This window comes from Clarias gariepinus, chromosome 11 (assembly GCF_024256425.1).
Source record: "Clarias gariepinus isolate MV-2021 ecotype Netherlands chromosome 11, CGAR_prim_01v2, whole genome shotgun sequence".
Taxonomy (NCBI): Eukaryota; Metazoa; Chordata; class Actinopteri; order Siluriformes; family Clariidae; genus Clarias; species Clarias gariepinus.
Genome location: NC_071110.1, coordinates 2944700 through 3088878, shown reverse-complemented (window position 1 = coordinate 3088878; position 144179 = coordinate 2944700). Strand labels below are relative to the sequence as shown.

General features: G+C 37.9%; 4 protein-coding genes and 1 pseudogene across 10 annotated transcripts; 2 read left to right on the top strand and 3 right to left on the bottom strand.

Annotated features, from left to right (window-relative positions):
• The first annotated feature begins 6550 nt into the window (after positions 1–6550).
• LOC128533616 (paired mesoderm homeobox protein 1-like) lies at positions 6551–20578 on the top strand. Its single transcript, XM_053507900.1, has 4 exons — positions 6551–7281; positions 15545–15720; positions 17412–17593; positions 18754–20578. Exons 1-4 carry the CDS (start codon positions 7056–7058, stop codon positions 18884–18886), a joined length of 717 nt encoding a protein of 238 aa, XP_053363875.1. The 5' UTR covers positions 6551–7055; the 3' UTR covers positions 18887–20578.
• A 39175-nt stretch (positions 20579–59753) lies between these two features.
• On the bottom strand, positions 59754–72253 carry LOC128533569 (major facilitator superfamily domain-containing protein 12-like). Of its 4 annotated transcripts, XR_008361361.1 has the most exons (12): positions 71855–72253; positions 68557–68767; positions 67370–67496; positions 66457–66663; positions 65853–65945; positions 65618–65710; positions 65299–65469; positions 64531–64625; positions 63489–63619; positions 62096–62143; positions 61208–61335; positions 59754–60637 (listed from the first exon to the last, which is right to left on the bottom strand). XR_008361361.1 is itself a non-coding variant. In XM_053507856.1 (11 exons), the coding sequence occupies exons 1-11, from the start codon at positions 72111–72113 to the stop codon at positions 61259–61261; spliced, it is 1512 nt and encodes a 503-aa protein (XP_053363831.1). In that variant the 5' UTR covers positions 72114–72253; the 3' UTR covers positions 59754–61258. The 4 variants fall into 4 exon arrangements, 3 of the variants coding, with proteins under 3 accessions (XP_053363831.1, XP_053363834.1, XP_053363833.1); XM_053507856.1 differs by having other exon boundaries at positions 59754–61335; XM_053507859.1 differs by having other exon boundaries at positions 59754–61335; positions 62127–62143.
• A 4637-nt stretch (positions 72254–76890) lies between these two features.
• LOC128532898 (casein kinase I) lies at positions 76891–104099 on the bottom strand. 4 transcript variants are annotated; one of them, XM_053507026.1, is made up of 11 exons: positions 103962–104099; positions 98006–98687; positions 95889–95958; positions 94275–94423; positions 93133–93453; positions 91738–91822; positions 90592–90740; positions 90165–90248; positions 86862–86963; positions 82242–82348; positions 76891–80952 (listed from the first exon to the last, which is right to left on the bottom strand). In XM_053507026.1, exons 2-11 carry the CDS (start codon positions 98270–98272, stop codon positions 80898–80900), a joined length of 1389 nt encoding a protein of 462 aa, XP_053363001.1. In that variant the 5' UTR covers positions 98273–98687; positions 103962–104099; the 3' UTR covers positions 76891–80897. The 4 variants fall into 4 exon arrangements, with proteins under 4 accessions (XP_053363001.1, XP_053362998.1, XP_053363000.1 ...); XM_053507023.1 differs by lacking the exon at positions 86862–86963; XM_053507025.1 differs by lacking the exon at positions 86862–86963 and having other exon boundaries at positions 90592–90737.
• Positions 104100–112978: 8879 nt separating this feature from the next.
• LOC128533239 (MAP kinase-interacting serine/threonine-protein kinase 2-like) lies at positions 112979–122821 on the bottom strand. Its single transcript, XM_053507497.1, has 11 exons — positions 122749–122821; positions 121969–122066; positions 121345–121424; positions 120825–120898; positions 120640–120744; positions 119747–119802; positions 118779–118874; positions 116287–116481; positions 115994–116158; positions 114836–114870; positions 112979–114112 (listed from the first exon to the last, which is right to left on the bottom strand). Exons 1-11 carry the CDS (start codon positions 122819–122821, stop codon positions 113848–113850), a joined length of 1242 nt encoding a protein of 413 aa, XP_053363472.1. The 3' UTR covers positions 112979–113847.
• A 2567-nt stretch (positions 122822–125388) lies between these two features.
• LOC128533420 (tripartite motif-containing protein 16-like) lies at positions 125389–135485 on the top strand (annotated as a pseudogene).
• The last annotated feature ends 8694 nt before the right edge of the window (positions 135486–144179 follow it).

The following is a 144179-nucleotide window of genomic DNA, read 5'->3' as shown; positions in this document are numbered from 1 at the left end:
AAATAAATTGATATCTTGAATATGAAAAATCTAAAGTAATATAAAGTGCAAAAGCAGGATTAGTAGCATGAGTTCCTGATAATCTCTGTGTTGTATTCTGTGTATGAATATTATGTTGATAGTGCAATATAAATATATCACAGATTCTTTAGTACTGATGTTATTTATATCATCAACACGTGAACATTTCCTATTGCATAATACTGATAGTTATGAGTATGATGTATTTACATACACAATTATAACAAGGTGTATAAACCATACTTTATGACATGATATAAATATGCTTAGAATTCATTATACCTGTAACAAATGATATGAATTCTCATAATAAAAAAATTAATATTGGAAATGTTATAAATTTAGATTCAGAATATATAATATCTTTTAATGATATCATGCTGGTAATGTTTCTTCAAAGTTACACATGAATATACTATTTTTATTACTGTATAAAATAAGACAGGTTATAAATACAATTTATTCAAAAGCTTGAAAATAATGACTGACATTACTAACATCATTGTTTCTACCTGTAGTGTAAATTGATGACATTTTAAAAAATAATACACAGACGTTCCTCAGATGAATCATTTCCCTCAGGTGGCTTGAGACCCTTGTCCAGTTGTGTATGTTGTACTTCTGTTTGGTTTTCGTGTAACTGAAACATGCTGCGGGGCTTAACTATGGAGTTTGTTTTCTCTGGCTCAGGTTTTCCTTTAAAGCTGGTTTTAATTTGCGATGCTCGTAAGGCCTTAAAGTCGCTCTTGACAGCTTCAGGGAAAAAGAAAACCCGAAACTGGAGAAGTGAAATGTTGATGAGATGAACTTTGAGGAGGAAAACCGCCGCAGGCTGCACTTAAGTAACAGGTTACAGCCTCTGACATGCATGTAAAAATAATAATAATAATAATAATAATAATAATAATATGTTTATTATACTTCGTAAATAGTAGAGCAATGCCTTATTCTGATGGCTTCTGGGGAAGTTCCATAAATTTTTAAAACAAGTGCATAATTTTTTTTAACTCGTTCTTATTACACAACACCGACCAACAGGGCAGGCTGAGCCCCAACACAGCACACGTTCTCTGAGACATGGGAGGCCAAGCATCACGTCTTTTCTGCTCCAACTGGACACAAGGAGAGGAAGTTTGAACTTTTCTCATTTTAAATTAGTATCACTCTACTTTTTTTAAAAGATAGACGCCCATGCATTATTTGCCAGCGTCTTTGTTTCTTTGTTTGTTTGGTTAGTTTTGTTTATTTTCCTTTTCTAGGTTGAGCGAAAGGTTGATTAAGTTCCCCAAGCCACCAGGGGCCAAATAGGATTTGGGGGACTAAAAAATACAGTATACAGTATACAGTCTTGTGCTAGACTACACTTGTTCAGGCAACATCCAAAGGCATATACATCTGTGGTCCCATAAAATTAAAATAGAGTTCAGAAATTCTGATTGGAGAAAAAAAAAAAGGGAATGCAACAGCTTCCCACATGCAACACGTGTATTTCATGTCTCAAACTAATTACACTATCAGGTGTAAAATGGCTCAGTGCAGAATCTAACCTTTAATGCGTATGTCCTAATAGTCATACTAATAAACACTTAATCATTCTATTAATCTGAGCTTTCCCTATGCACACATTAAAACTTACTGTGTAACTGTGGATGCTTTGATTTGGAAGGACGCAGCCTTCGATCACACCTATTGCATGTCACTTGAGTGTATCTTTGTTTAAGACAATGGTGTTCACACAATGTACAAGTCCCAAAACAACTTATTTTATATGTACAAAATAATTATTTATAATGACAACAGAGTGCTGTGATGAAGTGGACTAACAACTGATTTTTATTATAACAGCAAGTGATAATAAAGTGTTTTATTCCACTTACACCACAGCGGCTTGCATTTTGTTCTCACTTATTTTATAGAACCTATAAAATTTTTTCTCTTTCTTTTTCTTCCTTGATGTTTCCCAGAAATGTCTAAAAGTTTAAAACCTACAGCTTAACCTCCAAATTCCTGAAACTGGAGAATCATTCCATAAAATTTCACTCTATCAATGATCATGATAAATGCTTATTATTTATTTATTTATTTATTTATTTATTATTATTATTATTATTATTATTATTATTATTATTATTATTATTATTTGTAAGACACAATTATAAATAACAAATAATACTTTAGATTTGTCTACTTTAGAAGTCACTGTGTATGAGCGAACACTATAAAAATGATACATTTATAGAAATCTGAATTACAAAGCTGATGTTATGGAAAATTCTTTAACAAATCAATCAAATAAAAACCAAAATCCAGAGTATTACACCATTAAGTTATGAAACATAAATATGAACCAGGTTTTACTATAGTGAACATTAGCCACAGTTTTTGCACTTGAGTTTTATTTATTTATTTATTTGATATATTTTGGCTAATAAGTGAAAGCGTTGCATGTATGATGTGGGCGTGGCCAGTTCACACAACACTTTGTGGAAATGTACAATAAAATGTCTTCTTTGAAACACGATCCCTGTTTTTTTTTGTATCTATTCCGAGCTCATATAAAGTAATTAATTAATTTCTGCCATCTACAGGAACGTTATTTAGCCTGTGACTCCATGCTTCTGATCTAGTGTTTAATTTCTCTTCAGCTTCATGTGAGAGGTTGCAGAGTTTACCGGTGGGAAACGCGCAGGAATTCGCATAGCTGCATGTTTTCTGACCTAAATGTGTTTTCTATTAAATTGTAATGTTGCTCCGTGAATCAGAAACACGCTGTTACATGCGATTAACGATTGTGTGGAAGTTTGGCGCTCTAAGCATGAACACTGGGGGTTTCATCTCTAATGAAAAAAACTCTAACGCTGTTTTAATTTAAATTGGTATTTTTGTACCATTAGCGGGTATTTGATCTGAAAATATGAATATTTTACAATGTAGAGAAATAAGTTAAATTCTATTATGATGAATGGTACTCAGATTTATTATTATTATTATTATTATTATTATTATTATTATTATTTCTGAGAGAGTCCTAAATGCATTTTGCCTATTATTATTATTTTTATTAGTAGTAGTAGTAGTAGCAGTAGTGGTGTTAGTAGTAGTATACTTTTAATCTAAAAAACATTTAAACACTTTAAAACAAGGCAATAAAAATGCCGCGAAATTAGGATTTGTATTATTATTATTCGGAGTAATAGTGATGGTGGTAGGACTATAAGTACTGATGTAAGTAGATTCAAAGTAAAGTAAAAATCCCCTCCGATTTTATACTATGCAGTTACACTTTAAAACAAGGCATTAAAAATGTCGAAAATGTAAACTTTTTATTCCTATTAGGCTATTATTATTATTAGTAGTAGTAGTAGTAATTGTTCTTGTTGTTTATTGATAATCATACATTTTTGTTTAAAAATTTTTTTTATATATTTTTACTTATTATAGTTCTATAACTTAAATATAACTCACCATATTTAAATAATAACTCATGTACACCTTGCCTCATATATTTATTTATCCTAGACTGGAAAGTAAAACACCCTAATAAATAATCAATAAATTGGATGTGCTGTTTTCTAAAAAAAATAAAAAATAAAAATAATATATATTTTTTAAATGTCCCAGTTCTCTAGTATTATTTCCTACTATTTTATTTAATGTAATTAGATTAGTGTTTGGAAAATGTGTGAAGGACCTCTGGACCTTTTTTAGCTTCTCTGCTCTAGATTAAAATAAGAATAATAACGATGATGAGGGTAAAAAAAAAAGAAAGAGAAAACGTTTTATATTTAAACAGAATGTTTTAATAGACGCGGATGATTTATGATTTATTTATTAGGAAAATACAGGAATGTAGTGCGGCACGGGTCTGAGACTGAGAGGAAACTAATGATGACGGAAAGTCTCCTCAAATCCAGCCTGGGTAATTAAAAGCAAAGAAAGAGAGAGAGAGAGAGAGAGAGAGAGAGAGAGAGAGAGAGACATCTGGACTGAATCAGTGTGTCTTTGATGCAGTTGAAAGTGATTTTTTCCCCCTGGGTGCACACCGCGCCGGAGTCTGACATGCAGGCCGGTTTTCAACATCCGCTGTAAAAGCCAATCTCTCAACAAGAGAAAAAACATTTTACTGTCAAATCAGAGGTGTGTGCTGACACACACGACCTGCTTTATTAGCCTTATAATGTCCTGATCACTCAGCTCACGAGCTCCATTAACACCAGCGAGCAGCTTTTAGATAGATAGATAGATAGATAGATAGATAGATAGATAGATAGATAGATAGATAGATAGATAGATAGATAGAGAAGGAATTTCAGCTTGTAGATGTGATTGCACACTTTATGTCTTACAGTCAGTATACACAGACTGTGAGAACTGACCTGAAGTTACAAGTGCTCGATATATAAAAAGCATATAAATCACAAGTAAAAATAATAATAATAATAATAATAATAATAATAATAATAATAATAATAATAAGCAAAATGAAGTTCATTGCAGTGCAACCTTGATGTGGAATCTTATGTGTGGCAACGTGACAACAGTGCAAATAGTAGTAATTGTGCAAATAACTTTATAATTGTGCAAGGAACAGCATGAAATTGAGTTGTACATATTGTCGAAATAGCTCCTTTACACTGACGCATTCATTCATTAGGCAACATTTGTGTTAGATTAATGACAATTGTGGTTACATTCCTTTACAGAACATCTGTTTAACATCCTCTCTGTGCTAAATTAACACTTACTGTACATCACTGACCTAAAGCCCACATTAAACACATTGTCGCATTAATTTTGTAATCAGCATCAAACATTTACTGCTATTAAATAACGAGTTAATTACTCGCCCTATGCTATTTATTTATTTTATTTTTTTATCCCACCAAAATACACTCACATACACACACAATTAGGAATCGTTTTCTAACAACAAAAACAACAACGACGACATAAACCAATAAGGGATGAGTAATCTGTGATCACTTAACACTTACACTATACTCAGTTAAGACCTATCTCACAAAACACGGATGTAATTAAATAACAGGTAAATTACTCACACTAGGGTTTCGACAATGTTACACACACATACATACTCTAAATAGTTCACTTAACAACGGCGTAATTCATTTGGCTAAATATGATATGTTTGTATTAAACTATTGACAATTGAATTTATTTCTTCAGTGGACATCTGTTAAACATTTCCAGCTGTGCTGAAATGACGCTTACACCTTACTGAATTAACACCAACATTAAACACATCGTCGCTTAAATAATTTCATAATTTTGTGTTGAATTAACACCCTGGACATTTTCAAACACACCTACATTTCGTCGAAACAGACCGCTTAACACTGACGCATTCATTTATTAGGCAACATTTGTGTTAAATTAAAGACAATTATGATTGCATTGCTTTACAAGCATCTGTTTGACATCCTCTCTGTGGTGAATTAACACCTCCTGTACATCACTAACTTAAAGCTCACATTAAACACATTGTCGCATTAATTCTATAATCAGCATCAAACATTTGTTATTAAATAACGCGTTAATTACTCACACTAGGGCTATTTATTAATTTTGTTATTTGTTTATATATTAACACCTGGTAGAAATTTAACTACACGGTTCAATGAGCTAACTGAACACCGACGCGTCAATTGGGTATTTAATTAATTTTCCAATTTAACTTATTATTCTCTTTATTATTGTAATTATCACCTGCATTACTCAATTATCTCCTACATTATTAAATCACATCTGTGTGAACAGTCTCCCTCCCCCCCCCCCCTCTCTCTCACACTCACACACACACACATCGTGTGGAAGTGTACTTCACATTACACCATAAAATTGCACGTGAAAATCACGCATACATGAACTACTCGTGTAAAAAAGTCTAAAATTTTATGCTATCCTTTTCATTCACTCTCAAGCAACACTATTTATTTCATTCTTTCCTTCCTTCGATTCTGCCTTTCCTTAATTCTTCCTTTTTCTACTGTTTATCCACTATTCCTTTTCTCTCCTTCTTTGTTTTTTGCCTTCTTTTTATCCAGTCTTGCCCTCCTTTTCTCTTTTGTCATTTCTCTGGTTACTTTTTATTAGCAAGAGTTTTGCTTTCCCTTTTTTCTATTCTGCCTTTACCTCTGCTCTTTCTTTTTTTCTTTCTTTCTTTAAGCATATGGAAACGTTACTGTCAGGACAGAAGGCTGCTGTATAACAGGCTGTATGATTAATCGTATATTAATCGTGATCAAGGTTTATTTTTTAAACAAATGAAACAGAACTAATCTCTCTCTCTCTCTCTCTCTCTCTCTCTCTTTCTCTGGGGGGGGGGGTAATTGAAACAAAAAAAATAAAAGCGGAAGTTCTCGTCGGTGTGTGTGTGTGTGTCTGTCTCTGTGTGTGTGTGTGTGCGTGCGCGCGCATTACGGGGTGGGGAAACGTCTGCGCTCTCTGCAAAACGTCAGAAACTACGAACTCACGACTTTGCCACGTAATTAAAGCTCCTCATCCGTCCGTCCGTCAAACCGAGACTCATTCACTCTCCAGCCGCCGAGCGGAGTGCACTGAGACAGAGACAGAGAGAGACAGAGAGAGTGTGTGTGTGTGAGAGAGAGTGTGTGTGTGTGGTGTTTGTGGTGTGTGTTGTATGAGTTGTGTGTATGTGTGGCAATCATCATCATCATCATCGTCATCAGGGCTCATCAGTGCTGACTCTCGGAGACGCGCGAAACTTTCTGACAGATGTTGAAGAACCCGGAGCGGGAGCGCGCGCCCTGCTGACCCGGAGAACTGAACATCTGGAGTTGTCCGGAGAAGACAGAACCGGATTGATGAGCAGGTTTCGGATCTGAGAGAAGACAGGAGGCACGACACAGAGCGTCCTGAGTCTCTCCCCAGCTCCCTGAGGGACACACAGAGAGAGACACAGAGACACAGAGAGAGAGAGAGAGACAGAGAGGTCCATGCGCTCCCGGAGGCTGCGCGCGCTTCATTTCAGCCCTCCAGCCTGTTGTTGAGTCATGAGTTCTGGTTATGCAGCGCATGTGATGGACAGAGCGATCACCGCGGCCAATCTGGAGCATTTTTCTGGAGCCAAGAAGAATTTTTCCGTGAGCCACTTGCTGGACCTGGAGGACGCGCGGGAGATGGCCGGAGCGCAGGCCGAGGAGAGCAGCGCGGAGGCGGGCACAGGAAGCCTGGAGTCCCCGGGGCTGACCAGCGGCAGCGACACTGCGCAGCAAGACAGTAAGAGTTCAGTTCTGTTCGGTTCTGTTCAGCAGGGCTTTACTGGACTTAATGTTTAAAAAATCACATTGTTGCCAAAGCAATTATAAATAACGCTATAAATATATTAAATGTAAAGGAAAAAGAAAGTGGATAAACAATAATAACAACAATAACAAAAAAAATATATTTCAGTAACTGAACAGTAGTAATGTTGAATTCTGACCAGTTTGGGTTCTGACTAGTTCAGTAGGGCTTTATTGGCATGAATGGTAAAAAAACAAAAAAACAACAACAACAACAAAAACATTGTTTCCAAAGCAATAAAAATGGTTGATTATATGAAAGAAAAAGAACATAGTCGGCAAACAATAATAAGAACAATAACAATAACACTAACTACAGACAACAACGCCAATAAAAACAAGCATCAGTATTAACAACAACTATACATACAAAATATACTGTTTATTAATACAACACATCATTAATTGAACAGTAGCAATGTTTAATTCTGACTAGTTAGGGTTGGGATATACTGTACAGTATTATCAGCAGTGGGGCGTCTCCTAAAACTATTCTCAGTTTTTCATCTGTCAATTTGGATAGATAGTGGATAGATCAAAGAGTCTCTCTGTCTCTCTCTCTCTCACACACCCAAACACACACACACATACACATACTCTCTCTCTCTTCAGTTCAGTTCAGCAGTGCTTTATTGGCATAAATGTTATAAAAAAAAGACATTGCTGCCAAAACAATCACAGATGGTAGATTACATTTTAAATAACACTATAAACATATTAAATATGAAATGGAAAAACATGGTGGGTAACACATCAGCAATCAGTAACTAACAAGTAGTAGTGTTTAATTCTGACTAGTTGGTGTTAACGATATTCAGGGTGTGTGTGCATGCTGTGTCAGCCGTGGGGCCTTCTCCTAAAATTATTTAGAGTTTTTCATTATTTGTCAATTTGGCTAAATAGATAGTAGATAGATCAAATAGTCTCTCTCTCTCTCTCTCTCTCTCTCTCTCTCTCTCCCTCTCTCTAGATTTAATATTTAATATTCAAAAGTGCTTTATTTACATGACAGATATTACCATTCGTATTGCTTAAGCTAAAAAATATGACAGGAAAAGAACAGGAGTAGATAGATCAAAAAAAGTATAAATATAGAAATAGTAAATAAAAAATATATAAATAAAATGGCACAATAAAATGTATCTCTGCAGTCAAAGATAAAGTGGCGCTTGTGAAAATTGTGTCGTACTATCTGACACACAGACACACACACACACACTTATTTCCTATCAAAGACCTGCACAAATCTAAATATATATAAATGTGTTGTTATCAAAACCTAAGGAAGGCGTTCAAAACCTCCTGTGCTCAGACAAGTTCTTACACCAACACAGAACACAGCCTTTACCACACACTTCATGGAAATCAGAACCGCGGAGTGTTTTTTTTTTCCCCAAAAGTGTGTGTTTTATATTTATACATGCGAGAGTTGTACTTAGCAACGCAGAAAGAAACAAATCATAGAAAGGAAGAAAACTAAGAAAGAAAGAAAGTGGTTATAAATACAGAATATTCGTGTTAAATATATATCTAATAAACAAAATGTAGCGCAGATTATACATGGCAATTGTACCAGTTCTTTCTCTTTCTTTCTTAGGATGAATAAACAAAATATAATACAGTAAGTGCTAAATTAAAGACCTCTCTCTCTCTCTCTCTCTCTCTCTCTCAATACGCTTTTGTAAGGAAGATAAATATTTAAAAAATATATAAGCAAAAGCAACAATTGTAACTGCATTCATAATTTCATAATTCATAATTCATTCATAATTCATAATTTGCATCAAAAAATTGGTTCTCATTTTATAAAGGAGCATTACGATTTTTTTTATGGCATTCATATAAAAAATTTAAGTATTTGTGTCACAAAGCCAATGTGTCGCAAATGAAGGAAAAAAATTAAAGAAATACAAATAATGCACATGCTGATGATAAGTATGATAACTTTAAATTGGGAAATAAATAAATTAAAAAAATTTTTGGGTAAAAAGCCTTTGGGTAATTTAGTTAGCGTACTCTTAAAACTGAAAGGACTTTATTTAAAAAAATATTAACATTTTGTTTTAGATTGTGATTAATTAATGCTATTTTCTGTAGATGTATTCAATAATGAGCAGTGTATGTTTCTGTCTATTTACTCTATTTTTTTTTTTAAAAAGCATAAAACCTGTAGCTTGTTATTTACACCATTATTGTACCTCAGTCACTTCAATTCAGTCACATTAGAACATGTTTTGTTTTGCACAATCTTTGTTAAGTCATTCAAAAAAAAAAAAAATTAGGATAGAAATAAGAATACATAGTCAAAACCACCAACGCAAGTAAATCAAATGCTGGTGTGACCACAGAAACAAATCACAGCATGTAAACGAATTGTACAGATAACAGAACTGTTTGCAGAAAGCTGTGAGAGGCGATACTTTGGGGTTCGAAGCGAAGACACATACATGGCCAGGACGTATGAAATAAACAGCGCTTAAGCAGTAAAGAAATTGCAAAGAGACTCTTAAAATTAATTTTCTCCAGATTAAAAAAAAAAGAGGCTTGAATGTGAATGTAGGTCTTTTTTTCTCCTTTAGTGCACAGTGCAGGTGTGAGGAGATGATGATGATGATGATGATGATGATGATGAAGTCTGAGTGTGACCTGAATGAGGCAGGATAGGGCTGAGCGATATCATCAATACTGCGATACATTGTATCACAATGAAGACTTTTCTGAGATATTGCAACAGTAATTTAAATGAAAGTGTTTTATAACTATATCAATGAAATAAGGAAAGTTTTTACACATATTTATTTATTTATTATTGTAAAAGTTTTCGTAGATTAATTACACAATTACATAAGGTATGATCATTATTTATATATATTTTTAAAATGTGTAATAGTTTTGCTAACACTTTGGTAGCACACTATTTTAGCAATGTACCATGTATTCAAATATCTTTTGAGAATCGCGATATGATCTTTTCTGTCAAATCATAAACACTTATGTACTGTGCAGACTGTGCGGAGGCCAACTCATGGATCAGGAGCTGATTATACATTTGGCATTTGTGAATGTGCTTCATATACGGATACTTGATACGACTCTAAAACAAAGCACGACTAGAATAAATGAAACAGAGCAGCAGGGGTGTGTTTACATTTGGATCTATGTTTTGATAAAATCCTTAGAAAACTTAGAGGCCTCACGATCTGCAACATCTCTAATGCTTTAAATGCACAGATAATCTTTAACGAAAGCCTAAAGTGTTGAAGCTTAATAAAAGTGCTCTAATAACTATATGTAAGTGAAGTGCTTGTGCTTATAACTCATGCGAGACTCATAACATGCATGACCTCAAAAACTGTAAAGTTTACAGGGAGCCGACTCTCTATAGCTGTTATGTACAGTATGTAATAAAGTAATAAATATTTTGAAAAAAAAGTGAAATAAATTGACAATATAAATATTGCACTATGATGGATGGACGTTGTGTTCTACAGTTATGAGTTAAACAAGCATATACAACAACAACAAAAAAAAAAAAACTTTACAGCATTCAGTTGTAAAAACATAATTATAGTTATATGCAACATGTTCAAAAGTTGGAAAATTATCTTTGCAACTCTGAAATTTAGACACATGCAAACAAAAACAAGAATCCAGTAAACACTGGCAGGTACAGTGAGCTTTAATATCACATCTGCATCCACACCTTTGACATCAGCGGTGATTGTTTTTCCTTCGGGTCATCAAAGCAGGACGAGGTAGGTTCAGCATTCTAACAAAATGTTGAGTTTCATAATGCTAGTTTTCATACACATCCTGGTTTTCGTAATGTAGAACAGTTGTATACTTTATCATCTTGTCCTGTATACACAGATGATTATTATCCACCATATTTGCTCATTTATCCTGTAAGATTTTCACGACAAGTGAGAATCGAAACTTTCGTCTGTACCTCTAACCCCTGAGTCCCAAAGTCTCCGCTTGACGTCCCTCAGCGTATAAACTTCACTTTAAATTTCCAAAATCATGACAACCAGAATCTTGTCCAGTCCCTCTCCTTGTTATAATCGCAGATCATTTTCACTATGCTTTCTGCTTCCTGGTATTTTATTGTAAACCATCTCACTGCTCTAACCGTGCAACTGTTTTGTAAAAAAAAAAGAAAGAAAGAAAGAAAGAAAAACAGCAATTTAGTGTAAAATAAAAGAAGTCAAGACTCTACATGTTCTTTAGGCTTATCTCACCCCTGATTTCGTTTTTTTCTGTCCATCTTCTTTCACTTGTTCCTTAAAAACAGCGAGCACCGAGTGATTCCATAAAACAACAGAAGAAAACGGTTTGTCAAAATACAAAGAACCAGAATTTTTTTTTTATATTGGTTACAGAATGATTTACAGACTTATATTGCAGCGAATCAGCGCCTTACATGTTGTTTGGGTTTAGTGTTTCTTTCTTCATTATAGTTGATTATTCATTTGTTTCTTTTTCTTACTTAAAAAAATCTATTAGATTTAAACAAAATGAAACAAAATACATTTTAATTTAATAACCTCAGTTACAAAGAATGCAATTTGTTTCCCCTTAATTTCTTTCTCATTTCTTTGTTTCCTTTCTATTCTCTTTTTTCTCATTCCATCTTCCCTTCTGCTTGGCCGGTTAGAGAAATGGGAGGGGTTGCATCAGGAAGGGCATCCAGTATAAAACCTGTGCCAAGTTGTGTGCGAATCAGATGGTGCGCTATGGTGACTCCTTGATGGGCCGAAAGAAAATAAAAAATCTTTCCTTCTGCTCATTTTGTTCATTTTCCTAGTTTTTATCCCTAATTTCCTTCTTATTATTATTTTATCCCATTCTCTCTTTTCCCTTTTCCCTCTTTCTTTCCCTCTTTCTTGCACTCAGCTTCAGATCTGCTGATTCATTGAAACAACAGAAGTCAAGAAAAATGAGCACAAACGCGCTGTACTTGTACTGAACTAGGATTTACAGCCTTACATCTGGAGAAAGGAACAAAACGTCCTTCAGGGTGTTTGATGAAGTCTTTGTTCTTTATGAGCGTACTCATCGTCTGCTTTTGTAGTGTTTAAAATGACACACTGATTCAGTCCTCATTTAAATTTCACATCAAAATTAAATCGTGTGACTTGTATGACCTGCCGTTTGTATCCTTCCTCCATGTTGCTTAGAAAATGACCCCAAATGAACCCTGAACCTGAACATTTAGCACTGATACTGAAAGTAAAAGCATCAGGACACTAAATCAGCACTTTATTTACGGTGTAGTAAATGTAAAGCTTAAACACTAATTTTGTATATATTTAAATCTTTTACACTATAGTAAGATTTCTGATTTCTTAATTAAAAAATATTTCGAATCTGAAAACCATCAGAGTTTTGGTGACGGTTATGGTGATGTTTAGTTTTAATGTAAATAAGTTTGTATTTTAATTTCATAAGCTTTTATGTACATCGATCAGCCACATCACAACCACCAGGTGAACTGATCAACACTAAATTATACACCAGAAAAACAGGTGACCGGATCACAGGCACCCGAGGGTCACCTGGGACCAAAGGCAAGCCTGTCTAGTCTGATCCCTCAGAAAAGCCAACGTAGCACAAATTATTGTAAAAAGTCAATGTTTGCCTGATTGAAAGGCACCAGAATACCCAGTGCACCACAGCCGACAGCGCACGGGACCCAGCAGGCAAACAGCCCAAGACTGCCAACCCAGCCTCCAAACAGCTGGAGATCCCAATCCGATCGAGCCCCCATGGGATGCGCCAGACAATCCAGTCCGTTCCACAACCCACAGCACCCAAAGAATTCGTCGCTAATGTCCTGGTGTCAGACACCACAGCACCCCCCCCCCCCACCCCCCAGAGGCCGCGGAACCACACCCTTAGCGCTCAGAGCCGCCCTGGTGGTCAAAGTGAAACACAAAAACAAAAGTGTAACAAATGGTATTAATGTTATGGCTGATCAGTGTGTACTTACACTTGTGTTAAGAAAAAAACATTAAAACACAATCATTAGGGCTGGGTGGTACGATTATACTAAACTATTATGAACTTTAACCATGTTTTATTCATTAAGTAACTCATTTAATTATATTTAATCATGTTTCTAGGCGCTTATATGTGAATATTTGTTCTTTTAACACCTTGCAAGAAACTCTCTCTCTCTCTCTCTCTCTCTCTCTCTCTATCTGTCGCTCTCTCATACAGTACATTTAATAATTCTGTTTGTACTCGATGTATAATTTTTCCTTAAAACTTGAACAAAACTTTATTTACACGTACCAGTTAAAGTTAATCCATTTAAGATTAAAAAGTGTTTTTTTCAGCAGAATTGATTTATAATGCAGTTATTAGAAATGTAGAACAAAAAGCAAACTAATGTGTAGCTAATATGAGACACATCTCACTTGATTTCAGTCAAAAATTTAAAGTAAAATGAAAGTTTTAATTGTAATCCCTTAAAACCTTTTTTTAATGAACATCATGGTTTTAACTATTAGGATATGTTGTAATAATTGCTGAAAGTCACATGCATATTTCTATTTCTACAGTAGATTATTAATATATCACATTTTCCGCTTAGGTGTAACTCAGGTCTCAGTACAGTACGTGTTATGGATCTCAACATTACAGCTGGGAAAACTGCTCTGTTTTAATCCCAGTGTTTAGTCACATCATACTGTTTTTTACGTGTGTTATTAGGAGTAACGGGATACTGTTTTAATAATGATCTACTGTAATAACTACACAGTGATACAGCAGCTCACTCCTGACTGTTACACTAGTTTACTAGCGCTCAGAGAGGTGTGTGTGTGTGTGTGTGTGTGTCACTTAAAACCAGTGCGGTGTAAAGAATGATGCTGATAAATAAGTGTAAGAGCGAACAGTCTTAAAGTTTACAATCAAATACAAATGTGCAAACAGATTAGACCTGAAGTTATAATGACTTATAAAGTCGACAAGATTATAGGCCCGTTTTCCTTCCTTTTTATCTTTCTATATTTCATTTCTGGCATATTTTCTTCCTTCTCTCATTTCATTCCATCTTTCTTTTTTCTTACTTTTCTGATTTATTCTTCCTGTCCTTCATTTTTTTCTTCCCTCCCTTTCCTTACTTACTTTCTTACTTCATTCCTCTTATTTTCCTTCACACTCCTTCCTTTTTCCTTTTTTTCATTCCTGCCCATTTATTTCTTCCTCCATTTCTTCCTTCCTAATTACAAACATTAGAGAATGCCAGGGGAGATAAGGTAATAATGAACTAATAACTAATAAAGTATCTATCTATCTATCTATCTACATTATATATGAATGGTCCAATGGCAGTTCAGTTACTATAGTCATCTTATAATCACTATCAGCTTCTCATATATTCAGAAGTCCCTGTCTGGTTTGGGACGGCTACAGTAGTTAACAAAATTACACACCCGGAATTAGAGTACCAATCGTATTCCCATTACATGCTAAAGCATTTTTAAGTTAATGGTTTTGAATTAATAGCACTCTTAAAACAATTTCAGTTCATTCATACAGAAGTTATTGTATGGTTGTTCCATAACATTAAATATAATTAGAAATGGTTAAAAAAAAGAGGACCTTTTAATGCAAAATTTATTTCTTAATCATGTTTAAACAGATGGATCTCCAGTGTGCAATCACAAACAAACTCGAGGGGGAAAAAATTTAGATTTACCCCCTACTGTGACCTCATATAAGAAGAGCCCCGCCCCCGGATTGTTGCTTAGCTCTTTAGTTCTCTGGAGGGGCGTGGCACAGCAGTAGCTCATTTAAATAAACACTCAAATTAAATTGAGAAGGAGTTTCAGGTATTTGAAGAAACAACAACAACAACAACACGTTATCTGAAGGGTATTTCAGCTTGAGCATTGATACTCACCCTTTAAGGGAGCTCTGAGACCTGTGTAAACTAAAGAAAGAAATAGTCAAATATGGGACCTAAATAAATGCAATAATTGACAGATTGCTGCACTATAAGATGAATAAAAGACTTCAGGACATGCTGTTATAGACACCATGCTGTCACTGATTATTTTCCTGTAGCAGTACAACATGAAGCGTTGTCTAAGCAATCAAGGGTGAAACTGTAATGCAAGTATTTTTAAAGTTAGAATATAATTTTATTATTATTTAATTCTTATTTGAATGTGTATGTGTGTTTTCAGATGAGCAGCTGAACTCAGAGGAAAAGAAGAAGCGTAAGCAGAGGAGAAACAGGACCACGTTCAACAGCAGTCAGCTGCAGGCGCTGGAGCGGGTGTTCGAGAGGACGCATTACCCCGATGCCTTCGTCAGGGAGGATCTGGCGCGCAGGGTTAATCTGACCGAGGCTCGCGTGCAGGTTAGTGACCCAACGTAATGACCAAAGTAAAGTGTTCACCAAGTACAGCACGGGGGATTAGATATACACTTTCTTATAATCTAGTAATCCATGTTCCTTCACCTTCTATATACAGTATCAGTATCAGAAATGAGCCCATGTCATGTTGTTGCAGTAAAATTCTCCTCCCATACCAACTTGAGGTTGATTTTCCTGTAACAGCATGTCCTGATGAGTTTTATTCCTCTTACACTTCAGCCACTATTCAAGATTTTACTTATTAAATAACATATACAGTACATTTTTGTTTGTCTATGGTTTAAAGTGAATTCGATTCAGTTCCTGTTCTTACCTGTTATAGCTTCTGTAGAGAATCGTTCCCACACCAGCTCCTCTTGAACTTAAGAGGCGAAAACTAAATAAATATGCAAAACCCTTTCATCCTGAACCGTTCTCTGTGTCAGGAAACTTTAAGCATTACAGCTTTCTAACTATTTCAAACACCAGAGACTCATTTCATAATAATGATAACAACAACAACAACAACAATAATAATAATAATAATAATAATAATAATAATAAGTATTATTATAATAATAATAATTATAATAATAACAATAATAATAATAATAATAATAATAATAATAATTATTATTATTATTATTATTATTAATAAATATGAAGGTCAAAGTCATGCATATAATAGTTACCATAAAATAAATATGAATAAATTAATATAAACATGTAATTTGTAACTACACTAATGTCAGATCTGCTGTTACAGAAAATTAATCAACACCTTCCGACCAATCAGAATCTAGAATGTAACCGTACTGTAATATAAACTAAATATGTCACAAACATAATATCCTTTATAGCATCATTGGATTTATTAAGGTGTTCAGTGTTTCTAATGTGCTTATGTGGTTCCTGACTCTAAAGGCTCCTGTAATGAGATGGAAGGAGTCTCCAGTGTCAGGGCTTTTTAAAAGTCAGATGCAAAGCTGTTACTTAGGAGAGAGAATAAGTGTTCTCTGTGAACGTGGTGATGCTCAGACAGGAGATGTGGCCTAAATTCGGAAAACATAATTCAGATGTTTATACAGTCACATTTGATTTGTATATTCTTTTATTTTAAAAATAATGGACGTATACAGATGTATATCTAAAAAAAAAAAAAAACTGGTAGCAGTGCTAAAAAAGCAAGCATTAAACACTGATAATTATATGTAATTTTTTATATTTTTGTATTTTTTTTTTCCAGAATTGTAAAAAACATCTTCATGGTCATGCGCATGGTAAATAAATATGTAAATAGGTTTAAACATTCTTAGCCCTGATCATTAACCAAGCCTGATGTTCTGTGGAGGACGCCATATTGAAAGAAAAGATTCAAACAATCGAAAACTTTACAGGCTTTACAATTACAGACAACATACAGTATAAGGTGGATGTCATATAAAACATGTCGTATACTGTAAATACACTTCTGTTTGTTGTGAAGCCACATTAAGGCTGTATGTAATTCAGATTCACTGATAAATACAAAGTCCCTCAAATATGTGCACTACAGACATACTGTATAAATAAATAAATAAATATCTCAAATCCTGTTATTGTATATTGACATGGAATTGTTTGTTATTCTGTCCTGCGTATGTGGAGTGTTTGCTATCTTTTTTCCATGACTGTAATCCCGGTTGTTTTCTCAGGTGTGGTTTCAGAACAGAAGGGCTAAGTTCCGGCGTAACGAGCGCGCGCTGCTCGCGAGTAAAAACGCCTCCCTGCTCAAGTCCTACTCCGGAGACGTGACGTCGGTGGAGCAGCCGATCGTACCGCGGCCAGCTCCGAGGCCGAGCGATTACCTGTCCTGGGGAAGCTCACCTCCGTACAGGTAACGTCCTCCATCATGCACAGCTTAGACCGGATATTAAGCAGCTTCCTAATATCATCTAATGTCTTATAGTCTAATATCTACATTAAATGTAACTATAATGGGATGAAAATGCGAAAAATCGATTTATTATTAAACATGTTGTGATCCAAATTCAGTTAGATTTCCAATTATTATTATTATTATTATTATTATTATTATGCTTAAATCAACCTACCTTTTAAAACTTTGACATTTATTAATTATTTAATTTTGATTAAATATATCTCTAGTCCAAAAGCATCTCCATAACCCTTAAAGCAAGACTTTAAAGCTAGTATAGGACATAAGTGACGTAAAATAGCATCTTAGCAAAACCGAAGAACAGAACAAATATTCCCATCACAGATGACACATTATTTATTACATTAATAAATAATAAAAAAAATATAAAAATCTATGTAATCATTTCCTAGAAATGGGAATCACCAGGGGCCACACAATACTATAATTTTTCCAATTTTCTAATTATACCAATTTGATATTAAAATTTCCCAGGTTTTGTTAAAATTTTCATAAATAAATGACTTCTATCACACAGGATGTTGCCTGGCAATGTGTGAATAGTTTACAGCACGCCACCTGTAGTATTATAGAGGAACTGCAACATTTTACCCCCAAATGAAAACATATATAAATTAAAAAAAACTAATTAAAGAATGGATTTTAAATTGGCAGACACAAGAATAGCAATCACTAATTGAATTGATTTTTTTTTCCCGTCTTTACACTTACTCAAAGGCATACTGTATGCTAGCACAACGGCAGGTTATCCTGCTAGCTATTGTTCCATGAAGCTAACATAAGGCTAGTATTTGAACAACTTTGTGGTTATTAGCTCAGGAAAATAATCACAAAACAGTGATTTAGAAATATTATTTTAGCATGTTGTTTGTGATCATTAATATATTCTTCCTATAATAAATACTTCATGAGTTTGAACACTTGGACATCATCACCTATACAGAACCAGCACATTGTTGTGTGTAAATGTTATAGTTTCGTTTTTTCATGTATTTTTCAGATACACGGTTAAACATCAACCCCTTTAAAATCTTTAATGGTGTTTGAGTCACTCTTAATTCATTTCTGACTTTGAAATCTTGACCTTTCCTCTTCAGCGCCATGGCCTCCTACTCGCCGTCCTGCGCCAACAACAACACGGCGCAGGGAGTGAACATGGCCAACAGCATCGCCAACCTGAGACTGAAGGCCAAGGAGTACAGCATGAACCAGGTGCCGACCGTCAACTGAGAGAGGAAACCAACTACAAACGCGGGCGACGTGTGGCACCGAGCTGCCACGATCCCCGACAAAGACCTTTCACACGAACGTTTCCAATGTGTGGACTCGAAGGCTCGGAAGAAAAACATGTTTAAAGAAAACTTCTAAAGCAGTGATTGACGTCAACGGCGGTCATGTTTTTGGCAGAGTGGGAAAAAACTCGACTCGATGTAATTCTGGAAAAACGTGAAATGGAAAGTGTGTGCGTTTACATTTGCCACGGTCGCTCCTCGAGGAGGCGGCGTTACTCTCGAGCTCTGGAGAACGAAGCAGCTCCATGGACAAACTTTTTGGAATGTAGCAATGCAAATCCCACAAACATTCAAGGAGCCTTCAGGACTTTTCCCTGATTTCTCCTGGGATGTAATCAAGACCACGGCCTGGTCTGTTTCTTTCTTTTTTTTTTTTTTTTTTAGTAGGGGGAAAATTACCTTTGTAATGAATATACTAATATTCTGCCTTTGGGTTTATGTGACTGGCATGCATTTTAAACGATGTCAAAACATGCATAGTTCTCTACACACACATACACACACATATTGTACATGCATATGCATACACACATACACAGCAAACTTGTATACATTTCTATCAAGAGTAAAAAATACTAGATATGAAAATGTTAAAAAATTGATCGTCTTAGACTTGAACATACAGCTGCACTGCACTGATGGAAAACCACATGCACATCTGTTCCAAGATATTGGGGAACGTTTCTGGGCGTGGCCTCCATGCCTCCAACAGAGGTGGGTGTGGCCTGCATGTCTCTCAGTCCCAGTCCTAGAGAACTAGGCGTGGCCACTGGGCTTGTGAATCTGACAGGGGGCGTGGCATCCGTGTACGCAGTTCCAGCTCTGGTCTGTTCTCATCATTAAAAGTAAATGCACCACTTATTTCCTAAGACTTGCCTTAGAGCTGCGGAGTTTTCAATCAGTTAAAAACACAATCAAGACCTCAGTTGAACTGGGAGGCGATGCTTGTGTGCAAGTCAGGACAGGAGGCGTGTTCTCATCCCAAATGAAAGCGGGTGTGGACTGTGTGTATCAGGGGAGGCGTAGCATCTACAGTATATCTGGGGTTTCATTTCTTTTCATTATAATTAATCAGACATTGCTAGAAACTCACAGCAAGCAACGTTGTTTAACAATATTTTTTATCATACAGTTTTTTTTTTCTTTGATGTTGTATAATTGCCGTTTGTGCACTTCATTTTGCCTCGTGAGGTAAAAGCGGAGAGGAAGGCGGGGTTGTATGGGAGGAGCTTTAAAATATTTATATGTAAATACTGCATTAATAATGAACGGTCAGTGAAGTCTATAAGCCCCAGAAAAGAAGGCGTGGCCTGCTTGTCTGTCAATTACATCGCCAGTTAAGGAGGCGTGGTCCCTCAATTTAAGTTAAACAAACAAATCATTTAGATACATCTTGCTTACATCATCTCTTTGATCACATATCTCCAAACGTCAAAGATCTACATCCCTAATATAACATAATAACTATGCAGTTCCTCCTGAATGAATGTGGCACAACATGTGTGTGTGTGTGTGTGTGTGTGAGGCTTTTACCTTTGCCTTTCTTTTTTGTATATAACCTGAATATATCTAAATCTGTAATATTCTTATGCAATAAAACATTTGCAAGCAGCAATGTAATGAAGAAGGATTAGTGTGTTGTGGAACATGGATATTTTTTTTCCTCCATTCCTCGTCTTTGAGTGATCTGAGCTGTTTCAGGCGACAGTAATGAATATCACCACACTACAGTACATGCTTAGTTTCTTCACCAAATCTTACATAAAATGCACACACTCTCGCCCTTGGACTACTCTTTGGTCTGTTCGGGGTCCATGCACTTGTTTGCTTTCATAAGCGCTTTTTTCTAACCATGTCTTTTTTTTTTAAATCATGTATCTTTTAAGCAATATGGTTTGTCAGCTTTTTTTTAAATCGAGCTTGCTTACATTCTTTCTTTATCTGGATGAAGAACGAACTAAAGTGAGCGTCTCTCATCTTTAAACACAATAAAACCTCGACACCGTGACTCCACAGGACTTTATGTAAAACTCTAAATATTCCTTCAGCCTCAAATTACCATCACCACCACCACCACCACCGTCTCCTCCTCCACGTCCTCCTTCTTTTCTTCCTCTAGAGCAGGAAAATGAGAGATATCGCTTTTCCCTAGTTGCCGTGAGATCTAACCAACATCTCATAACTCGACTTATGTATTTGTTTTGGATAAAGATCGCAGAGGGAAAAAAAAAAATCCTTTAAGGCTGAGGAGAAAAATAAGCTGTCTGGGCGCTTCCAGAAATCTGCTGCGGTGTTTTATAGCCTGATGATGGACTCCTCGGCGTTAAGTGCAGAACTCAGATTCGTTCAGAGCATCGGCAAAGTTAATTTTTTTTTCCCTTCTTTCTGTCGAGCAGGAATGTTTACTTTCAAAACACTGTGTTTATGGCACAGGAAGCACTCGTTGGAGTTTAAGTGGCCGCAGGGTGTTTTCTGAGCGCCTGACACAGGCTTGTTTATGTGCCTGGCGACCCCCTCGGTCTGCTGATTGCATGTGACCTCAGATGACCTTAGAGACAGCGGGGAACCAATAAAAGGGCTTTTATTGGGAGGGGGGGGGGCGGCGACTAGGCAGTACGATCTGTTTAATCAAAGAAATTTTATGTAATGGGAGTCATCATGAAGGGCAGGAAGGGAAAATGCCAACAGTCAGAGTGAAAAGCAGAATTTCACCATTAGATGGCTATAATTCTAGTAATAAAACAGTGCGAAGTCATTTTGTTTACAGAGAACAAATGATACCACAGCTACGCCCTCTTTCTTTTAATTTTTACTGGCCGGACCAACTGAAGCAACACCATAACACTGCCGCCTCCAGAGGCTTGTACAGGGGCCATTATGCATGATTGCTTCATGCGCTTCCCTTCTTATCTGACACGCCCATCACGACTCATCAGACCACATGACTTTTTCCATTGCTCCAAAGTCCAATCCTCATGCTCCCTAGCAAAAAGCTTTTTTTTTTCCTGATGGGTTTCACCAACAAGTGATTTTCTTATGGACACATAACTGCTTAGTCCCAATCCTGTGAGTTCTCATCACATTGTGTGCTTATGGAAATGTTTAAAGCGTTAAAGTCTTCTCTGATCATTTGTCATACTTTATTTTTTGTGAAGTTGATGGTTCAACACTTTCCTTCCAGGTTTTCATAATGTCTTGGGCAGTTCTTAACCAAATTCCAGTCATTTTAGGTCAATCTCCTTGGTTGTCTTCGTTGTAGCCCTTCCAAAACACAGTAACATCTTTTCTATGCCATGGGGATACTTCTTTTAAAAACGGTTCTTTAGAAATGAGATCAATCACAGGACACACACACATTACAGACAACTTGGGAACGTCAGTTAACCTGGTTTGCATGTGTTTAGACTGTGGGAGGAAACTGGACTACCTGGAGGAAACCCACCAAGCACTGGGAGAACATGCAAACTCCAAGCACACAGACCTGAGACCAGAATTGAACCCAGAGCCTGGAGGTGACAGTGTTAGCAACTCTGCCAACCTTTCAGCTTTTCCCCTTATTATATAATAGATAAATATTAACAAGGTATGATTTAAACATAAAGAACTAGTACAGTACATTACACTACCCACCCCAAAAAGAGGGGAGGTCCACAGAGCAGAAGATATTTAGAGCAGGTCCAACAAACCTATTAGTGTTGGCAATATGACTCTGAAAAGAAAAGAAAAAATCAGTGTTCAATGTTTTGGTTAGGAGAATAGGGTTGTTAAAAGCATCACTTTTGGCCATGTTCAGGAGAATAAAGAAGAAACACTTATTCATCAAAATATTAAATTTATAAGTAAGTGCCATTCATAGTGCCCAAGGACAACATACTGTACAGTTACAAAAACCTCACACACATTAAATCTAGATTAATAAACTTGTTGTGAGGCATGACCATTCATGTAGTAACAAATTATTCACAGGGAAAAGTGGAAATGTTTTTGGCTGGTAAACGTTTTTTTTTTTTTTTTTAGATAAATATACTTTAAAACAGTTTAAATTATTTTTTAAATCAAATTATGTGTAAGGAGTCTCCAGTGTCAGAAGAAAAGCTATGAACAGGTTTTCTTCTGGACTTTTTTTTAAGGACAGAGATAATCTAGCATGTTATAGTAAATGAATGAAATATTAGATTAAAAGTCTTGTAACAGCTAGAAATAATGTTTGTATGATAAATCTGTAATACGTATCATATTTATAATGGAAGTCACAAAGCAGCTTTACGGAATAAAAAAAAGGAAATAATGGAGTTTAAAAGATGTGAATAAATATTTATAAATTATAATGTTTAGATTATAATCATAGGCAATAGTGCCAAGGACCCCCCCCCCCCTCCCCCTTACATGACAATAGGAAGAAACCTTGAGGGTAAACAGACTCAACAGGGAACCCATCCTCATTTGGGGGATTATGGATAGATATGGTGCTGATTGATTTGTGGTCATACTGTGTGCTATGAAAGAAGCTGAAAGTTCAGCATAATGGAATAAGTCTTTAAGTTAATATAATCACATAGCCCTAGCTGTTATTGAATACCAAAAACCATAGAATGGATAAATGAAGCGCTATTCTGTCATTTCTGGTGAAACTAAAGGCAATATATAAGAAAATAAAACAACCAATCATTAGAAAAGATCAATTTATTTTCATGATTTGCATGTTTCACAATTTCCTATCAATAGTTCTTTAATAGACTATTTCCACAACGTTCATGTCCAGACTTCCATCACACCAGGTTCACCCACGAAGCAAACTCACATTAAAGCCTGAATTTAGGAGAACGACTCCATTAAGAGACTCAGTATTTCCAAATGAATCCCGTCTGATCCTTAGACTTAAATCATCTGTCCATATTAAAATTCCTGTCATTATTCCAATAACGCCATCTTTTCATGTGGCTTCGACCCTCCAGTCTGACCTGTTCCACCTGATTTCAGCTGGAATTTTTATGATCCAAAACGTCTACGAGCTAAAACTTTTCCCAAACGCTAGTCATCCTCGGAGGAGCCGCAAAAAAGCTGGACATTAACTTTGGAGTGGGAGCTGTTTCCTATTTCAACACGACCTCATACAGCCATTTGTGTTCAGCTCAATGGGCCTTAAAGTCTTTTCACTCAGCGGTGAGTGGGATCGCTTGTAATGCCACATGGAAAAAGCTGAGCTGATGAGTTTCATTGGCACACAATAAAAAAAGTTTTTTTACTCCGAATGGGATTAATAAAAGGTGATATTTTTTTAAAGCCTTGCAGCTAAGTGATTTGATCATAGAACACTTTAGAGTTTAACTGAAATACAAATTTCCACGATAGAAGACATTTTCAGAACAGTGGTTGAGGTTGTATGTACAGAAGGTTTGAAGTTCCCAAACATCCAGGGCTGTCTGATTAAAGGGGATCTGCTATTCAAAACAATTATATATATATTTTATATATATATATATATATTATATATATATAAATTGTTATATATATATATACTGTATAAACTATTGAAAAAACGAAATATCTCTGTTTTTTGTGTTATTTATTTTGGTTTTGGCCAAAGCTTAAAAAAGCCAACAAGAATTTTTCCCTTAATGCGATCTTATATAAGAAGACTCAGGGTTCGGGGTTTAGGGTATCCTTGCCAGCTTTACACAGTACATTTTTCAGGCCACAGATTGGTTGTGAGATAAGGTCAATCGTCTTAGAACATGAGATAGCATGGCCTGAGGACAGGGACGAAGTTGAGGGAAGAGTGAAAAAATCCTGATTAAAATCTCAGCGTGATTGCACTTTTTAAAATAATCACATAAAATCCAAGACTAGTAATACACCAAACTCAAAATATTGAAAAACACAGTAGCAGTGATGGTGAAACATTAACAGAGCATGCTAATGGACTCATGCTCATTGTGATAATGTTTGTTTATGCGAGCCAGTTTCCTGCACAAGCTAATTTCAGATTCTGCTGATTTCCTTCAATCACAGGTCTTTTGTTAGCGGTCAATGGTTAGCGGATATTCAGCATATAATTACACATGGGGAACAAGTTAGCACACAATGTGTTATTGAATTCGGGCAAAACCTTTCCGGATATCATTCAGTGCAACAAAGTAATAATTTTGAAAGTTCTTTCAGCTGATTGGTTCAACTAGTTAAACTATCCTCAGAAAAAAGCTAATCAACTAGCAAGTGAACAATCAAGTGCTACATTCATTGCTAAAAGTTGAGATGCTTTCAAATAATTTGGGATAATCCTTTTGATAATTCTTTACGCTAAACAAGAAGAGGTTATAAGTGTGGGGTTTACATCCTACGAAATTTGTTAAGATTTTGAGTCTTGTATCCTCAAAACTGTACGAAGATCTCAAACACCTATGGGAGTACCAGCTGAGGTCTGCCTGGGCTAGCAAAAAGCAGTTGAGCTAAATAATAGCTGATGTTCTAGCTAACTACTGCTAACTTACAATCCTTAGCACTAATGCTAACATTCAAAGCTAACAAATTAAGTTATCGAACAAACACAATGCATAGAGGAAGAACACTGTCAGGACTTGGTGAGTAAGGTTATTATTATCTATTATAAAGTGCATAAATTATTATTCGATTGTTTTGTATTTTTGATTGTTCAGTAATTTATAATAAATTGTGCATGCAAAAAATAAAACCAGTCTGTTGTGGTTTATACAAAAATCTGTGGGCGCACACACAAATTTTGTCTCTTATTATACACAGCCACAACTTTATGATCTTGTTCCCATTAAGTCCCGCATTAGCCATGCATTTGGACAGTGTTCCTATTCAATATAAAGTCGTTTAGGCAGGGTTGTGCTCCATCCAAGTGTGAGGTTTTCAGTTCAGGAAATTTCCCACCATCAAGATTCTGAAGCTCGTGGCCAGAAACGTGTACGTTCAACCCGAACAAATGAGGATCTTGGCAGAGTAAAGAAACGGCTGCAGGATTACAAAAACGGTTCAGTCTCGGTCCTGAAGTCCATGTTGAAGAAGTGTGCGTGATGTTTCTCTGACTGTAAAGGCCCCATGTGGTTTCCTCTGCCCCTCCAGCCCTCCCCTCTTGAAACCCCCCACGGCTCTGCGTCCATCTCACCTTTCAGCTCTCTGACCCCAAGTGTTTCCAGATGTCCTCCAACTGTTACCCCCAACCTCAAAGCCCGAGCTCAAACTCAGCAACACACAGGACAGACAGATCCACGGATGACAAGCGAGCGCCTCGCCCCCATCGGGACGCACATCTGGAACACATTAGGGAAGAGAGAGTGGGACAGAGAAAGAGAGAGACAGAGCCTGGCAAACGGCTACAATTTCTTTATCTGGTCTGAAGCCAAAAGTTCACTAACAGCTTTTAAACCATTTTTCATTATTGCTGTTTTACTTCATTTGCTTGTTTTTCATTTTCTTGACTTGTTTGCTTGTTCCACATATGCGTTACAAACTCAAAACAAAGAATCATTATGCAGTAATTCACATTAACTAACCACCACAATGTTCTTAAACATGGATTGTTTTAGATTTTTTTGAGAATTCGAATGAATTCAAAAGATTTCTTACACATGCATTTGCAGTACCATGCACACTGGTGGTTTTGTTTGCATTTTATCATGTGACTCCAATAATTTATTTGAAATTGTCAACTTATTAATTTTTTTCTAAAACATCACTAGATCTTTACCAGTATACAAATCTAGAATGCACCATTACCAATAGCACTGATTATACAGTAGACTATACACCAGTAAACCGGTGACAGGTGATGGCCACCTAAACCAAACTTATGCACACAGGGACCAAAGGCCAGCCAATCCGGTCCATCCCCACAGAAGAGCCAATGCAGCACAAATAAAAACAGACCACACTAAAAACACCCAGTGCACCACAACCTGCCGCACAAAGAGCCCAAGGCTGCAAACCCAGCCCCCAAACTCCTCTTATCCCAATCCAATCAAGCATCCATGGGATTCTCTAATCAAACAAATCCAATCCACGGACACCCCACCCTGCAACCCACAGCACCCAAAGAATCCCCTGCCAACATCCTGGTGCCAGGCAGCACAGGACACCCCCAGAGGTCTTGTGGAGTCACGCCCCAAGGAGCCAGAGCTGCCCTGGTGGCACAAGAGGAACCTTTACAATATTGGGTTTTGTTTTGTAATGTTATGGTTGATTGGTGTATATTGTATCGTATTCCGCAGGCTATAGGAGCGCTCAATCAAAACACACATAGGACTTAACACTCCCACGCTTGCACATTTTGCACACCTCAGGACTGCAAACTTTTTACTAGGACACACACATACGTTCACACATGGAACATTTGCACATTTTTGCACACCAGTATACTGTAAACTTGAACTGCAACATTGCACACTATTCTGCACATTACGCACATTATGCTGCCAATAACTTGACAGGGTTCTACACTGCACTACATTACATTTCAACTATATTTCATTTTACTATATATATATTTTTTTTTTATTATATATTCTTTAATTTTTTTATATTTCTATTTTATTCTACTATTTAATTTTCATTATCTTATTGCTTGTATATTATGTAAATTCAAAAGTTATTTTAATTCTCTTACTTCACTTACATTTTCTTTTGAAATATTGAGGTCAACAGCGGTCATATAAGCATTTCACTTCATATCATACCATGTATGACTGTATATGTGATGAATAGCATTACAATTTGAATTTGATGTATATTGATGTTTGATCATTGGGTGGATATTGAACCCAGGCCTTCTACATGAAAAGATAGAAGCCTACCACTGAGCCATTTATGCCCTGATAGATAACACTTAGGTAAATAGGATAATTACAAATGACCAATAGAGTAATCCAAATAATTTAAAACAATAGAAAAGATGCTAACGATTGCCTACCATCACAGAAAACATGCTACCTTGAAACAAGCATTAAAACATGAAACTACGGTGGCCCTGAAGTGCAAAACAAATTAACAAAACGGAAAACAAAATAACTAATATCTCTGACTGGCCGTGAATGCAATAAAAATTAACAAAACGGAAAACAAATTAACAAATTCAAAACCAAATAACAAAACCCAAACCTTTTTTTTTTTTGGGGGGGGGGGGGGGGGGGGGGGGAGGAGGGGTGCTGGAGTTTTGTTGTTTTGTTTTGGGTTTTGTTATTTTGTTTTCAGTTTTGTTAATTTGTTTTGCACTTCAGGGCCACCAGATTACGTATTAGTTATTTTGTTTTCCGTTTTGTTAATTTGGTTTTGAATTTGTTATTTTGTTTTGGGTTTTGTTAATTTGTTTTGCACTTCAGGGCCACCAGATTACGTATTAGTTATTTTGTTTTCCGTTTTGTTAATTTGGTTTTGAATTTGTTATTTTGTTTTCCGTTTTGTTAATTTGTTTTGCACTTCACAGCCACCGTATGAAACAGTCTAGCCAAAACTGAACTCTTAAACAGGCTGTGAACTGGCAAAGCAACACAAAATAAAGCAAGCTAGCTGCAGACTAGCTTCACAGTAAACATGCTAGCCTTGACGGAGTATCATATTTATCATGATGAAATAATATAGCGTTACCAAGATCTCACAAACTGTGAATTACTCTCATCATCATCTATACCGCTTTATCCTGTATTCAGGGTCACGGGGACCTGGAGCCTATCCCAGGAGGCTTAGGGCACAAGGCAGGGTCCATTCTGGACAGGGTGCCAATCCATTGCAGGGCACACACACACACACACCCATTTACACACTACAGGTAATTTGGGAACGCCAATCAGCCTAACCTACATGTCTTTGGACTGTGGGAGGAAACCGGAGTAGCCGGATCGAGGAAACCCACCAAGACAGTGCTAACCACCACACCACGTCCCGCCCGTCTATGAACTAATGTTACACTAAATAATGCAAACAATAAAACTCGCATTACAATAAGGAAGCTAAACTACAAATAATTAGAAATGACAATAAGCGAGAACTGCTTTCAATTGGTACTTTTTGACTGAATGACCTTGAAAGCCAAAACCCTGGCTCATATGGTCAATCTCTCCAAACATGTGGAGATAAGATATTAGATTCGATTAAATCCAAGCTAGCAAGCTAGAAGGTGAGGATTTATAATCCTCAGTCAGCCTCATCGAACTCCAGATTTCATCATTGCCCTAATTTTCAAATTCGCATCCATCACAGCCAACTTTCTGAAACACATCTCCATGCATGAGCTCCTTGAATGAATCAAGTCGAAGAAGCGCCTCCAGTCTGAACAGAGAGACGTCGCCAGGCGCCAAAACTTTACAGTTCCCAAAGAAAGCTCACCGCAGTGCGTGATATTACAGAGCTAATCACGGTTCAGTGTAGGTAAATGTGCTGCAGAACATGGAGAGATCAGTGAGTGATGGTGAAGCCGGAACGTTCCACGACACGTCTGGGAAAACTCTCTAACACGGAACAAGCTCTGCGTTAAATTCCACATCATTTACATAACGGTATCGCTTAACGCACAATTTCAGGTGTGAAAGAGCTGTTCGGAATGAGTTTAATAATAATAACTCATAGGAAAATCTTTTTCCTTTAACTTTCCTGATGACTTGAATACACATGAATGTGCGTACTAAATAATACCGAAAGTGTTTTAGACTTTTGACGCTTTTACAATTTTTTACACAATCTACAGACGACTGCTACCCGCAGTGAAGTAAACACCAAGTAATTTTTTTTTTTGTTCAGTATACATGACAGATATTTCAAAGTAAGCATGTCTAATTAGTTTTAGGCTGGATTATTCCTTTAACTAGGATAAATGATCAGACTACAGTATATACCAGTCACGTCAGCAAAAAGTAACACACAAACACACACCACACAGGATGGAGTCAGACGTCCAGACGACTGTTTTTGTGCTGTCAGAGTTCGTTCCCATGACGCGTCAGGAAGAACTCTTTTCACCAACAGGTTCACATTTATAAATCACACATATTCACACAGACAGCCTGCACGCTAACCCTACCAACACTCTTCCCTCATAGGCACCCGCTCGCTTGAACTGTAAAGGAAACAACTCCACACTAAAGCTCCGGGAGAAGGAAAACACGGCCGAGCAGAGAACAGGGCCATGAGAGAGTTTTCCTAACAAAGCGGCCACATCATAAATCCGCAGAACGGTTCCGGGGAAAGGAGCGGTGATATTAATGCCTCGGTCCCCGAGGTGTTACACGCCCTCCGCTCGGCCCTGACCGAGACCGAGAGAGAGAGAGAGTTCATTCATCCAGAACGGGGAAAAGGGGCCGGACGTCATGATTTTATCATAACATTGCTATTATTAATATGAAATCAGATCTTATAGTGAAAGGGCTAGCCACAGGAGTGTGAGTGAACACAACGCAGCTGGAACAGAGTCAGGGCTGTGAAGGCTATGATAAGCACACCGCATGGTATCAAGGGGATTTGGGTATTTTACAGTATAAAATATAAGTAGTGTGTGTGTGTACCAGGTTTTTACTGTGACTTAATGTAAACACTGTGTGTGTTGTGCTGTCATGGTAAAATCACCAGTCAAGCCCTACAGAACGCACAGAAGTTTGATGAAGTCTTTTTCAGTAACAGCGCCTCCCCATGTGTTTTATTTCTCTTACACCATAGACGTTCTCCAATGATAACAGCTTTCAAATAATCAAAGAACAACACTTCATCTATTTATAGCATCCCTTTTTCTTCTTTTTAAAGGTCGTAGTTTATATTCGTTTTTAAACAATCCTGCATAAATCTTTGAGATCCCCAAAATGTGTTTCTTAATGCCCCAGCTGGAATTCATCTCAGGTCCTAGAGCGTTCTAGATGCATGAATCTCTTTTCATTACTTTCCCTTTCTTTTTTTTTTTTTTTTTTTTACTGAAACTGTATTTAGTTTTAAATGAACCCCAAACACCCATTCGAGACAGTGAATATTTCTAGCCAATCAGAATGCAGGGATCAGCAACTTCAGCCATTTCCCATCTGCATTTTTGACAAAAAAAAAAACAGAAAAAAAAACCATTATATTTATTAATATACAATTTACAAATTAATTTAAAGCTAAAGAAGGCTAGGTTATTCATTAACATTTAGCTGCTAACATGTAACTTAGCCATTTTTAAAAATCTAAAGACCGCTAGGTTAGCTTTAGCGGGTCGTCTCTAACCGCTAACCTCTACTGGGTAATCTAGCCATTTTTATGTAGATAACGCTTTTAGTTGAGCTGAGCATTGCGCTGGAGGAGGATCTATTTGGTATATGAGGTCACAATAGGGCAAATTTTTAATTCGCTTGTTTAAGCCCCATTAAAAATTGGAAAACAAGGTCAATGCTTTGGTTCCTCATTTGAGACCCATCTGAATATCTAAAAACGACTGAAAGTAAATGATAAGTGACCTTTAAGTAATTTAATTTAAACAAACAAAAAATCTGAGAAACCAAAAGCGTAAACTTGTACATCACCTTATAATAAACATTACCATATTAATGACCACATGCCATGAGTATAACAGCTACTAAAGAAACAATGACCTATTAGAACGTGTGCATTCAGAATGTAGAATCCAGAATGCAACAATTTTAAAAAATTTTGACATCTCATGACATCATTACTGCAGATTACAAATACATAGATGCATTGCACACTGAACACACTAAGAGACATTAAATCATTTCTTCAACAGTATGTACTCCCTATGTTGTGCGTAGAGGGGGCTAGTGAGCACTGTTCTGGACCCCAATTAAAAAAAAAAAACACAGCACATAGGGTCTCTGTGAATTTTGTACTGTAGGTTGTGCACAGATGCAGAAGATCACACGTCCAGGACAGAGCGCTACGCATTAGAACTGAACTGTCAAACACACGTCAGGACACGAAAGAAGGTTTTAATAGTCGACTTAATCGGTTCCACAGATACGAGAGCCATTAGCGTGTCCGTCTCGCACCACATCTGCCTTCAATTTCCCCCTGCAACAGCCCACCCTACATGTGGAAACGCAGTTTACTTTATCAATTAGCCATTAAGAAGCAGAGGAGATCGCCGCTGATAGCCAGCGCTAACACACTTCACACTTGAACTCAGACAGGGTGATTTATCATCTGCAGACTTTGGCACGGTTTCTGAGACGAGGGGATCGGAAACGACAAACGTGATTAGCCGTCATTATCATAATTATTATTAATGTTCTCGCTAATCAGGTACTCTGGACCCGGATCAGATCCTGTACTTTTCAGAAGCTATTTTTGTTATTACGGTTAATCATACAGATCAAGACTTTGGGGAAAGAAAAAACTTAACAAATCGAGGCTTTCGCATTCCTTAGGGCTTTAGTAGGGTAACTTTCTCTTAAAGGAAGTGACTGTTTTTCAAAAATAAAAAAGAAAGAAAGAAAGAAAGAGAAAAAAAGACTCGTCACTCGCCAAGCTGTTATAGGAAAATAATCAGCGTGATACAGTAGAGTTACAGTACAGTTCCAACCCTGGCGTGTTTTATTCCTCTTACACCACAGCAATTTGCACTTTTCCAATTTTGAATTTATTAAAGAACTGCATTATAACTTCACTCTTACTGTTAGTTAATTAAATTTAAAATTGTGCGACATATAAACAGCTATTAACATTTCGTCCTCTCTCCAGCCTCTCCTTCTTCTTTTCTTTAAAGTCATAAAAACAACGATTATCACATTCCTGGAAATCAGCTTTACAACTTTTCTTTATTTCAGTTTATTATATTAAACTGTAATTTCTAAATTCTAAACTGTAGTCTCATAAGTCTGCCAGGTCCAGCTTGCGACTTGGAACATGGAGGAGAATAATATCCTATATCAAAATTAAGATAAAACGTTTAATTAATCATGATATTGATTGAAAATCATATCAGCCAGAACTAGGGAAAGGTTTGATTTTTGGTGTTATCATGAAACCGAGTGTCGCCATTGGAGGAGGAGGAGGAGAAGAATGCAAGTCCAGATGGTGATTTATTAAAGTGGAGTCATAAATATAAATGCTAACAGCAAACAGGAACTAAAACTTTGGCTAGGAACTATAGCTTAGGCTAAGGTTCATGACAACTATTGCAAAACAACAAACTGAACAGAGCAGATGCAGGACCAAGAACCAACCGAGACAAGCAGTATATATACACAGACTAATTAAAGGAGACAAGGTGACTGTGGTGAAGTGCAGGATTGGAACTGAAGTTTCAACATAATCATCCTCCTGAAACACAAAGGTCAAAAACTGAGACAGATCCAGGGTCATGACACCTAAGGGGTTAAAGATCCAAACCCAATGACTAGACGCTTGAGTGTTCAATTCCTACAACACAACAAACCTCATCTCTGTGTGTGCTTGGACTGGAATCATGATTCACATGCTTCAACTTTACAAATCCATTAAATAATAGAACATAAATTATTTTAGGTACTCTGAGTGTGTTTACACAGAACCTACTGTAATATTCTAGCAATAATCAGCATCATAGCCCAATTAGAATAAAACTGCATCATACAGTATGAACACCTCAGTTGGACCAGTCTGACCCGATCAGGATGAATTTTGATCATCTGTTCAACAGGTAAATATTAGCCGTGTGAACACTTGATCTGATTGTTTTCTCTCTGGTCAGAATAAAAATGTTCTTTCTGCACACGTATGTCCCATGTGGGGTTATACTGGGTGACGTCCAGGAATTAATCTTAGCTTCCATTCCTGATCTCCATAAGAACAAACATCTCTCTCCCACCTCTTTTTCTTCAGACTTTCTTTGGCTGAAGCTCTGATTGACTCACATTTCACACGTAGTAAAGCATCTAACCAATCATAACGCAGAAGGTGAGATTTATTTAACAACAACAACAAAAAAAAGATGTGAAGCCTGATCTAACCTCAAGCTATGGAAAAATGCTTGTTTTTTTCTCCTTCTTGTCTTATTGTCCCAGCAGATTACACTCGCCACATGTCAAAAACGTCACACTCTGAGCGTGTAAAAACACATCATCTCGGACCCAGCGCTCCACGTACACGGCCTTTAAAGACTCCGTGCGATAAATATTATCCATGTGAAAACGCAGCTCTTGATAAGTAACATGTTCAGGGATGCATTCAGAAAAAGAAAAAAAAAAAAAAGCGTTCTATTAGCATGCACATAATTCTTATTTCTACATCTGAAACAGGAATATTACAAGCAGAGGTAGAACGTCGGAATAAACGCTGTAATTGTGTTGATCCGGGCTCAGGAGTAAAGTCCCAGGCAAAAGAGAAACATATTTTAAACATCTGCTTCAAATCTGCTTCAGATCTGCTGGCCGGTGTATTGGATACTATTGTAATGACTCACTCTGTCTCTCTCTCTCTCTCTCCCTCTCTCGAATCTCTCTCTCTTTCTCGAATCTGGTTTTGATTAGGCCTGATTAAAGGACCTGCCAGCTCACTTCTCAAACGCGCTGCCAAGTCCTCCGACTGGATTCCACCGTGCATGTGTGCTTTATTTACGTGCTCGGTTTACAAGATTCCCTAATTCATACTGCAGTCCGCCCTAATTAGGGCTAAACCTTTACGCTCTCAGAGCACCGGGAAATCAGCGTCATACTCGTCGTTTTCGGAAAAGGTTTATGAGAAAGATTCGAAGTGACAGACTGGCTCTGCAATGGAGGAGCGCACACACACACACACACACTCACACACACACTCACACACATGGGATGACTATTAAATCTTTTTCAGTGGATTAAGTTCACAAACCTATTAAGAAATAAGTTATGAAGTCCTACACTGTAATGACAACTGTGTGTCTTTGCTGTTATGGAAAAATCATCCAGTGCGGCATGATGAAGCAGAGTCAGGGGGCTTTCCCACATTCCCAGGTTGTTGTTTTTTTGTTTGAGCGAATGTCAAAATGTCTTGAAGTCAAATTCTTGACAGTTGGTGTGTGAAGTCGGGACCTGCTGTTTCTTCCTAACTGACATGCGGAGGCGTTTTTTTGCTTTCCATCAGTCTTCAGTGGAGCGTGTGTAGAGTTGTGTAGAGCACTGAATGATACACAAAACTCTATGATGTTCAGTACGTACCAACTAACAAGAACATAACTAAATAATTTTTAATCAGCTTTAGCGTTTAGGATACAGAATGTTCCCCTCTCTCTCTCTCTCTCTCTCTCTCTCTCTCGCTCTCGATCTTTCTGTCTTCCTGCCTTTTTCTCCCTCTCAGTCATTCATCAGCTGAAAATGCTGATGAAGTCAAGCAGACTCGCCTCACCGTGGAAAGAATTTCCCTCCTTCGATCTGGAAACTCTGACGACCGCGTCAGGCCAAAATAGCTGAAAGACCACTTATAGGGTGGGGAGCTTTTTCTCTTCTTTCTCTCGGCTTTTTATTATGTTTTGCGTTCACAGCATGAGTAAAGAAAAGTCCCAGCTCTGAGTCTTTACCGCAGAACAGCAGGAAACATGAGAGAGAAAGGGATTTCTTCCCACGCTAGAATTCTCGGCACAAAAATGCTAGATTTTTCTTGTTAGATCGACTTCTAAAACATACGGTACATAATGTACGGGATAGTTTTCCATTTAACGTCTGGTTACAGTATCGTGTATACTGTGTACTGTATATAGAACTAGCACAAGCCCATGTACTGTACATGTCTGTCTGTCTGTACAGCAGAACTCCCTGCCTAACTTATTCATAGAAAGAAAGAAATTTTTGTAAGGTTGAGTATCTTAAGCCTTGTTTACGCTACATATTTAATCGGAGAGTGAATCACAGATGAGAAATGGAAAAAGTAGATAAAAGGATAAAGATGAAGTTTTGTCCTAAAACCACTCCAGCGTGTTAAAATTCACTTATACCACTTCAGCGCTGTTATTTCAGCTAAAGTGAAAATATGAACTAATCCCAGTCAAAATATTCACTTTATCTTTTCTAATTAATATCTATTGGTGCAGGTGTTTGTTTACATTGAGACAGTAGCGCATTAGTAGATTATTTTAAAGTACGTTTTGATTTCATTATATGGTGCAGGTTAAACTTCAGCCAGAGATCCAAGTACAGCCAAAGTTTCAGTAACTTCTGTCCCAAGAGTTTTGTGGGATGCTGCGACAAAATCTGGCTGGACAGACAGAGACTGGTTTTGGGTCCTCCACATATAAAACGTAAAAATATCATTAAAAGAGCCGGTTCTGACCAGTTCTGACACAACCTTTACATATATACTGGCACTGGTGACTGGTTTTACCTGCCATGCGTAAAGGACAGGTTCGATTCCCAGCCAGTGTCCAAACTCCAGCCACTGGATGCAGTGCTGGTCCCAAGCCTGGATGAAATGGGAAGGGTGTGTCAGGAAGGGCATCTGGCCTAAAACCTGTCCTAAGCTTGTATGTCTGGACTACTTGTTGGGAGCAGCCGAAAGACCAAAAATGATATATACACTACCGTTCAAAAGTTTTAGAACACTTGCAAATTTCTTTGTTTTTGTGTAGTGATTTATTTTCTACATTCTACAACAATACAAGGGATTTCAAGACTATAAAATAACACATATGGGATTAGGTAATTACGTAGCAACAAGAAAAGCAACAGTTAGTTGTTATTTTAAGACACAGAGGTCGGCCTTTCTGTAATAGTTCTTGCAAGAACAGTATTGTCAAGTGCATTTGCAAAATCCGTCAAGCACCATAATGAAACTGTCTCTCATGAAGGCCGTCCCAGGAGGGCGAGACCAAAACCTACCTCTGCTACAGACGAGAAGTTCATTTAGAGTTATCAGCCTGAAAAATGACCAATTAACAGCACCTCAGATTAGAGGCGTTATGAAGTCTTTACAGAGCAGAATTAGCAGAAACATCTCACCATTAACTGTTCAAAGGAGATTAATGCATTTCTTGGACGCCTTTAGCATTCCTTTACAATGTAGAAAGAAATAATAATCAGGAACCATCATGGAGTATATATATATATATATATATAGAGAGAGAGAGAGAAATATAAAGACCTTGAAGACTCTTGTTTTCTTCAGTCATAATTTAGCATAAAGGAGAAAACTTGGGAACCCAGTGGAAACTCATGCATCTGAGGCACAAAAGGGTTTTTTTCTTAACAAGCTTTGTTAATCTGTCAGAACAAATATTCACCTTGTCGCCTCACACCACCCCAGCATTGATCATTGTCCTCTAACAGCCTCTCCCAATGGGTTTGTTCTTGTTTTTCCTTTTATTCAAAAGAAAAACACTTTGCATCTTAAAAAAACTATTTCTTTCAACTTATCTTTGAGCTTTAAATATCTAAATTCAGGCCATGAGACTTAGGATTTCTCCGACCCTGCCCTGCCACCACATTTTCCTGGATGCCCGACTGCTTAAAGATATAACGCAAAACTAGAATGCGATCATTCATTCAACATGTTCGGTGCTCAAGGAACAAATGTGTGCTACTGATTCCCAAGAAAACCTATCATGTATAAAATGTCAGCTGCATATTATTAATCTTGGTTTCTTTTAGGTTTTGTTCTCCCTTGGCGCTTCTTTCCTGGACACGATCCCTCCGGGTCTACTCTCAGTAAGTAACCCTGCTCTTTATTCTATCCTATAAAAGTGTTCATAAAACCCAGAAGTGGCACTTTTTTTATTGCACCTGGGCACCGTGCACATCATTCTCCCCAGGATACAACCGTCCCTGAGACAGACGAGGATTTTTGAGCTCTCTTTTGTTTGTGAGCGGCGCCTGCTGCCACGCCGTGCTGAGGAGATCAGCGCTATCACCTTTCACACCAGCCTCAATGGGGACTCGGGAGGAATTCGGTGCATTTCCCCTTTAGCTCAGCCAAAACTCAAGCCTTCTGCCAGATGAATTGCTCCTCAGTAGCCTCTGTAAATCCGAACCAAGTCGCCTTGGTAACAAAAAAGGCTAAAATATTACTAACATAAAAAAAGCTACAGTACACTTTAACAAAGTGAAGTTAAAGGAATACTTTTTCACTAGAACATCCAAGTGATGGTAAATTTTGAGATACAAAATAAAACTGGAAAATAGCGATGTTTGAGGGTACATTTTGAGCTTTTGAGTTTTTTGAGCCCTGTGCACTGCGACAGGAGTAAATCTGATCACACGAAGTCCCATCCAGATAATAATTTTGGGTTAGCAGAGGTTTTTTTTTTCTCTGAATGCTTCAAGTTCCTATGACTCACTTTCCTGGACATCTGTTAGTGAAGAATGATGCACGATCCTGCCTGCGAAATCTAATTTGACAAAATGATGGACTCTGACTTTTATTCTCTATATTTAGAAAGTTCTGGAAGAAATTTTCCCTTCACGTACAGGCCTCTGGATTTACAAAGCTCTGTCTCATTCCAGTTCTGCTGTTATACAGATGTTTCAAGTTGTTTGAACTGAACTGAACCTTTAAGCCTTGCAATATATCAGCGGTTTATGTCTTCATAAATCACAAACTTTAATGTAACACTAAAATTAACTGAACACACAATAAACACTCCTATTTACTTCTTGTGTCATACTGTCCCACACCCCCACACCGCGCTGCTCTAGTTCTGCCCTCAATTATTACAATACGTGTTTCTTGTTAGATCCCATATCAATGATGATTTGTTAGAAGAAACCAATTGAAACACCCATAATAATACACTTTAGAACACCCCAGAGATTTCAAAATTCTCTAGTGAGCAATAACCTGCTGTATTGTCCTAAACTAGATAACACAGATAAACGCAGATGGATGAGTAAAAAGACAGATGGCTATTCAGTTGGGTGAGTAAATAAATAGGTTGATGGATGGATCATTGGATAGGTTTATATATAGCAAGAAGCAGACATTGATGGATGGCTGAATGAGTAACTAGTTGATGGATGGATGGATTCTAAACAGTAACTAAATGGATGCATGGATGGTTAAATAGATGTCTGGATGGGGAATTTAAAAGAGGGTTGGATAACTAGATCGACAGACACATAACTAAACGTCCTTGGATGGATAAGTATTCAGATGGATGGGTGGACAAACAAATGAGTATGTAAACAGACGTAAATGGAAGCAAAAATGGAGAAATAGATAGCAGAATAGATGTAAGTAGATGTATGGATGATTGGAAGGATGGATAGATTAATAAATCGATGGCTGGATAGAAAATAGATAATTGGATGGATAGATAGCTAGATAAATGGATGGATAGACAGCTTTATAGAGGAGGTACTGGGTGAATGGATGGTTAGATAGATGGGTAATTAGTTGGAAGGATAAATTGAGGGACAGATAGCTGGATAGATGTAGCTAGATGGATGCATGGATAGATGGATGGACAAATTGGTAAGTAAATGGATAGATAAGCAGATGAGTGGATGAATGGAAAAAATTAATGGATGACTAGACAGCTTTATAGACAGGGGTAACTAAATGGGTGAGTTGTTGGATGGATGGTAGCTAGAGGGATAGTTAATGAGACCTACATGTAACTTGATGAATGTATAAAATAATGATTAAATGATAAATGATAAACATAACTAGGTGGACAGATGGGTTGTATGGATGCATAAATAGATAGATGACTAGATAGGTAACTTGATGTAAGGATGAATTGAGGGATGGGTAATAGATAGACCGACATGTACAGTGTCTACCGTATGGCTGGATGGATAAATGGATGGATGGACAGCTTCACAGTCAGTGGTAATGAGATGGATGTATTGTTGGATGGTTGGATTTGATAGACAAGTGGGTGTTGGAATGGATGGATGGATCATATATGATTATACAGACAGACGGGTAACAAGATGGATGGATTTACAGACAAACCATGAATGTTTTTGGGAAGTTTAAAGAAAAAAGAGAACCCAGTGGAAACCCATTGAGACACAGGAATCCAGTAATCCAAGATAAGGATCTAAATGGGAACACTGGAGATGCGAAGCAACACTACTACCCTGTGCGCATGACAAAAATATTGTTCTAAGTTTGTCCTAAACAAGTTCATGCTTCTACATGTTCTCCATTTTTTATTTCTGTCATTATCCTAGGTGATGGTTCTGCATGTCCCGCTCTGGTGTTCACATTTTGATGTTGGTGCTGATGAGTGTCAGAGGTTGTAGATGTATTGTGGATTTTAAAATCTGTATTATTACAGTTATTTTTTTCATATAGCAACAGACTTACAATATAATAGCTGTGCAGTCACTTGAAGTAAATAATGAACATTTTTATTTAATCGATTGCAGTCACACAATACTAAATATTTAAAAAAGAGAGTTTTGTTTAAGCCCGTTGTGAATACATTTACGAGAACATCTTTATAAAAGTGATTTAAAGCTCTGCAGAGTCCACGGTTTAGCGTGTGTAAGCTGGTGATTTGAGCAGCAGCTGTCTAAACACAGCAGTAAGTGACACTGACTTTACGTTACAGTGTTGTTACTGTGCTACATCAGCAAGTGCAGCTAATCTGCTCTCGGACATGAGAGACACATGATGCCGACACTTAAATTTACTTTCTCTGCTTTGTTATTGAGTCTGTTTCATGACAATGCAACCAGATCTGACTTTAATAGCAGAAATAAGTGAATATTCAATCATTCTCCATAATGATAAACACTTTGAAGAGTGCAGTTGCTCAGGCAATATCAGGTGTTAAAACCTTAAAAGGTGAGTGGAGAGATAAATGAATTAAAAAATGGTGGATGAATGGATGAGAATGTGAGATCTGCAGGCGATATATAATATATTAATAGACAGAAGGACAGGATGATGGACAAAAGTGGAGAAGAATGGATGGATGGATGGATGGATGGATGGATGGATGATAGTGGAAAAGGCTTGATGGATGGATAGATCTATGGATGGATAATAAGAAACAGACAAAAGAACTAAAAGAGGAATAAAACATGGATGGAAGTGTAGGTGGATAATACAGGTGGAGAATGATAGAAATATATTCAATTAAATTGTATTTAATTTGTATAGTGATTTTAACAATGGACATTGTCGCAAAGAATACAGAATCAAAAGAAAATTATGGAAATGAGTATTAATGTGTAAGAAAATGTATATGAATCAAAATGATCAGGTTGTCCCTCATGAGCAAGACGAGGGCGACGGTGGTAAGGAAAAACTCCCTGAGATAGCAATAGGTAGAAACCTTGAGAGGAACCAGACTCAACAGGGAACCCATCCTCATTTGGGTGATAATGGATATTAGGGATTGATCTGCAGTCATACTATGTGTTTGGCACAGTATGAACTTGGAAGTTCAATATAACAGTTGAGGTTTTTAAGGTTAATATGGAGTTCACTTCATTATTGGAGGCTAAGGTTCAAATTTCAGACGATTTTCAAACGAGAAGAGAAGAGAAGAGAAGAGAGATAACAGTTAGGTGTGGTCACAGTCACATAAAGTATAAGGTGTACGTATATTCAGATATGAGGTGTGGATGGATGGATGGATGAATGAACTAAAAAGAGGAATGTTAATGAATAGATGGGTAGTTGATAAAAAATCTTAAAATGAGATGGGCAGAAGCACAGCTTGAGGATATAGGTGGAGAAGAACAAAAAAGGAATGACATAATGGATTGAAGTGATTAATACAGATGGAAAATAATAGACAGAAGGATGGGAAGGATGTACTGTATGTTTTAAGGTGAAGATGAATTGAAGTTCAGAATGATGGAAGGCTAGGCAATAGTCAAAAATGATTATGAGGCAGGATAAAAGAAACAATGGAGTGAAGGAAGGAGAAGAATGGGAGATGGGAGTAAGGGATGGAAGGTTGGATAGATAGATAGATAGATAGATAGATAGATAGATAGATAGATAGATAGATAGATAGATAGATAGATAGTCAACTTAAAGGACAGATCTTAAGTAGACAAGAGAGTGGTATATGGAGATTAGTAGAAAGATGGATGTATGAGTAATTTTTTTTCAGTATTGCATGTTTATCATCAGTCAGAAAGCGCAGCAGGAAAAACGAGTGTGGCATTTACAAGTCCATTTTCCTGCTTCCCCATGTGTCCTCCACGCTCGAGGTGTGGTCACTGCTCGTTCCTTCCCACTGATCGCCATCAAAGCCTCATCACTGCATCTCTCTGAAATTCCCAATTTGTTCCGAACTAAATCTTTGAAGACCGTTGGAGCAGCGAACGCAGAAGCCGCTCTTCCTCTCCTGCCATATGGCACCAACATGGGCTCAACACTTTCTTTGTGCTCCATGTTGGAAGTATGACCAGCGATTCCCAAGGCCTTGGTAATACTAACACATATCCCATGGAGATTTACACTCCTACGTTTGTCTTCTTTTTTTTTTTTTAGATCTGGTGCTTTAGAAGTCCCACCTCCTGAGATTTCTGCGACCCGGAAGCTGCCACTTTTCATCACGGCACGTCAAGCGCAGAAAATGTGCAGAATGTAAAAAGAAGAAAAAAAAAAGAAAACGGGCATCTTAAAGAAACAATGTGTGACAGTGAGTGAAGTGTAGAAGGGGAAGATGAATACGGACACCATGCTTCAATATAATATGACTGTTGATTGTGTATCTCTAATTTGTTTTGTCTGATTTTGTATCTTTATTTCTGGTAGCATTTTAGTGAGGACGTCATGGAACTGCAGTGATTCTACAGCATTATAAACACATGCATGATTAGTATTATTAAATTAAATTCAACTTACATCTACCAATTTTTTTACACAGTACCAGAATATTCTTGTCTTGCAAAAACATTGTTTCTTCTTCTTTTGAATTTATAAGCAGCCGATACATTACCACCACCTACTGGACGGGAGTGCGGAGCAGAAAATTGTCGGGAAAAAAAACATTATTACTTAGTACATGACATGACAATTCAACAATCGACACCACAAGTTTAGGGATTTGAGAATTTTATTTAAAACAATTTAGATGATCCCAGTTGTTCCAAATATTTTTATTTATTTTAAATTTTTCATTTTTTTACATTTACATTTAATGTTATTGAACATCCAAGAAATAACTTCCTGTCTTTCCCTCATCAGCCTCTTGGAATAAAATACTGATACTGGAGACTCCTTCCGTAAATGACTTTAAATGACTTTTAAAAAACTTTAATGCAAACTGCTTCTCAACATAGCTAATAAATATTTGACATAACTTTTTATTAAAATAAAAAATGTCCAAAAAAAATTCACCTGAATCTTTTTTTCTCTGGATTGACTTGCCAGAATAGTAAAATAGATTACACTACAAATTTAAACCACTTGTTGTATTCGGCTACCTAACGTTTGAACATCAGCGTCTGCTGTATACATAAAAAAAAAAATCTTTTTTCAATCTGTCAGTAGAGAATGACACATCGTGCTTTCCTCATTTATAACTGAGATACTCTATACTCCTGCAGAGATCAGGGAATCTCAAGACACCCCCCCCCCCCCCCCCCAATCAGGTTACAGCATCCACATTGCTGTAGAACTCGCTTAGAGATGAGCTTTGAGACCTGCGCTGGCTTTTTCTTCTCCTTCTGTTTGTAATCCCGTGTAATGAGTTTCTGCTGTGGACTTTAAAAGGCTGCGAGATGCTCGGCTGCGGCCAGTGTGGCTCCGCTTCTGCCCTTTGGTATCGTCACACAAAAACCGCAGCGTCATTATCATCTCACTGAGCTTTCGCCCACCTCCTCCCCGAGGATTTCTCCTCTTCCCCTTTCCCACTCATGCACTGCAACCCGATCTCACGCACAATCCATGAGAATTTGTAGAAATTTTGGATGATTTCAGGGAAACACAGTTTGATTAAAGACACAGTTAAAAAAATAAATAAAATAAAGTAGATGATCACAAGTCTACATGACTAATGCATCTAACAAGTATTTCTATCGGATGTTATCCTGGTATACTGAAGTATAATTACCAGTATTTCATAAGTGTCGAAGGCTTTTATTGACAATTACATTAAGTTTATGAAAAGAGTCAATATTTGCTGTGTTGACCCTCCTTTTAAACGAATTCAGCAATTCACCCTGGCATGCTGTCAATCAACTTCTGGGCCACATCCTGGCTAATGTTTATTCCCATTCTTGCATAATCAACGCATGGAGTTTGTCAAAATTTGTGGGTTTTTGTTTTTCCGCTCGCCTCTTGAGGATCGACCACAAGTTCTTAAGGGGATCAATGCCTGGGGAGATTCCTGGCCATGGAACATTTAATGTTTTGTTCCTCGAGCCACTTAGTTATCACTTCTCCCCTCAAGGCAATGTGTTTCTGAATGCTGGAAATGTTTGGATGTTGAAGTTGATGAAGTTGCTCTTGGATATATATCACTGATGTATCCTCATATCAGTGTGCCTGGGCAAAATTGTGCCTCCTTGGTCTGAGGATGCTTTACTGATGGCATGATACAGGACTGATGGTAGCGCTCAACTTTTACATTTTCAATACACGGTCAATATGAGGACAATTTGTACATTAACCTTGATAATCAACATGTGACTAACAGCTTCCATGATTTACTTTAGTTTTTTATTTGTTAAAATTTCTGTCATTAACATGTCAGTCCATTTTTTTTACTCAACACTAAGCGTTGCTTATGTTGCCATGTTGCCCGCAATGCCATTCAATTAACTTCCAGATAAACAGCACAGCAGGATTTAGCCCTTGCTAACCCTCTCTTACCTAAAGCACCGCAGCTGCTCTTTACTGGAGTCCTCTAGTCTGTCCAGCTCCCTCAAGTCCACTCAGCTTCCAAGGTGTAAACTTTCATGGAAACACCACTGTAAAAGCCATCAGCTTGTCATCACATGGGTCGATAACTACCTGTGTCATGTAGCTGTCTTGAATTACCGAAATTTTGAGACCTGTTTCCATCAACATCTGCTCAAGTTCTTTACTGGATTTTGAACAGACGCTAAAATTCATCGCTTGTGTTTGAGATTAGTTTTTTTTTTTTTTGTCCAACACATTTTTAAAACCTGGGGATTCCACTTGACCATGAAGATAGTCCTGGACTCGGCTGATGCAGGCAGTGATTTATTCAACACTTGGTGACACTGCATTGTAAACAATCAAATGGACAACAGAAACCGGAGCTATGTTTCATAGTGAAAATACAAGCATTTCCATACACACACAATGTGATTAGACCTCACTGGACTGGGACTAAACAGCTATGTGTCCATAAGAAAATCGCTTGTTAGAGAACGTCGTCAGAAAAAAAGGCTTCAGTTTGCTAGGGAGCATAAAGACTGGACTTCAAAGTGATGGGCGTGTCAGGGTGAGAAGGGAAGGACATGAAGCGATGCTCCCATCATGCATAGTGTCCACTGTACAAGCCTCTGGAGACAGAGTTATGATCTGGGGTTGATCAGTTGCTCAGGTTTAGACCAAAATCTAAGAGTGTGTGCCAGTTTTGGCTAGGCAGTGTTAAATGTCTTTTACAGTCGAGTTTTCCTTAAAATGTGGAAGGTTTTAAGAATGTGTCAAAAAAAAAAAAGGTTTAATTAATAACTGCTTGAAAATAAAACTTCTAAGGTATAAAATTAAACCTAATAATTTAAAATACATTTAAAAAAAAAACACACATTTCCCTAATTTCCTCTCAGGAATAAAAAAAAAAAAGAACAAGAGAAAAAAGCAAAAGAAAGTATTGAGATCTTAATGAGTTAATGCATTATTTTTTTATATTTGCAAAAAGAAACTAAAGACATTTGCACTCTTTGTATTGTGTGTGTGTGTGTGTGTGTGTGTGTGTGTGTTTAAAAGCCCTCTTATTAAACCATTAACCATTAAACAATTTTTTTATTCTGACATTTGAGTGATGGTTAATGTACTTCAACTAAACTGCTCTTAGCAATAGATAGCAATGACAGAACACACACACACACACACACCATAATGATGACAATGACAAAAATCATGACAAAAGTGTTACTGCCTCCTTCTGGCCTCTCAGAGAATTTTTGCAGAAAAGCAAAAACAAAAAACAAAGTAGTCAGATTCCAGTCCTGATAACAGTGCCAATACTTTTGGATAACTGCAAAAAAAAAAAAAAAAACTAGTGCAAAACAGTTACAGCATGAGCCACTCATACACAATGAGTGTTTTTTATATCTGTATGTAATAAGGGTAATACGGTGGTAAATGTAGCGTTATATATAAAGTACACTGACAAAACTGTAAGTTAGTGACTGCTGAAAAAAATCTCGTCATATATAATAAAAACTAACTAACTAACAAATATCCATAAAAGTTATTTAAAGCTAAGGAATGAAAAAAATCAGGGAACATTTTTAGATAGCTAGCGATTTTGGCTTAAGGACTAAAATGGTTTATTTTTAAAGAAAGCTGGGAGCGATAAGTATTTGCTTACTAGCCAAAATTATCAGCTAGCGAGCAAGCTAAATTCTACAAGAAACAATGTTTTAGATGTTAAAAACAAAAACTGAGGAAACTAAACATGTAAATGTACAACTATCTAGCTAGTGAGTGATGTTGCTAGGGTATTTATAAGTCAGCTAACTGGCAAATTATATATATATATATTTTTTTTTTTTGATGGGAAAAACCTTTTCTTTTTCTGCTTTACAAAATGGTTATCTCAAATAATATCTCATATTATTATAGATATCTCAAATATTTTAGTATATTAAACTTTAAAAAAAGCTTAGAAACCTATTTCACAGCTAGTAAAAGGAGAGAATTCTGGGAAGGGAAAATTGTTTGGCTAGTTAGTAATTGGTTAAAGACTAAAAAGGTCAATTTTTAGATAAAAAAAATAAGAAAAACTGGTAAAGAAAACCACAGATTCCAACCCAAACGTTTATGAGAAATGTTTATTTTAGCATGTGCCAGCGCTAAGATATCAGGGTAATACCATTAAAAAACAGACCAAGGAAAGAAAAACACCAGGAACACAAGAAAAACTATAAAAACAACAAAAAAAAGCAGCATAGTTTGTTAAAAAAGAAAACAACACTATTTTTAAACCTGAATTCTAACTGCTGTTAAATGTCAGACTAACAGAGGCGGCTGCAAAACAACATTAAACTATTATTTAATGAATAAAGAAAATCTAAGTCTAATGGCTTCATTAGAGGTTTAGTGGAGCCAGTATTATTTCAGCGAGCACATTATAAACCCATCTCCTGACCTCCAGCTCTGTAAAGATTGGACTTAAGTCTGCAAATAAAACAAAGCGGAATCTCAGCACTCGCTGACTACACGCCGTCCTCATTAGGAACAGATCGGCTGTAACGAGGAGCAGACGCGGGTCCGACCTGCTGCGAATTAAAACGTGGCTCTGTTACTGTTCCTCTAGCGTGAAAATCCCGCCTTTAAAATCAACCAGGTTTTCTGATCTATACATGCAGTTACATTTCATGGGGTGTTTTGAGGAGTGTGTAAACTCAACCCAGCTCACACACACTCAGGAAGTCCTGATCACTGTTGTTAGGATGTGAAGTTACTGTAGTACTCCAGTTAATCCAATATTCAGTATATATTTTGGAATTATTTTACTAGTTGGTCAGTATGTAATCAAGTTTATTTACCAAGTTTATTCATCTTTTTTTTGTCTTTCTTGTTCATTGTTTGAATTTTTACAGAGAAACCTAAATTTATCTATTCTTATTACTTATTAATTCATAGTGAAAAAGTCTAAACCAGCATGTTTGCTCTTTGTTTAAACATGTCTGGCTTAAATTTCACTCTCCTTAACAATCGAAAACAATAGCATGCAAAATTGCCGCCATGGTTACAGCAATAATTCAAATTCAAATCAAACGACGCAATAAAATGAGTAAAGAGTTCATGACCCCTACTTTGCAAACCTTCGGGCTATAGCTATCCTGCATAAAGCTATGGAAGCATAGAACCTAATTTTTAGAGATGAGAAGGTTGTTTGCTCAAATCCCAGGATTTCCAGAAAGATCCTGACGAGTCCACAATTTTGAAGTCGTCCCAACATGATATCCAATTTTCAAAGACCAAACAAAGGCCATGCATGGACTATACTGTACTATATATATATAAAAAATGTTATGAAGCTCCAAAAGTGCTTTCCTCCAGGTCCTTTCCAGACTGTCCAACTGTTTTTATTTTTGTGAAAACATGTGGTACCTCTTTTAGGTGAACTCGCCTGCCTTGACTCGGGCCTAGATCCGTCCCTGCTGCTGCTGCTGAATGATCTTTGTACACTGTTACACTAAACCAGAAAAGACTCTAGTAAAGAATCTTATAATTGTGATCACATGACAGTCATCAAGCAACGCTTTCCAAATTTTGCCCTAAAACCCACTGCAACATAAAAACACTTATTTCAAAAACTTTTCATTTAAGACATATAATAGTTGATATGGTGGAGTTTTCTTTAAGGAGAAGTTTATATAATATATAAAGGAAGGAGTCTCCAGTGTCAGCGCTTGTGGGTCAGAAGTAAAAGCTGTAACTTTCAGACATCTTTAGGACGGAGAGGTTTACACTTTGGGGTTTCTTGGTAACATCATGAGCTGTGTTCGCTTTGCACTTACAGTAACGCCACCTGCTGGCCATTCAGAAGACTTTAGAAGCACGGTGGTACAATCCACCTTATTCTGACAGCATAGTGATCGAGCTGCAATTTTTATAATCAATATCACTCCGTCATCAGGCGACATTCAGTAGACCATCTCCTCATCTGCTTCCTGGAGTTCACGGAGCGTCAGAGAAGCGATTTGCGATGAGCTGGCTCAGCAGTTGAACCGTGGGAAATGATGAGTGTAGTTCTCATAAACTGTTGTGTCTCTGTTGTCTGAGCTTCACACTGCATTACAGTCGTCCTTCAACCGGCCCATTGTGCTGAATCAGATCCGAAAGAGCTGACAGTGGGTTTTCAGAAACGCTGTTCCAATTAGCCGTAATTGCTCAGTAATAGGACGCAGGCCCACGTGTGTTTTCCATTTGGATTCTTTAAGCTTTAAAACAAAGGTGTTATTAATAAGTGTTTGGGTTGGGTTTTTTCCCCCTCCCTTGCTAACAATGTTCTACACGACACGCAGACGGATGAGAAGGAGAAATATGTTTCGGATAAAATGCTGAATCTTTTCCAGCTCGGTGTAAATACCAGGAGGCCATTAGATCATGTCGAACAAATCTCAGTATTCAGTATTTTATATGCGCAAAGAGGACAATGTTAAAAGAATGAGATCTGGTGCCTCTCTAATACTTCCTCAATCCTCTATATATTATATTATAAATACATTTCGTTTTTATTTTACTGCAAAAATCATATCTTAGCAAGTGCAACTATTTTGCATCTAGACGAATTCATCTACAATTTCTAAATTTCAAAAATGACAATAAACAAAATATAATATTTAACCTATTTATAGACATATTTCAATATTTTTTCAGTAAGTGTTAATTTTCTTTGTGTTCTATTGGCAGATAATATTGACAACTTTAAACATTCATTCTCAGAAAGAAGCAAAATTATCTGACAATAAAACAACAAAAAAACAACATTTATAATAGTAAATATGTCTAGAAATAGGTTTAATAATCTTATATTGTACTGTTATTTTCTATTAGGAAATTTATACTGTTTAATATTTCGTAAATATATATAATAATAATAATAATAATTATTATTATTATTATTATTATTATTATATTTATTATTACTACTACTACTACTAAGGTATTTATATTTATCACAATTATTTCACTGTGTTTAAGGCATCCTGATCCTTATTAAAGTGATATTTCTGCTTTCTCTGTAACGTTAATTATGACCGAGCCAAACAAGTGCAGTATTTGTATAATAGGACAGTAACTGTGTTGTGCTGTGTTGTCTTAAATGTGTGTGTGTGTGTGTGTGTGTGTGTGTGTGTGTGTGTGTTGGTAAATGCTTTGTTTTGTGTATAAAATGATTCTAACTTTAATATTGCATAATAGAGTTAAGCATACAGTGCATCCAGAAAAATGAGAATATTATAAAAAAAAAAAATTATGTTTGTCATAATTGAATTTAGGGGGGAAAATGTATATATTCTAGACTTAATAATGTAATGTGAAAAATGTAAAATATTAATTTTGATGAATACGGCTTATGAAAACCAAAAATATCTCAAAATATAACAAAACTTAATTGGAAATTACAAATGATACAGTAGAAATACTGTGCATCTCTCACTCCAGTTCAGTACATGCATGGCGAAGACTATTGACTGGACAGTCCCCCGGAAGATGATGATTGTCACCCTCCAAAGGGAGGACAAGTCACGGAATAAGATTGTCAAGCAATGTGGATTCAGGAGCTTGGGAGAACTACACGAGGAACGGAGTGAGGCTGGGGTCATTGCATTAAGAGCCATCACACACAGATGTCTTCAAGAAATAAGCTAAAACGGTTGGATTCTTAGTGCCGAAACCACCACTAACTGGTTTGCTGTCAATTACATTATGATGCTTGCTCATCCTGATTGTAAGGTCGGGGGTTTAAGCCCCAGTACCACCAGAGGCTCTTTATTCTGGCTGACCCTACGTTCTGACCCCCAAAAAATCATTTTACTCTGCTGTAAGGTACAAATAATTTTATATTAATATTAATATTATTGTGCTTAATTGGCAAGCTAATTTGCCTGACATGAACCCTACAGATAATCTTTGGAATCTTAAGGAAGGTCTTAATATAGATCTCAATTATAGATCACAAATCTATAGAAAGATGAGAAACATCATACCGGCCAATACAGATGAGCTGAAGGCTGCCATCAAAGCAACCTGGCCTTCAATAATGCTCAGCCGTGCCACAGGCTGCTACCAAAGCAGAAATACAGAAATTCTGAAATCTTTTTTGATTAATCATATGGAATACTATATGTTCCCACGACTTCATTTGCATGGAATTTAGTGTGTTGTTAAAAAAGTACAGCACCATCTGTTGAATTTTGAAATAGACTAAAATTTCTGGTTTATTGAGAAATGCGCGAAATGAAGCTGTAAGATTGCGTTTATTATGTAGATTTAAATTTCACACTCATAAGCGCATATTAAAACATGTACAGCGCCATCTGTTGATTTTTTTATAAGAGCATTTTCCATTTAAATTTCAAAGTATTTTTTCTCTCCCTGTGGGCTACGTCAAGCTCAGCTAAATACCCCATTAAAATTCGTTCTGTAGTTTTTACGTGATGCGTGCACAAACAGACAGACAAGACAAAAATTCCAAAAACCATCTTGATGTGTTCTATTACTAACATCCCACCAACTTTACAGTTTTATTATATATATATTGTACTATTATGAGATACTGAATATTTGATTGAGCTATATTGACATGAGCTGTATGTCTTAATCAATGAAATAGGAATAAACAAACAAACAAAAATTTTACTTGACATGTAATAAAGGTTAGGATACGTGAGAGTTTCACGTTATGAGATAGTACTATAGATAGATGTATCATTTAATTGTAAGAATGTACAGTTTCAAATCCCACTTTAACACAGTTTAATAATAATCATTATTATTATTAAAAAGCTAGACATATTGTCTATATTATTTTAATCACTGTTTGTGTGGATGGATGTAAGGAAGGAAGACCGGGACAGAAAAGGAAAGTTTAACATGAATTAAACTAAAACGGCAGGACTGTACTACAAGAAACTTCACACGCTGCTCCATCCTTCGACTTTTTGCTGTCACCTTGTGGATGAAATGAGTACAGATCAAAATGTTAGTAGAAAAAGAATAATAAAAGTATGATGTAATGCAGTGATTGCACATTGCCTTGCACATTTTTATTCTTTCTCAGCTCCCAGGACACCCGGTGATTTAACTAATCAACTAATTAACAAACTAATCTTAATTAAGGTGGGTGTGGTAGAGCAGGAAAAAACTATAAATTACGCAGAGCAATGTTCCTCAATTAACAGCTCCTACATCCTATTTACATTTACATTTAGGCATTTGGCAGACGCTCTTATCCAGAGCGACTTAGAAAAAGTGCTTTAAAGTTTACATCTTGGATACATACTTACACTGGGTTAACTAGGTTAATAACTAAGTGCCAACTGGGAAAAGCTTCTTTTTTTTTGTGGGGGGTAGGGGGGGTTAGTCCAAGTACTGGAGAAACAGATGCGTCTTGAGTCGTCGTTTAAAAATAGTCAAAGTCTCTGCTGTACGGACATCTAGAGAAAGTTCGTTCCACCACCTAGTTGCCAGAACAGAAAAGAGCCTGGATGAATGCCGCCCTCGATCCCTGAGAGAGGGTGGGATGAGGCGAGCAGTGCTGGAGGATCGGAGGGAACGTGGTGCAGTGTGTGGTGTGATTAGAGCAGAAAGGTAAGTAGGTGCTGGGCCATTTTTAGCTGTGTAGGCAAGCATCAGTGTTTTGAATTTAATGCGGGCAGCTACAGGAAGCCAGTGCAGGGAGCGGAGGAGTGGAAGAACTTGAGAAGGTTAAAAACGAGTCGTGCTGCTGCATTCTGGATCAGTTGCAGAGGACGAATCGTGGACAGAGGCAGGCCTGCCAGGAGTGAGTTGCAGTAGTCCAGTCTTGAAATAACAAGGGACTAAACAAGCACCTGAGTAGCCTGTGAAAAAAGAAATGGGCGAATTCTGATATTGTAAAGAAGAAATCTACAAGAGCGAGTAAGGTTAGCGATGTGTGGGGAAAATGACAGATGATTGTCCACGGTTACCCCAAGATTGCGGGCGGTGGCTGAAGGAGTGATTTGGTTGTTGTCCAGGGATATCACAAGGTCTTGACATGGGGATGAGTCACAAGGGATAAACAACAGTTCGGTTTTAATGAGATTGAGCAGCCATCCAGGATGAGCTGTCTGCCAGACATGCTGTAATCCGGGTGGAAACCTGAGTGTCAGAGGGAAGAAAGGAGAAAGTAAGTTGGGTGTCATCTGCATAACAATGGTATGAAAATCCATGCGATGATATGACCTTACCAAGAGACCGGGTATAGAGGGAGAACAGAAGAGGACCAAGTACTAAGCCCTGCATGAGCCCTAGAGAGTCTACGTGGGGCAGATGTAGATCCCCTCCATGTTACCTCATATGACCTAACTTTTAGGTAAGAAGCAAACCACTGCCACGCTGTTACACAAACTCCAAGGCTTGTAAGAATAGATAATAGAATCTTGTGGGTGACCGTGTCAAATGTAGCTGACAGGTCCAGGAGGATGAGGACAGATGACAGTTTAGCAAATCTAGCAGCATGGAGCTTCTCAGTGACTGACAGAAGGGCAGTCTCTGTAGAATGTGCCACTTTGAATCGAGATTGGTTGGGATCATTAAGGTTGTTCTGTGAGAGATAAAGAGACATTTGACATCTCAGATCACTATCTTGTCTCAATTCAAGTGTGTCACAATAATAATGTACACACAGCGCCGCGCTACCGTATGAAACGTACATTCACATCAACTACCAAACAGAGTTTTATCAGTAATCTCCCAAAGTTCCCAACTTCGATTAGATCACTGTCTGACCCCACAGAACTCAATCAGGCGACTGAATATTTAGAGTCGACATTTCGCTATACCTTAGATAATGTAGCTCCAGTCAAAAGAAAAATTATTAGAGATAAGAAACTTGCTCCCTGGTTTAACGATCACACGCGCACTTTAAAACAGACCGCTCGAAAATTAGAACGTAAATGGCGTCAAACTAAATTACTAGTATTTCAAATAGCATGGAAGGAGAGCATCCTGAACTATAGAAAAGCTCTTAGTGTAGCTAGAAGAACATATCTCTCCACTCTTATAGAAAATAACAAAAATAATCCTAGATTCTTATTTAATGCTGTAGCCAAATTAACCAGAAATAAGACCACTGCAGAAATCTCCACAACAACATCATGCAATAGTGAGGACTTCATGAACTTTTTTAATAATAAAATTGTAAATATTAGGCATAAAATTGAGGTTTTGAAACCGAACAATGTAATTGATGCAGATGTTAATCTAGCCATGTCAGATCAGAACCTAGAATACTTTACTCCCCTTGAAGAGAATGAACTAATTTCACTCATCTCTTCTTCAAATTCATCAACCTGTATATTAGATCCTGTACCGACACATTTTCTTGCAGATAGTACCAGCAATAATAGAACCCCTGTTGAGAATAATTAATTCTTCACTCAGCATTGGATATGTTCCAAAATCTTTTAAATTAGCAGTTATCAAACCAATAATTAAGAAACCTGACCTCGACCCCTGTCAGCTGTCCAGTTACAGACCAATATCAAACCTCCCCTTTATCTCTAAGATTCTGGAAAAGATAGTAGCGGAGCAGCTATGCTCATATATACATAGAAATGGCATACATGAACTGTATCAGTCAGGATTTAGGCCTCATCACAGTACAGAGACAGCGCTCGTTAAAGTAGTAAATGACATTCTATTGGCCTCTGATCAGGGTTGTGTAACTATGCTTGTATTACTTGACCTCAGTGCAGCTTTTGACACCGTTGATCACGCTATTCTTCTTCACAGATTAGAAAATGTAGTAGGAATTAAGGGTACAGCCCTCTCCTGGCTCAGATCCTATCTGACCCATCGTTATCAGTATGTAGACTTAAATGGTGATTATTCTGCATGTTCTCTAGTGGAGTTTGGCGTTCCGCAGGGTTCAGTTTTAGGTCCACTGCTTTTTTCCCTTTACATGCTTCCTCTGGGCAACATAATCCGTAAGCATGGTATTAGTTTTCATTGTTATGCTGACGATACACAGTTATATGTCTCAGCAAAACCTGATGAGAAAAAATAGCTTACTAAAATTGAGCAATGTGTGCAGGACATAAGAAATTGGATGCTAATTAACTTCCTTCTGCTGAATCCAGATAAGACAGAAGTTCTAGTCATAGGACCGCATACAGCTAGGAGTAAAATTTTAGATCACACCGTAACTTTAGATGGCCTTTCTGTTCCATCAAATGCAACAGTGAAAGACCTTGGTGTGATTATTGATTCCAGCCTTTCATTTGAAGCACATGTAGATAATATTACCAGGATAGCATTCTTTCACCTCAGAAATATTGCCAAGATAAGAAATATATTGTCGCTAAACAACGCAGAAAAACTAGTTCATGCTTTTATCACCTCTAGGTTGGACTATTGTAATGCCTTACTGTCTGGTTGTTCAGCTAGATGCATAAATAAGCTTCAGCTAGTCCAGAATGCAGCAGCGAGAGTCCTCACCAGAACCAGAAGATATGAGCACATCACCCCTATCTTATCTTCACTCCATTGGCTCCCTGTGAAATTTCGCATTGATTTTAAAATACTACTCTTGACATATAAAGCATTAAATGGTCTCGCGCCGCAGTACCTGAGCGAACTGCTAGTGTCTTACGATCTGCCACGCCTACTTCGATCAAAGGATGCAGGCTGCTTGTCAGTACCGCATATTATGAAAACTACAGCTGGGGGCGGAGCTTTTTCTTTTCCAAACCCCAAAGTTATGGAATAGTCTTCCAAATAGTGTTCGGGACTCAGACACAGTCTCAGTGTTTAAGTCCAGGCTAAAAACCTATTTATTTAGCCAAGCATTTTTATAAATACATTTGCCATAGGTAAAGGAGCAGATCTGGGGAACTCATGGACGTAGAGTATTATGGTGAACTGGTATGTTTGGATGCTGTCTTCCTCACTCTCATTGATCACTCAGGTTTGCTGACGGTGAGGTGATTGTTTGCTTTACATGTCAGGAAGCCCTCATGTTTGTGTTTCCTTCTGGCTCCTCCCTTTTAGTTATGCTGTCATAGTTAGTCCTGCCGGAGTCTCTGCTTGCACTCTACAGTTAACATACATTCACATTATACATTGTGTGACTGTGACCATACCTAACTGCCATCTCTCCTCTTCTTCTCTTCCCCCCCCTCTTTCTTTTTCCTCTCTCCTCCTGTCTCCCCCTTTCACTCTTTCTCTCTCTCTCTGTCGAGCTACACATGTCGTTCCTGAGCTGCCAGTGATCCAGACTCCCTCTGCCCTCCGGACCTGTCTGACCCATCCTGGTGCCCCGCTTCTGGCTGAAGATCTCGTCACATGGATGCCCCGTGTGTCTCTCTGGGATGCGTCTGGTGTCTGGGAATGATTCTCTCTACCTAGAAAATGGTTCTGGCCTTGACTGGTGTTGGCAACTGTTTCTCTGGGGACTTGACAGTTCGATAGTTCATGACTGGAACTTCTTACAAGTCTACCTGGGTCTTCAATAACTACCTGGACTCCATATTAACATCAATTAACATCAGCTATTATAGCTGAACTGCCTCCCACCCTACACACTGTATAAATGCAGATCATTTACTGCTTTCTGTTTCACCCAAATGAGGATGGGTTCCCTGTTGAGTCTGGTTCCTCTCAAGGTTTCTTCCTATTACCATCTCAGGGAGTTTTTCCTTGCCACTGTCGCCCTCGGCTTGCTCACCAGGGACAAACTGACCATTTTGATTCATACAAATTCATATTTCATACAAACTTAAATAATTCTTTTGACTGTGTAAAGCTGCTTTGCGGCAATGAAAATTGCTAAAAGCGCTATACAAATAAAATTGAATTGAATTGAATTGAATTTGGTTATAAACAGTTCTTTCAAGATTTTTGGAAATAAAAGTGAAAAGTGATACCTAGCAATAGTTGTTAACTTCTGATGGGTCCAGGCAGGGTTTCTTGAGGATGGGAATAACCCTTGCCTTCTTAAAAGCAGCAGGAACATGACCAGATGATATGGAATGGTTGATGACGGTTGTGGTGAAGGGAAGGAGATCTCGTGAGATGGCCTGGAGCATTGTGAAAGGGATTGGGTCTAATGAACAGGTGGTTGGGTTAGATGACGAGATGATCTGCTGAATCTCATCAGATGACAGGTTGGAGAATTCTGCTAAGGGAGGGAAGGTCAGGTCACCTTGAATAGCACTTGCTATCTAGATTCCTGACTAACTTTGTTGCAGGATATGCTTATTACCACAAGACACACAAGTGTCTGTAGCAGAGACACCTTCAATATATGTAGCTAAGCCCTGCCCACAATTTACTCCTTAAGGAAGCCAGAAACTACTCTTGATCAATTACCTGAGAACAAATTGCTTTAGACCTACTTTAATCACACTGCAATCAACACTACCAAACAGCAAAAACTAGGTACAGTATACAGTAAGAACCAATCGTGTTTCAAAAACAGTACAAAAATTAAAAACCTACATTACCAGTGGAGAAGAATCCAATTTAGAAAACTAAAGCACACTGTGCTTTAGTTTTTAGGTGATGAAACCCTCCTCCTAATCAAGATGTAAGATGCATTACCCAAACTTCCAGATTTCTACAAGCTGGAGCTCACCGTGCCATTGGAGGACAGAATGAAGAAGGCCTTTAAGCGGAAGAAGGAAAAATATCAGGGCCTTGTCGAGGAATGCCACAAAGAAGGGTGGAAAGCTCGGTGCTTACCTGTGGAGGTTCGGTGCAGGGGCTTTCCATCTAGGGAACCTACACAGCACTTGGCATCTTTCACAGGTACAGTAAGACAAGGAGAAGAGCCTTCCAGGAGAACATACTGTAGAGGCTGCAAAGACAGCCTCAAGGTGGATAGGAGATCCGTGGGTTAGTGCTGCTAGAGTACAAGCTGAGGTCCGCTCTGCTGGGTCGCCTGAGTGAGAGTGTGTGATATTGAAAGACCCGAAACACACAAATGGTGTAAAAGTAATCAGAATTAAGCAGATTAGTTTGTGGTTCATTGGGTTTTGTAGTAAAATCACCCAATTCATGGGCACTGGTGCATTTATTTTTCATCCACTTTCTTTACAGTAATATTAGAGTACAGCTGATTTACTCTCCGAGCTTTAGTTTCCTTGCAGTGTTACACCATGCCATAAATACACAGGTCTATAAAATCACCCTATTTGCTTCCCAAAACACTTCGTTTGATCTTAAAACACCATGAACATGAGGCAGAGACAGGAGCGCTGCAAAATACTTCATACTTTCAGGATTTATACTTCTATACTATCTATCTATTTATCTTGTTGGTCTTTTAGCTGCTCCTGTCAAAGGGGTCAGTATAGCTGACCATGCCATCCGCACAACAACTTGGCACAGGTTGTACACCAGATGCTCTTCCTAATGCAGCCCTGCCATTGGATCCAGGCTTGGAACCGGCACTGCGTCCAGTAGCTGGAGTTTGGACACTGGGTGGGAATTAAATCCGGGCTTTCTGCATGTCAGGTGAGAAACCCACCCCTGAGTAACCAACCCCCATCTAAAGTATGTTTTAGGTATATAAAACAGAAAATCTGTTTGGCTGAAACAGCATGCATGGCAGCATGAGGAGCGGCAGCATACTGCTTTACTCCGGTTCAGATCTTGGTGAATCCGGAGTGCAGTCTGAGAACACTGGGAGTGAGCTGAGAATACACTCTCTGTGATAAGCCTCTAGTGTCTGAGTAATCAACGATGACTATAATAAAATTCTTTTTAAAAGCATAGAGTCATTAATTAAAAAAAAAAGAGAGAGAGAGAACAACTTTTTATTGGTGCTTTTTATTTAGTTTACTGTACATAATTAGATACAAAAGAAAATCATTTACAAAAAAAACATTTACATCTAAATAAAGGTAAACAAGTCTCAGGCAGATTCTCGAAAGATCATGTCCCTAATTAAACCTGCGTGTTTATATATTTTACATCAGATATTTCCTTTTATTTATTTAAAATGTCTTCTTAAAGATTAGACCTGCTATCAGATCTGATTAGATAATTACTGCCCTGACTTTCCTTAATCATTAGCTAACTTCACTTTGTAAACTTTGTAAAGCCTTATAAAGTCTAATAATAATCAATTCCCATCATAACAGTGCTATTATAAAGTCACACACATTAGAACGTGAGATCCAAAAACAGTGAAAACCATCAGTGTGTAATTAGTTTGGAAATAAAGTTTTCCACTTTTCTAGTGATCTTAATGAATTCAAAAGAACTAAAATATTTTATAAAGAATTATAAAACATAGTGAATGATTTAATATTTCATAAATGCACAAAGTTAATGATGAGGTTTTAAAGATGCATGTTATTTCAGGAATGATTAAAGCATTGAACAGAGGATGTTATTACAGAAATTACATTCTTTTGATACATTTAATAGTAAAACTTATGGCAAATGATACCCAGGACAAAACAAAAAATAAAATAAAAAAATAAGAATAATAATTAATAAAATCATCATTATAAAAAATACATTAAAAAGTGAATTTGAGTCGACTCAAATTTTGTAGCTCAATAGTATTTAGTTTTTAACGTCACTCTATTTATCCATTTACTTCGTCCATTAAGTCTCTGTATTTGTTTGTTATAATTTATGCTTTTATTTATTTATGTATTTATTTAAAATTCATTTATTTACTTGTTTGGTTATTTATTTTGCTATTTACTTATATATCTGTTTACTTATTTACCCGTTAATATGTGACTCATTTTTAGTTATTTTTACAGGTAATTATAGTTATTTCTATTTGAAATTTAAAATATTTTGTGTTAAAGTGTTTAACTGATGTTTTTAAAAAAAAGCTGTGGTTTTGCCCTGGCTATTTATTTTTGCCCTGAATTCATAAAAATCCTTTTTAAAGCTAAGTAGTTGCAAAATAATAATAATAATAATAATAATAATAATAGCAACAACAAGTAAAAAAAAAAAAAAAAAAAGGTGTGTTTCGGAAAGCTCTAAGTGGCCTCGTGCCATTTCTAATGCTCAGCAATGGAAAAGAGTTGTGCGCAGATACAGTATAAGGCTTCAGGAACAGAAAGTATAACTACTATATAAAGTCAGTAAACCAAACAAATCAACACATGATCCAGCAGTGTCGCTGTTCAACATAAAATACAAAATAAAAATAAAAAAATCCATGTGCAAGTTTTTAACATTTACACAGACTTTCCCTTTGAACAGAAATGTGCGTTATTATGTTATTATTACAAACATTTACATATTGTTAGAGACGCATCACGGCTATACGGTGATAAACTGCACCAAGAACCAGGGACAGCCTTTCCCTTCGCTTCCTGTGTAGGGAGACTCCTCGGAAACTCAACATCAGGAAGTGCTCCTAGCTACGAATTAAACAAAAGTGATAGACCAGCTTACATGTACAGTACTGTGCAAAAGTCTTGCCCCCCCCATCCCTAATTTTTTAAATATTGGGCTTCCAAAGAGACAGACTTTCTTGTATTGTTTTAGTCTTACAAAGACACTTTATTTACATGCAGCCAATAAAAAAAAAACAAAAAAAAAAAAACACACATGATGGAACACTATTAGTCATGGACTGGCCAACCCTCGTTATTCCTGAAGACTACTTTATGGAATTATGACAGAGCTTGACTAGGAGAATAATCATAAATATTGAAATATTGATTTTAAAGCTCCTTAGAAATAGACAGACTCTCTGTGTTATACAGTGTACTGTATTTACATGCATGTTTGCGCATGATGCAATAAATCACTCTACCTGTTCTCTGTAGCCATTTTCCCAGCGGAATAGAAATAAAACTTTCAATACTCAACATTTACGGCATGAACCTTATCATACAGTCTGTCTGAGCAGCTGAGGGTTAAGGGCCTTGCTCGAGGGTCTAACATGGTGACTTGATGCTGCTGGGGTTTGAACCCGGGGCCGTCTGATCAGTAGTCCAACACCTTAACCACTGAGCCGCCCCTACTATAGATATACACACAGATGATCAGGACGTGTTGGTCTTTAGTGTTGCACATGCAGGAAGCTGATTAACCAGGAAACTCTCTCTCTAGTTTCTAAAGACACTGAGCCTTGTTTAACAAATGTGCTGTTATTTAAAATCCAGTTAGTCCAAGAAAAAAAAAAAAAAAAAAACATTTGCATCCCAAATTATATAAAAATATCGAAACACTAAACGTAACTGCGTTTGATCGCCTTCAGCCCTTAGTCCTTTATCCTTGAGTTTAAGTGACGTGGTAGAATCCAGTTTAATAGGCAATTTGTAAAACCATGAAAGCACATACGACTAATGGGATAAAAGTAATGGCGCCCTATAACAGGAGAAGGGGTTAGTGTGTCTGGTCCCTTTGTAAAATCAATAGTGTCTGAATTCCCTTAAAATTTATCATTTTCCCTTTCTGTCACTCACTCTCTATTGCTCTTTCTCTCTATTGCTCTCTCTCTCTCTCTCTCACACACACACACACACACACACACACAATCATATTTATCCATAAACAACCAGATAAATATGAATATAATGCTTGGGCTCACTGGAACGCCTCAGAGGTCAGTTCAGGGTTCAGTCGTGCGTTTCAGGACCGTTCAGTTGATGAGTGCCGGCTCGCTGCTGGTTTCTGAATCTTCTCTGTCTGGCATCAGACCAGGCATCACCCTGAGACCTGAGCAAACACACACACACACGCTAAGTCAGAACTCTCATTCACTTTTATTCACACACATGCAGTCAACACTGATTCATTATACGACGATGGATTCTGATTGGTGTTAATTAATTTTCTAAAAACAGCAGTTTTGAGGGAAAAAAAAACTAAACAGGAAATCTTCAAGATATACAAGAGTATATCCTTTTATCTTAGGATAAAAAAAAGAACAATAAAACGTTTGATTGTTAAGATGGCCACTTTTAGTTAGACATTTATGGAAGGAGTCTCCAGTGTCAGCCCTCTGTAAAGGTCATAGAGCTTCAGGACAGAGGAACGTGAGGGTACGACGGTTAACAGCTGCTCTAATGTAAATGATGTCATGAACCAACTTGTGGAACATTAAAAATGGGTGAAAAAAGCATGCGGTCATGTTCTTTAATAAATAAAACCAGCTATTTTTGCTAAATTGATGCAGAATGAGAAATTAAGCATCTCACGGCGTGAATATTAATCAACATCAGGGTGATAACGGTACATCTTACATACAGTACACGGATGCAGATTATAATACTGTTATGTGAAGAGAATCAGATAGTTAATCCAACATATTTAACATTCAGGAGATCATCAAGAGACCAAGAAGCATCACATCTTTCCTGTAGATCAGATCCGTGCACAGTGCTGTGTGATTTCTGATTGCTTTTCATTCGAGTCTGTGTCATTTCAGGAAAACTGTGCGGCCAAAAAACAAGAAGACGGTCAATAACGCTCTCACCAGCAGGGGGCGTGTTAGTTGGCCCGCTTACCTGCTGCTCCACAGACACTGAAATACACAACACACACACGTGCATAACTGGACTCTGAAAATACTTTAGACCACAAATGAAAACTGAAAAGTCGTTTTATTTAAAGATAGATTTTTGTTGTTGTATTAGATTGACTAGTGTATTCATGGACACATTTCACCACACTTTTTCACCCTGCCTTTCTTCAACAGTGAGAAAAACCACACATTATTTAGGTCACTTGACTTCCTGGATGACTTCTGCGTGGCCCAAATCACTTGGGCGGTTGAACACGGTGCACCAGATTCAGCGGAAAAGCGGCACCATTTTTTTCCCCCCCGAAATTTTTTCTTTAATTTAGTCAATTTCTCCCGGTCACTAGGGGGCTCCCACATTAAGGCTACTACTAGTGATGCGCGGGTCGGGTATTTTTCCAACCCGCGGGTCTCGCTTTTATGAAATTATTTGGCCCGCCCCAGCCTGCCCCCAACCACTGTATCTATCTTTACAAACCCGCCCCGCCCCGCCCCCCACCCACGACCATTAAATAGACATACTAGGCATTGTAATTCAAATGAAAACAGCCTTTATTTCAGCCTGAAAGTGCTTGGAAACATCGCCCTGTAAACTGGCAACAACATATGATTATGAATATGAACGATAAATCAGGTCATATTAATAAGATAATGATACACATTTTAAACATTTACTAAGCAGTGTTTGTAATCTAGGCTAAACAATTTTTATGTTAGATTTGTATAGGGCAGGCCTACAGTACAGTTTACAGCCTACGCTAAATAACCACTGACGTTCGCTGTGCAAAAAAAAAAAAAAGTTAAAACAATAGATTTAGGAGCCTGACCATTTTTTTTGCGACCCGCGCATCACTTGCTGCTACCACTTCGTCGGGAGGGCCGAAGACCATCACGTGTTTCCTCTGAACCACGTGACGCCAGCCAACCGCATTTTTTCGAACTCACGCACAGTTGGGGGCGGAGTAACACGTGAAGGACAGCGCTATCCATTTCTTCCGCTTGCGCATGCTCACGGGCGCCTCTGATTGATGTGATTGATGTAAAGTAAGAGGTTACAGCATCATCCGGGAATCGAACTTGCGATCTCCAGATTACAGGCCGAGCACTTTACCACCTGACACCCTGGAAGCCCCGCCTCCTTCCCCACACATCCCATCAGCACTAATCAGTGACTCTGTTGCGCAATACAGGAAGCAGGAAGGACAAAAATTTATCGATAGTGTCAGAAGATTTCTAACAGTGACTAAAGAAAATTAACTCCGACATCGTGGCTCAGTTCGTTTGTCACTATGATGAAGGACAAAAAAACCCTAAAAAACAAAGATGAAGGAGATGAAGGAGGACTTACGGCGCTTGATCCTGATTGGCCAGATGAGAATGCTGCAGAGACTGAGAGCTGCGACGACCGCGACTCCGCCCGTAACGATCACCATGACGTAGTGATAATACCACACACACGCTGGACAACACGTCTGAGTACTACAGAGGAACACACACACACACACACACACACACACAGAATACAAAGGTTTTAAAATTCCTGCTTTTTATAACTTAATTATTAAAGATGTGAATCATCAGTGAAGAGGAAACACCCGGCACCTCTGTGCCAATTCCATTTATATTGCGACTCTGCAAGTATCACGATTTGATAAATATTAAATAAATATAAATATATATACCTTGGCTTTATTCACAGCCTGGATTAAACACGAGTAAATAAATATCTCTCATTTCGTATAACGTTAGCAGCATTTAAACACTACAAACTAACTTCAAATACAATAGTTTAACATTTAACGTCAAATAATTTTTTTTATGCAAAATTTTAACTAATCAGCGCGTATCTTTCATCCACCATGATCATTATTTCTAAACAAACTTATTGCAAATATAATTCACTTTGATCACATGGGATGAAAATGTGTGGATAGTTCAGAGTGCGCCACCTGTAGGACTATAAAGAAGTGGCGACGGTATACCGCCTCAAACGACTGTGAGCATGCAGGCGTAAACGACTTCTAACGCGGCCATGTGCTGCTTCTAACGGCCGCGATTTTTGACTAATTAGCATTTATGTTAAATACACATCGTGATTCTTTTGTGTGGATTCATGTCCCTCCACACTGACCGCAAAAGAGGTTTTTTTTAAAAGGAATTTTTAATTTATATGCAATACATTTTTATTTAAGGTGGTGAAATGTTGCTGTTCAACTTTATTTTATTTGCATGGTTTAAAGTTTTCAAATAAAAATAAATGAAACAATACTGAATCGGGATTCGTACAGAATCACAATATGAATTCGAATGGGCGCCTGGGGATCATGATATCATTACATGTGGTGCTCCCGGGACATTCCTATTGCTAGTAGTGGACGAAGCTGACTTACTGGCACGGGTGCAGAGTCTGGATGATTATGACTCCAACACCGTTTGCGACTTTGTCCGTGAAGCTCATGGCTCCGTAAACAAACGCTCCGCTTTGCTGTGAGGACGAACATACAAGAAAATAAAGATACAACATATAAACATTCATAAAAAAATAAATCCAGACAGGTTCCCGAGCCTCGTCCTGAAGAACCGTCTGTCCTGCTTGATTTAAACTTTTCTCTGATTAGCAGCGAAGGAAGTGTCTCTTTAAATCAGACACTGAAATGTGAAGGACGTGGGAGTCTCCAGGACCAGGGACAGAGATATCTGGATTACAAGAATGAATGTAAATTTTACAATTAAGGAACTAATTAAGGAACTGAGCTGTCGAATAAACAGGCATATGTATTAAAAATAATAATAATAATAATTATTATTATTATAATAATACAAGGAATACCAGATGTCTTCATACAAGACCTTTTAGCGTAATGCCGTCCAAATGTTTCCATTAGGAATGTTAATGATTAACCGTTAGTCAATTATACACTGTTAATAATTAACCCAATTAAGAATCCATGTTAATTAATAAACTTTAGTTCCTTTTACATATCAATTAACTTGTTGACCACAAGAGGGTGCATTTGCTACTAAACGTACAGTATTTGTACAGACACAGAGGCCGTGTTCACATTAACACCCTCGAATCTGTAAATCTGTAAAGACGCGTAAATCTGATGCTTTTCACAGCGGATCCGATTCGCTCTCGCCTGTGGATCGATACGTACGGTCTGATCGGCGATGAGATCGGCGGTCATGGACAGAGACATGACGAGGATGGTGGCTGACCCCGCCCCCAGCAGCACCGCAGCTCCATACACACCGTCCCCCATGTGTGTGTCCATCAGAGCCCAGTAAGAGAAGACCATAATCAGGACCAGACCCACAAAATACACCATCTACACACACACACACACACACACACCACATCTTATGTAAGGAATAAAGCACTTTAGTCATGCCGTTATAGTAAAACAATAAACAGCAGCATGGTGTCAGGAGTTCCTATTATATTTATAAGTTTCACAGTCAGATTTATAAACTCACACTTTTGCCGATCAGTTTGTTGAAGGGCTTCATGATCAGTGAGGAGACGAATCCACTCAGGTACATCACCAACGGGATGGTGGCAATGTACTTCTGCACTCAGGGAGAGGGGGAACACACACACACACACACACACACACACACATGACTAAGCTTCATCAATAATACAGATACACAGAGATCTCTGTGTGTGTGTGTGTGTGTGTGTGTGTGTGTGTGGGTGGGTGTGTGTTACCTTCGGCAGCAGCAGTGTGTTAGTGAGGTACATGGAGATGTAGGTCTGAGACAGGTTCACTATCAGCCTCGTGCACATGTAAAGAACTGCGACCTGAAACAAACAAAACAACCTGTTTATCTCTCACACACACAAACAATTTCAAGAGTAACACATCACACGTCATGAAAGGGCAAAGTTACTTTATTCCCTTTTTTTTGTCTTTCTCTCCCATCTTCCCATCTTTGTGTCTCCCTTTCTCTTTGTGTCTCCCTCTCTCAGTCTTTCTTTCACATCTCCCTCTCTATGTGTCTTTCTCTCTTTGTGTCTCCCTCTCTTAATCTTTTCTCCCCATTTTTATGTATAAACAGAGAGCGAGTGATGTGATGTCCACCTGCTGTAACTCCATCACACCTGACTGCAGTGTAAAGGTCACATGACCGCCTCCACACAGGGAGTCACGAGGTGTAATAACAGACGAGAGTGTACAAGGTCCTGCACTAAACCCCCCCTCACTCAGCACCTGACTGTGTCGTAAAGGTCTGATCCAGCAGGCTGCTGACCGGCTGATCGTCTCGTGAGAGGTCTGATGAAGCCGAGTACCGATTGGCCGAGGGTTCGGTACCTGGTAGAAGGACGGCTCTTTGAGCCAGTGTTTCCACTGCAGAGCCACGGACGGAGAGTCGAGTGTGGATCGGGTGAGGAGGGGCGTCCGCTCTCCGTCTCCTTCTTCCTCCTTGTCCTCATCCTCGCCACGCCTCGTCTCTCGCGTCCCCAGGTGGAAGAGCAGAGAGAAAAACATGCCGATCGCCCAGACGATCAGACTCAGGTTCTTAAAAAATCCAAATAAAAAACATTCATGAGAAAAAAACAAACAAAAAAAAACAAACAACAAACAGAAAAAAAAAACTGTGATGGAAATAAAGGATAAAAATGTAATGTTGCATTTTATAGATGTGAAACTAGACAATGTATTCTAAAAATATAATATATTAACAAAAACATTCAGTTTTTTATTTTAGTAAAAGACTCAAGAAAACGATTGCGACTTTGACTTTAATGAGCATAAAAAGTATTTTTTTTAACTATTTAAATATTATATACCATTATTTTCATATATTTGCATAAAAGTAAAAAAAAAAAAAAAATCTTTAATTTGCCACCATCCTCCTGCGTCTGGTTATCGTCGTCTTTCCGAAATTAAATTTGACTAAACTTTAAGAATTTAGACGACTGAGAATCACGACTCTGAACACGTGCAGTAAACCAACACTATGTTAAATAAGTCTGTGGAGAAGCACGGCGTGTAATAAGTGACCTTTAACAGGAGATACAGAAACACTGTAAGAGAAACGGGGAAAGTAAAAAAAAAAAAACAATAAAAGGAGAAGTAAGAGTGCTGCTTTTAAAAGTGAACAGAAAAGGGACAAGACACGAACTCGAAATATGGAACAGGAAACTGCAGGGTTTGATGGCGAGTGCCAAGTCATGTGTGTTTATGTGTGTGTGTGTGTGTGTGTGTGTGGGTTTACACTCACTCTGAAGATGGGGATGTCGACGGGACCGAGGTTGTCGGTCAGAGACGGATCTTCATTAGACTGGAAGTGGAAAAGCAGCCACGCCACGGCGTACACGGTGATGTTGGCGATCACGGTGAAAGCATACCTGTGGGATCAGAGACAGAGAGACATTGAGGGGTACATTCCTAAAGAAAAACAACAAGGATTATCTAAACTAACGAATAAAACCAGTCCGAACCGAGTCCTCTAAACACACAGACAGACAGACGGTTCATACAGACAGATGTAAAGGGAGAGTAAAAAAAAAAAAATGGACAGAACCTAAGACACTGATACATATATGTGTGTCTGTCCATGAGAATGAGACAGATCTGTAAGATAAAGAGACCGAGAGTTGACAGGAGACGCACAGAAAGATAAGAGGAGACAGGCTGAAACACAAAGACAGACAGACAAAGTCAGAAAGACAGATGGACAGGAGGTTGGAGAGACAAAAAAAAAAAAAGAGACGAGATAGAAATATGCAGACAGTCGGAGAGAGATCGAGAGAGATACAAATGTATAGACACTAAGAGATTGACGAAGAGTGTGACTGACATACAGACAGACAGTGTGAGAGACAAACAGACAGACAGGCTGACAAAGCGTGTAATAGGGACAGACAGACAGACAGACAGACAGACAGATTGATGGATGAGACATAGAGACAGACAGGGAGACTGACAGAGTGTGATAGAGAAAGACGGACAATAAGAGAGACAGAGACAAAAGAAAAAAGAAAAAACTGACAGCAGGAGATAAAGACACAGACAGATGGGAAAAGGGACACAGTGGGACAGGCAGAAGAGTCACACACTTTGTGTTTGGAGTGGATAAGAGTTGAACAGGTTGGACGTTTGGACTCAGTGTGTAATTCCTGCTCAGTGACCAAAAATCTAAAGGAATCAACAAACATGTTAAAAAATCATCAATAGAGGAAGTCGATAAAAACAAGCCACGGAGTGACTGCACCATTACGCAAGTGCAACCAAGCAGTTCTAAAAAAACCTTCCTTCTTTTTTCAATTCTATATATATGTGTGTTTGTGTGTGTGGCACTAAAAGCAGACACGTGGTGTGAGCCGGGGTTTCACTTCAGCAGCCAGCTGTGCTCAGGGTGTGTACCGTATACAAGGACGTAGCCGCGTATGCCGAGTCTGAGCGTACCTGTACGCGGTGAGCTCCACCTTGGCCGACTCGGTCGTCACCAGCTCAGGAATGAGGGACAGGTGGGAGATCTGGGTCGCGGCCCAGCCGAACTGGAAGATGATGATGAAGGGGATGAAGTAGATGAGACTCGCCCACTGAGGAGTGTACTCGCTACAGCCCATGCACTGATTAAAGATGAAGGGGAAAGAGATCACGACGCTGAACGTCCCTGAAAGGAAAAAAGAAGATTTAACAATATTTAGATTTCTGATTGGTCAGAAGCTGTTAATTAATCGGCTCTATCTTCTCCTTTCCACTGAGGGTTTATCTTTGTTTCAGACAGACATGCACGTGGGATTCAACCTGAAATAATAATAACAATAACAATAACAATAATAACAACGATAATTGTATTAAATAATATCAGTTATTACATTGAATCTGATCAGCTTTTGATTTTTAACTTTTGATTATTTCTACAAACTCTTAAACCATCAACAACAAGTTAGTTGTTTCTGTAGTAACGCTCCACTAATAATTACACAAGGTTGATATGCTGAAGTTTCCTGTACAGTGCTGTTTAATAAACATTTATGAAGGTCCCCCGTGTGAGATGGAAAAACTGAGACATAACATTTTTTGTCATTTTCAAAATCCTTTGGTGCGACCTAAAACAATTCGACTCTTCTTCTTGGCACCCCGCTAAAGCGACCCGGAAGGAGGCGGGGCCCCCTACAGGGACTCGGAGAGAGAGAGGAGGGGCCCCCTACAGGGACTCGGAGAGAGAGAGGCGGGGCCCCCTACAGGGACTCGGAGAGAGAGAGGCGGGGCCCCCTACAGGGACTCGGAGAGAGAGAGAGGCGGGGCCCCCTACAGGGACTCGGGGAGAGAGAGGCGGGGCCCCCTACAGGGACTCGGAGAGAGAGAGGCGGGGCCCCCTACAGGGACTCGGAGAGAGAGAGGCGGGGCCCCCTACAGGGACTCGGAGAGAGAGAGGCGGGGCCCCCTACAGGGACTCGGAGAGAGAGAGGCGGGGCCCCCTACAGGGACTCGGAGAGAGAGAGGCGGGGCCCCTACAGGGACTCGGAGAAAGAGGCGGGGCCTCTACAGGGACTCGGGGAGAGAGAGACGGGCCCCCTACAGGGACTCGGGGAGAGAGAGACGGGCCCCCTACAGGGACTCGGGGAGAGAGAGACGGGCCCCCTACAGGGACTCGGGGAGAGAGAGACGGGCCCCCTACAGGGACTCGGGGAGAGAGAGACGGGCCCCCTACAGGGACTCGGGGAGAGAGAGGCGGGCCCCCTACAGGGACTCGGGGAGAAAGAGGCGGGCCCCCTACAGGGACTCGGGGAGAAAGAGGCGGGGCCTCTACAGGGACTCGGAGAAAGAGGCGGGGCCTCTACAGGGACTCGGAGAAAGAGGCGGGGCCCCTACAGGGACTCGGAGAAAGAGGTGGGGCCCCTACAGGGACTCGGAGAAAGAGGCGGGGCCTCTACAGGGACTCGGAGAGAGAGGCGGGGCCCCCACAGGGACTCGGGGAGAGAGGCGGGGCCCCCACAGGGACTCGGGGAGAGAGAGGCGGGGCCCCTACAGGGACTCGGGGAGAGAGAGGCGGGGCCCCTACAGGGACTCGGAGAGAGAGGCGGGGCCCCCTACAGGGACTCGGAGAGAGAGAGGCGGGGCCCCCTACAGGGACTCGGAGAGAGAGAGGCGGGGCCCCCTACAGGGACTCGGAGAGAGAGAGGCGGGGCCCCTACAGGGACTCGGAGAAAGAGGCGGGGCCTCTACAGGGACTCGGGGAGAGAGAGACGGGCCCCCTACAGGGACTCGGGGAGAGAGAGACGGGCCCCCTACAGGGACTCGGGGAGAGAGAGACGGGCCCCCTACAGGGACTCGGGGAGAGAGAGACGGGCCCCCTACAGGGACTCGGGGAGAGAGAGACGGGCCCCCTACAGGGACTCGGGGAGAGAGAGACGGGCCCCCTACAGGGACTCGGGGAGAGAGAGACGGGCCCCCTACAGGGACTCGGGGAGAAAGAGGCGGGCCCCCTACAGGGACTCGGGGAGAAAGAGGCGGGGCCTCTACAGGGACTCGGGGAGAAAGAGGCGGGGCCTCTACAGGGACTCGGAGAAAGAGGCGGGGCCTCTACAGGGACTCGGAGAAAGAGGCGGGGCCCCTACAGGGACTCGGAGAAAGAGGCGGGGCCCCTACAGGGACTCGGAGAAAGAGGCGGGGCCCCTACAGGGACTCGGAGAAAGAGGCGGGGCCTCTACAGGGACTCGGAGAAAGAGGCGGGGCCCCTACAGGGACTCGGAGAAAGAGGCGGGGCCCCTACAGGGACTCGGAGAAAGAGGCGGGGCCTCTACAGGGACTCGGAGAGAGAGGCGGGGCCCCCACAGGGACTCGGGGAGAGAGAGGCGGGGCCCCTACAGGGACTCGGGGAGAGAGAGGCGGGGCCCCTACAGGGACTCGGAGAGAGAGGCGGGGCCCCTACAGGGACTCGGGGAGAGAGAGACGGGCCCCCTACAGGGACTCGGGGAGAGAGAGACGGGCCCCCTACAGGGACTCGGGGAGAGAGAGACGGGCCCCCTACAGGGACTCGGGGAGAGAGAGACGGGCCCCCTACAGGGACTCGGGGAGAGAGAGACGGGCCCCCTACAGGGACTCGGGGAGAAAGAGGCGGGCCCCCTACAGGGACTCGGGGAGAAAGAGGCGGGCCCCCTACAGGGACTCGGGGAGAAAGAGGCGGGGCCTCTACAGGGACTCGGAGAAAGAGGCGGGGCCTCTACAGGGACTCGGAGAAAGAGGCGGGGCCCCTACAGGGACTCGGAGAAAGAGGTGGGGCCCCTACAGGGACTCGGAGAAAGAGGCGGGGCCTCTACAGGGACTCGGAGAAAGAGGCGGGGCCTCTACAGGGACTCGGAGAGAGAGGCGGGGCCCCCACAGGGACTCGGAGAGAGAGGCGGGGCCCCCACAGGGACTCGGGGAGAGAGAGGCGGGGCCCCTACAGGGACTCGGGGAGAGAGAGGCGGGGCCCCTACAGGGACTCGGAGAGAGAGGCGGGGCCCCTACAGGGACTCGGGGAGAGAGAGGCGGGGCCCCTACAGGGACTCGGGGAGACGGGGCCCCTACATAAGTCGATTCCTCTGAATCACTGAACAGAGTCAGACTCTCACATTAATGTGTTTTGGCTTTTTGCCTAAAACTACTTCTGTTTCAGAATCCACCCCTCGTTTCACTTTTAATCGCGTCACCTACAGGAAAGCACCTAAACTCCCAAGGAAAAGAAAAGAAAAGAAAAAAGACAAACCCTTACCTATTAAATGCCAGGTTTTCCTCTTGCCGTAATTCCAGCATCCTGCGGTTCTGTCCGATTCATACCCGATCAGAGGAGTGCACACTCCATCCGCTACCTGCCCCACTAACAGTAAGACTCCTGCGTAGGAGTTCTGGAAGCCCAGGACGGAGTGATAGTACACCAGGAGGTAGGTGAACCACATGGAGGCGCACAGATCGTTTAGGAAATGTCCGACTGCATAACTCAGCCTGTGGGGCAGACTCAGCGTCTCAGCCATGACACACAGCCGGGCGGAGCGCCTCACACTGCCGAAATATATCAACTAACGCGCAGGCAGTTTCACTTCATATCCTCTTTAACATCTCCCTCATTTATCTCTCTCTCTGTGTGTGTGTGTGTGTGTGTCTCTCTCTCTCTCTGTGTGTGTGTCTCTCTCTCTCTCTCTCTGTGTGTGTGTGTGTGTGTGTGTGTCTCTCTCTCTCTCTCTGTGTGTGTGTGTGTGTCTCTCTCTCTCTCTCTCTCTCTCTCTGTGTGTGTGTGTCTCTCTCTCTCTCTCTGTGTGTGTGTGTGTGTGTGTGTCTCTCTCTCTCTCTCTCTGTGTGTCTCTGTTTCTCCGCCCGGTTTCTGTTTAAGTCACAGTCTGGGAAAAGTCAGCTGACTGACTCAGTGGGAGGGGCGTGAACACAACATCGTTATTTTGCAATAATAAATAATCTCGTTAATTTTTTATCACACATCGTATTAAAAAATTTGGAACATTATACATCTTTTTATAAACAAACTTCGAGATGTAATTTAATCGTAAAGATGAAACATCGACCACACTTCCGGGTTTCCAGGTTGTGCTCGCATCCTAAATACAGAACCGCGGCTTTCAGCTAGTGCACTATATTCTTCTATGAAAGAGCGGTTGTCTCTGACCCTACGTAGTGCACTTAAGTAGGGAGCTGTTAGGAATTCGAATGTGGCACAGCCTGCACGTGATGCGTAATGGTAGTGTTTGATATTTTATCCTAAGTGAATTAAATTTTTAAAGTAATAACACCTGACATTTGTTATGTCAGAATGTACATATGTTAAATATCCAGAGCAGTAAGTTTATAAGAAATAAGAAATATGTTAAAATTTGCTAAAATTATTAGGTGACGTAAGAGCACGTGAGACAAGGGGCGGAGATTTGCTAAGGTGACGAAAGAGCACGTGAGGGGGGCTTTTTTTTTTTTTTTTATAAAAAGCTTCTTGATCTTGAATTAAGATAGAATTACATTAAACATTTTACGATATTTAAATTCAACTTGTTTATATTATAAATAAAATATTTATTTTTTATTTAAAAAAAATTGTTTAAATATAAAATATTGTACTTTATATTAAAGTTAATAACATTTAAGGTGTCTATGCCTGTCTAATAGATTACTCTTAGTGTAGCAGCATCTTAAATAAAATACTTCATTAAAGTCCACATGTTTATTACATGTTTATTTCCTAACATGCTTAACGCACTCAGCTAAGTTTGTAATCGCTCAATAAGCCGAAGCCCAGGTATCTCCCCAGCGCACATAGTTTTGCATTATCATGCACGAGCCACACATCTGACTTCTGTGAAGAGGTTAATGATTGAAGGATCACAAGGTCTAAGTGGGTCTAACTCTCTTCCAGCTGTCACACAGGTCTGAGTGCTAAATCTTAATCGGTTTTGTGATTAGATCAAAGTATTTGCCGACATTTTACAAGCACTTTATCACAGAGATAATTAAAATAGGATGCCTAATGCAGAACTGTATTCTTCTATAGAAATAATGAAAGTAAATAAACACCTGATCAAAGGTGTTAACCTTCATGAAAAAAATCTAAATAAATAAACACTCTCACTCATCGCCTATGCCACTTTCAGCCTAACCCACATGTCTTTGGATTGTGAAAGGAACCCTGAGTACTTGGAGGAAACCCACAGAGCACAGGAAGAACATGCAAACTCCATGCTCTGGCCAGGAATCGAACCCGGACCCTGGAGGTGCAAGGCGACAGTGCCAACCACTACACTAAATAAATACAGTACTGTACAAAAAAACCTTATAAACCCCAGGAAACAAGTCAGTATTTAGTGTGATGACATTTTGTGGAGCTTTTAGTCTCAGGCACTTAGTTTTACTGAGGACTTCTTTTTGGCATGCAAAACCCAGCAGCTTCCATTTTGTTTTTTGTCGAATAAGTGAAAGATTATGTACTGTACTGTAATGTAATGTACTGCTTTCTTTTCTGGTGTACAAACATATTTCTATAACTTTTGATTTTGCACAGTACTGGTCTTTATATTTCTACAATAATTCAAATGAAATGTGTGGATTAAGATTGTGGTTTTGGCTTTCTCTTCACATACAGCTGCATGGTGACCCAACCAAAGTGACAGAAATTAAACACCAGAATCCATTAGTCCATCCATCCATTTATCTTTTCATCCAACCACACAGGTGCTGAAACAATTCAGCTAGACGAAGATCCAAACAACCCAACTGATTTTAATGTATCTCTCTATCCATCCATTATTTCTATTAAACCAATCATTTATTAATGAATATAGAATTTATCTATAAAATAATTCCATCCATCCAGATGTTTTATGAATCTATTAACTCCATCCACCCATTTATCATTTAACCTGTTTGTCAGTTTAACCAGCATTCATTTAATTCTTCCATCCAATCATTTATCTACTCATTTAATACAAACATCTATGACATGAATCTATTCCATATAAAAGCCTTTATATTTGTTCATCCATTATCCAATCAATACATTCCATACATCTATCCATCCATCCACCATGTAATCTCTTTATTTAACCAATAATCCAACCATCTTTGCCTCCAACAATGTATTAGTTCATTTAATCAATCCATTCATTACATAAATCTACAGTTGCAAGAACTTTTAAGAAGAAGTACGTGATCAGATCTTCATCTAAGCCAATAATATTGACAAATATATATATATCTTTCATGTCTTTTTTGAGAACAACCATAAAAATCTCATAGTGCTAGTGGAAAAAGTATGCAAGTTCTTGTGTTAATGACTTCAGAAAAGCTAATTGGCGTCAGGTGTTCGACAAATAGAGACACTTTCGGACACTTTCGGACACTGGGGCACTTTCGGACACTTTCGGACACTTTCGGACACTGGGGCACCCAGTCAAAATGACCTGAAGAGCAGAACAAAGACTCATCAATAAGGTAAAGAAACAACCCTGTGTGACCGCCAAAGAATTCATTGGACCTGTATCATTTGTGTTCATGAGTCTACAGTACGTAAAACATTCAACATACAGTGTGTCATGTCAGGGCACCACAAAGGAAGTCGCTGCTTACTATAAATAACATTGCTGCCTGCCTGAAGATTGTGAAAGATCACACTGGCACTCCACACTAGTATTGGCGAACATGCAGCACTAAATCTGGCATGACAAGGGCACTGCATATCATCATGAAAACATCATCCAAACGGTGAAGTATGGTGGAGGGAACATCTGGCCAGCTGGCAGTCATTGAGGGGAAGATGAATTCCCAGGCGTATCAAAAAAATTCTTTGAGTTAATGTGAGAATATCTCTACGTCAGCTAAACCATGTAGAAGTTGGGTGATGCAAAAGGACAATGACCCAAAACACCGGAGCAAGTCCACAGCAGAATGACTTCAGACAGAAGGAGCTCAGACCTCAACCCAAGAGGAACGCTATGGACTTGAAAAGAGTCACACACATGAGACGTCCAAAGATTATAACAGAGCTAAAGCAGTTCTGCCAGGAAGAATGGGATAAAATCCCCCCTGATCGATGTGATTCACAGCTACAGAAAGCACCTGGTTGAGGTTATTGCTGCCAAGGGGGCGGGGCCAACCAGTTATGTATTCCAAGGTTCCACTATTCAATTCAATTCAACTTTTTTTGTATTGCGCTTTTAACAATTGTCATTGTTGCAAAGCAGCTTTACACAAAACAATTTGGTATGTTGACTGAGTGTGTTCAATGAAAACATGAAAGATCTGATTTCTGATCTGATTTAATCTATTTATCTACACAACTTCTGTTATATTGAACGTTCACCTGCACAACACACATGATGTTATTTCAATCTGTTATCACCCAAATGAGGATGGGTTCCCTGTTGAGTCTGGTTCCTCTCAAGGTTTCTTCCTATTACCATCTCAGGGAGTTTTTCCTTGCCACTGTCGCCGTCACCCTTGGCTTGCTCATCAGAGACATTTCATTCATCATTCATTCATTTCATTATTATCTAGACACATTTTTCTTACACATACACACTTCCAAATATTTTCTTTTCTTTTCTTTTCTGGAAAAAAAAAAAAAATCTTTAATTTTTTTTGTGAAGCTGCTTTGAGACAATGACCATTGTTAAAAGCGCTATATAAATAAAATTGAATTGAATTGAATATTTATCTATCCTGCCTATTGAGTTATTCTGACCATCTATCCACTCCATATATCCATTCACCTGTCCACCAACCAATGTATTCAAGCATCCATCTACACATTCCATGTATCTGTCCATCTCAGCTTCTAATAATTCCAGCCATCCATCCATCCATCCAGCAATCCAATTAAATATACAACTAATCATCTATTTCTTGGATCATTTAATTAATCTCTAATATCATTTCATTTAATCAAGTCATCAATCCATCTCATTAATCTTTTTCATTCAACAACTCAGCCAGCAATCCAACAAAACTCACATTTTACCATCTGTTCATTCAATCCATCTAATAATTCTGTTCATTAGTTCCATCAGTCCGTCTATTCAGGCTAAAACTTGGCAACAGTACGATCTAAATAGATATCAGTGACGTCTAATGACTTATGAAGTCACTCATTTTAGAGACTCCAGAGGTATACATTTTAAACAGTTTGAAAAACTACAATGATAAAAACAGTGAATAATCTGTAAAGACTAAAATAAATAAAAATAGACAGCAGACAATAAAAAAAAATCCTAAATAGAGTGAATGTATGTTAAAAGAAAACCATGACGAGATAAGGGCTATATTATAAAAGTCTTTATTTCTGAGGCATTTAGTTATCACAGAATAAATCAAACTAAAACGGCTTTCATTTCAACTTCTCGACGACTGAAATATGAAAGTAAAATACTTTAGCTGTGCACCACCTCAGCTTCCTCTTCTTTTCTGCGTCCTACTTTTCTGATTCCACCAATCAGAAGTGCTCCTGGGGGCCATGTGGCGTAAGATGAGGTGTGTATGACGGACAGATTAGTTTGTAAGCTGAAGGATTTTTAAAATATATATGTATATATGTTTGAGACTTGGGCACAGCTTTGGAAAGTGCAGAGGGGGAAAAAAAAAGAACAATGGATGAGAATCAGGTTACCATGACAACACTGACAGGGTATGGAGGGGCGGGTGATCACAATTGGACGATTTTGAAGTTACAATGATTAATATCAGCCTAAAGCAATTCAACCTAAACATGAAGATATAGCAATAAAGCACAAAAATGTACTTGAAACCCTGCAAGTTGAACGCGTAGCCTTTCTGATCATTCACTGGCTGCTATTATTTATATATGAACCTGAGCGACGCTGAAATAAATATCCGATCCTGAATAAATATCATTGAGATATTGCGTGAGCCGGGGAAGAAAAACATTAAAAACATTAAAATCATCATACATTCTCACTATAATAGACTTCCTCCGTTTCCCTTTGTAAACTCACGATGTGGCGAACGCACGGGACGGAACCCGCCGGGGACGACCCTCCGAGAGCGACGCCGCAAGGTTCGACGTTCCCCTTAGAAAGGCACAAACTATTTCCCAGATAACTTAAATTCCTATTTGAAATAAAATAACAAAATATAACAACCCTCTGATGTGTCTTTCCGTCTCCATGGAAACCAGCTGAACATTCTGAAAGCGCTTGTCCTTTCAGGAGAGACGAGAAACGATCCCGTATCGCACCCAAGGTTCGATTTCTTTTACTTTGTGACCAAATATTTAAGTAGATGTCGGTGCTTGGGTCGTTTTTATTCTTTCTTTCTTTCTCACAATCAAAACTGTAATTCACAACAAGAGAGATCTTACAGCCCCGCTTTAATACTGTTTCTAACACACGTCTCGTCTCGATCGATCACAAGAAGTAGCTGTAAATGTGAGAGAGGAGCCATAAAAAGGTTGTTTAAGAAGTGCAGTATTATTAAATAATTAAAAAATAAGAATAAAAGTTAGCCTTGTCATAACAATAATTAGTTTTAGGTCATACAAGTCGAATTATAAAGTATATAAATGACACTTAAACAGATAAATAATCATGAAAACGGTGATTTAACAGCTGGCTAGTTCCGCACCCACATGCTATGCTAGCTAGTTAAAATTTAGCCTTAAGGATTTAGATTTGAGAAAATGATACGATTATTAGATTCTCCTTTAATACGAAGGTGAAAGTGTAACCTCAACTCAATGTACGTTTTCTGTTTAAACCCAAGTTCATACTAGCATACAGCTAGTTGACACGCTAGCTAGCTTGTTAGAAGCAGAATGTAATCTTACAGCACGTAGCTTATATGAAAGATAACCAGAGCCATCGCTAAAAAAAAAAAAAAAATGTAAACAAGTAATATAACGCTTTAAATTAAAAAAAAAGAAAGAATACATTTAAATACATTATCTTCTTTCAGTTGCAGATTATTTAGCTTTAGAAGGATTTTTTTTTCCTAAAGCACAACTTATTTTGTAGTATATTTAGCTGGATAGGATTTAAATATCTAGATGTGGAAATAAAATAAATACTAAAAGTAATATGCTAGCTAACGAGCTACAGGTAAGAAAGTTTTGTGAAGTAGAGCTTAAACAACGTTAGAGTTAGAGAGATTCTACGCAGTTCTAAGGGATAATACGGTCTGTCATTTATATCATCTTTATAATTTTTTTTTGTTAAATTTTTTTTTTTTACTTGAAGTTAGAAGACAGCCAGCATACAAGTCCAAAAAAGTCCACTTCTGTCCTGTTAGCTCAAGATCACTTTTCTACCCAGCGATAAACAATAAGATAACGGAGACCTGGATTGTAATTTCACTTGGCCATTACAAGGTTATAGAACATTCCACGCTACTAAACTGGCCAATGTTAATCCGATAAGTTAAAATTTACTGAGCATTCACACTAGCAAACAGTGAAAGAAGCGTCTACATTGACATTTTGCCCAATTTTACACAAACTAATAGAATTAAAAGTACTTATAAACACAGCTTTATATATTCCTAAGTTTAATTACAAAATTAAAATATGTTTTAAGCAAAACGGTGATGTCTACCATTTCAAACTGGAACTCGGAACTAGCTGGCTGAATGAGCCACGCCCACAAAAGATAAAACCAACCCCTCCCTTGCTGCTTGCTGATGTGAAAGCAGGATTAGTATTAAAGTCGGTTGTACTGAAATAATGACCTGAACAGTAAGATATTATTTTGAAAATATTAATCCAAATAAAAATCAATATTTTATTACCTAACAAATTTGTAGAATAAATAACTGAGCAACTAAGCTAAATACGGTCAGTTAGATCTAAATTAGTTCGATAAAGTTAGCTACATACTAATTACTCACGATATCAGATAAAGATAGCTGGGTAAAATTAGGAATATAAGGTTAGCTAGAAATAGTCAGACAAATGTGGCTAATATGAAGTTAAATAGATAGAAATTACTCCGATAAATGAGTCCGATAAACATAGTTGGACAAATAAAGTTAGGTAGCTTTCTGTAACTATTTGGTTGTACTGTAGGTGCATAATATTGGCGAAACAGATGAAATTAGGTTGTAGAGGTTAGCTGAACTTGAGTTATACACATCTTTTTATTTGAATGTTTGACAAAAAATTAGCTGGATTAAGTTTTTCTTTTCAGCTTGATGGTCAGCTCGAAAATTAGCCTATAAGCTTGCATATAAATATCTGTTTGTAGTTGCAGGATAAACTAAAGTGAAGCTGACAGGAGAAAGTTAGCTGCAGGTTAGCTGGGTGAATGTTGAAAGAAAAAAAAAAATACTTGGGTAGCTACGTTGTAGGGTTTTTTGATCTACTGTAGATAAAGTTAGTTGGGTGCAGTTTGTTGGGTATTGGGTAAGAGTTAGCTAGCACATGATGAAGCAGACATGTTTCTTTAGAAGTAAAATTTCCTAAGCAACTAGTTTCAGCTATGTTGTTCATTCTGTTGAGAAAACTCTGGGTGTGTTTCTGTTGAAAAGCCAAACCATGGTAAGGGAATTGTGTGTGTGTGTGGTTGTGTGTCTTTGTGTGTGTTAAAAACAGTATTATAAAGCAGGGCGTGTCTCTCTCTCTCTCTGTCCCCCACGGTACCCGAGTCCTGCCATCATCCATGTTGACAGAAAACAAGCAAAGGACAAAAAAGAAAAGAGGAAAAAAAAAAAAAAAAAAAAAAAAATCACTAGAACACGAATAAAAGGGTTCAACTCAGGGATAGCAGAAATCCAAAGCAACTTCATTTTAAATTACATTAAAAATAAACATAGACAAACAATAATAATAATAATAATAATAATAACAATAACAATAACAACAACAACCCCAGACACTGTACAGAAGCAGAACGGTTCTGGTTTGCGTTTCCTGACGTTTCCGGACTCGGAGCATCACAGTCTGTCGTCTCCCCGAGGCGCTTTACTTTGATCCCATAAAATTAAACACTCATTGTTTAAACATCTGTTTTAAGTCCTCTGATAATGTGATCTAAAATACAGGATTAATCCGTCCATTTGCGTTCACGTCACTCACACACACGCTCACACACACGATCCCGTCTCAGTCCCTTCAGTCTCTCTGCGTGTCTCAGACGTCTGTATGAGCGTACGCAATTCCTCCATACGCTCGGGTTTTTTATAAAGCAAGTGGCAGTTCAAACTCTTTAGATCTTTCTCTCTCTCTCTCACACACATTCACACACAATAAAGGAGCGCTCCACACTCCAGTCCTCTCTCTTTCCTCTCTTTTTTTCCCCGTTTCTCCGCTCGACCGCTCTTCACTTGTGCCGCTGCAGGCCTTTCCTCTTCCTCCGCTTAAAAAAGCAACAGCACCTGAAACCAGTCAGAAGGCGCCGATTAGTTTTCTAGAACAGCAGCTTGAACTAGTTTACATTAGCCAACATGCTTACCGTTTCCATGGCAACAACTCGAACAAGATTACATGTAACTATAAACAGATAAAAAGTTTGTCATTGATAAACGTCCGCGTGTAGCTTCCTGTCGTTTCGCTGTGGTCTAAGAGGAATAAACCTTCCAGCACGCACTGATTAAACTCGTCTCTGTCTCCTCAGCACGACTGTTAAAGAGCTCAACGTGTGATGATGATGAATTTAAAACTAAATGCTATTTTTATTCTCATCAAATTATTAAAAATAAAACTACACCATGATACATTTAAATCTACTAGTAGAATCAAAAGCCAAAATATCCGTTATTCAACTTATTACATTTTGTATATTATCTTTCTTCTTAATTCCTTTCTTTCTCTCTCTCCTCCATTATTCTGTCCTTTCATCTATTCTTCTTACTCTATGTTTATTTCTTTCCTTTTTCACTCATTAACATTTTCGTTCTTTGTCTCCTCCTCTCTGCTCTTACGTCCTCCTATTCTTTCTTCCTTCCTTCATATTCCCTCCTCTTTTTTCTTACCCCCTTCATCTTTCTCACGTTCTTCCTTCCTCTAATCTTTCTTTATTCTTTTCTACTCCTCCTTTTGTTTCCATCTTTTCTCTCTTGCTGCATCTTCTGTTCCTTCTCTTTTCTTCATTTCTTTGCATCTTTCTTTCGAATTCTTTTTATTTTTTCTGTCTTTTCTTCCTTCCTTTAAATTTTTTCCTGTTTTAGCCTCTCTTTTCTTTTATCACTCCATTTCTGCTCATCTCTCTTCCCCTTATTTCTCTCTTTCTGCCTCTTCTTTCTTTCCTGCTATTTCTACTTTTTCATTGTTTTATTATAGATATTCTTTCCTCCTCCTTTCTCCTCTTTTTTTTGTTTTCTTCTTTCATCCTCCCTTTTCTTTCTTATTTTTTTAAATCGGCCCATTTAAATCTCTCCTTTCCTCGTCTTTCATTTCTTTCTTTTATTTTCTAATCATTAATATTAAACTACATTTCTAAATATTCTGGTCTTCTTGTTAGTGCGCGGGCGCGCGCGCACACACACACATACACACACACACACACACACACACACACACACACACGTTAGACCTAGTACTGTTTAACCTACAAATACCTCTGTTCTTGAACCTTTCCATCTGTCTAGTGCTGCATTTACAAAGTAATCATTTCTAAAACTGTGTTTCGCTCCATGGGACACGTGGAGTGTGTGTGTGCGCTTACTTAGTTTCGTCTGCGACCTCGACCTCGGCAGGCGCAGTGATGGGAGCGTTCGAGTGTCCCGCTGTGGGGTCGTCTGTGTTCACCTCGCCGTTGGTCGAACTCATGACCTGAAGATTTAAACAAGAAAAAAAACAAACAGGAGACGAGACGATGAGTCTTTACAGACACCTGGTGTATACAGTGCTGGTGTATACAGATCTCAGAGACACGTGTATTATCATCAGACGATACAATAGAAAACAAACTCTCTCTTTTACTTATTAAAAGTACTGCCACTTTTAGTTTCCATTACATAATCTGGACTTCAGCGCCTCCTGCTGGTGTAAAGCAGAATAGAGTCTGTCCTGTACGTTCGGTTAATTAGCAGCAAATTCCCACTTTACTGTTTGATATGGAAAAGTTAGGGAGACACTACGGTGGCAAAAAAAAACTAGGACTGTGCTAATCAAACAATATAACAAGAACAATTTATATACTGACTGTTTAATGTGATGGACTAGTTTATTTTAGAAGATACACTCGAGTCAAGCAGCCGTGTGTAATTATTATTTGATATGGGAAGGTTACAGTAACAAAAACAAACAATGAATAAATAAATAAATAAATTAAGCCCTATGTAGACAGGATTCGTTTTGCCTGCTACAGTACTTTTTCTGTTCATTTTACTTGTGCGTGTTGCTCTGATTTTCTACGCAGACCTCTCAAAAGTTTGCCATCTGCTTCTTGCTATACGGAGTCTTGTAGCGTGTGTATTAGCGCCCTTCCCGCAGACAATCACTTAATCAAATACTGAGGGAAAAACAAGGAAAAATAAATAAATAAAACCTAATAGAAACTCTTTATATTTTTCTGTGGTCGTTTCTTTGTTGTATGGATGTGAGTTTTTTTCTACCTTAGGTTGAGTATGAAAGTTATATTATGGACGTCTGTCCGGTAAACAAATCCATTTCAAATAGGGCTGTAGTGTATGCATGTTCATTTAAGAATGTTTGCTGGATAAAATTTTCTTCGAGCCGAGGTCTAAATTTCATGTTTATGTTAGGATTCAGATCTCTATATATGCAGTCATTACAAGTCTTAAAAAAAAAGCAATTAAAACATTTCCGTAGCGTTTCCATAATATTTGTGGTCAATTTTTAGTAACTACGTTAAACGTGGTCAGTCATAATCAATCTTTAATTGCTCGCTGCTGGTCTGTGAATGAATGTGAAAGGACTGGTTGCTCTGTCATACCGGGCTCTTAGTCTGGGAATTTAACACACCCTCATCTCAGACTGCTGTGGATACGTTTTCCCTAACCACTCGTGTGTTTTATCTCAGTGGCACTTTACATTACTGCTTTTTAATATCGCCACAGTTTCTGAACATATGAGACAAAGTGGTTTAACACTTCCTGCTAAAAAAAAAAATCGATCTGTCCAATCATCTTTCAAGATTTAGATTTCATAGTCTACGTCTCCTTCCTTGGAGTTGGCCGTGCTATTGCTATTGCGCTTTCGTTTCTGTTTTCTTCAAAATTATTGTGTTAATTGGCTCTGTTGAGTGACTCGTTTAGCCACACCTACCTCAAAGGAAATAAAAAGTGCTAGATTACTGGTATATTATTCTTATTCATCAGAAAAGCATCAGAGTCCGAACAGAACCGCCACTCGATCTGGGTCCGGCATTTTGTAAACTACAACAACTGCAAACAACTTCATAAACGAATTGTGGACAAGCGTACTAGGCACAGACTTTTAAATAAAAATATTTTTGTCTCTCATTACCTAAATTAAGTATTAACCCCATGTGATTCGCATCTCATGCCGATGAGATCGCTCGGTGGTGATCACCCGAGCGATCTTCATGGCTCCACTGTGATGTTTGGCACCAGGACGTTGGTAGCGGATCCTTTCGGTGCTGTGGATTTGTGGGATGATACCTCGGTGGCTTGGACTTGTTTGTCTGGTGCATCTCGTGTGATCGATCAGATTATGATTTAAGGGTCAGGTCGGTGACTTTTGCCATAGCGGGCTGTGGTGCACTGGGGTTCCACTGCGGCCAGCACCGCAATAGTTTCGCCTTTTCTGTGGCCTTTGGTCCCTGACGGGTTTTGGTCTATAGTTAATAATCTATAGATTGTCCAGTGTTGACGTGTTGGAATAACATATGACCTTTCAATGGCGTGCTTCCTGCTCGTTCCAACACAGTGAGTCTCATTACGTGCGTCAGAAACTACGATTAGAGACTGAAACATTTTACAGTTCAATGAAAATTACGTGCCCTACTACGTCACTTCTCGACTGCTAAAGCTGTGGCAAACTTTTTCTTATTTTGTCACTAGTCCCACCCACTGTGTATCACATGTCCAATTTGCCTGGTCAACAGACATCTGTAGCTCTCATTAAAACTGTGTGACTTCTTGGTGTTTTGTCATGTCGCGTGGCTGCTGGTGTGAGTGTGGGGTTACAGCAAGGTTACCAGATCAATAAAAAAAGTGAGAGAGAGAGAGAGAGAGAGAACACAACACTAAAAAAAAACACACACACATACACACCCGCAGAAAAGAGGAAGCAGAAAAGGGAAGGACAAAGTGTATGTGTCTGAGGGACACAGAAGCAGACACGCATGTGAGTGAGTGAATAAAGTACAGATTCCATCCTGGCATGTGATCCCAATTACACTTCAGTTTAGTTGTGGGAAAAGCAAGTCCAGCAAACTCGCTCCCAGAGTTTACAGAAGTGAAGGACAGCAGAAGTAGTACAGTCCTGTGTACAAATTATTGCCCCCTCTTTTTAGGAGTAAAGCATCATAAAAATCATTCAATAGTAGCGGGTCTTAGTATTACTACAGTTTTTTTTTTTTTTTTACTGTGTCATCCACCTTTATCAGCAATAACTTGAACTAAGCGTTTCCTGTATGACCGTAGCAGTCTCCTCTCACATGGTTTTCACCTCATTCTTCTTTACGACATTGCTGCAGTTCATCAAGCTTTCGCTCACGCACAGCTCTCTTAATGTCCCGGTCACAGCAATTCAGTTGGGTTTAAGTCTGGACTTTGACTTGGCTGTTCCAAAACCTGTCTAAACAGTTAGATTCAGATCATTGTCCTGTTGCATGACCCCTAGAATACTCTGGTTGACTCAATGACTGCAAGATACCCAGGTCCTGTGGCTGCTAAAACAAGCCCGAATCATCACCCCTCCACCAACTTGTTTGACAGCAGGTATGAGATGTTTTTGTTGAAATGCTCTTTGGTTTACTCCAAACATAGTGCTGAACATTAAGGCCAAACAACTCCACTTTGGTCTCATCTATCCATAGTACATTGTTACAAAAGTCTTGTGGTTTGTTCAGGTGCAGTTCTGCGAACCTCAGGTCGAGCTTCCGTCTTCTTTTAGACAGAAGAGGCCTTCACCTGGCAACCCTTCCAAACAAACTGGACTTGTTCAGTCTTTTTATAATTGTGCCGTCAAGAACCAACATCCAACATGCTCGGTGAGGCCTGTAGGGTCTGAGATGTAGCTCTTGTGTTTTTTTATTTCTTTGAGCATTATATGATCTGCCCTCGGGGTGAACGTGCGGGGATGTCCATTTCTTCAAAGATTAGCGACTATCTTGAATGCACTTGATAATAATCTTTCTCACTGAGGAATTGTTTGGAAATGGTTTTATAGCCCTTTCCAGGTTGATGTGTGCCAACAACTGATTCTCTACAACCACTTCTTATGTCTTTCCCTCTTGGCATTGTGTTAACACACACCTGAATGCTCTAGACCAGCAAACTGACAGAACTTTTACAGAGGTCTGTACATCTGCTGATGATCAATTAATCCAGGCCTGATGATGAGCAGCACCTGGCTGCAACTTAGTCTTACATCCTGTGGTAGCAATAGGGGTACTGAGTATAGCCCACGTTTTTTCTTTTTGGCTTTAGTTTTAATAAATAATAATGGCATGATGACAAAGTGACATGTTTGTTTAAGGTTGTATTTGCCCAATACTGAGACCCACTACAATCAGATTGAGGGGAAACTATCTTTTACACATGACTCTATGGGACGAATAAAGGCTTAATTTAACTTCACTAATTTATTAATCTGAAGAAAAACATTGCAGGAGAAGCATGGCTAAATGTAACTGTCTGTCTGTAGAGTTTGCATGTTCTTTTTGGTTTTCCTCCACCTACTCTGTTTTTTCCCCCCCACAGTTCAAAGACATGCCGTGTAGGCCGGTTGGTGTTTCTACATTACCCTTAAATGTATGATCGGATGTGTGTCTATGCTTGTGCCCGGCAACAGCCCCAGCGTCAATACACTAATAAGTAAAAAAAAAAAAAAAGTGCCCAAATATGCATCAAAAAGTACTAGTTGGTACAGAAGTGTTGTTTTCTAAGAGACCAGTTGAGTCTGTTTTGCTTTGATCGCTGTAATAAATCAGGAATAACGTTTATGAGAACCGGGTGCATGAGCACAAATCATCACAATTTCTTTTAGATGGAAACATACTTTAAAAGCGCCATAAAGAAGCCGTGACAAACAGAGGGAAAGAGTGTCAGAAAGAGAAAGATGCTAAGCAAAGCAGTGCGCATACAAACACAGACACACCTACAGTACATACACACACACTATTTCCCAGTACCTGCACAGAGCCCCCCAGCCTATCAGCGGTGAGATGCGAGCCCAGGAGCTCCCTGTTGGTCACAGGAGTCGGCTGGGATTCACTTCCTTTGGGTTCGGGAGACTGGGAGGAAAAGGGTGTTGGTGGGGGTTGGGGCGTTGGTCATGATCGATGATGTGAGGGTGTAAAAAAAAAAATAAAAAAATCAAATAGGCAGAAAAAGAGGAACATTTCCCATGCAGAAGCAGAGTGCTTTAGCTAATAGAGGACAGAGAAAGGAGGAAGGAGAGTAAAAGAAAAGAGCTCGACATGCAGAGAGGTGTGTGACGTCCTGCTACGCTGATCAGACATGACATTAAAACCACCTGACGAAAACAGCCCGGATTCTTCGAGCTCTGAAAGTTGTGAGGTCGGCCCTTTACGGATCGGACCCACAAACACAGTATTGGATTCAGACCTGGAGAATTTGGAGGTTAAATTAACACCTTAAACTTGCCATGTTCCTCAAAAACATTCTTGAAAAATGTGTGCAGTGTGTCAGAGCGTGTTATCCTGTTTAAAGTTGCCACTGCCATCAGGAAACACCCTTTCCATAAATGGGTGTAAACTTGGTCTGCATCAAAGTTTAGGTGGCTGGTAACAAAATATGAATGGCATGACCCCAAGGTTTTACAGCAGAACATTTCCCAGAGCATCCCACTGCCTGCGCCAACTTTTTCCCATAGTGCATCCTGTTGCAATATCCTCCACGTAAGCCACACACAAACACACCAGCTGTCGACATGATTCATCAGACCAGGGCACCTTCTTCCATCACTCCGTGGTCCAGTTCAGACACCAACTGTAGGGGCTTTTGGTGGAGGACACGGTTCAGCATGGGCACCCTGACCGGTCTCTGCGGCTTCACAAATCCATACGCAACAAACTGCAATTCGCTGCATCTCCTGACTTCTTTCTATCACAGCCAGTGTTCACTTTTTCAGAAACTTGTGCTACACTAGCTCCTCTGCTGAATTAGAGCAGATGACTGAGGAGAAAAGACAAAGTCCACATGTCCATCATTAACCCTTGGTCGCTGATGATCCTGTTGCTGGTTTACCGATTCTCCTTCCTGGGAGCGATTTTGGTAGGTACTGACCAATGCACACTGGCAACATCGAGTTTGGGAGGAGATGCCCTACCTCAGTCATTACAATTTGGCCCTTGTCAAAGTTGCTCAGATCCTTACACTTACCTATTTTTCCTGCTTCCGACACATCAAGGTAAAGAACTGACTGTTCACGTCTGCCTAACGTATTGCACCACTTGACATGTACTACTGTAATGATGTAACCAATGTTATTCACTTCACCTGTTGGTGGTTTTAATGTTACAGCTGATCTGTGTATATGTTCTCTCTCTCTCCAATTCCCTGTAAATGACTTACAAAGAATCTTGACAGGTTTAGTCAGGGGACCAATAAAAACAAAAAAAAGAATGTTTGCGCCGGACGTTGGGTTTTAATGCAAACCAGAGAACAAAATACCAAAAAATTCGAAAACGGCTTTCTATCTTGCGCCACTCGGGAGATCATGGGTTTTCAGTGAAATAAGTTTGGGAGGGATGTACGTTTTCCTCCCCCATCAATCAAAGTGACACCAGCCAATCACAGGCATCTTGCATTTTGATTATAATTTACCAAATTGCCACGGAGGTGCCAACACCTCCGCTATTAAGAAAATCTCAGCAGGCGGTGCCAAGAAACAGAATTCTGGCACAAAAATACCCCCGAGTGCATGCCAACAACAAGAGCGCAAACGAGTAGGATTTTACAGTCCTCAGTGATACACGTACGTAATAAATCGCTTTCCAAATATATTGTGTTTACTGTACGTATCTTATGTCATGTCATTTACTGAATTATTTGTAAATATTTGTAGCTCTGAACATCTGTACAGTAAGACTAATGAATTATAAAATGACTAAATGCATTTTAAAAAATTAAATAGAAAGCTCTAACCCGCTTTAGATAACTGTGTGAACAAGCAGGAACTTACAGCGCAACTTGTTCGCTGCAGCAGAACCAATTAACGTGTAAAGATCTGATAGATGTTGCGGCCAATCACGATCCTTATTTTTCAAATGAAGACAGCTCATTAAGAAAGGAAACGTTTTTCAGACTTTTATGGGTTTTATTTTATTTTTATTATGAACCATCTGTGTTGAGTATTTCTTTAAAGATGCTTGAATGCTAGACAGAGAGGCGTGCCTTTACTCTCAGCTTCAAGATCAAAGCAGACATCTGTTTCAAGTATTTAAACTAAAATAAGACCTGTTTAGTGATGAACCTAACATCACTTTTAACTGATGTCTGATTTACAACTGTAAAAATCACTAATCTGTAACGGTTAAGCATTTAAAATCTGTTTTAGTGGGATGTTATGTAGCTGGACCTTCACAATGTTTTACTTAGAAATTTCTGACGCGCCGTGATTGGTCGCCTCACAGTGAGGTTCTTACTTATGGAAAAAAAAAGGAAGACTTATGGAACTACTTAATAAAAATAAAATCTGTGTATAATCTTTCATAATCTTCCATAATTTAAGTGCTGACAGCTCCAAAATTATTGGCACCTTTTGTAGAAACAAGGGGGTAGATGTTAAACACGATGATGCCTTACGATGGTTGTGATCCTTAAATAACACCACAGAGTCTTCCGCTGTACTTTCTGATGAATGTTTGATGTTTTCGCAGTATTTAAATCTAGGTGGAGAGAATTTAAGAGTTTTTACAATTTCATGGCATAAAACACCCATTTAGGGGAAAAAGATGGTGAAGATGAAATGAAAAGAAAAATTTATTATTATTATTATTATTATCATTATTATTAACCCTTAGAATTAGATCGGTACCGAGACCCACTAAAAACAGCATTGGTCAATGACCAATTCAGAACAAACAAACAAATAAATAAATTGCTTTATACAGCTGTATAAGACTTGAAAAATGATGTCGCAATAATCTCAAACTCACCAAATGCTCAAAAAGATGTCCTCTTCCTGTTTTTTTATGTATTTAAAGTTTGATTCTACTTATATTTTCTGTATCAGATAGGCTAATTAAACAGACATTATTTTTTCTTCTTCCTATTCTTACTAAGGGTGCCAATATTTCTAGAGCTGATCATCTAAAATGAAACTATCTGCATTTTCCTGATTGTGTGTTTGAGTGACGCTGATAAGTAATCTTAGCTGCCATAAATTAGAGACTACAGTTGTGAGGTAGGTGAGTGAGTGAGTGTGTGTGTGTGTGTGTGTGTGTGTGTGTGTGTGTGTGTGTGTTCACCTGGTTTTTGGTCTGCTGCTGTGCTTTGTCTCTGCTGCCGGTCTGGAGCGGTGTGTCAGTGGGAATGGGTCCTATCGGAGTCGGCTGAAGAGAAATAAACGTGATTTATTGTGATAAATACACAGTCTAATCAGGCTGTAACAGTTCTACAAGTCAGGATTAATGTATTTTCGGGGTTATTTTTTAATTTAAAAAAAAAATATGACAGACATTTCGAAAGAAAACACACACACAGTATATATATATAAATCTTCTAGGAGGAAAAGGTATTAACATCACTCGCGGTAATGCCCATATGTTAAAGAACTCCAAGTAAGGAAGCAAACGCAAAGGAAAAGTATTATTAAAGTAGTATAGTCATATTATTCTGACAATTCCTTGCACTTTTAACTATGTACATAGCATAAATTTCTTCTTCGGTCCATACCAGAGTTTTCCCGACCCAGTCATACTCGTAGTCGAAGACGTAACCGTTCCTGTCAAAGAGGTCCGTGAAGAGTTTGCGTAAGTAGTCATAATCCGGTTTCTCGAAGAAGTCCAGTCTCCGGACGTAGCGCAGGTACGTGGCCATCTCTTCTGCAACACACAGCCAGTTAATTGCTAATAAAACCAACACTTGTGTATTAGACATGTAACAAAGGCTTCGATGGAAAATAACTGGCTGTGCCTTTATACAAGCCCTAAGACTCGGTCCTTTTAGTGTCGGTGAAATAGTGGTTATTTCAGAGCCCTAAAACCCTACAACACTCAATATCGTTTCTATGGCATGTGGTCATTCACAGGAAAATGTACAAAGAATTCTTCAAATAAACAGATTTAAAATGTGTGTAATTAATGATGCATATCTAACACTGATGTAAGGAGGCTCCAGTATCAGCACTTTGCTGAGGTCAGAAGTAAAGCTGTAATTCACTTTTAAGAAGTTTACTTAAATCCTTCGCACAGAAAAAGTTTAAAAAGGCATTAAATTAATTTTTTTATTAATTCAGTAAAGCAATGCGATTCTTTTGTGTGGCACAAAAAAATACCTTTTTTTAAAAATTTATAAACGTTTGCATTGGAAGCGTTAAAATGTTGTAGTTCCTCTATAATCCTCCAGATGGCGTGCTCTAAACTATTTTGAATTATAACAATCAGAAATTTTTTTTTTTTATTAAATTGGGATATTTATATAATCGTGATACTTACAGAATAGACATACAAAATGAATCAGCACCTGGGTATCATGATAATATTACATCGGGACACCATTGGTGATTCACATTCCTATCACAAACCAAGTTATTCTGTCTTTAAAAACTTTGCTCATACATCTATGGGGGTGCGTTTACTTCCGACATGTCTTTGATAATGGATAAGAAAAGGGAGAAAAACTAAAACTGCAAACTATAACAGCGTGACTTCAATAAAATGTTTTATTTCATACTTAAAGTAACTTTTAATTCCAGGAGTTAATTTATGGACAGGATCTGTATAAGAGGTGATAATGGAGGGTAAAAAAAGAAAAAAATGGATTCAGATGGATCACACGACTAATATTGACGAAAAACAAGTAAGTCCTTCTTGGACAAACCTGGGAAGCTCTCGCAGAGCACCTCGATCGCAGTCGCTCTTTTGGTGTCTCCTATTTTCTGATAGCGCTCCTTCAGCGTGTCGGCCTGGAAGATGCAGAGACACAGAGACAAGAGGAAAAAGTAATTTAAAAAAAGGGGACAGCCGGTTAATTGGGTTCTTAACAGTCCTGAATTAATCTACAAGCAACAATGTCAGAAAAAAAACAAAAAACAAAAAAAAAAAAAACACTTTGTTGAACTAGGTCAGCCGACACACTGGCTGTAGATCTGGTGGTGACTCTGACCGAGATACTTCGCCGTGACATTAACACACACACACACACACACACACACACACACATACACACACACACACACATACACACATATTACTCAGGAGGGGAAAAAAAAAGCCCACATGGGTTAAGAAAAAAAAATCCATTTTTGTTCAGAAACAAAACATATATAAATGTTAAAACAAATATTTAAATAGTGATTAATTTCAGACTACAGTTGAACCTTGGATTACGAGTATAATTCGTACCAGAAGTGGGCTTGTATTCCAAAACACTCAAAAAACAAATAAAATTTTCTTATAAAAAATAATGGAAACTTAAATTATTCGTTCCACAGCCCAAAAGCCTTACACAATTACCCTTCCATCACTCTTTATACACACACATGCGCACACAACGGTTTTATCATCCAAATAAACAAGAAATCTCTCTAATGACACTCGATTGAGCGACACACGAACGGAATCACTGCTGTAAAGTAAAAATAAAACAAATTAACTTACACTTTAGCTTTGAAAAAAACCGCGACAGAGCAGAGTTTCTGTGTAGAGCAGTGTGTGGGTGGACAATGACGTGCGTGCACACAGACACAAAGAGCAGCCTTGAGTAGAGAGACAAAATTGATCTTTAACCTCTCTAATGAGACTTGCTTTTGCTTTACACACACGCATACGGACACAAAATAAAATATGTTTTACACACACGGTCACAGTGTTATAGTAAACAAAACACGCGTGCACAGTTGTTTACCAGTGAGAGACGCGCACTAAGACCCAGCAGGGGAGACGATTATGCACAATTCCGCAGCACAAGAGAGAAAAAACATCGGCTCAGTTGTGATCACGTGAGGCTCGGCATCAAAACAAGAAGCGCATACGTGATACATGATACTCGATACTCATAAACCAAGACTTGCTCGTTTTCCAAGTCAAAATTTATTAAAAATCTTTGCTCGTCTTGCGGAAACTGCGTTACTCGTAATCCGAAGTTTCACTGTAAACCTTTATTTCTTTTCCATTTTTCTGCTAAATCCATCTGCACCCTTGTCTCTGACTACTCCGAGATAATAAATAAAAATAAATAAATGACTAGGCCTTTATTTTCGAGTCATCACAGTACCTTTAGTCCCTGCCAGGGCAGACTGCCTCGCAGGAAATACATGAACATGTGACCGAGCGCCTCCAGGTCGTCCCGCCTGCTCTGTTCTTTGCCCAGGTGTGTGTTGATGCTCATGTAGCGCGCCGTGCCCGTCAGGCTCTTGTGTTCCCGGTACGGGATGTGTTTTTTGGTCTCGGGATCGATGTACTCTTTGGCCAGGCCGAAGTCAATGATGTGGATGGTGTGCTGCCGTTTGCTGCCCGGCCGGCCCACGAGGAAGTTCTCGGGCTTCACGTCTCTGTAGATCAGACTGCGTGTGTGGACGTACTCCATCCGAGTTATCTGTAAGAGAAGAGGTTAAGAAGCACACCATGTGCATTTTTGAGTATCTTTAAAGATATCACATCATCGTATACAGTACAGTGCAAAAGCCTTGACCTCCGCTCATATCATCATACAGTGACACCTCTGCATACGGACTCATGAATTTTTGCCTCGAGAACAGAAATTTCGCAACAAATTCGCCCTCAGTGTACAAAACATTTTAAGCAAATGAACGATCGAAACGAGCCAAAAGCCGGCCAAGTTGCATGTACCTCCAGGAGCTGTTCAAAATGACCAAAAAAAGATTTTTTTGTGCAAGACTTAGTGAAGACAGCACCATGGGTTGCAAAAATGTTATCAAAGACGGTAGCAAGAAGAAAAAGGAGACGTTTTCAGATTGGTTCTTTAAGCAGCTAGTGCCAAGAGGAATCATTAATTAAGGTTAAATGTCCATTAATTTCAGATTTTACTTTTCTTACTTTACTTTTTTACTTTTCGTTTTGAATGTTTTTATATGCAAAAAATATTATTATAGTGTTGGAAATCAGTAATATTGGTAATATTTCTGCATGGCTGGAACGGATTATCTGCATTTACATTATTTCCTGTGAGACATTGTGTTTCACAATACGAACTTTCACCCTTGAGAACTCGCCTCCGGAAGGGATTAAATTCGTACGCCGAGCTACCACGCTATTTTGTTTGAAAGACTTTCTTGTATTTTTACTGCAATACTGCGAAACAGTTCTCCAGGCTTCCTGAAGGACCTTTCCATCTCCTGTTGTTTCCAGTCCAACTTTTGCACAGTACTATATGTGTGAGTGTGCTACAGTCTTCACCAGCTGAATGGCGATCATGAGCACGGTCTTGAGAGAGAAGGTTCGGTCACACAGGTCGAACAGATCCTCCAGACTTGGCCCGAGCAGCTCCAGCACCATCGCGTTGTACTTTCCACATGGACCAAAGTAATACACCTGAGGGACGCCCTCTGTAAACACACACACAGACGTTTATAAAGTAAACAAACACTGACACACACACAGGCATGTTTATACAGTAAACAAACACTCACACACACAGGCTTAAGCCAATAAACATCTCACTCTCACTTTAATTAGTTTAATCTGTAAGACTTTATTCAGCAGTGTTGCGTTTCTACTTCTGTCTGATCAGAAAGCACAGAGACGTGCGTATCAACCGCGAGTCTCGCCCAGGCGCGAGCTGTGACCTGTCTCTGGTCTTATCACACCGAGCGTAAGACGAACACGGCAGACAAGACACAGGAGACACGTGCACTGATTAACATGAGGATGTGGAGGACGTGTTGATATCACTAAAGCAGACCGATTCTCATGTCTACAACACACATACATACACACACACTTTCACAGAAACACATATACAGAAAGAGAGAACACTTCATGTTTTCTTCAAGTGTTACACTCAAACAGCCTGATGGAGTTTTATTTTAATCAACCATGTCTTCTTGTTTTTATTATTCCAGTTAATGTTGAAAAATGGAAAAAAAAAAAAAAAAAAAAAGAGTGAAATAAGGAAACTAGAAACTATAAAAAAAAAAAAAAAAAAAAAAAAAGATGGCACACAAAAATGTACAGAGATATAAACAGACTTGATTGAGGAAATTGAAGGGGGGAAAAGATTCAAATAGAACAAAAATGTTTTTTTTTTAAAAAAAAGAAAAAGAAAAGGCCAATAAAAAAAGAGCAACCAAGCAAACAAGAAAAATAAAAGAAAACGAAGGGAGGGGGGCAAAAATCCAAAATACAAGAAAGCAATGAAAATAAAATAAAAAACTGAGCATTAAAGAAAGAGCTATTAAAGAAAATAAATAAATCAATAAAAGAATGGACAAAAATTAAGCTTAAAAAAGGCAAACAAGAAAAAAAAAATTGAGAGGTTTGAAGAACAGAAAGCCAAAACAAAAATAAGAAAAAAAAGAACAGAAAAACAAAGAAACAAAGCTAGAATTAAAGAAATAGAAAATAAATGCAAGAAAAGAAAGCTACAAAACAAGCAGGACCAAAATAAAAACAAAAGAAAATGAGAAAGAAAGAAAAGACACAAACTCCAAAAATAAAGCCAAAATAAAAGTAAAGGAAAATGAAAGAGAAAAGAATCCCTAAAAATAAAAAGCCAAAAAAGTAAGAAAGCTAGAAAGAAAAACAAAAAGGAAAAAGCAAGAAATTAAAAAAATGCCTTTTTTTTTTAAATAGCTAGAATTGAAGCAGTACAGTATAAAAGAAAGAAAGAGAAAAGAAACAGGACAGACTGCGAAAAGGAAAATAACTAAAGGATAAAGAAAAAAATAAATATTAAAATGATATGCAATATAATAAATATAAAAATAGGACAGTAAACTTTTATAATCGAGTTTATGTGACAGGCTGATTCTATAAAGCAATGCATGCTGGGAGAAAGGGTCCCTCGCTCACCTGAGGTACCGAGCTGTTTGTAAAAGCGATACTCCAGATGGAGCTGCGGCGCTCGCGATTTAATCGGCTCCTGTTCAGGGGAAAGGAAAGGAAAAAATCTTTACTGTAGAATTATTAGCCACGGACGTTTATTTTAAAACAGCATTTTATATTAAATAATGAATATATTAAAATGTGTCTAAAATTATATTGTCCTTTAAGAACAGAATCAATCCAATTTATCCACTTTTAATTTGTCTTAGCATCATCTGTAAACAACAATAAAAAAATTCCTAATGTTGCTACGGTTTAAATTTATTTTAGTATAAATTTACAAACCAAGTTTAAAAAGAAACCAAAATGCCAACAGAAAATAGTATTAAGACAATTTATCACAATACCAACATTATATTATACGCTCTAGAAACAAACTTTTTTACAATAAACGTCACACTGCTTCGGGACACGGTAGGATATTCTCAGCGATGCAGCAGTTTCTATTATTTATTTGTTTTTATATTAGACATATATTTGGCTTATATTTACCTCAAAGAATAACAATAAATGTATAATCATTTTTATGGCTCAATCTTAAACTATTAAATTTTTTCTTTGTTTGTTTAAAACTTTTGTACACAACAGATCACAAAAAAAAGCATGTTAAAAAAAAATAAATAAAAATTTACAGACAATTTTCAGACATTTTTTTTTTTTTTTGCAAAAGCCGGACTTTCACGAATCATGTAACTCGTTATAACATCTGGGGCACAAACGCAACAGGATTAAAAGTAAGACTCAAGTGAACAGTAACAGATTCTGCAATAACGAAAAAGACTCAGAGTGGCGAGAACATTTAAAAATAAACAGAGATCATGTAATTTTTTATGCATTTTTGCTTAAAAATCAGTCCCAAACGCCAGCCTGAGCGGTCCGATCCCACAAAAAAGCCAATGTGTTTACGGTCATGAGAGCTCTCCAGCTTCATAGTTTCTGTTTTTGAGCGCGGACCAGCTCGTAGCCATTAGCTTAGCATCGCACTGGATCCAGCGTCTTGAGAACACCAGGCAAAAAGATGTTTTCAGTTAGATAGGCGAGAACTAATTTGTGACATCACCTGGTTTGTGCACAGAGTAAACTATAATACATCTTATATTGTGTCTCAAATCTTTTAGGCATTGTGTATAGATATATATACACATGTATACATGCATATAGTCATATAATTACAATATCTATATTATTGTCACCTCTCCAGTAAACATCTATTTAATACGTTATGCTAATTTCTAACTTCTTTGTTAAAAAATATAGAAATTTATAGAAAGTTTCCTTACAGATACTAATAATGGTCCAATACTGTGCTCTTTTCCACATAAAAGATCCTTACTCGCTCTCTTATCAATATCAGCGCCTATAACGCTTTATCCCGTGTGTACCAGGTTGTTGGGGGAGTGAATATACTCTTAGAGTTTTACACATTTTTTATCTCAGTTTACTCAACTCCCAAAATTACTATCCGCCGTCTTTAAGCTTCAAATAACATTTTAAAGTTTTTTTTAAATAAAACGAGCCATTTGTAATCTGATTAATCGATTTAACAATCAACAGATTCATCGATTATCAAAACAGTCGTTAGCTGCAGCTATAGCACCATCCGTAATTTGATTAATCAATTAAACAATCAACAGATTCATGGATTTTCCAAAAAAGTCGTTAGTTGCAGCCCAATTGCCATCCGCAATCCGATTAATCGCTTGACTAATCGATGGGTTAATTGATTATCAAGCTAGTCGTTAGGTGCAGCCATAGCACCACCTGTAATTCGAATCATTTCAATTGGTTGATTTCCAAAATAATTCTCAGTCGCAGCACCAATGCTGTCAGCAATCCGATTAATCATTTCAATGATCCAGAGATTAATGGATTACCATAATGGTAATTAGTTGCAGGCCTAATGGCTTCCACTTAAACTTAGGAAACATAAAAACAGATGAACAGAGCTAAATAAGCACCTTCCTTTGGACATTCCTGATTCGATTAATACTCAGCAACAAACACGATCGAGAGTGGTACGGTACGGACACATCTTTACAAAAGAAAAAAAGAAATTTATATTACACATTTCAAACATTTCTTACCAGTTTTATGGCTACGTATTCGTTGGTGTAAAGATTCTTCCCGAGCCGCAGTTCACCGAAATTCCCGCAGCCGATCTTCTTACCCACGCGGAAGTTCGGCCCGACCATGAGCACGCCCGAACTGGGCGCCGAGGTGCGACCGGTATGACCGGACCTGCTCCCTCCAGTCTTAGACATCTTTTTCCCCTCTTCCACTTCCCCTTTCCCTCCTCCACCTCCACCTCCACCACCACCTCCTCCTCCTCCTCCTCTCTTATCAAAATCCATAAGCTTGTGATACCCCGGCCTCTCCACGGTTACTCCGCTGCCATACAAACCACACAGCCACCAAAACGTCAAGCACGACAGGGGAGGGAGGGGGGGTTGAAGGGGGAGGGGTCAGAGAGAGATAAAGGAGAGGTAGATCCCGAGTAAGAAGAGAAAAACGCTCAAGATGGAGGGTGTTTAAGCGGCTGTACGAGTGCGATCATGAAATATAACCATCCAGTTCAAGAACGAAAGATTTCCCCCGAAGGAAGTTTCAAAACAGCATCATTTTTGTTTCCCTCCGGGATACGATCCTAGCTACTGGATGAGAGACGAGGCCCGGTCGAGGGTCCCATCCTCATCGCCCCCTCCTTGTGATTGGTTGGAACTGCGTCGCTCATTCCTCGGGTTTAGTCCGGCAATGGTTTATCAGCATCTATATGAGAAAACAGATCAATGTTTTATTATTCATTTATTCTTTTAAAGCAGGATTTAAATTACATTGTGGCATGGTCCTTTTTGTGGATTTATTTATAAAATAATTTAAAAAAATGGAAAAGAAAAAAAAGTTAGGCTCGAGTCATTTACAGAGGACAAACCAGATTCTCTCTCCACGTGCAAAGCTTGTTAGCTTTAATTATACACCCTGAAAACTTTTCACACTTTGCTGAAATGATGAAGAACCATTTCCACTCGAGGTAGAGTACTTAATTATTTCCCTCCAACAGCTTATTCCGAAGCACTTTATTCCCCATACACAGCAATTTCACAAGACGCTTGAAAATATATATTTTTGTTTTATTCATCATGTTCTTTATCCACATGTACACTGCTGCAGGACGTCCATAAAACCTGATAAAGTTACGGCTTTAACCCTCTCTCTCTTACAGATCGCCGACACTGGAGACTCCTTCAGTAATCACTCCGCTGTACAACACAGGTGCTGTTACAAAAAAATTAATCGATATCCTCAGACCGATCAGAATCCAGAATTAAAACAGGATTGTGGTATCATTTTGGAAAAGAGTTAAGGTTTTAAGAGAACAGATCGAAAGTAGTTTCTTATCCGCTTCTCGTCTCTCTCTCTCTCTCTCTAGCGAAAGCGTAAAAATACAGAAAAAAAAATCAAATAAATCTTTAGAAATTCGAAGAACAAAACTTAAACAAATGAGCATTTTGTGCCTGATCAGCACAAACACTTCATTACTGAAATGGCAGCGAGGAGCGAAAAACTCGAATGGAAACCCAGAGGCAGGGTTGTGATCCAGTCAGTCTTGCTGCTTATTAACACAAAAGCTTTCTGACGGTTATAAATCAAAAAAAAATATTAACACTGAAGCAGTTTATAAAAAACAGGGTTTCTGGCTGGGGTCGTAAAAAAAAAAAAAAAAAAAAAAAGTAAAGTTTGTTTATAAACTTTAAAGTGCAGCCACTGTTGGAGTATCTGATCACAACATCGGATCAATAATAGGGAGAACGGACAGAATTTTTTCTGAGCAGATAATAATAATCATGATAATAATAACAGTTCACTAGTTTTTCAGTTAAAACGTTTTAACTGGTTTTTCTTCTTTAGAAACAAAACCTATTAAAGGACCATGTTTTAAGTTTGGGTAAAGTCACAGGAAGCACAAGACTCGATACGAGAGCCATGGATTTAATCAATAATCTGTAAGTTAATACTGTAGATGTTATTCATTGTGTCGACAAATCAGATTTCTATTTACACTTGTTTAGCCAAGTAATATCGTCTATAAACAATAATCTAAAACTTTGGCAGAAAACATTACATTTGCATATTTTGCACAATGTGGAGGTTTAACTTTTTACATTACTCTGCACATTGTCTCTAATGTCTAGACATAGTTTTTATACCCCAGTTCCACTTCACTTCTATTTTATTTTATTACCTGTACATAAATGTCTGTACATAAAAGGTTTTTCTCAAGCACTAAAGTACTTCTAAAATTACTTATTTCATATTTTATATACTAAATTTTTAGGTCATCAGTGGCCGTATATACATTTCACTTCATATCATAATGTGTATGTTTAATGTGTATGTCAAATTCTCATATTTTTTGCTAAATAATCCCTGATGATTCCTTATTTAAGTTCATGAAAGGTTGCTGAATTTTCTGCCACCTACTGGACTGGAGTGTGGAACAGAAGATTTGCAGATTAGCAGGGAAAAACAAACACACATATTTTTCAAGTTATTGCTTTGTACAAGACATGATATTTGCACATTAAACAAGATCTCTGCAAACTGGGCCAGGGGTAGCTCAGTGGTTAAGGCATTGGACTACGGTTCGGAAGATCCCAGGTTCAAACCCCACAACCACCAAGTTGCCACTGTTGGGCCCTTGAGCAAGGCCCTTAACCCTCAACTGCTCAGATGTGTAAAGAGATAAAAATGTAAGTCGCTCTGGATAAGAGCGTCTGCCAAATCCAAATGTAAATTGAAAATCGCAACGCCCAAAAACTTAATCGAGTTAAATCAATCAGTCTATTTCTGACTAGCGGCTTCAGACGCTACATTGTGATATAAACCTCGCTTGGATTTTTAATGTTCTTTCAGTTTAGTGTCAATGCGATTAAAAATTCAAACAATCCCTTACGGGATTAAAGAGAATCCTGAAATGAAGATAAATTAATTTTATAAATATTTTTAGTTTCACAAAGACAGAAATATTGACAGCCTCGATTTTAGATGATGTGTAGTTTTTTCTTCTTCCTCACACCAGGGACATTTTAACACCCAAAGACAGTGGCTTCAATTTATACACATCTGTTCATCCGTTCATTTGATACCATTGTGTTAAGTTAAAGCACCGAAAAGTTGATTTCATAAGCGTAAGTCAGTAAGGATGAGAATCACCAGTAACCAGGCGATATAATATCACGATACCCAGGTGATGATTTGATTAAAATTGCGATTCTCTAGGTATCACGATTTTATAAATATCCTACATTTTTTTCTGATTTTGTTACAATTTTAAGACCTTGAAGATTTAAAGTTGCGTCACTTGAAAATGTTATACTGTTATAGCTCTATTTAACAGCTTCAAAAGTGAGTAATTTAATATCGCTTGTTCCTTATAACATTAGCTTTCTTACCTAAAAACCGAGCGCAGCATTTAAACACTACAAACTAACTTCAAATAGAAGAGTTCAACTTGAGACAAAAAGCCACAATGTTACTGAGCAGCGCGTATCTCTGTCCCTTGCAATAACGTTATTATTTCTAAACAAACTCAGTGAATAATTTAATCCGACCACACGGGATGAAAATGTGTAAATAGTTCAGAGTAGGATTATTAAGAAACTGCAGCATTTTACCTCCTCAAACATCTCCAAAGTCTCAATACTCCACCTGATATGGAGTGTGTGGGTGAGCGGCCTCATGGTTTCTAACGCGTGCGATTTTCAACTAATTAGCACTTGTGGTGTTTTGAGACTGGTGTAAGCGTGTGTAAAGGGTTTTGAGACTAATCTGTTTACAAAGTTTTGGGTGAAAAAGACTGATCAGAGGCTAAATGATTGATCAGAAGCTAACGCAGGATTTTTGAAGAAGTAACATCATAAAAGGAGTTGAGGTAGTGTGGCGGCACACGAAACATCACACGAAAGAATCGCGATTAATAGCTGAATAGGTTTTTTTTTTTTTTCCCCTTGTTTGGGAGAGTCAGCTTCCCGTACGAGTAACACGACAAGATTATATAAGTTCATGTCATCATAATAAAAAACAAACTTAACGTCAATGGGGAAAAACATACATGCTTGTAACGTGCAATAATTTTGGCTTTTGCAGCATTTATTTAGTTAATTTACTATTTATTAAAAGTTAAATGTTCTCAAATCAGTGACAATAATTATATTAAGCAATATATGATTTGAATTTGATATGAATTTTTTAAAAGCCACAGTTACTTAAAAATAATAAGCAGCTCATGAACCTGAGGTCTTGAAGTGATTTTGTTGGTTCATATATATATATATATATACATACACACACATACATACATACACACACATAAATACATATACAGTAATATATATACACACACACAAACCTATTTCAATAATTTTCAGAATATTACTTTTCACCATTTACTTATTTGTTTAATTAATTTAAAAGATAAAACTGATTTGCTTAAGGCGGCACAGTGGTGTAGTGGTTGGCACTGTCGCCTTGTCCCTCTAGGGTCTGGGTTCGATTCCCGGCCAGGCTCGATTGTCTCTGTGTGTGTCGAGGGTGCATGTTCTCCCTGTTCTTGGTGGGTTTACTCCGGGTACTCCGGTTTCCTCCCACAGTCCAACGACATGTAGGTTAGGCTAACTGATGTTCCCAAAATGCTTGTAGTGTCAGTGTGTGTATGTGTGTGTGCGCCCTGCGATGGATTGGCACCCTGTCCATGGTGTACCCCACCTCGTACCCCAAGTCTCCAGAGTGTGTGAATGATTTCCCTCAAATTAATTAACGACACAGGCCTTGTTTTTGTGATAGCATTTTTTTTAAAGCCATAATTACTTAAAATCAATAAGCAGCCCCTGAAACAGAAGTCTTGAACAAATTTTCTTTGCTAATTACAAAAAAAAAAAAAATTAATTAAATTAAATTATTTAAAAAAAAAAAAAAAAAAATTACAGTAATAATCTGGGGGGGGAAAACTAAACATGTCCTGACATGAAGTAACAAAAAAAAAAAGTTTATGATGCCATCTTAATATCAAACAAATTGCTTACTCAAGATTAATTATCGAATGTTATTTGTTTACCTGGTTATATTTATTTATATATTTTTAAATTCTAATTTAATATTAATGAAGTATCTTATATAAGACATTTAGCCATGAGGCTAGTTGAGACTCAGAGCCGGTTAGCAACTCTCACACGCAAACACACAAATAACAGCGAATTTAACCTCCAGTAAATATTCTACAGCGAGTTCAACAACATATTTTCATTTTTTAACAAATAAAAACATTTAAAATATATAATAAATCCAACTTACTACAAGCTATCCGACACAGTCTTAGCAGCTAAACACTTAGCAAAACATTGCAGCTTTATACATTTATATAAAAAAACATTGTTGTGATTTCGAATAAAAGTATATCTTTCAATCCAAAAACACGCTGATTGTTTTATATTTAATTTTTGGATATATTTTAATGTCAGCACAACTCACTTTGTATTGATATGTGGCCCACGGATTTTAAACTAGCAAAGTTCAAACTAGCATTATTTTTTATGCTACCCGTTTTCCACGAAACCCGCCTTTTACCAGGGGATTGGCTAGTATCAAAACTCGTGAAGAGACTATCCAATGAAAACGCAGACCGCCGAGAGTACTACCCAATCCTATCTCAGAAGGAGGGCCTTGTCGGAATACGGATAGGGAAAAGAATAAAGCCTACCTGGGCAACAGAAAGCAAAAATGGCAGCTGGAGACGTTTGGAAAATTATCAAAACTTCGAACAAATAAGAACATACCGTCTGTTTTAATGCCACACGCGTTATCTTGTTATTGTTAGCTAAATATAAAGCTTGTAGAGTCTATCTTGGACTATTACACTCTTCAATACCGGGCAACTCCTTAAATCCGATCGATGCAAAAAAAAAAAAAAAAGATCATTCTCGGATTAAAATCTAAGGCTCATCCACCAAGTAAAAGCATTAAACAAGACATCAGACAGTCTTTTACCTAATTTCGTGTGTTAGAAGTTTGTAACCGGTCCCTTTTGTGACGTTTTTAACGCCCAATTCCTTGAAGCCATTTTCATTTTCTTCGCACTGACGGTCGCCTCTGGGCTGCCAGCGCCAGAGTTCTTACGCAGCCTCCCACTCGGGTTAGCGGCCTACGCTGGAAGAATAGTGTAGTGTGGCTTTGTGAATCGCACTTCCACTCCGCGTAAAGCTACGTGAGATTTCTCTATAGTGAAGTTAAAAGGGACATAAACATAAAAAGCCAATTTAGAACATTGTGTACTTTTATAAGTGATCATATTTTCATTCAAATCAGACAAATGACTGTGCTAAAATATATATTCTAACAAAGCCTTAATTAACCGTAATTAGTTTTTATGCATTTTTTAAAAAATTAAGTTAAAATTTACACAATTTAAATAACAGTTTAAAATGTGATTTAAGTTAAATTACATTAGTAAGAATATGAATAATTTTTTATTTATTTTTTTTTACTTTAAAAAAACGATTTTTCTTTAGGCGGCATGGTGGCGTAGTGGGTATAGTACTGTTGCCTTGTACCTCTCCAGGGCTCCGGGTTCGATTCCCACCTCGTGTGTGTGTGTGTGTGTGTGTGTGTGCATGTTCTCCCCGTGCTTGGTGGGTTCCCTCCGGGTGTTCTGGTTTCCTCCCACATTCCAAAGACATGCAGATTAGAATAATTGGCATTCCCTCTTTGCCCATAGTGTGTGTGTGTGTGTGTGTATTTGTGTGCCCTGCAATGAAATGGCACCCTGTCCAAGGTGTACCCCGCCTTGTGCCCAGAGATATCCTGCGATAGGCTCCAGGCCCTCCCGCGACCCTGTACACAGTATAAACCGTGTATTTACTTTAAAACATTTTGTTAAAGATTTATTTTAATGAATTAATTATCAATAATTTGCACTATATGGACAAACGTATTTGGCTAAACTTGTTAATTATTGAATTCAGGTGTTTCATCAGGTCCCTTATCTTCAGTAAAGAGGAATCCTAATGCTTCAGCATACCTAGACATCTTGGACAATGCTCTTCTTTTATGCAACTTAGTGGCAATAGTTTGGCACTTTTTTATTCCGACATGACTGAGCCCCAGTGCACAAAGCACAGACTATAAAGACACAGTTTGGTGTGGAAGAACTTGACCAGCCTGAACACAGAGCCCTGTGATCTCAACCCCATCAGGCACCTTTGGGATGAACTGGAGCGGAGATTGCGAGCCAGGCCTTCTCGTCCAACATCAGTGCCTGACCTGATTAATGCTCTGATCAGTGTGGAATTAATGGACTTCATCTGCTCCAGTCAGGGTAGAATTAGGTACATGTAAAAAGTACACGTGACAAATAATTTAATTTTAATCTTCTACCTCTATCATGTGCTTGGGCCATCTTCCATGTGTTTAAGATCTACTTATCCTACTTATATATTAAGTAATAATCTTTAATAATCTATAAAAATATAATAAAATTTAAGGCAGGGGGTATTTAGAGATCTTCCAAAACATTCCAAAATTTTTAGCCATACAGTGTTTTGTCTACTTTTTGGATTTTTCATTATGAAAAGGCAGCTTTACAGAATAAAAAAAATATGGAAATGAGCTTGAAAACTGTCCTGAAATGTGTGTAAATTATAATTAATCAGCCATTGCCGAATTTGCTGATATTTACTGGAATTAATCTACCTGTGCATTATTTTTCATGGCACTGGCCGCCACCAAACCCTAAAGCACAAATGCTACCTTTCCTCCTTAAACATCAATCTCCTTTGTTGATCATGGCTTTAGAGTTTTGTTTCCTTTATCCTTTATTTTTATTCCTTTATGAGTTTTGATCCTTTATCAATCCACAAAACCTCTATGACTAATTTAGATAAGTTTTGGATGAACTAGACATCGACTTTTGGGATGAAATTTCAAGTTTGGCTTCCTTCTGATGACTCCTCCATGAAGTCTTGCAGACGTCCACAGTTTTACCTACAGTTTTATTTTTTATTATTATATTTTTGACAGGGGCAGCTGTGAGTTGAAAGCACTTTGCATTTTCTGTGCAGATCCTTTGATCACTGCAGAGCACCAAAATAACCCCACTGTGACTGCGAAACATAGTGGTGGAAGCATAATACTCTAAGAATGTTTGCCCTCTGTATGGACTCAGGATGTTCGCCAAATTGAAGGGAGGATGGATGGAGTCACATAAAGGAAGGTTCTGCAAAATGTCTGAGAATGGTGCAGATATGGTCCCAAATCTAAGGCTAGAACTATCCATGAAATGGCTTAATAGGTACGAGATGTTTTGAGTGGTCTTGTTAAATCCCTAAGCTAAATGCAAGTACAGTCAACGTCTATCGAACAAAATTATCCACCATCACCATCAAACACCATCAAGGTAGAAAGTTTTTTTTTTAGTATGCTGGAGCCATAATCAGACTGCCTGATTCATATTTAAAACACTGGTCTCCCAGGAACTCCTTAAATGGTTTAAACATGGGTAAATGGGTTGGAGCGAGGTCAGGACTGCACGGTAGATGTGGCAATAACTCCCAGCCAGAGTTCCTGTAATGTATGAGTGGTGTTGGTAAATAATTGTGTGTATAGTTCCCACAGACAGATGTGTCTCTTTTTCCCACAAATTAGCGACTAATTAACCGTAATTAGTTTTTATGCATTTTTTTAAAAATTAAGTTAAAATTTACACAATTTTAATCACAGTTTAAAATGTGATTTAAGGTAAATTGCATTAGTAAGAATATGAATAGTTTTGTTTTTTTTTACTTAAAAATTGGCGACAGGTAATTTGTTGATTTTTAAGTATTAGGTGTTCCACTCAGTGAACGTTCACAGGAACGTATGCGGTGGAAATTCCATTAAAATGGCTTACTTCGGCTGAGAGTCTCATCATCGTACTGTGCTTGAAGTCTTCTGTAAATGTCAATTACTTTTACACCCTTATTCACCAGAAACCTATTCAAAAGGAGGGAGGTTTAATTTAAACACCGATTATATTTAATAAAATAATAAAGGATCAGCACAAAGAATAAATGAGAGTTTTATTGGGAAAAAAAGAGTTTCAATGTTGTGTAGAGTTTTATTGTGTGTGTTAGTGTGTGTTTATGTTCAGATGTGTTTCTATTTTATCTCTCTGTCAATCAGCTGATAAATCCACAAGCCTCCACTGGTCACATCCTGTGTTCTCTGTGAGCTCCATCACAGACTTCTTCTGTTCACTTTTTTTTGTCTAAAATTTAATTTTTACAGGATCCGAACCGAGCATGTGGTTTCTCACGGTCATTTTTCTGGTCCTGCTCCCCTGCAATGCAGTTAGTAAGTATCAAGTGGACGAGTTTAACTTTTTCCTTGTTATTTTTAAGTAAAAAAAAAAAGCTGTGTGATAATTTATGGCTTGATTTAGACATTGTAATCCAAATTTCATTCTACACGTCAATCGAAATTCATCAATCTAATTTAGCTTTAGTTCCTACTTCATTAATTGTATATTGACTTAAATCACAATGTAATAATAACAATAGTAGTAATAATAATAAGAGAATATGTAAGTTTTTTAAAGACTTTTCAGAACTAAAGCTTTAGGATTTTACTTACAATAATCAATGTGCAAAATATTACATATTTTGTGATTTCTTTGTTTACACATGAAGGGAAAAATATCAAATATACAGTATAATATGGGAGAAATAAAGTTCCAAAAATGCAATTTGTAATCTGGAGTTGTGTATTATTTTTTTATCCATTAATTATGTAGAAAGGAAAATATATGTTTTAAATTATTGTTATCTAAAATATTTATTATACAGCAAAAAGAATCTTATTTATTTTTGTATGATTATTATCATATGGAAATGTATAAGCCATTTAAATTAGCTGTCAAGTGTAATATATAGTCAATCAATAAATACTCAATAGCTATGATTAAATCTTAGATTTTATTTAATATCCTTAAAACCCTGTGTTTTCTAAACATATCTTAAAGCACAGGGTACATTTAGTCCTATAACCTCTGGCTGACATCATAGCAAATCAATACCTTGGATTAAATTTAATTTGCTGCATGATCATGCTCCTCGTTAACACATTAATTATTAACACTTTTGTGTTTTTAACACGGATGTTTCAGATGAGTGTGTGCCCTCCGTCTCTATGTCCCACAACGGGTATGTGAATGTGACTTTTAATCAGAGCTTCAACCTGACCTGCACCTGCACCTGCTTCACTGCAAATTACACCATCCAGCTGCTGAAAAACAAACAGGTGCTGAGTGAGCTGAGTTTGTCCAAACACACCACGGTTCTGTTCCTGCTTATTCCTGCGGTCCAAAGGAACGATTCAGGAAGGTACGAGTGCAGGAGCAACCCGACCAAGGTCAGCTCCTCTGTAAATGTCAGCGTTGGTGAGTAACTCACAGTAATTCCTATAATTACATGATTTGGGCCAGTGGATGAAGGGAAATGGACACTAGCAAGCTATAAGCATTCCAAACGTTTGGACCTAAGCGGGTCCCTGTATGGTCTTCTTGGAATGCTTGAGGGGACTGAGGGTGGTTCCACTTGATCATAAGGGTGGTCTTGGACTCGGCTGATGGAGACAGCTGTTCTCTAATGACCTGTGACTGGAGGCGCTCAATAGTTCAGGTCTAAAATTCTCACAAACAGTTTTGTACCAGAGCCTCCAATAATGAAAGTGGACTCCATATTAACTTAAAGACATCTCCTGATATACTGAACTTCTGTAAAGCTGCTTTGCAACAATGATCACAGTTAAAAGTGCTATACAAATAAAACAGAATAGTATTTGAGTTGTACAGTATAATCCCTTCCATTATCTTTAAAGAAAGTCAGCCATGTTGGATTTTGGGGTTTTGATCCTCCTACAGGATTTTCAAACTTGATTTGCTCAGCTCGATGTTAAGATATGCAAGACACTAAACTGATAACGAATTAACAAGACATATGTTATCTTAAATAGTGTTGCCGTGGCCAGGCAGTTGTTATCAGAGGCCAGGCATCAGCAGTTGAACAGATCTAGCAGAGTCGACAACATGAACGACAAGCACATGCATAACAATAGCAAGTTCATGCGTTTTCATTTTTATGCAAACAACAAAAAATTCTATATCAATTGTATAAAATGGAAAGCGACTATAGAATTTACTGTAGGACCACATCATCCTAAACCATTAAAACAATCTGATTTTCTAATTCATGAGAGAAGACTAATAATGACCTCGTAACATCTGTACACCTTTATTTATCCTTATTAACAACTCTATAGAGCATTCATGAATATGGAAATCATAAACACTTTATATCCTGTTAATTAAAATAAGCAGCTTGTTACTTGATTTGCTAAAGAACTTTAAGTGCCTTTAGCATTCACATTTCTTTTTTTTTAAATTTCAGTCTATAAAGTCAAGGACACTGCGAAAGAAAAGGACAATGTTACGGGTAAGCGATGACTTGCCAAATGTCTTTAAGTGTGTAGGTGTAAAGTGACATCATGGTGAACTGAGTGTGTCATGAATAAGGAATAAAAATAAAAGAATTCACTACAGCATGTGTGCATCAAAGAAAATCAAAGCATACTTTTTAACCATTTAATGTTGAGAAACATCACTTAAGCAAGTTACAGTGGTTTCTGTTCTGTCTCGCGTTATAGCAGCTACAAACAGCCCTCTTACAAACTCTCCTGTCTTGAAGATTTCAAGGAATTTTTACATTTAAAGTTTTACTTCTAACTGTTACAAAACGCTGACACTGGAGACTCCTTCCACAAGCATTAATGAACTATAAACTTGAACACATATAAACTTGTTATATGATGCATGCACTATAACAAACTGTTACTATAAAAATGACAAGCTATTAAAACGAGGGTATTAATATAAACCTGTAATTACCAGCTCCAGTAATGTCCGGACCGACCGCAGAAGTCAAATCCACCTGCAGCCCACCGTTTTCATGTAAGCAACTTCTCATGATTCAGCTTAATAGTACTAAAGTAATATTGAACCTTTCAATACAAAAATTATTTTTGTAAAAAAAAAAGGCGTATATATTCACACACCTTGGTTGTACGCAGTTGGACCCCTTTTGCCCTAATTCTTCGTGGCATAGAATTAACAAAATTTGGGAAATATTGCTTAAAGATTTTGGTCCATATTGACACAACAGCATCACGCAGTTGCTGCAGATTTTTCGGCTGGACACTCATGATGCGACTCTCCTGTTCCATCCCAAAGATGCTCCATTGGACTGAGATCTGGTGACTGTGGAGTAGGGTGACCTCTCTGTCATGTTCAAAAAAACAGTTTGAGATGATTTAACTTTGCAACATGGTGTGTTATCCTGTGGTCATAAAGGGATGGACATGGAGAGCAACAGTGCTCAGATACACTGTGGCATTTAAACCATTCTCAACTGGAACAAATGGATCCAAAGTGTGACAGGAAAACCATCACACCACCAGCCTGAACCACTAACACAAGGCAGGATGGATCCGTGCTTTCATGTTGTTTTTGCCAAATTCTGACCCGACCATCTGAATGTCGCAGCAGACATTGAGACTTATCAGACCAGGTGATGTTTTTCCAATCTTCTGTTGTCTGATTTTGGTGAGCCCATGTGACCTGTAGCCCCAGTTTCCTGTTCTTAACTGACAATAGCAGCACCTGGTGTGGTTATTTGAGTTTACTGTTGCCTTTCTGACACTCACTGGGTTTCTTTTTTCACATCATTGTCTGTAAACCCTAGACATGGGTGTGTGTAAAAATCCCAGTAGATCAGCAGTTTGGGAAATGCTCAGACCAGCCTGTCTGGTACCAGCAACCATACCATGTTCAAAAGTCACTTGAATAACCTTTCTTCTCAGTTCTGATGTTTGGTTTGAACTTTAGCAGATCGTCTTGACCAGGTCTACATGCCTAAATGCACTGAGATGATGCCATGTGATTGGCTGATTGGATATTCACGTTAATGTACAGTTGAACAGGTGTACCTAATAAAGTGGCAGGGGAGTGTATGTTTATATTATAGTTGGAAACATTTTCTACCAAGAATACAAGACTAGAAATAGAAGCACAATATAAAAAAAATATATAAATTGTGATTTACAGTGAAAATAAAAAATTTATTTGTATTTCACAAATTTTACCTTTCCTGTTAAAACTTTTTCTGAATTGGTTTTTATTTTCTCTATTACTTTAAATTGCATACCATAAGAATTTAGATTTTTGTAAAATCATATATTAAAATGTAAATGGATTGTTTGTGTCTAGCAAAACCTGATTAACTAAAAAAAATACATTCTGAAATAATATTGTTTATTTAATGTTCATTACTCACAACAGAAAATGCCAAATTTTTGGACAAATTTAGAACTACACCTGACTTACAAAATAAGTATAAACTGGTTGAAGTAGAGTAATCTCAGGTGATTTCCCTAAAGTCCAGTAAGTGTAACCACACTGCAGCATGCCTAATAAGAACAATAAACATCAGAAACCAACAGGAAAGGTTCAGTACCATGTTTTTTCATGTTTGGGAATTTTAAATACAATTTTAAGTAACTGTACATTCTGATTTTCCTCCTTTAGGGAACGCACCTCTCTGGTACTTGTTGTGCAAGATAACGCTTTTCCTCGTCTGTGCGGTTTGTATGGTGTTGAAGAAGTCCTGTAAGATGCCATGAGCAATGTTTTTCTACTTAAGCAACCCCGTTTGGCTGGTCATTTAGCTCTGTACATATAAAAAGTTAAGTTTCTTTTGATTTTTCAACATAGGAACGCTTTGAATTGGAGCAAACAGTAAATGTACAACAATGGTTTACACCACTGATGAGCTGCATTTCTATTAAAAACAAATAACAGATCTGAGGGTTCTGGGGAAGAATTCACAAATACTGTAGCATGCATGCTAGGGGCACGAGGGCTTTTAAATCATTTATTACAAAGCATTTTCTTTTTCCATTTCCCCATGCTTTCAGTTAGTCAATACAATTCAAAATAAAGAATGAAAAACAGAATTCACGTTTTCATCTGATGTTGTCCAGAAAAAAATTATGCAGCTTTCTTTAGTAAACATTCCATAATGAACGATTTGTACAAAAAAAAACATAAACACAATGTTTAAGAGTTTACATTTTTTCTGCAACTTTAGTGTTTTGCTTCCACCTGTCTATTTTCACAGTTTTGAATATTTTCTACTTTACAAACATATACAATATATAAAAACCTATACTTTTATTTTAAATTTACATCATATTCACCTCCAAATGTTTCCTAAGGTGATATAATTATTTATGCTCAAAAAATATTCTTCCCCTGGATTTCTTTTAGTTTTCACAGTAAACATGCATATACTGAACTATGTTCAATAATACTGAACTATGGCTGCACAATTTTATAAAACAAATATTGCAATTTAAACAGACATTTAACTATAAAATACATCATGTTGTACTTAATTTATCTAGGCTAATGGCAAATAATTTGATAAATGCAGGGAAGTGGATTTCAAAATGATTAATTATTCTTATGACTTCAGAATTATTATTCAAAGCCATTTTTGGTCTAAAATAAAAGTAAACTAAAATTATTTTAAATGAGCAAACTGGCTATAGATCCAGGCCTTTAAACCACACTATAGAAATGATCCCATGCTCTTAATGTGTGAAAACTTTTTTAAAACAAAAAAAAACACACATTGATGAGTCCACATTTGAATTGTTCATGCTTTTTATTAGGACTGTACAAAATCCTGTTTTACCAACAAAAAAAAATAAAAAATACACCAACAATTTAGTTAATTTAGTAATAAATTAATAAATGTGGCATTTATATGCACAGTGTAGCATGAAATTCAATTCTTTAAAAAAAAAAAAAAAATTAAAAGGAAAAAAAAGAGGAAAAAGTCTCTCCCAGAACGATAAGTAAAAAATATATAAAAATCTCTAACACTTACATTTTGGCAGCAATTAATAGTCTTGCTATAAAGAGAAAGGGCATGTGTGATCTTTCACAAATTTAAACAAGTTCATTATGATATATGCACAAAAAATGGCAAAGACTATAAACGCTGCAGCACAGGATGGAAATTTAAAAGCAAACATCTGAATCTTGGCAGTTCTAATACTGCAGCACACACTGCAAAGCCCATGTACAGAGATGGTTAAAACTATGGCGGGATATAAAACATCAGTGCCATCTTCATCTGCTGAAAAGTTTTTCCATCCTTTTAAATAATCTTGGTGAGAAATAGATGTAAAAAAAAAAAAAAAAAAATTAACTAAAGTAACTATAATGGAGGACAAAAAGTAAGAAAAAAAAATCGAACTCATTTACGGACAAAAATACTGCTGATAAATTGGAAAGAAAAAATATATATACATAAATGTTTCAGTTCCATGCAACCCAAAGTTAAAGATTAGTGCGCATGCAAAACACCAAAAACAAATACTTGATGTTTGATTTACTAATATTCCAGGTATTTAGGCTTTCTTCCCCTTTTGAAAAATCCTGACTCATAAGGATATAAAGACTTTGCCAATATTATATCCGATCTTAACAAATAACTTTTGATTTCTTAATATTAAGAAAATGTAAAATATTAAAAGCGTCTAAGAATAAATAAATAAAAAGTGTTCTAATTAAACCAGGAGAATATCTGATACATTTATCATTCTGTTGAGGCTCACTGAATCTTCAGAGCATTTCAAAAGGAAGCATCATTACTGCACACTTCTGCACCTCCACTTACAAAGTCCACACCTACTGTAAAGTCCAAGGCTTTTGTGCTTTTTTAAAAGTGCTAAACTTCCACAGAATCCTTCCACAATGCATCCTATTCTGCTCAGATATTCAAGGTGTTAAACACACTGACATGGTCATGACCAGATGCAGAGGGCTGCGGTGGTGTTGGTTTTTCTCCCTGCGCCGCTGTGCCAGTCGTGACCCTGAAAGGCAAGACAGAGAGAGCAAGCTTGGAGATGCGGAGCGGAGCACCGAGGGATGGATGCCAAACGAGTTCCTGCCCTTCTCCTCCATCACTTCCTGCTGAACCAGGTGACGGTTCATGGCCACCACCTGAGCGGTGAAGGACGTAAGGTCCTGGACACTTGACAGCCTGGAACAGGAAATGAAATATAATACAAAGACTTGTATTTCTTGTCATGTCATGTTAAAGAATCAAGTCTAAAAGGCTGTTAAATAGCCCAGTTTTAAGAATGCTAGTTACACAAGTCATGGTGGCGCTGTAAACACAAGTTAAAGCAAAGAGCCTTTGCTGCATGTTCTTCATAGAACCTTAAATGAACCAAGAACTAAATCCTGAGGAACACCAATAATGAAATTCTTCTCTGTATCACAGAGCAGCATTTACAAGGGGAGTTTCATATACAAGCGCAACTTTTGATTGTGCAGAACACTGTTAGGAGAGTAAAAACTCACTTTATTTTTTTAATATAATCTCTATATATTATACAATCCCCTGCTAATAAACTTATCTGAGCATTTCACTACTACTTGGATACCATCAAGGTAGAAAGTTCTCTTAGCTGTGATTGGACTGCCTGCTTCATATCTGAAATGCTGGCCTCCTAGGAACTCCTTTAATGGCCCAAACATGTGAAAATGGCTTTGAACAAGGTCAGCACTGTACAAGCAATGTGGCAATAACTCCTAGTCGAGTTTGTGCGGCTGAGAGTCTCATCACTTTACTGTGCTTGAAGTGTTCTGTAAATGTTAATTGGCTTTTACGCCTTCATTTACTAGAAATTATATCAATTTTTATTTGACTAACATTAAGACCCTTTTTCATATAAATTAATCAAATATGACATAACCTTACCTTGAATGTAGTGCGAGTGCTGTGTACTGAGCACACTGGCAGGAAAAAGAAAAGAAATGTACAAACAATTAGACTGGAAAACAGATGAACACTGGTGTATAATTACCCAGTCTGTAAATAGTCCCAGTCTGTGGTTACCTAAAGACTTACAGTAGGAAGACTTGGAATGTTCTGCGTCTTAAAGGGAGACTGCGTTTATCCAGTGCAAAAACTTCTCCATGTGGCTTTCTATAGCTAGCGAAGCTAACGTTTGAAAATGACAAAATATTTATGAAAAAAATGCAGGCTAATCATATATAGCTACCATATTAAATAAAAGTTAGTTCTAATACAGTATATTAGTTTATTCCAGCTATGTTTGATGAGGGTCTTTTAGGATCCACCTCAATCTCAAGTACGACAAACTGCTTTGAAATTAGCGCAAAACTCAACATGGCCCAAGTCTGAACTGCTTCATGTTACTATGCATTGATGCAGGATGATGTGTATAATTGGCTTCCCAATCAGCCTAGGAGGTAAAGTTTAAAAGCTGCAAAGTATGTTGCCAGATTGAGGGGATTTCCAGCCTGTTGGGATACTTATGTTAGGGTGGATAATGAGTCTTGGACATAAAGAAATAGATTCATTTTAGTTTTCGTAACAGATTAAACAAAGTCTCCATTTTTTTAGGCAAGTTTAGCACTGTCAGGTGGATTTTTGTCAGGATTAACTGGCAACCCTTTCTTTGACCTAATCCCAGATAATATCTCTAAAATGCCAGTGTGACCACAACAAAGTCTCATATCATAAAACACAAGTATCATGGGTCTCTGTCACAGTCGTAGGGATGCTTGAAGCCGGGGTGAAAATTAACATAGCTAAAAAAAAAACAAGCTAACGTTTGACTATAAAGTGTTTATGATGGTAAAAGTGCTACTGAAGGACACACAGGCTAACCTTATCTAAATATCTTTATTTTAATAAAATATAACTGACAGCTAGCACTGATCATGATCTCAGGCTACCTATAAATATCAGCAGCTATAAAGTGAGACTCAGTGATTCAAAATCAGTCTGACTTTAGCACATCCTTAACATTACAAATAAACTAACACTCTAGGCAGTGGTCCACTGCATGTAGTTATCTATGTAGATATTGCATCATGGTGGAATACTCACCCCCTGTACCCACGGGTGCTGCAGGACCTGTTCCGCACTCAGCCGCTGCTTAGCGTCCCGCATTAACAGTTTGGAAACGAGATCTTTGGCCTCAGCAGAGATGTAAGCCCAGTCCTTATCAGGAAAGTCATACTGTCCTTTCTGAATGCTCTCAAATAGCATGCTCTGTATGTGTGGTGGGGATGCGGGGGTGGGTTAGTTTTCTAGAACATGTTCTCGTAGTTTAAATTTAGGTTAATGGTTTAAAATTTAAGCGTTTATCAAATCTATAGTAGGTTTGTGATTTTAATCACCTGGCAGTCGTAACATGGTTCCCCTTGATCCCAGCCACACCCGCTCCCACAGTGACCCGTGAACGGAGGAGATCCACTAAGCAGGATGTAGAGGACAACGCCGAGACTCCAGAGATCACAGCGTTTATCGTAAACACTTATTTCCTCATTAAATGCCTCCACCACCTCGGGGGCCATGTACTCCGCCGATCCACACTGAAAAACAGAGCTAAATATTTTTCTACAATACTCTAAAATATATGCTAGCTAAAAGACAGCAAAACAATTGTTACATTTGTGTAATTAAATTTGTTAAATATTTTTTAGTACAAATTAAAACACTGATCCAAAAACTGATAAAAAAAAACAAATGTAAGAACTTATTGATTTATTAAAATATATATCCAATGACAATTTACGATGGTAAACTTGCTACTTAAATACACATGCTTATTGTATCTAGCTAACATTTTAACATACAAAATGAATGATAGTATTATTATTTTATATTAGTTTATTCCAGCTACTGTACAGTATGTTTGATAAGGATCTACTAGAATCCACCTCAACCTTAAGTGAGACCAACTGCTTTAAAATTAGTGTGAGACTTTATTATAGTACACATTAAACATTGATTGGAAAATAAATAAATAAATAAATAAATAAATAAAAGTATAATGGGGGGGGGGGGTGCTCAACTGCATAAACATGATTTATAAACAATAATGTTTAATATTCAAGCTATCATTATATTGGCAAAATGCTATAGAATGTACAGTATGGTGCAATTTTTGGTCCTTTGTGGCATCAGGACATCGTTTAATGATTTTACACAAACATTTTGCAAAAATCCACTTCTAAACTTTTAGGTCTATGAAAATAATGACAAACTTTATATATATATATATATATATATATATATATATATATATATATATATATATATATATATATATATATATATTAGTGCTGTCAAAATTAGTGCGTTAACGCATGCGATTAATTTGAAATATTTAACGCATTAAAAAAAATTAACGCAATTAACGCGGTTGCAGTTTTTTTTATTTCCTGTTGTGGCCGACGTGTGTTCAACGTGCAAAGAAGTATGGATAAGACCAAGGAAGGACTTTTAGACGGAAAGTTTCAGTATAAAACTCTGCCGGATGGTTCTGTGGATAAAACAAAAGTAATCTGTACATTTTGCAAAGCCGAATTTAAATACCAGAGAAGTAATTCGTCTTTGACATATCACTTAAAAGCAAAACACCCCACCGAAACAATCTCTACAGGGCCTCGCCAATGTAAATTGCATTGATTGTTTTGAAATTCAAATGACACAAATGGCACATACCTGTGTTTTTATTTCTGTAATAAATATGGCTTTCAAGCCAACAGTTAATTTGGAGAATATTGATGGTTTATTGCAGGTATGTTGTTTACATGAGAAAATCTGTGTTACAAGTTAAACAAAAATTCCAATGAACAATCATATTTGAATTTAAATAGTTTAATTGTCTTGAGTTTACATTAATTATTTACATTTACATATCCAAAAAGTTTCAGTCTTTTAATTGTGATTAATCGCGATTAATTGCAAAAAAATGTGCGATTAATTAGTTAATTTTTTTTAATCGATTGACAGCACTAATATATATATAAAAAATTACAAACATGTTTTATATCTACACAGATTCAGTAGTTCAACTTTTGAGTCCTGCCTTCATGCTGTAGGATCCTAACCAATCACAGATAAGACTGACCAATCATAACACAGAAGGCAGGATTTCCTGACCTCACACAACCTTAGTAAAAGATACAATCATTCTTTCTTTTACTTAAAAAAAAAATGTGATTCTAGAAATGATCTATAGTAGCAATGACTTTTCTTACACTGACCCAGTTTATGCTTAACTACAAATCATATAAGAAATACAAATGTCCTAAATGTTTTGTACAGTACAGTATTTCAATTTGTACAGTATATTTAAATTTTTATGTACAGCATATTTCTATTTTTAGTGATATTTTTTTCGTAGTTCAATTAAATTTTTCTATTTAATTTTTTTATCGTATTTCTTTTATTCATATTTATTTCTTATTATAAGCCTCAATTCTCTTTTTAAGGTCACTGGCAGTCGTTTAAGCATTTCACTACATTTCGTACTGTGTATGAGACAAATAAAATTTGAATTTGAAAATACATTTTTTTTTCAGATGCATTTTCTCCCTGCCATGTCAAACAGCATCAAACAAAAAATAGGAATTTATTTATTCATTTTGAATAACAATATTTGTTTATCACAGAGGAAGAGGTAGAGTGTCACACACTTTACAGCACAGTGAAATTCTTTTGTTTGCGTATCTCCGCTTAGGAAGCTGGGGTCAGCCTGTAGGGTCAGCTATGATACTCCAAAGCCTGAAGCAGGGAGAGCCTCAACCCCATATGCTGCTACTACTTTAGTTGAAAATCTCTCAAACCTCAGATTTTCTGCCCGCCTGTCCTTGGTACTTACTGGAGTGAGGAGCTGTGGACTAGAGATCAGGTGACTGTCATTGTTCAGCTTCATCCCACTGCCCAGGTCAAAGTCACAGATTTTCACAGGATACATCTGCAGAAAAACCCAAGCCTCAGAGAATCAGTAATAAAATAAATTAGTTAGACCTTCAGACTTTAACTTGATGATGAAATTCATAGTTTTTTTTTTTTTTAAAAACTGTTCCTCTATTTTTACTTAGGTTAACATTTTCCTACATTACCCACAAAACCTGGCTAATGGGCATTGGTGGCTTAGTGGTAGGTTCCTTCCCTGGCTTGCAGAAGGTTTGTGTTAAAATCCCACCCAATGCCTGGTTGGATTGCCACTGGATGCAATGCCAGTCACAAGCCCGGATAAAATGTGGGAGTCGTGTTAGGAAGGGCATCCGGCATAAAACCTGTACCAAGTTGTGTGCGGATTTGATGGTCTGTTGTGGTGACCCCGACGGGAGCAGCCAAAGTCCAACATCCCACAATGCTTGGCTTATGGTTTGACTACCTAAGTGTTGCAGCACGACTTTGCCCTCCCTTGAACTCTAACTATAGAGTGATGTGGTGTCGCTTTAGTCCTTTAAGCTTGAGAGTAGCGCGGGTTGCATCTGTTAAATGTTTCACCATTATTGCACTCTGTTCAACCACATCAGCATCCAAAGCTTCAGCACTCACACTTTGCTCTCAATGGCAACTCTAACACTATAAACTAGCAGAAACTTTAATGTAACCGTATTGGATGCAGGGCATGCTGGGATTTTCGAGTCCCAAAAACAATTTCACCAAAGCCTCAATTTTTACACCATTTCTCCTATTAATCACAGATTAACACAGCAACACTCAACAAAGCAGCACCAACGCCTCACAAACATTTCATTAGAAATGTGTATAAGGGCTCCTTTACTCCTTTATATACATGTGTGTATGTATGTATGTGCACTGATACAAACTCACCCTGTCACTGCGCTCACAGAGGATATTCTCAGGCTTCAGGTCTCTATGCGCCATTCCTACGTCACAGTCACATGACTAACATTAACAATACTTTTTAAATATATTATCTATGTTAATATTTAATATTAAATTAAAAGATATATATTATAAAGATATAATTTCCTATAATTTATTTATTATAAATAATTTTAATATTACTAAAATATAGTAAATATAACTATAAACAATATAAATAAAACTATAATATATTATTTTCAGTAACTATAATCCTGTTTAGGGTAATCTTGTTAAAGTTATAATAATAATAATAATAATAATAATAATAATAATAATAATAAAATATTAAATTAAACAAAAGAACAGAACAAACAAAAACCAAACATTTAAAATAATAAAAAGAAATTAAATTTCTTTTCAGTGACCATTTATCCTGGCCAGGGTTATGGTGTGATAATTTTTTTTATATAAAGTAAATTAACAATGAATAAGGCAAAAAAAAAAAACCACATTTAAAATATGTATATAATGTATATAAATAAAATAAATAAATATTAACTAAAATATTTTTTCAGTAAGCATTTAATCCTGGTCAGGGATATAATGCAGCATATGAACAAAAGTATTTTTTTTTTTTTTTTTTTTTAGTAGCCATTATATTCTGATCAGGTTCATGCTGTAAATAAAATATTTAATTAAAAGTGAATTCACAGGTTCAAACAATGCGTAGTAGCTTTTAGATTGTTATTCTACAGTTTATTCACTTCCATGTTTCTTTATGCCTTATGAACAGCCTCTTCATTCAACCGTTTCTACACTTCGTGTTCCAGCGAGTGTCAGTGAGAATCAGGGCTGAATGTGGGCGTGATGTGAATCACACACCGGTGCTGACTGACCTTTACTGTGCAGGAAGTGTAAAGCACTGGCGATGTCGTGCACCACAGCGCTGACTTCCTGTTCACTAAAACTCTGCCGTCTGTTAATGTGAGTCAAAACTGAACCTAGAAAAACCACAAATCATGTCTGAAAACCAGATCCATAAAGATACGGGTCAAAGTGAAGACAAAACAGACTGATGAACCTCCTCCGAGCTTCTCGAACACCAAGTAGAATCTGTCTTCTTCTTCAAAAAACTCCAACAGCTCCAGAATGTTTCTGAAGGGACAAAAGGGGATTCATACAAAACCACAGCTAATGGATCAGGAAAAATAACTAAAAAAAAAAAAGCGCTAAATAGCCGGTCACTTACAAGCTTAAAAAAAAAAAAAAAAAAAAAACACTAGTTGGTCATGTTCCTGAGAAACCATTACTTCTTTTTCTTTAAGATGACGCACCAACACTGGAGACTCCTTCCAAGAATTCAAAATAATCTACTTACAGAAAACTCAATCATATAATCTATTACATCTGAATGAGCTGTTGCTATGGAAACAAACACATTAATATAAACCCGCGTTACTCTCAGAGCTGCTGTTATGGAAAATAAACACCTTGCAACCGATCAGAATGCAGAATTAAACAGTGCTGTTGTCCAAAATAAAACAAAAAATATATAGGCTATTAATTCTAGTGTGTGATATGAGCCTGTAGGCTTGCCATACCTGTGGCCTTGGCACTGATAGAGAATCTCAACCTCTCTAAAAACACGACTGCGCCTTAGTCCTGGCCTCTTCTCAATAATCTACAAAATACATCCACACACAATTCACAAAGTAAAGAAATTAAACTAATTAATAATTTTTTTTTTAAATCATTCCATTTATTCACCTAAAAGAACAAACATACAGAAAAAAAAAAACATTGTAAGCCTTTACCATTTACCATTAAACTCAACAGTAAAAGTTTGCATCCCCTTAAATCATAGATGGACAAAAGTGCATTTGTTAATTTTTTATTCATCTATTTTTTACTAAATTTACTGTTTTTAAAAATTTACTTTATTAACAAAGTAAAACTGCATAACTTTCTACAATTTCTACGATCACCACAATTTAAAGTTATATTACAATATGTTAATGATAAAAGACAGAAGTATATAATCAATAAAAAGATATTCCTAATAGATAGTGTGCACAAACCTTTACACCTCAGTATTATTTTGGTTACTTCTGTTTTCACATTTTGCCTTTTATATTGTTTGGTCAAATTAATGCCTTCTCACTGATAACACTTGCATGCATGATGATTACTTGATAAAATCTTTGCCTAATGGTCATCACGCTCACCTTCACTGCATACTCCTTCCTCGTGCTCAGGCTGATGCAGGTCTGCACAACCGCATACGCTCCTTCTCCCAAAACCTCATCCCGGAGTCTGTAAACATCTAAGAAGTTCAGAGAGAAAACATGAGGAGGACTTTGGTACAAATGCAATACTTATAACAAATAACTATACTGTAAATATGATAACGGCTGAATGTTGGCTTAGTGGTTAGCACTGTCGCCTTGAAACCTCCAGAGCTCAGGTTCGAATCCCTCTTAGGGTCTGAGTACATGAAAGTGCATGTTCTCCTTGTGCTTTTTGGGATTCCTCCCACAGTCCGAAGACATGCTGATTAGGCCAAGTGCCGTTCCCATGTTGCCCATAGTCTGTGAATGACAATTAGGTGTCGAGCCAACAAACTGACCTTTAAATTACTGCCATAGAAACGACGAATATATATCTCCAGTGTGGGGAGTGTTTGTTCTCAGAAGTGCCTGATTGGCACAACGACAGACTAAAATACTTGAAAAAAATATTTAAAAAAATGATACAACAACTTTGCATATTACACTATACCAAAAATATATATCAAAATTACATAATATATTTTTTATAAATAATCACTTTTAACCAATATACAATTTAATAATTTAAACAGTTTGAATTTATTCAAATCGATCTATTTTTGCTTATTGGTTTGACTATTTATTAAATATTAAAAGGATGACTTTGCAGGCGTCCTCTGCTGCTTGCACAGTGTAAGTACTTCTACGCCAACCCGAGCTAAAATAAACTCATCTTGCCTTCAAACCTCCTGCCGAAGCCCTCTGTGGCTCTGCATCTCTTTTTCTTCTTGTTTCTCCTCTTAAAGTCCATGAGCTCATGTGAACTGGCTGAAGAACAGAAGAAAAGCTTCAAGACACTGCAGCAATAAACTAAAGAAGTCAATACATCAAATTTAATTTAACATTTAAAGATACAAAATCAAAGGGGGGGGGGGGGGTTACATAAAATTTAGAAGGAATTGTAAATAAGCAAAAATAAACAAAAAACAATTAAAGAAGCAAGTAACAGTATGATGGTACATAGAGGAATGCAAAATTAAATTATTTAATAAATAATTAAGAAAAACTCTAATTTAATCATTTTAATGACTTCAGATTAAGCTTTATCCCATCACCCTGATCATTTAACTGTAACAGGACAAAACCAAGTGTTTTACTCCTTAATTAGTCAATTAATACTGCCATCAATTAAGCCCAGTTTACTGCTGTTAATTCAACACACATTTCTTAAAACTACTACATTAATTAAAAACTACTAATACTTACTAAATACGACGCAGTCTTTTTGTTACACCAGTTAAGATCCTCTTTTTTTTTTTTTTTTTTTTTTAATAAACCCCAGTTAAACCCAAACTGCTCTCTTCTCCCAATATAAAACAAAGTGCTGATTAGAGGAGGCTGTCTCTAAATTTATAAACTCTTCGCCAAAGTCACGCCCATTCTATGTCTTCCATCCAATCAAATTGGATTAGTAAATAGACAATTAGTTTTATGATTGGACGGCCAAAGATTTCTATATTTTTAATGATTTTTCCCCTCCCTATTTATCTGATGTTGATGGTGTAACAGCTGTTTTTATCATACGACTGTTTTCTGAAATGTATAAAATAAATGATTTTACAAATTTTCTTTTTTTCTTTTAGTCATCTAACTTTATAATAAAAAAGGAAATGATCAATTTTGTTACATATGCTTTTTTAAATTTTAAATAATTGCCTAAAACCCACACAAATCACGGTACAGGTCTGTTCCCCAATTTTCACTCTGTCCAGTAAGTTTAGCCAATTAAAGGGGTAAGACCATGAATGAATTATTTAACTTTTTATGATTGATTCATCATTCAATGGTTTCTCTCCCTTTTTTTGCGACTTTAATTCTTAAACAAAACACACAGAAAACCTGTATGTACACCCACTCACAAAAGTAAGCGCACCCCTCTAATTTTAGCTAGTAATGGGAAGTTTGAATCATTTTAGTCCCTCGGTTCTTTCAATCTCGTTCATCAAAATGAACGAATCTTTTTTGAGTCATTTAGTTCATTTCGTTTTTTTGATCAGAAATAAAATAAAATGTTGCATTTTTAATAAAAAAGACCCCCAACACATCTACATACACACATTTTGGCTAAAGTTCCAGTAATGAAAGAATTACAATGCAGCTAAGGACATATTATAATAAACAGAATGAGCAGCTCACCTCTCATATCTTCCAGTCTGAGTCGTTCGTTCTTTTGAATCTATTGCACCGCATAGCGTCTATGGGAGTCACGTGACAAAAGAACGAACGACTCGGAGGAGAAAAGTCATTTAGAAAGAATTGCTCCGTTCTGTCTCCTGTACATAACCTACGGAGGTTTTGCGATGCTTTGTGCATGCGCGCCCAGTAGAAAATAAACTAATCACTCTCCGAAATACTCGTTAATCGGAGTCACGTTAAAGATTTGTTTAAAAAGAACGAATCGTTCATGAACAACCCATAACTACTTTCAGCAAACATTTTAGTATATCTTCTAAAAGGACAATGCTATAGAAATAGTGCAGTGACACAAGCTAACGTGACAGGATAATTGTGTTGTTAGGATATCAGTTAAATATTTACTCTTTATTGTTGAATAGAAATAAATAGTGTTACAGTGTTCTTTATTAGAAACTCACACACTAGAAATTTTCTAGTCAGGGAATATGATGTTAGTTTTGAAAAAAATAAATTTTCCCCACAGTAAAAAGTAGAGGTGCATTGTTGTAATCAATCAGCTATTTTAATCTGTTAAATGAGTAAATAAGGGCAGATTTTGTTGTCATTTATCACGTTTTTATAAAAATGTACAGAAGTAAATAGAGCACTGTACTTTTTGAAAATGTAAAATCCAAGTTAATTTTTATTGCTTGAGTTCATGCGCTGGCCTCCTTAGTCATGTGGTTGACTTGATACTATTTTACTGCCCCCTAGTGGTTGATATAATGATGCACGTTGTCTGTGCAAGCTCCATGTAACATTCTACAAAACATTCTTTCAAGGTATCTACATGTAGTAATGAAATATCTTCATTTCCACTTTTGGCATTTGAATTACTGAAATTACCGCTGTGCTCTTTAGTAAGCAAATGTGAGAGCTACTTTTTATTTAAGGACTATTTTGTCCACAATGTCAAAAGATCAGATTGGTATAGAAGTTACAGTAATAAAATTAATGTTCTTGCTTCCATTTTGAATCTAGTCTGCCTGTCTCTTTTATGCTCTAACTTGTCTTAGCACGTTTTGTTCATTTATCCCGTTACACAGCAGCTAATCAGAAAAAGAAAAACAGAAAGCTCTTTTCCAAGAAAACGAAACTCAACTCATGCTTGCATTTTGAGCGAGTGTGTGTGAGTGCAGGAAAATGACAGGAACGAGTATCTCATCAGATCAGGAACAGTTCAGATGTCCAGTGTCTTTGAAAGTACGTTTTAATGGCTTCTTGGATCAGCAGGATGTGACGACGGTCTAAAGCCGCCCACAGTGTAGAGAGACTTTCACCCCAAGGCCTGTCTACGTACAGTACATACTGTAGGTACAACATGATGGCTGAAATCGTGGAGAAACGAAAGGAGTCTGAACTCCAAGCTGCTTCTACTGCTCACTGTTACGCTGACCCTGGAGAAGTGGAGTGTGACTCCTGCATCGGGAGAAAACGCAAAGCCGTTAATTCCTGTCTGGTGTGTAAGACCTCCTACTGTAAAGATCATCTTGAACCTCACTATCAGTCTCCTGCCTTTAAGAAGCACAAGTTAGTAGAAGCCTGTGCAGATCTCCAAGAGAAGATCTGCTCTCAGCATGACAAACTGTTGGAGATCTACTGTCGTACTGACCAAAGCTTCATCTGTTACTTGTGTACGATGGATGACCATAAAGGGCATGACACTGTTTCAACTCGAGCAGAACGAAATGAAAAACAGGTGAGAACTGGGATGATTTTTATTCTATCATAAAACTTTGATACTCTCATTAGAGTATTCAACTCATTAACTAATTAACTCTTTAAGGTGTTTTAGTTGGTTATAAGACACGAAATAACATTATTAGTTTTCATGAAAAGACTGTAAAGTACATTTTTGGTTATTAACAGTGAAAGTGGTAATGGAAAGGAAGAGTTAAGTAAATGTGTAATTAGAACCATCTATAATCCTACAGGTAACGATCTCTAAACTATTCACACATTGGCTTGCAGCACAGGCAGGAGCGAATTATTTGCAAAGTTTGTTTACATTTACTAATTAAATCCAAAATAAATATGTAGAATCAATATATTTATAAAATCCTGATACTCACAGAATCATTAAAAGTCTGTGATCATAGGATCATAGGAGTAGGGTGTGTTAGCAATTTCATGATGCTACATAAAACCACACAAACAACACGTAATTAAAATAGACTACAACACAGGACTGCATAATGTGCATGTGTACAAACAACAAGAAGAATAAACACAGCTATGGACATTAGAGAGCTGTCATGTCCACAGTTCAAGAGTAAAAAGAGTGCAAGAGAATAACTATAATAATAATAATAATAATAATAATAATAATAATAATTAACCCACTGAGCTCCTGAATAATAAAATACATGTCATTTGGTCTCAGATTGAGCTAAAGAAGGAGCAGATGAAATCCCAGCAGAGAATCCAGGGGAAACAGAAGGTGGTGCAGGAGCTGAAACAGACTGTGGACACGATTAAGGTGAGAAGTGAACATAGACATTTTTCTAGTTATGTACACACACACACACACACACACACACACACACACACACACACACACACAGAGTTTATCTTTATGAAGAGTTTATCCTCTAGACATCAATTTTGTTTTTGTGTGTGTCCTAACAGAGGCGTTTACAGGCAGCAGTAGATGACAATGAGAGGATCTTTACTGAGCTGATCAGCCTTATGGAGAAAAAGCGCTCGGAGGTGACGGAGCTGATCAGAGCTCAGGAGAAAGCTGAACTGAGTCGAGCTGAACGACTCCTGAAGCAACTGGAGCAGGAGATTGCTGATCTTAAGAGGAGAGTCACTGAGCTGGAGCAGCTTTCACACACACACGATCACATCCACTTCCTCCAGGTAACACTCACTGTCTGATCTACACCAGGTGTCCCTGATGAGCAAGCCTAGGGTGACAATGGCCAGGAAAAACTCCCTAAGCGGGTAATCGGAAGTAACTTTAAAAGCAAGATTAAACAAAGAACCGATCCTCATTTGGGTGATATCAGATGGCAGGCATTTAACTTTAGTTGTTGGTGACTCAGGTACAAAATTTCACAATTGGAATTTCACAAACTATTCACAAACTCCTAAACTATTGGAAAACTGCAGTCACAAGCCATCAGAAAAAAAACTGCCAGCATTAGCTCAGTCTCCAAGGTCTACATGGGCAAGTAAGACCAACTACAGTCACCACATGCATCCAAAGCAGACCACCTCCATGCAATGAGAACTACCAATCAGAAGCTAGACACCAGGATAAGTCAGACAGGTCTGAAGGGCAGAGGCTGGGATCACTAGGCAATTCAGAAACACCATGTATAAATGTTCCCGTCTGAGATCACAAGTGTGTCTTTGGTCTGATTCAGTCTGAGATTCATTCGTTCCTCTCCTACACTTTTCTCCTTCTCTATGATGTGTTTCCTCTCTGTAGAGTTTCCCGTCTCTCTGTGTTTCTCCTGGATGTGAGGACTCACCCAGCTTCACTGTCAATCAACATCTCTCATTTGATGGAGTGAGGAAATCTCTCTCAAGTATGAAAAAACGAGTCGAGGAAATCTGTGAGAGGGAAATCAACAAAATCTATCTGCAAGGTAAACAAGCAAACATTCGTTCTGCATCACAGTCAAAGTTAATCTAACAGAAATAAGAAGAAGGCAGGAACTTACTATGGCATATTAGAGCCACTTTAGGTTAAAAATTAATACACAAAAAATTTGATGTAAGAGGGTTAATTTAATCATTTAATAAAATGTAGAATTATTAAGTTTAAAGTTGCACATTTACAATAAAAAACTCATTCCTTATCCAATGCTCCAATCTGCTGGTGGAAAAAAGTCTCAGTCTCACAGATTAAGGCGGGTCATGGAATCACGGAAGTATGGAAGCATGGTACAGATGTGACCATTAAGAATGCGCGTGTTTTCCCATGAGATGCCGCAATTTAGCGCGCGGTGTGCCGCGACTTGCCGTATGCAGCATTTGGGATTTTAAATAAAATCCTTCACTGAATATCCGCCAGATGGCGCATGAAAGGACTTTATCTAAAAGCCAGACCAAGTACGACGGAGAATTGTGTATAATTACTTAGCCTAAAACAATATTGTTTGCACTGCTGAAGCAAACATGAATTTACTTTTGTTTTACAATAGATCTTTCATGATGAATGTGTGTATATGTGCTTTATGTTATTTTCATAACGATGAAATGAGATGCCCAAATTCGTGCTTCAAAAAGTTTCTTATATATTTTTTGTAATGTCTTAACAGGGACAAAACAATGAAAGACATGGCAATGCCTTGAAATTAATTTAATTTCCTGATAGTAGGCTATCTGATAGTGTTAACTATGCGAATGTCCTGATTCGTGAATATGCCAACATATCTTATTTAAAACGTAAAAATGTGTCGCCGTTATGAATGAACAATATATATATATATATATATATATATATATATATATACACTACTGTTCAAAAGTTTTAGATCAATTTCTTTTTTTTTGTTTAGTGATTTATTTTTTACATTCTACAACAATACTGGGGATTTTAAAACTATAAAATAACACATATGGAATTAGGTAATTACGTAACAACAACAAAAACAACAGTTAGTTGTTATTTTAAGACACAGAGGTCGGCCTTTCTGTAGTAGTTCTTGCAAGAACAGTATTGTCAAGTGCATTTTTAAAATCCGTCAAGCACTATAATGAAACTGTCTCTCATGAAGACCGTTCCAGGAGGGCGAGACCAAAACCTACCTCTGCCACAGACGAGAAGTTCATTTAGAGTTATCAGCCTGAAAAATGACCAATTAACAGCACCTCAGATTAGAGGCGTTATGAAGTCTTTACAGAGCAGAAGTAGCAGAAACATCTCACCATTAACTGTTCAAAGGAGATTAATGCATTTCTTGGACGCCTTCAGAATTCCTTTACAATGTAGAAAGAAATAAAAATCAGGAACCATCATGGAGTTAGAAAGTGATCTAAAACTTTTGAACGGTAGTGTATATATATATATATATATATATATATATATATATATATATATATATATATATATATATACACAGTATACACTGTATTTGTGTCTTATACTGTTTTATTTATATTTTACATTACATGCATTTTTTTATTTACTTGCGATTGTACATTTAAAATGAAACCTACGTATCTACAGTATAAGCACATACGCTACAACTTCAGCGGTGAATGAGAAATTTGGTCGGTCTGGCTTTTAGATATAGTTCTTATTTGATATAATTTTTTTATTTAATTAATCATCTTATTATAAATGTGATTCTTATTCTCTATATTCCTGTTGAGTATAGTCCTTTAGAGCAAGCACTGTGTCAGAAGAATCTGCTGAATTTCTTCTCACCTTTCATTCACGATAGGTGTGAATTTATCAAACTGTGTGCGCTGTTGGCAAATACTGTAGGGGGGTTTTAGATGAATTAACAAGACAGAGCGGATGTCTATGCCTAAAATAGATCGATTTAAATAAATAGATTAATGATAGCAATGAAATCAGACTTAATAGTTGGATTTTATACTTTTCTTTTTATTTACTGTATGGACAGACGTATTATGCTTTCTCTATGTTATTTATCTCTTTATATATTCTCTAATTATGACTAATAAATCGGCTCACATCGGAGCGCGCTGGCGTGTTGAAATAGCCAGTGTTTATCTAGCAAGTAGCCTATATAAGTGCGAGCCGCGGGTTTATACACGCCGATAAATGAATTTTAGATGGATTTTAAAGCATCTTTTTTAGGCCTAAATGTTCATTTTAATTAATGTCCAGGTGTATTACGAAGTTGTTCTCTGTACGATGTATCTGCACTAAGAGTTTGTGTATGTCTGCGCGCGCATCTCATACTGTACTGTGGGTGTGTATGCATGGAGAGTTTGTGTGTGTGTTTGTGACGTGTGATGTGTGTGTCTTCTCCTCAAACGTGCTTCCAACCAACCAACCAACCCTGGCCTCCAAATTCAGAAGTCTACGTGACATAGCCGATAACTGCTCCTTTGATCTGCTGGTTACGGCGGGGCGTCGACTGTTGATCAGTGTAAAGTAGCCTGTACAAGCCAAGCTCTTCCCCAAAAATAGTGTGAATGTCTACAACAAACACTAACCATTTAAATGTTAAGAATTTAATTAAACACAAATAAATAAATTAGATTTTCTTTATACATAATATTTTCATTATATATTAACTCATGCTAGGATACTTTTATCACGCTGAAGTACCATTTAAAGCTATTTATTCATTTCTTTTTGCTTACTTACTTACTTACTAACTGAATAATTGAATAACAATGGAATATTACAGAATGTGTGAGTTGACGCCCACGCACCAATCACTAACCATTAAAATGTTGGATTTGAATGAAAAGGGCACTTTTTTAGTACAGTACTAATAAATGGACAAAGTGAAGTCAAATCCCGGGGATTCTGCGTGCTGTTGCGTTGTATTTAGCGAGTAGCATATATTTTTGTGTTTGTTTAATTTCATGTCTGTAGTTTTATCGATAAATCTGCTCATATCTGCATATCTACTTTCACTTTGCAAAAGGCAGTGTTTATTGTTTAGTGTATATTTAAAGCACATAAACACAATAAAACAATATTGTTTTAGGCTTTTTGCACACAGGCGCGGGTGCGTTACAATAATAATAAGAATAATAACAATAATAATAATTCGGAGCACTACTAGTACCACCACTACTACTACTACTAATAATAATAATAATACTGAATTGTATGAACGAAGTATCATCATTGAAGGAGAAGAAAATGAAGAATAAATACATATCAGTATTTACAGTCTGAGCTCGACACATTTATTGGCTCTGTCGCTTGCTGTCAATGGGCGCCTAATACCCCTTTTCCACTGCTCTGGTTCCCATGCCGGTTCCCAATTTTGGAACCAGTGCCACGCTTTTCCACAGGAAAAAATTGGTGCCGGTGACCTAAAATAAGCACCGAACCGGCCCCTAAACTCTGCTGGTCTAGTCGCGAGAACCCGTGACGTCACGAGCGGTGGGCGGAGTTATAGTTATATTTTAAAAAAATGGCCAGCGACCCAAAGTCTGTTAATGTGGAGCGCGGACGAAACATAAGCGCTTTTATCAATTTGGACATCCGCCGAGATTCAGCAGAAATTGGAAAGTGCTTTAAGAAAAAAAAAGTGTATAAGGAAATAGGAGAAGAACTAATAGTCACAGGTTTTACACGAACAATCGATCAAATAGTATATAAGCTAAAAAAACTGAAGAAAGACTTTCAGCGGTTATAACACGTCAAAGAAAGCTGCCTTTGAATACTGAAATACATTTTCATACTAGTTTGAAAAATAACCAGTAAACTGACTTTGGCCATGGTCGTTTTTGTTTAGTGAGCGTGGCCTGTGACGTATTATCATGCAGCTCCCGCTGAGCTCCTGTCTAGTGTAAATGCCGGCCGGTTCTCGTAGTTCCCAGTCCAGCACCAGAACCTGGCACCTGGCACCAGTGTAGTGGAAATGAGGTATAAAATAGATAACACATTTTCGGCTTCAGTAGACACACAATACTTCAGACTGAAACACGACTGCCCCCTACAGATAATTAAGGGCATTTTTACAGCTTGCCGCGTGCAGCCGCGGCAAGTCGCGTGATCCCTTTTCTCGAAACGTGCGTTTTTAAAGGCCAGATCTGTAGTCAAGTCAAGTAGGCTTTTATTGTTATTTCAACCATATACAGTTCGGTATACAGTGAAAAGAAACAACGTAAAACGTAAATTAACAACACAACTATACCGGAACCAGCTAGCTAACTAAGAGACCTAATTAGCTGACTATAACCTAAAACTACTTCTATACAAAAAAGAGACAACAATAGACAACAGACAACACAGTGCACATGCAAATGTGCAAACAAAGAACTACAGAGTGACAAACACAACAACGTAACACGTTTTAGTACTTTTGTAGTAATGAGGTATGAGTTTAGGTACTGTAGTGGGAGGAAAAACAGTAAACATTTGGCACAATTCCTGAACCAGACAGTGATGCAGCTGCTGAAGATGTCCCTCTATAGAAGGTGGTGATGATTGGTGGTGGAAGCTGGGCCTTCCTCAGCCTTCTCAGGAAGAAAAGACGTTGTTGGGCTTTCTTGTGGAGAGAGCTGGTGTTGAGGGACCAGGTAAAGTTCTTCTCCAGGTGGACACCCAGAAAGTCCATGCTCTTGACAATCTTCACAGATGAGCTGTCGATTTTAAGTGGAGAGTGATCGCTCTGTGTCCTCCTGAAGGACCTTACACCAGTCCGTTAGCCTCTGCACTTTCTCTCTGTATGCTGATTCGTCAGTCTTGCTAATGAGACCCACCATTAGCAAACTTGATGATATGATTGGAGCTTTGTGTCAAAACACAATCATGAATCATTAGGGGACTGAGCTTACAGCTCTAGGGGACCCTAGGAACCCATTGTGCTGATGCTGGAGGTGCAGTTCCCAACCCGCACTGACTGGGGCCTTTTGGTCAGAAAGTCCACGATCCAGTTACAGAGGGAGGTGTTCAGGCCCAATAGGCTCAGCTTCCCAATCAGGTGTTGGGAGATAATTGTATTGAATGCTGAACTAAAACAGCATTCTGACGTAAGTGTTCTTCTTGTCAAGGTGTGTCAGTGGCAGGTGGAGTGTAGTGGAGATAGCATTGTCTGTCAAACAATTTGAATGATACACAAACTGCAGTGGGTCCAGTGTGAGGGGCAGCAGGGTCTTGATGTGTCTCATGATGAGCTGCTCGAAGCACTTCATGATGTTGGGTGTGAGTGCAACAGGGTAGTAGTCTTTAAGACAGGACACAGAAGACTTCTTCGGCACAGGGATGATGGTGGTAGTCTTTAAACTTGTGGGAATGACGACGCTGCTTAGAAAGATGTTGAAGATGTCGGTAAGAACATCTGCCAGCTGTTCTGCACATTCCCTGAACACTCTGCCAGGGATGTTGTCTGGTCCAGCAGGTTTATGTGGGTTGACTCTGCATAGAGTTTACTCACATCAGCCATTGTGAGACACAGCACCTGGTCGTTTGGAGGAGGGGTGGTCTTCCTCGCAGTCACATCGTTCTGCATGTTAAACCGTGAGTAGCTGTTTAGCGCATCTGGAAGGAAGCCATCACTGTCACAGGCAGGTGATGATGTCCTGTAGTTTGTGATGGCTTGTATGCCCTGCCACATGTACTGTGTGTCACTGCTGTCCCTGAAGTTGTTGTGGATTCTCTGGACGGTGCGCAGGCTTTTCATCTCTGATGGCCCCTTGTTGTTCTTAGGGCCACCTTGTCCCCCACTCTGAAGGCAGAGTCTTGGGTCCTCAGAAGTGCATGCACCTCCACAGTAATTCACGGTTTCTGTTTGGGTCATGAGAGGATGCTCTTGGAGACAGTGATGTCAATGGTGCACTTGTTGATGTAGCTGGTCACTGATGACGTGTACTCCTCCAAGTCGGTGAAGTTGCTGTAAGTCGCAGCCTACCCTAACATGTTTCAGTTAGTGTTTTCAAAACAGTCATGGAATCATGGAATCTCTGTCATGGTTAATCACACAATCTGATACATTTGTCATTTGTACCTGAACACTGTACATGTCGTGTGTTGTGTAACGTTGTGTAGTGTCACTGTTGTGTAGTGTGACTGTTTCATATTTAAAATATCTCATATACTACAGGGGGACAAGACATTTATCTTACATATTCACTACAAATCCTGTGATTAACATGTAACCTATGGACATTTTCTTAGATTTTAGATCTCTGACACTGGATCCCAACACAGCACATCCTGACCTTATTCTGTCTGAGAAGAACAGAGCAGCGACATACTGTGAGACAGGACAGCAACATCCTGATCATCCAGAGAGATTTGACTCCTGGCGTCAGGTGTTGTCTAAGGAGAGTGTGTGTGGACGCTGTTACTGGGAGGTGGAGTGGAGCGGTTATGTGTATATATCAGTCTCATATCAAGAGATCAGCAGGAAAGGGCGGAGTTATAAGTGTTTGTTTGGATTCAACAGTCAGTCCTGGAGTCTGGAGTGTTTTTCTGCCTCTGTCTCTTTCCGACACAACAGCATCGAGACTGATCTCAGAGGTCCAGTTTGCTCCAGAATAGGAGTGTATGTGGATCACGGTGCAGGAACTCTGTCCTTCTACAGCATCTCTGACACAATAAGTCTCCTCCACAGAGTCCACACCACATTCACTCAGCCTCTGTACGCTGGGTTCTGTATATGGCATAATAACTCAAAGGTAAGGTTTTGTGACTCAAAATTAAATGTTAGTTAAAGGGTTTACAAAAAACAGAACTGAACATTAATTTAATTTCACTGAGGTGTATGCAAATCTGTAACGCTTTATTATCAATTTCTAACAGGTTGCTCCTTCTTTAGACACTGTTTCCTGTATTAAGGGTATATGTTGATTTGTAGCCAGAAGGGGACAAATGAAATTTCTTAGAGGCATTGAAGAGACTGATACTCACAATAAGAAAAATCCTTAATGCTACACTTAGAGAACAAGTTCTGGATGAGGAATGCTTTTAAACTGTTTTCTGTGAGGCAGAGGCTGTAATCAACAGTCGACCAATCACATCAGCATAAAGTGACATAAATGATCTAGAAGCTCTGACTCGAAATCACCATTTGTTACTTAAGACAAAGCCGTCATTGCCTCCAGGACTAATTAACAAAGAATACCTGTATTCTAGACACAGATGGAAACAGGTGCAGTATGTTTCTGATTTGGTCTGGAAATGTTGGCGTCTGGAATACTTGCCACAGTTGCAATAGAGACAAAAGTGGAACAGCATAACGAGAAACTCCTCGGTTGGAGACATTGTTCTAGGAGTTGGTGACTCTGCCCATAGAAATGTATGGATGTTAGCAAGAGTCATTGAAACCATTCCTAACAAGAAAGGTCTCGTCCAACAAGTTCGCATTGAGACAAAAAAACAACAACATTTAATTAAGACCTATAACACAGCTTTGCCTGTTGCTCTTTAAGAATCGCTTCTGTGAAGGTTGGGGACAGTGCATGCTTCGGAAGACAGCGGAGTCACAGTTTTCTTTACCGCATCTGTGACATTTAAAATAATATTTTATTTTATTTGTTTTATGTATCTTGTATATGGAAATTAAAGGACAATATCTGACAAGAAAACAGAGAATGTAGATTCTTTGGACACAGAGTGAGTGAAACTAAAACTGAAATGTGATGTGCAGTCTTTTGGGCCCCTGGGCTTCTTTTCCTGGGATGGTCCTCATGAGAGCCAGTTTTATCATGAAGTTTGATAGTTTTGGTGACTTCACTTGGGGATACATTCAAAGTAAAGAGGATCTTTTTTCTTTACTGTTTTTCTTTTTGCAATAATATGTACAGTAGTTGAATAAGCACTAATAGGGCTATTTCCTCTGTACCCATCCTTTCCTCTGCAAAAGACAACTGATGGCCTGAAGCACATTAAGAAGGCAAGAAATGTCAAACACCTGTTAACTGAAATCCATTCCAGGTGACTTGTGAATCTGAGTGTCCCAAGCTGTCATCAAAGCTAAATATAGCTACCTTGGACAAACTAAATTAAAAAACATAGTCTGAGTTCTTTAACAAAGTTGAGTTATTTAGTGTTTATTACATAATACTTATGCACTCTTCCATAGTTTGGATTCCTAAAGTAATAATGTACAATGTTGATAATAGGAAAAATAAATAAACACTGAAAGTTCAGGTGTGTCCAAACGTTTGACTAATAGCGTAAGAAAATATTCAAAGCTCATATTTTAAAATTGAAAGACTTTATTGAAAACATTTTACACTCTTAATTTGTAACAATTCAAATACCTGTGTGTTTTTCATAATTGATCCTGATCGTAATTATTCCTGGTGGTAAATAATAATAAGAAAAATAATAATATATATATATATATATATATATATATATATATATATATATATATATATATATATATATACCCCCAAGTGTTATTAGATGTGTAAAGATGTGTACGCCTTGTGTAGTTCTTTTTGACCACCGAGCTTCCCCTGCGGCTTCCTTCCTATTTTAATATCCTGTATTGTGAATGGATATATTGTATTATTACTGTAACAATACATTACAATAAACTTCTGGTCTGTCTGTAAAATAAGCTTCTTCATCTATTTGCCTCTTTGTAAGTTTTTTTTTTAGCCTAAAATGATTTGATTCTGTTTGTCTCTCTTTCGCCATTTTTCCTGTTGGAGACATTGTTCTGGGAGTTGGTGACTCTGCCCATAGAAATTCATGGATGTTAGCAAGAATCATTGAAACCATTCCTAACAAGAAAGGTCTCGTCCAACATACAGTGGCCTAAACATGGAGGAAGCTAAACAAACCAGAGCTAAACATCCAAGGGACTACAGCAACACTAGAAATGCAAACAGTGCTTACAAAACTTGGCAGGGGTTTTTTTTTTTTTTAAATACTTTTTTTATCCCCCTTACTTCACTTCTCTATTTAATTTGGCACTGTTAGTTTATTTTAGCACAATTGTAGTGCTACCGTCACAGATGACCGTCACAGATCTTTGAATCTCATTCATCAAAATGAACGAATCATTTTTTTGATCAGAAATAAAATGAAATGTTACATTTTAAATAAACAGACCCCCAATACGTCTACACATCTAAATTTTGGTTATAGTTTCAGTAATGAAAATATTACAATGGAGATAAGGACACATTATGATAAACAGAATGAGCAGCTCACCTCTCATATCTTCTGCTCCGTATAGTTCGTTCTTTTATGCTATTAGCGTCTATGAGAGTCACGTGACCAAAGAACGAACAATTTAGACCAAGACTTAAGAAATAACTACTTATTTTTATTTCCTGCACATGACCTACTTGCGATGCTTTGCACATGTGCGCCCAGAAGAAATGAACGAATCACTCTCTGAGGCTACTCTTTTTTCACACTAAAGACTCATTCAAAAAGAACGAATCAGTCATGAACGACCCATCACTAGTGTCTCTCCTGGAATCAGTTACAATAGCTTATTAAAGCACAGCAGATAGACCAAGCGACTTGTTTAATAACCTAAGAAATTTTAAACCTTTACATGTAATAAAATGTTTTCACTTTTGTTTCTATACCACACTGTCATATGTGCTCATTAGTGTGCAAATGTGAGATATACATTTTATTTAAGGATTTTTTTTTTTGTTCACAGTGTCAAAAGATTAGATTGTTGTAGAAGTTAATAAATTTGTGTTTTTGTGTGCTTTAGTAACTCTTATTTTGACATACTGTAGGTTGTTTTATCTTGCTTCACTGCGTAGTCCTTTGTTGCACAGGTGTTTGTAATCTTAGGGTAATAAATATTCTAATATTATATTATTTACAGAGGTGTCAATTAACGAAGTACAAATACTTAATAATTTTGGGTATCTATACTTTACTGGAGTAATTATTTTTCAGTCGACTTTTTACTTCTACTCCTTACATTTTCACGCAATTACCTGTACTTTCTACTCCTTACATTCAAAAAATAGCCTCGTTACTCCTATTTTATTTCAGCTTAAACATCAGGATAAATCGCGCCATCCGGATGTAGCAAATTTGATTGTAGTTGGATGAGAAGTATAAACATACCATTCTGACACCCTATTGGTTGGTACGTGATCCATCGCACCTGCACATGACGTCACGTCACACACTCCAGCAAGGACTTTTGAATAAAATAGCATTATTGGTTGATAAGGTTGTGATAAGTAGACGAAGATGTCTGTGATAGTGACTCAAGATTCGAGCGAAATGTCACATCCAAGCACTATGAGAGTCACATGACTAATATATAGGCTATATATATATATATATATATATATATATATATATATATATATATATATATATATGAATCACTTGGATTATTCATTCATTCTGACAGCACTAATGTTTATTGTAGACAACCATACAAGGGTAATTGTTACTAAGCCTGCCCTGGGTGCACTAATTTTCCTGTATGTTGCCCTCACAGATTCCTGCAGCTAAGCTTGGATGTACATTTACATTCCAATAAAGGTTACCGATGACATGCCTCTGAAGTTTGCCTTCTTGCATCATTAAAATACTAGTTATCATATCTTCTTCTCCATCAAACATGTTAATGCTCAGTAGTACACATATATGGTTCTTTAATGTATTTACATTGTACTAAAATGCATTCTTTTTCAATTGCCATATACAGAATCCCAAATCACTATGCCCGTTAAAAAATACAACAAAAAAACAACACATTTTTCTTTTCTTTTTTTTTTAAGTGTTAGTGCAGTATATAGGCCCGTGGCACAGCCTAAGCTTTTATCCTTAATGCTTTTTTCCCCCTCATGTTACTGTTACTTTTATACTTTAAGTAGTTTTGAAACCAGTACTTTTACACTTTTACTTGAGTAAAAAGCTTGAGTTGATACTTCAACTTCTAAAGAAGTCTTTTTAAAACCCTAGTATCTATACTTCTACTCAAGTAATGAATGTGAACACTTTTGGCACCACTGATTATTTATAATATACTTATTTATAATTTATAATGTAATATCTATTATTTAAGATCCATGTCCTGCACTAAATGCTGTCATGTTCTGTCTCTTGAAACTGTTTTGTCTGTAATCTTTTTTTGTTCCAGTTTTTCTTCAATGGTTATTTAAGTAACCAGAAGTCTTAACATTTGCACCTACTGTATGCCTTGCCTGCATTCCCCATTCTTACCTGAATGCGAGACCCACAATGAGGTGTAATGGATGGGTCCCTCCTAAATATTTTTTGGGAGAGGCTGTGAATAAACCAGTGACATAATCAGACTTTGCACACAGTTATTTTTTTTCTCACAACAAAATGGTGCTCAGTGTAGCTCCTGGTATCAATCATGAAGAAGGGACCAAGGATTCCATGGCAGTGTTTAGGGTAAGGAGAATTCCCAGACTGAGTGGCGATGGAAGGCAGATGGTGGTGGCTGCGTCCCATCCAGCAGTGAGCTAAAGAACTTGTTATACAAACAGACATATGCCACTCTGTGCCTTCGTCGCTGCATTCCTGGGAGTTTCTGCAAGATGGAAGTGATGGAGGTAACCCTTTAGCACCCAGTCTCAACACAAGTTAAGTGCCAATTTTTTAAAGCTCACAGCATGGCCTGAGCCTCCTGAGTCATGCCTGGCTCTGTCTCAGCCAGATACTGCAACCTCTCCACCTAGTATAGCAGCATTCCCTGGCTGAGGAAATGCTGCTGTTTCTGCTGAAAGGATTGGAGGGCTGTGCCGTCCCTTCCTGCATCCATATTTGCTCTGCTGTCCGGATCCGGATTCAGTCATTGTGCCCAAACCCCACTCAGCAGAACTGACATGCTTTAGTTCTCTGTTGGACAGCTGTTTTTAATTCAAAATTCATAGTATTATTTAAGCTGTGCAATAAGTGCGGGTCTGTATCATTTAAGTATCAATGTCTTTTTTTTATGTAATGTCTCTTGAAACTGTCTCCTGCCTCATGGTCTAATTATTCTCATTTTTTTTAAATCCTTTTTTGCTTTCATGATTTTTTCAATTAAAAAGTCTTAACATACTGTAGGCAACTATGCCTTTTCTTAATTCCATTTCTTACCTGACAAGCTGATTCTTTTTTTCGCTTTCACTTGTTATAACATGTCTTGTTCATTTATCCCTTTGCACAGCTGGTTCCCTATTCTGACTAAAGACACGTTTAAACATGCACGTATATGATGAGTAATCTAACATGTTAAGTTCGCCATTTATGTACTCTTATGTCATTGTGTATTTATTATTTATATTTTCAAAAATGTAATCCGTTATTCAGATAATTTATGTAATCTGTGAGTCAGACAGCAGTGATTTCATTAATGTGTGTATGAAAGCCGTCCTACAATTAAATCACACAGTAACTCAACCTTGTTCATTAGCTCATGATCAGTTCAGCCGTCCAGTGTGTCTGCAGACTCTGAGGGTCCAGTGACTATTCCCTGTGGCCACAATTACAAGGCATGTATTAATAACTTCTGGTATCGGCAACATGTGAGGAGGGTCTACAGCTGTCTTTAGTGTAGACAGACTTTTACTCTACGCAGGAGCAACATGCTGGCCGAAACGGTGAAGAAACAAAATAAGGCTAAACTCCAAGCTGCTTCTTTTGCTCACTGTTATGCTGGACCTGAAGATGTGACGTGTGATTTCTGCACAGGGGAAACATGAATTGGTGTCAATTCCTGTTTTTTCGACCTCCTATTATGAAGATCATCCCAAACCTCCTTATCAGTCCCCGCCTTTAAGGAGCACAAGTTAGTGGAAACCCGTGCTGAGCTCCAAGATCTGCTCTCAGCATGACAAACCGACAAAATTATAAAACTTCATGATACTCTCATTAGAGTATTTAACTCATTAACTAATTTACTAATTAAAGTGCTTTAGTTGATTATAGGATTTAAAATAACATTTCAGATTTTCATGGAAAGACTGTGAAGTGAAATCTTAGTTATTACCATTGAAAATGTTAAGGAAGTTGAATAAATGTGTTAACTAAGAGAGAAATGGCGTTCTGATTGGCTTCTGCGCTCTACTATACTGGGAGTTAAGCCTTGATGACACAACTCTATGTCTCTGCTCAGGGATTACGTTATTAAAGAAAATAATATGATATAATAAGAATAATGAAATGCATGTCTCTTTGTCTCAAAATGAGATAAAGGAGGAGCAGATGAAGTCCCAGCAGAGAATACAGGAGAAGAAAAAGGTGAAAGTGCTGAACAGACTGTGGGTACTATTAAGATGAGTACACATAGAGAGTTACATACACAGAGAGAGAAATATTAAATTTATGAAGCGTTTACTCTCTAGACATCTTTTTTTGCTTAACAAAGGTGCTCACAGGAAGCAGAACAAGAGAATGAGACAATCTTTACTGAGCTGATTAGCTCCATGAAGAAAAAAAGGAGGTGACAGAGCTGATCAGAGTTCAGAAGAAAGCTGAACTGAGTCAAGCTGAACAACACATGATCACATCCCCTTCTTTCAGGTAACACTCAACGTCTGATCTACAGAAGGCGCTTTTGTCAAGAAAAAGGACGAGTCCTTTCGCCCCTGCATTGATTATCAAGGGTTTAATGAAATCAGTGTCAGGAAACAGTTCTTTTTACCACTTATGGTCACTGCCTTTGAACTTCTCCAATGAGCTGACGTCTTCCCCAGGTTCGACCTACGCAATGCAAACCATCTCGTCCGAATTCTGGAGGGCGACAAGAAAACCTTTGACAACCCAACCGCATTATTAGAATTTTGTGGTCCCGCGGCCACTTTTTTCCAGGCCCTAATCAACAACATCCTCCGAGATTTCCTAAGGTCTTTTGTGTTTATCTATTCTAGTTGCAGCCAGGAAACTAGACATCGAGACAAAAGTCAAGCAAGCATTGACCCAGGGGCCTGGATCAAGCAATGTTCTCCCAACATCTACGCCCGTTGCAAGCCTGCTATCCTCCTAAGACCGCCTTTAGTTTCACATCTCTCTAGACTTTATAACAGGCCTACCTTTATCTGATGGGAGAACCGGTATTATACCTATTGTAGACCACTTCTCAAGCTTCCCTCTGCCTAGGATGCAGTGGAAGAACTAATACTCCAGGTTTTTCTTCAGTGTAAGTCAGGGGTGCGAACCCGTGGCTCGCGAGCCGCTTGCAAGCCGCCTGCTGCTCATCAATCTATCCATATGTTCTGTGTTTACACTTGCAAACTATTTTTAAAATGTCAAAACATAATTTTTCATTAAAGGGGCATGTATTTAAATAATTTTTTTTTACACAACCTCTCGCGCGATTTAACGTAGACTAACACGATTGACTTGAAGTTCGTTGTGTCAATCATCATGGCAGAGTCAGGGAAGCGTACAGCTATGCGCAAATACAAAGATGAGCACAGAACATTTTTATCTAAATGGGAGGATTTATATTTCTTTATTGAAAGAAACGTAAAGCCATTTTGTTTGATATGCCAGACTTCGTTGTCGCATTTTAAGGCTTCAAATCTTGAGCGCCATTTAACTTCACTCCATTCTACTATAGCACAGGAATTTCTTAAAGGCAGTGAACTTCGCAAACACAAGGCAAAGACACTGAAATGTCAGTCAGAAAAGCACCGAAAATTTACCAAATATTCAGAGATGGTTACATAATATCAACTAGCATGAAACATTGCTCAAAAAAGCCTTACCTTTAAGGGGAATTTGTTAAAAAGTGCCTCAGTGATGCTGTTGCTATTCTTTGTCCCGAAAATAAAAATTTGAAACGTTCAGTAAAGGACCTTTAGCTGTCATGGCACACTGTTGAACAGGGAATAACGGACATTGACAATTCTGTAGAAACACATTTATTATCAGATCTTCAGAAGTGCCAGTATTTCAGCATTGCGTTGGATGAGTCGTGCGATGTTCAAGACAAGCCACAATTGACAATATTTGTACGGTTTGTGTCAGAAGACTGCGCAATTAAGAAAGAGCTGGTTGACATTGTGCCGCTGAAAGACAGAACTCGTGGCATCAATCTAAAAGAGACACTAATGACTGTTGTTGAAAAAGCAAATCTGCAGTTATCAAAACTAACAGCAATAACTACTGATGGAGCTCCAGCCATGTTGGGGTCTGAGAAAGGTCTTGTAGGGCTGTGTAAATCTAATGATCGGTTTCCAGAATTTTGGGTGTTTCACTGTATTATTCATCAAGAGCACTAAAAAGCTGAACTTAGACCACATCATGAAACCTGAGCGGGAAATTGGCAATTTAATACGCACACATGCTCTCAATCACAGACAGTTAAAAAATCTCATTGATGAACTTGATGAAGATCTTCCATCTGATCTGCTTCTGCACTGCGGTGTGAGATGGATTTCAAGAGGTACATGATCCCCAGTGGATTTCAGATTTGGCTTTTTTGTTCGACATTCTGCATTATCTGAATGGACTGAATGTGGATCTGCAAGGTAAGTTAAAGATGCTGCCTGACCTGGTGTTTTTACATTTGTCAACAAACTCAAGCTGTTCAGGACACATCTCCAAACGAGAGACTTCACACATTTTTCAACCTTGTTGAAGGCAAGTGAACAAGCAGCAGAGGTTGTAAAAGGGAGTACTGCATGATATGCGACACTGCTTAAAAATCTTGAGAAAAGTTTTGAGGAGAGATCCTTCAACCTACAGCAAAAAACCCATTCACTGCTGAATCAAACTGTTTAAAAGCCCCTTTTTAGTAAAAGATGAAGCAGTATATTAGCTTGAAATGACTAAACTTTCTGAGGATGACAGACTTAAAAGCGTTCTAAAGGAAGGAATCGTGAAGTTTTGGAAGATTGTGCCGGTTGAGAGATATCCCAATATCAAACAGGCTGCACTCAAACTACTGTCAATGTTTGGGTCAACTTACATCTGTGAATCACTTTTTTCGACACTAAAACAAGTGAAATCAAGGCATCGCTCTGTTCTTACTGACACACATGTAAAAGAGTTACTACGAGTAGCCACAACTAAATACAAGCCAGACCTAAAAAAGATTGTGGAAACCAAGGACTGTCAGGTGTCCAACTGAGTCAAATAAAAGAAGGTAGGCTGATTAAAATCCATAAAAAACTATTCTGTTATGTAGTTAAGTGTATAAGTTGTGATACTGTTGTTTGCACATCTGTTGTGTGGCTCTTTGCAGTGATAAAGATATTTTTTTGGCTCATTATGGCAAATGGGTTTGCCACCCCTGGTGTAAGTGTAAAACACACACACACACACACACACACACACACACACACACACACACACACACACACACACACACACATGCAAACCTGAGCTATATTTAACTGATGACTGCTCTTGTGTGATA

What these genes read in the sequence shown, in the direction of transcription:
- LOC128533616 (XM_053507900.1), top strand. Translation starts at nt 7,056, where the DNA reads ATGAGTTCTGGTTATGCAGCGCATGTGATGGACAGAGCGATCACCGCG. An exon ending in TGACCGAGGCTCGCGTGCAG is followed by an intron (nt 15,721 to 17,411) that starts GTTAGTGACCCA and finishes TTGTTTTCTCAG; the next exon opens with GTGTGGTTTCAGAACAGAAG. An exon ending in GGAAGCTCACCTCCGTACAG is followed by an intron (nt 17,594 to 18,753) that starts GTAACGTCCTCC and finishes TTTCCTCTTCAG; the next exon opens with CGCCATGGCCTCCTACTCGC.
- LOC128533569 (XM_053507856.1), bottom strand. Translation starts at nt 72,113, where the DNA reads ATGGCTGAGACGCTGAGTCTGCCCCACAGGCTGAGTTATGCAGTCGGA. An exon ending in ATCTCATCGCCGATCAGACC is followed by an intron (nt 64,626 to 65,298) that starts GTACGTATCGAT and finishes TCGTCCTCACAG; the next exon opens with CAAAGCGGAGCGTTTGTTTA. An exon ending in GCCAATCAGGATCAAGCGCC is followed by an intron (nt 62,144 to 63,488) that starts GTAAGTCCTCCT and finishes TGTGTATTTCAG; the next exon opens with TGTCTGTGGAGCAGCAGGTA.
- LOC128532898 (XM_053507026.1), bottom strand. Translation starts at nt 98,272, where the DNA reads ATGGATTTTGATAAGAGAGGAGGAGGAGGAGGAGGTGGTGGTGGAGGT. An exon ending in TGCCCTGGCAGGGACTAAAG is followed by an intron (nt 91,823 to 93,132) that starts GTACTGTGATGA and finishes TGCATCTTCCAG; the next exon opens with GCCGACACGCTGAAGGAGCG. An exon ending in ACTGGGTCGGGAAAACTCTG is followed by an intron (nt 90,249 to 90,591) that starts GTATGGACCGAA and finishes ATTTCTCTTCAG; the next exon opens with CCGACTCCGATAGGACCCAT.
- LOC128533239 (XM_053507497.1), bottom strand. Translation starts at nt 122,821, where the DNA reads ATGGACTTTAAGAGGAGAAACAAGAAGAAAAAGAGATGCAGAGCCACA. An exon ending in GTTCGAGAAGCTCGGAGGAG is followed by an intron (nt 120,745 to 120,824) that starts GTTCATCAGTCT and finishes TGGTTTTTCTAG; the next exon opens with GTTCAGTTTTGACTCACATT. An exon ending in AACCATGTTACGACTGCCAG is followed by an intron (nt 116,159 to 116,286) that starts GTGATTAAAATC and finishes CCACACATACAG; the next exon opens with AGCATGCTATTTGAGAGCAT.